This window comes from Magallana gigas, chromosome 6, assembly GCF_963853765.1.
Source record: "Magallana gigas chromosome 6, xbMagGiga1.1, whole genome shotgun sequence".
NCBI lineage: Eukaryota > Metazoa > Mollusca > Bivalvia > Ostreida > Ostreidae > Magallana > Magallana gigas.
In genome coordinates, this window is record NC_088858.1 from 5,475,747 (window position 1) to 5,597,642 (window position 121,896).

General features: G+C 35.0%; 13 protein-coding genes across 15 annotated transcripts; 8 read left to right on the plus strand and 5 right to left on the minus strand.

The window, feature by feature from the left end:
* Positions 1-6,228: 6,228 nt before the first annotated feature.
* On the plus strand, positions 6,229-7,362 carry LOC105328475 (cdc42 homolog). The gene is made up of 2 exons (XM_011429370.4): positions 6,229-6,486; positions 6,600-7,362. The coding sequence occupies exons 1-2, from the start codon at positions 6,289-6,291 to the stop codon at positions 6,957-6,959; spliced, it is 558 nt and encodes a 185-aa protein (XP_011427672.3). The 5' UTR covers positions 6,229-6,288; the 3' UTR covers positions 6,960-7,362.
* Positions 7,363-11,181: 3,819 nt separating this feature from the next.
* Positions 11,182-12,318, plus strand: LOC105328476 (uncharacterized). Its single transcript, XM_011429371.4, has 2 exons — positions 11,182-11,449; positions 11,565-12,318. Exons 1-2 carry the CDS (start codon positions 11,252-11,254, stop codon positions 11,922-11,924), a joined length of 558 nt encoding a protein of 185 aa, XP_011427673.3. The 5' UTR covers positions 11,182-11,251; the 3' UTR covers positions 11,925-12,318.
* Positions 12,319-16,375: 4,057 nt separating this feature from the next.
* Positions 16,376-17,851, minus strand: LOC105328477 (cdc42 homolog). Its single transcript, XM_011429372.4, has 2 exons — positions 17,507-17,851; positions 16,376-17,296 (listed from the first exon to the last, which is right to left on the minus strand). Exons 1-2 carry the CDS (start codon positions 17,702-17,704, stop codon positions 16,937-16,939), a joined length of 558 nt encoding a protein of 185 aa, XP_011427674.3. The 5' UTR covers positions 17,705-17,851; the 3' UTR covers positions 16,376-16,936.
* A 7,889-nt stretch (positions 17,852-25,740) lies between these two features.
* Positions 25,741-26,861, minus strand: LOC105328478 (cdc42 homolog). Its single transcript, XM_011429373.4, has 2 exons — positions 26,573-26,861; positions 25,741-26,453 (listed from the first exon to the last, which is right to left on the minus strand). The coding sequence occupies exons 1-2, from the start codon at positions 26,768-26,770 to the stop codon at positions 26,094-26,096; spliced, it is 558 nt and encodes a 185-aa protein (XP_011427675.2). The 5' UTR covers positions 26,771-26,861; the 3' UTR covers positions 25,741-26,093.
* Positions 26,862-40,409: 13,548 nt separating this feature from the next.
* On the plus strand, positions 40,410-41,602 carry LOC105328479 (uncharacterized). Its single transcript, XM_011429374.4, has 2 exons — positions 40,410-40,729; positions 40,855-41,602. The coding sequence occupies exons 1-2, from the start codon at positions 40,517-40,519 to the stop codon at positions 41,227-41,229; spliced, it is 588 nt and encodes a 195-aa protein (XP_011427676.3). The 5' UTR covers positions 40,410-40,516; the 3' UTR covers positions 41,230-41,602.
* Positions 41,603-47,107: 5,505 nt separating this feature from the next.
* On the plus strand, positions 47,108-48,153 carry LOC136276289 (cdc42 homolog). The gene is made up of 2 exons (XM_066087931.1): positions 47,108-47,302; positions 47,525-48,153. Exons 1-2 carry the CDS (start codon positions 47,108-47,110, stop codon positions 47,888-47,890), a joined length of 561 nt encoding a protein of 186 aa, XP_065944003.1. The 3' UTR covers positions 47,891-48,153.
* Positions 48,154-52,015: 3,862 nt separating this feature from the next.
* LOC105328482 (rho-related GTP-binding protein RhoJ) lies at positions 52,016-53,104 on the plus strand. The gene is made up of 2 exons (XM_011429376.3): positions 52,016-52,307; positions 52,433-53,104. Exons 1-2 carry the CDS (start codon positions 52,104-52,106, stop codon positions 52,802-52,804), a joined length of 576 nt encoding a protein of 191 aa, XP_011427678.1. The 5' UTR covers positions 52,016-52,103; the 3' UTR covers positions 52,805-53,104.
* Positions 53,105-63,062: 9,958 nt separating this feature from the next.
* LOC105328483 (cdc42 homolog) lies at positions 63,063-64,237 on the plus strand. Its single transcript, XM_011429377.4, has 2 exons — positions 63,063-63,499; positions 63,649-64,237. Exons 1-2 carry the CDS (start codon positions 63,337-63,339, stop codon positions 64,098-64,100), a joined length of 615 nt encoding a protein of 204 aa, XP_011427679.1. The 5' UTR covers positions 63,063-63,336; the 3' UTR covers positions 64,101-64,237.
* Positions 64,238-66,917: 2,680 nt separating this feature from the next.
* On the minus strand, positions 66,918-75,474 carry LOC105328484 (protein-glucosylgalactosylhydroxylysine glucosidase). Its single transcript, XM_066087140.1, has 12 exons — positions 75,295-75,474; positions 74,997-75,196; positions 74,691-74,904; positions 69,810-70,076; positions 69,522-69,679; positions 69,153-69,392; positions 68,835-69,047; positions 68,640-68,742; positions 68,445-68,566; positions 68,256-68,353; positions 68,031-68,162; positions 66,918-67,918 (listed from the first exon to the last, which is right to left on the minus strand). Exons 1-12 carry the CDS (start codon positions 75,378-75,380, stop codon positions 67,445-67,447), a joined length of 2,307 nt encoding a protein of 768 aa, XP_065943212.1. The 5' UTR covers positions 75,381-75,474; the 3' UTR covers positions 66,918-67,444.
* Positions 75,475-77,308: 1,834 nt separating this feature from the next.
* Positions 77,309-78,511, minus strand: LOC105328485 (acylphosphatase-1). The gene is made up of 4 exons (XM_011429380.4): positions 78,373-78,511; positions 78,147-78,163; positions 77,905-78,014; positions 77,309-77,671 (listed from the first exon to the last, which is right to left on the minus strand). The coding sequence occupies exons 1-4, from the start codon at positions 78,425-78,427 to the stop codon at positions 77,548-77,550; spliced, it is 306 nt and encodes a 101-aa protein (XP_011427682.1). The 5' UTR covers positions 78,428-78,511; the 3' UTR covers positions 77,309-77,547.
* Positions 78,512-78,563: 52 nt separating this feature from the next.
* Positions 78,564-94,572, plus strand: LOC105328486 (proteasome activator complex subunit 4B). The gene is made up of 44 exons (XM_066088348.1): positions 78,564-78,845; positions 79,632-79,772; positions 80,103-80,219; positions 80,966-81,010; positions 81,087-81,236; positions 81,466-81,529; positions 81,748-81,822; positions 81,954-82,073; positions 82,228-82,323; positions 82,438-82,496; positions 82,631-82,837; positions 83,054-83,330; positions 83,445-83,509; positions 83,595-83,739; positions 83,829-83,927; positions 84,208-84,280; positions 84,391-84,458; positions 84,597-84,812; positions 85,015-85,169; positions 85,356-85,448; positions 85,551-85,621; positions 85,713-85,775; positions 85,890-85,945; positions 86,051-86,149; positions 86,250-86,312; positions 86,421-86,513; positions 86,675-86,800; positions 86,909-87,100; positions 87,281-87,417; positions 87,507-87,560; positions 87,730-87,859; positions 87,998-88,233; positions 88,536-88,731; positions 89,057-89,221; positions 89,645-89,841; positions 89,994-90,125; positions 90,293-90,450; positions 90,691-90,792; positions 90,886-90,962; positions 91,059-91,187; positions 91,735-91,887; positions 92,001-92,075; positions 93,058-93,261; positions 93,618-94,572. Exons 1-44 carry the CDS (start codon positions 78,652-78,654, stop codon positions 93,750-93,752), a joined length of 5,502 nt encoding a protein of 1,833 aa, XP_065944420.1. The 5' UTR covers positions 78,564-78,651; the 3' UTR covers positions 93,753-94,572.
* A 688-nt stretch (positions 94,573-95,260) lies between these two features.
* LOC105328488 (neutral alpha-glucosidase AB) lies at positions 95,261-113,130 on the minus strand. Of its 3 annotated transcripts, none has more exons than XM_066086538.1 (22): positions 112,992-113,130; positions 110,704-110,799; positions 110,340-110,582; positions 109,821-109,988; positions 108,564-108,675; positions 108,078-108,183; positions 107,624-107,720; positions 107,387-107,488; positions 107,221-107,299; positions 103,808-103,981; positions 103,567-103,628; positions 102,811-102,888; positions 102,483-102,685; positions 101,687-101,910; positions 101,457-101,553; positions 101,112-101,272; positions 100,440-100,689; positions 100,260-100,336; positions 99,791-99,979; positions 99,488-99,597; positions 99,241-99,338; positions 95,261-97,625 (listed from the first exon to the last, which is right to left on the minus strand). In XM_066086538.1, exons 1-22 carry the CDS (start codon positions 113,009-113,011, stop codon positions 97,513-97,515), a joined length of 2,859 nt encoding a protein of 952 aa, XP_065942610.1. In that variant the 5' UTR covers positions 113,012-113,130; the 3' UTR covers positions 95,261-97,512. The 3 variants fall into 3 exon arrangements, with proteins under 3 accessions (XP_065942610.1, XP_011427688.3, XP_065942611.1); XM_011429386.4 differs by having other exon boundaries at positions 108,564-108,621; positions 112,992-113,129; XM_066086539.1 differs by lacking the exon at positions 112,992-113,130 and adding an exon at positions 112,691-112,711.
* Positions 113,131-113,399: 269 nt separating this feature from the next.
* Positions 113,400-118,892, plus strand: LOC105328487 (CCA tRNA nucleotidyltransferase 1, mitochondrial). Its single transcript, XM_011429383.4, has 8 exons — positions 113,400-113,586; positions 113,791-114,144; positions 114,278-114,407; positions 114,647-114,773; positions 115,040-115,125; positions 115,532-115,639; positions 117,130-117,242; positions 118,421-118,892. Exons 1-8 carry the CDS (start codon positions 113,536-113,538, stop codon positions 118,865-118,867), a joined length of 1,416 nt encoding a protein of 471 aa, XP_011427685.3. The 5' UTR covers positions 113,400-113,535; the 3' UTR covers positions 118,868-118,892.
* Positions 118,893-121,896: the final 3,004 nt, after the last annotated feature.

The following is a 121,896-nucleotide window of genomic DNA, read 5'->3' on the forward strand; positions in this document are numbered from 1 at the left end:
ACTTCATACCCGATCATAATACAACGATTGAAATTCAAAAAAATATCTTACTGTAAAAAGGCTTGCATCATAGTATATCTTTTAAGGACAAATAAGCTACGTCCCTTACAAATCATTTTAAAACTATAATCAACGTTAATATTCCTAATCTTGACCAATACTAATAGAGCGAGAGTTTGTCGCTAACCTTATTTGTACTCTCCAGTAACTAAAGATAAAAAAGAACTCTCTTCTTACCACTCTCAAGTTAATCATTAATAAATGTTATTTATTCTTGCTACTGGTATAAATCTTTTGTTTTGTTATTTGGTTTTGGCATGTGTGAAATATCTGTCAATGAAATTCTAGACACACATTAAAAATATGACAAAAATATTATATACAGGTATTACAGAAATATGTATGAATGTAAGTGATTATGGAACTTTATTTACAAAATATATATATTTTTTTTACAATATCTTATTTCCTGCCTCATTGTATCAGTATTAAAAAGTCAAAGAGTAATATATAAGTAAAGGTGTAATTAGTGTTTGATATACATTTATTTACGTCTCTCAAATGTGGTCAGCAAAACAAAGAAACAATCATCAACAGATATAGGAGCAATACACACCTTGAATAATAATTATAATCATCATCATAATATTAATTGCGGTTCTGGTGTTTTTAAACTTTTCTGTCGATAGGGACAAATTTTATTCAAAGACTGAGTCATACCGAAGCTGGCCCCCACCCAGATTTTGATGTCACAATAGGATTCATTCATGAACCGAACATTAAACGTGGTGAAATTTTCTGTAGTACTGAAAGTTGAAATATATACTATACCGTTTATTTTATACTTTATTTAAACAAGTCAAAATGCCGAAAACCGCACCATTAAGATTAATGAATTATTTCAAGTTTTCAAAAGATCCTAAACTTTTTGTAAAGCGGTGCTAAGTGAATAAGGACACTATACACTGTCCCGAGTTTTTGCTTCGATTGATATTTCGATAATAATAAATACCTTTGTGTTCAAACTACGTTCATCCACTTATATGAAAAATGCCCAGATTACTAGTATCTGTTTTGAAACGCCCCTTCTACCGCTTCAGGTTTTTAATTACACACCCCAAAATAGAAAGTCTACGGGGATTTGGCATTGCATCAGCTATTAATAAGCCCGGATGATAACGTTTAAAAATTGCCTGTGGTGTCCCGAGTACTTCCGAATGGAGAAAAGATGTAAACATTTCCCATTATAAATCTCCGTAAGAAATTTGTTTCTGTTCCTGTAAACTTTTATGAGTGAAAAGGGATAATGTGTCAATAAAGATATCTTGGATATTTTCCATTTCATCGATTTCAACTGTACTTCTTTCACAGGTATGTGTATTTTTATTAAAAATCATTAAAAAGTGATGGAACAATAACTTTGGACAGACTATAGACATATTCTTCCGCTTTGGAGTTTGGATATTGACTTTGTGTACTATGATTTTGAGTACTCAAATATACAATGATGTTTTCGTTGATATCTTCTCAAGTTAACATATACATTGTATAAATTGATCATGATTTATAACAAATGCAAAGGTAAATATAGTTCCACAATTAAACAGGGTCAATTCAAACTCCATTACTGGCAATTCATTTTACAAAAATTACGACAGATGGATATAAAAATCAAATTCTTAAATTTAAATGAAGTGCATGTTTTGTGTAATTATTAATCATCCGGATGGACCTTGAAAATGAAATTAGAACAAAAAACACTATTAATTGCTTTTATTACAAAATATCTAAACTGATTGTTCACATAAATTATTTCTCATAAAACAACAAAATAACCATTATTGTTGTAAAAATAGAGTTTCTAAATAATATACAGAGGTCGCACATGTACGTAATTCTTAAACATACGTTAGTAGATCTTTATTGTTTTCGTCCTAGCACGAGAAGTATTGAAATACTAATTAATAAGTCTAATTAATTAGACGAATTTTAATTCTGACTAGATGTAAGCCACAAATGTCGACCTTGTTTATCCATAGTATGCCGCCAGGAGATCCATTAACTTCACCAAGGATTCAATATCTCCTACGTATTCGCCCGGTGCTCGATCTCGCTATGATTATGAATATTATGACATTGCTTCTAAAAATAAGCAACAGTAAAAACTAAAATTTACGACAAAAAGAAGATTATGTAAATATTTATTTATGCACATAATCAGTGATTTGGTTATGACATGTGAAATATAAGCATGGACGTGTTGATGACAAACATTGATGAAAACTTGTAGTTAAGATTCAGTTTAAAACGATGACATATTGACATAGATATTCTATTTATTTCATAACTACGTTTTGAAAAAAAAGTTTGCCAAATTAAAGATTTGTTGTTTTTTATTTTTATAAATTTATATGTATGTCTACTAGTAGTTCTTTGAAATAAACCTTATTATACTTGGTACGGAAAGCTGCGTTGCTTAAAGCGGTTTGCGGCAATTATTGTAATGAATCCACGAAGCCTCAATTAACCCTTTAGGTAAATATCATCTTTAATGTCTAAAGGTTAGAACTGCTTTTTTGGGAACCTGTAAGTTTAATGGGAATTCCCAAACTCCTAATTACTCCGATCCTATGAAGTAGGTCGATGCTTTATAAGGTTCATGCTTTATTGTTTTGATGAAATGAAAATTTTGTCTCAAAGACTTCAAGGTGGTCCAAATCCATCCATCGTGTTTGAAGTTTGTCCGAACAAGCATCTAAAACATTGTTTGTTTATTGCTTTTTAATGCAATTAAACTTCAAAATTTGGGTACAACCATGTTTTTAAGTGAATATGATATGAGCTTATTTTAGTTTTCCTTAACATCATGTTCTATGCAATTTTAATTAATTTATTATTATTATGACATCTCGCATTGTTTCCTTTTTAAAACTGATATACCTGGTGCAGAGAGGAAATAAAGAAATTTGTTGATGCACTGTCTAGGATGAAAGGTCCGCCCTCGACACCTGGTGAAAGGTGTTCTTTTTTTGTATAGCTGCAGGAAATGTAACGAACAAAAAGTGAGGGGTGAAATCTTGTCCTGACACTAATATCTGTAACATTTGCACGTACAAAATACTCTTCTTTTTCTATTTAGGGACTGAGTTTAGAGATCCGGAGGCGTTTGACATAAGAAAAACATAAAGTTTTGGGCAACTGTTTCCTGTGTCTAATGGTCATAAATAATCTTATGCCAAAAATAATGATGCATTTGGTTCTGAAGGTGTTTGGAACAAGCTATGACGAAAACGTTGACGCAATGCAATGATTGAACGAACAGATATAGAACATTTCAACTGAAAATTATTAAAAACTCATTTTAAATAGATCTGTAGAGAAATACTACAGTAATGGATCCATATTAATAATTAATCCCTATGTTTAACCGTGTACATATTTTTGCTTACGGTTATGCAACCATACTTAGCATTAAGTAAATTGTTTATCCTTAAATGCTTTTTGACTTCTTTTGGTGTGTTCTTTGTAATTCATTCAGTCAAACGAACCAGGTAAAAGTGCAAAGATAAAAGGCTTTAGGCCGACAATTCTCCTGCATCGCTTGTCCTGCTTTAAACCCAGGTGGAACCAGAAGGTCTGGCAGAGGCGGTCAAAACCTTTCCAAGCGTATCTAATTGGCCAAAATACCTCGCAGATTTCATCGGTTTATTTTAAAAATAGAATAAGTTACAGAAATACGGCTATATTAAACCCTATAAGAAGTTGTTTACCAAATTGTTGAAATTCAAGATAATATGTTTAATAAGCATTCTTCTTTGAAAAATATGGTACTTGAAAAGTGTTTCATTTTGAGGAATTATACTCAGATGCCCTTGCTTTTAATCCTGTAGTTTTCACTTTTGCAGATACTGGTTAGAAAGTGTCCAACATGAGGTGCAAGTATTGCATTTTGTGTAATGATGACTTAAATTTTTCATATAAAGATTTAAAAAGTATTAAATTGAATGCAATATAGTAACTTATTATAATTTTATACTAAAAGATATTATATGCATGTTTAGATATTAACAAATTACATTGCACTAAAGAATTGTAGAAAATAAATTAAATAAAACATTATTCAACAGAGAAACGCCGTGTAATTTTTGAAAAATAATATTTAAAAAATAGGTCTAATATATTCTCTGCATAATGCCAATAACGAAAATATATGTAAATCGGAAGATATTTCTCACAACAATACGCGACGCGCCCATTAGCTAAATTAACGAAATAAGTCAATCTACTACGTATATTTTTGTAAAAATCATAAACTTGTACAGTACGTACCAGACCCAACCTAACAGAAAACGGACCCCAACGAAACCCCGGGTCTGCTTTGTATGACATGCAAAGAAAACACACAGCAATAACTTTTAAGCAAGTAATCATACCTTTGTGATTTATTGGGACACGATGACTGACCTTATTATGAAAATACAGCGAGCCTGTAAAGATAAAGGAATAATTCCATGTTTGTATGCGTAGCATGAAAACTTCCAAGAACTCTACAGCAGGCTTTTACTTTACACGTGAGTCGGACCGCGACACCAAGGCTATTTTAGTGCAGGGCATTTCATTTCAATCCAATCTGCTTATCTATATTTGATAATTTTATTTCCCTGTAACTTTTTGATGTTTTCATATTCTGCATCGCACAGGGAAGGTAAGATGTATAAACATATACATGGGTTGATTTATGAAAGGAAACAAATATAAATAGAATCAAAGAAAAACGGCATAAATTATTTTATTAAGTTGCTAAATTGGAAATTGATGCATTTCAATAGGAGTGAATTAATGATTTAAGTGAATCAATCGAAGAAGAAACATTTTTTTATCTTGTAGGCGAACATGACCATAGATAATTAGAAGCCCGATAAATTTAATTCAATTCATTTCAATCACACCATCATTATGAATGTACATGAAATACATCTTTAAGTTTACAAGTAATTAATAAAATGTCAGAGGAAATTTTAGAAAAAGGTATGACATTGTATCATATCGAAGCACTAAATACGTGACCTATTAAATGAAATCATTCTGGAATTAAACAAACAATCGATCAGTAACATTCATTTTCCGTGCACGTTTGTGGAAGCAGTACCAGTGTTAATGGTGACAAATAGGTTCCTGGGTTTGTTTTGTGATTATACACGATCTATGATGAATGTACGGTACCTTAAAGAGACAAATCTGAAGCGACGCCTGGTGTCTTGTGTATTGCCGTGTAATAGAAGCACTATTAACTCTCAGAAACAAGAAAATCTTTATAAAAAACTTTTTCTTCCAGCTTTTGTAGCAGTTGAATTAATCTTTTATAATTAATGTGTGTATCTCGGTTTGTGCTGTTTTAATGCGTAACGTTCACAATTAACCCTTTCATCATTTCCCGTCATTTAAAAACCTTGGAGTTGAATTCATAACTAGAGTATTTTTTCTAAAAATTGAGAACCACGATTTTAATTGTACATGTACCGTTTTTTGAGATCATGGGTCTGTCTTTTTATCCGGAAAGATAAATCGTTTATTCTGTTTACTTATCATAATCAAGTGCACAGCTAACATGTTTTCTTTGACTTTGCAGGAGCTTATGTTTCATAATTGAATCTATTGAAGAAAAGAAATTAACGTTTGTAAAATATATTTCACTTAAAGCAAATCCATGGGTCCAGCTCCATTGGACTAATCCCCGCTAAGTGCTCTTCTCTACCCCCCGATTTCTTCTCAGTCTTTTGTATTCTAATACTTATGCCCCCATCAAACTAAGAAGTTACAACCTGGGGTATCAAAGTCTCTCTGAGATTCCAACCTTTGATTCTGTAATTGAGACGATTTTTCCAGAGTGGTCCCTATCAGGTGTTTGTCCCCTACTTTGAAACTGCATTTTCCTTATCATTCTGATTGACAACCGAAGGACATAAAATCACTCTTAAGTAACATTGACCTAGTCTAGGAGAGAAATGGCGGTGCAGTGATATAAGGCGATTATCATAATTAATGAATTGTAAGAACAAGCACTGAATTGATCTAAATTTTTTAATAGCATTGACATGGTGACAGCATTTTGTTTTATTTCATTAATTCACCTGACATGTTCATCAAACTAAATTTCACGGTCCGGGCCACAAGGAAATAAAGTCCTGACGTCACGCGCCCGACTGCTATATAAAGGCTTACGTGACAAATGCATGCACACACTGTCATTTCTCTCGGTCAGATAACAGCGCAACGTAGTTATACAAGATGGTTGTTTCTGTGAACAAGTCTCTGCAGTGTTCGGTTGTTGGGGACGGATTTGTGGGGAAGTCGTGTCTTGTTGAGCGATTTCTTGGTGGAGAATTTAACAGCGAATATGTGGCCACTCTTCAAGATGACTACATTGCAAAGTGCAACGTTAATGGTGACAGCTTAGAGATGAATATTACGGACTTCGCTGGAGAGGTAGGTTCAACTTCGTTGTAACTACTTAGCTTTGAAAATTAGAAATTCAAATTCAAACTTTTGAACTATCTGAAGCTTAACAAATTCTTATGGCGATTTCTTTTCCATTGCAGCATGACGACCTTGTCTCCATCGAAGTGCCCGATGTCTTTGTTGTCTGCTTTAGCCTTGTGGACAAGGACTCGCTCGAAAGCGTGCTCAACTTCTGGGTTCCAAGAATAAGATCCGAAGAGAAGCAAACGCCAATCGTCTTAGTCGGAACCCAGCTAGACAAGAGAAGAACACAAAGAAAGGGCCATATTTCTACCGAAGAAGGGCTCAGTCTCGCTCAGTCTATCAGCGCTTCAGCCTACGTGGAATGTTCGGCGAAAGACAACACAGGGGTGGATGTTGCGCTTTACAGCATCCTTCTGGCTAGCAACAAGTACAACAGAAGGAAAGCCAGTCTCTTTAAACGCGTTCTTGGCAGATGAATTGATAAACATTTAACTCGGGGCTTATGGTCCTTGTGCCATACTTTCTAACAGTCTGTAAGTAGATTGTTACCCACTGACGGGCGCCCACGGTAGTTCTTTCCTTTGGACGTTGCTGGATCCTGCTGGAAAACTGCAAAGAAAACGCTATTGCCAATATTAACAGTTTTGTGTCAAAACATTACAAATCAGGACGCAAGAGGACAAACGTGTTCCTACATCTGCAACAAAAACAAACTTTGTCAATCTTTCAATAACTCAGAACTCCTTTTTCCGACGAAGCAATCAATTTTTTGTTGTTGTAGACATAAGACTTGTTTGATATATAAAGTGTAATGCATAAGACTTGTTTGGTATATGAAGTGTAAAATCATGCAATTAAAAAAATGAATGAAAACTTGAACCATATTTTTCTTTTTTATTAATAATTATGTCGTTGTACATGTATTGCTACATGTGAATATTTGAAGCAACAGTAAAGAAAATATTTTGAGCTCTTTAACATACAGTGTATTTTTAAAATTAATGAAGTTCAATATATGAAAAACTTTTGAAACGTGGGTGTTCAATCGTAGCTCTATCATGTAATTATCTCCATACTAGTTTCTGAACTCTTCCAGATTGGCACAGCATAACGAGGACACAAAGTGCCTACCTAGCGATATATGTACATGTTTTGTAACACAAGCTCAAGGTTATCTGCGACAAAAATAGACTAGTAAATAATCCACTAAAAACTTTCTGCCAGAGTCATAAATTATAAAGTTATTATGTAAGCCCAGCCTTCATTTCTCTCTCTCTCTCTCTCTCTCTCTCTCTCTCTCTCTCTCTCTCTCTCTCTCTCTCTCTGTAGAAAGAGATCAAAACAATATTATAAACGAATGCAAAGTCATTTCGGGTGTCAAAACAAGTCTTTCGATGACGAATCACTGACCCGGATAGCTGAGGATCTGGGTCTGTTTACATGTGTATCTACCACATTAAATTAATGTTAAATGGGGCATAATGCTTACTACAAAACGATTCCAGCTTTGTTATGTTAATTGAATTATCTTTCCTTTGAAAGTTCTGTTTACTTTGAACTTCCGTAAATCATTATTTGCACTGAAAAACATTGATTACAATGATTCACCCTTTTTCATGATTCACTTACAAAATTTAGTTGGAGAAAACATTTTGACGTTATGCTGATAAAAAATAAATTGGATTATATAATTCTTGATCTATTTTTTCTGAATTTAAACAAAGTGTTTGTTTGCAGATAAAACAACATAAAAACAACTTAAACTTTGCAAACGTTATGTATGAAAGGTAAATGATATCAGGCAATGGAATGCCATGTCATGTTATTAAAATCAATATAATACGTTTTTTAATAATCAATTCCTTGTGCCAATCACAATCACATTAAAATCAAACGTTTGTGAACGTCACTTACAAGCACGCAGAATTTTTTACGGAAGGAACTAAACAGTATAATACACTTGGATCTTGCAGAGAACAATGGGAACAATTTGTTTACAAGATATTTGGGGCATCGATTGATTACTCTCAATCATCTGCCCCCTCATCCCAATCATCTGCCATCAAACAGCTCGTTAAAGGTGTTCATTGTATCATGCCGCTACTGACGTCCTCCGTACCAAATTCAAGTTCATTTATTTCTCTCAAAACATATAACGTTACATGAATTACAGAATTTATGTAAATACAAAAAGATTAGGGAAAAGCAGGATAGGTCCAGGCCCATATATATATATATATATATATATATATATATATATATATATATATATATATATATATATATATATATATATATATATAAAGGAGCCGACCAAATTAAGTTTATTCAGTTTCCCACATTCAAAGGTAGTTTTGGGGGTTTTGCAGTATTTTTAGATGACAGAATTCATAATTACACAAAATTTAATTTATTTCTCTTTTTTGCAGTCAGAGCAATCTAACATCGTTTTGTAGAGGGTGGTGGCTACCAAGACTTCAAATTCTAAATTATAATAAAATAAATCGCTGATCAGGAAAATTATAGTACTATTCTAATAATAAACATGGGGTGAGTAATCCCCCACACCCACGGTCGCTCTCCCCGGGCCCGCTGAAAAGTCCCTTGTCTCAGGTAGTCAAAAATCCTATTTCTTGTCAAACCGGAACAATGACTTCTTACAATCTTAAGTCCTGTTTTGACTCACTGACGTTTTCGATGTAAACAACACCGACTGTATTGTCTCCGAGTGGCAGAAGGTCATCCCGGAATACGTAATTTCAATTAGACTTTATTGTTTTGACATGATTATATTAAAAATTAAAACTGCTAACTGAATGATTAGTAAACATCTATGTTTTCCTCCATTGTTTCGTCATTAGGTATATTGTAACCTTCCCAGTCAGGTGCGAGTTTTTTCTTGAGAGGTGTGAACCATTTATTTCATAGAATTAAAACAAAAGAAAGCGGTCATTTTTACAGATCTTAATGAAATTTTGTCCAACATTACAATGAAAAAACATTTCTTTCCGTACAATGATATTATTTAATATAAGTTAAACTTCGCAAAGTTTCTATATCACACTGGAACTTCTGTAACTTTTTTGCAAAAAGAGCTTTTTGTGAAAATAACAAAATTAGAAGATTCCTATTTTGTTTTCTCTTCCAATGTCCTGCAACTGGGGGTATTTTCGTATCATGCAATATCTGACACTGTCGTCTGCACAAGATGGCTGCAGTCGTCTGCATGTCACAGCTATACGGCTCTACAGAGCGCTCTATGGAGGCCAGACAGTTTGGCGGCTTGTTTGACATCTTTCTGCATGTATCATAAGCATATGCAAATTCGACCATTCGCAATTCTAATGTTGTAGGTAAAAAAAATAATTTAACCGTCTGTTAATTGGCCTTATTAATATACGAAACACATATATAGCACTATTTGACGCTCACACGATTTTCCAGTCCATAAACATCACTGAAAAATACTTTTAAATTCACAATTGTGTAAAATTAGTTTATTTTTCTTATTTCATTTTTTTTTTTTTTTTGGTTAAAATAGGGCAATAAAGGTAAAAAGCACAAACGGATGTCTGGAGAAACGATGAAAGCACTATTATAAAACTTTTTTTTCGTTTGAAACCCAAATCAACAAGTTTGTTTAAAATGATCAATGTAAAATGTCATATATGTTTGAGATAAACAACAATCAAAATAAAAACTTAACACATTCATTGTTGAAAAAGAGATCATGATTCTGCCATGACGGCGAGAACAGTGTTGACCCCTGTACAGTTACGTAACAGACACTTCGTCACAGAGGATGGGGGTGTTGATGTTTATCGGGCGTACCCACCTGTTATCGTCTTAGAATCACTGAAAACAATTTAATAGGTCTGTTTTACTACTTATACATTTACTTGTAATTGTTTTCTAAAAGTTTCGTGATGAACTTTTCGCGAGGTAAACATCGATATTATTTATTTGTTTATCAGTAGAATACATCTTCTCAGAAGGCAAGAGGCACTCGGAAAATATAAAAACTAGTTTCCAAACAATCTTAATTTGTGTACAATATTCTAAGCGTATTTATCGATTATCTTTTATGATCGAGTAGGTACTCTAATGTAAACTGTCAGACCGATTGCTGCACACAGAGCTATTGATCTCCGACTCTTGTTTTTAAACATTTTAAAATTAATGATATCTAGATCAAGTGTTACTTGTACCACTTTCATAACAGATATTTGTCATTGTCAAAACCGAGACCCCCAAACACTTCAAACGCGACGGCCTTGAAATGGTAAACACTTCACAAAATAGATGCATTTACAGGAATTATTCTATGAGTCCACTTTAAATGTATAAATATTGTTTTAAATGTGTGTAAATTTAAAGACCAACATAAGAGATGTGTTAATTGAAACATCATTTCTCCATTTATTGCACACATAAAGATAAACCCCTTTTCCTGGGGGTCTGAGCTCTCCCGTGGGGCTAATCCAAGGGGTCAATGTCAACAATAAACCGCGCACTATTTAAATAAAATCTGCAGAGGATGTTAAATCTGAAAGCTCTTTTTAAATCCTGATATGTTTTCTTGAAGATGACTCAACGTAAAAACCGGTGTCGATCAAACCGTTTGGTCACGGTCCAACGGACGAGGAAATAAAGCGCTTTACGTCACAATCGTGAAGGCTATATAAGACCGCTGGGGCGAGGTGCTTTACCAGTTTGTTGCTCGCTCCTATCGAAACAAAAAGAAAAATATCAACTTGAAAATTATAAAATGGTCGTAGCAATGCAGAAATCTATTCAGTGCGCTGTGGTTGGTGATGGTTTTGTTGGGAAATCAAGTTTGGTACAGAAATTTGTCAATGGTAAATTCGACAAGACTTATATAGCCACATTAAAGGATGATTACAGTGCGAAAGTATCCACAAACGGGGACGTATTCAGACTGAATGTGTCTGATATCGCCGGAGAGGTAAGCAGATCTTATTTTTATATCTTCAGAAAACCGTGTATTTCAGCTTATCATTTTCTTAGAGATGTACTATGTATCATTCCATTATTTTTATTGTTCATTTTTTGTATTGCAGCATGAAGACCTGTCCTCCATTGCAACCTCTGATATCTTCATTGTGTGCTTCAGTCTAGTAGACGATGATTCCATGGATAGCGTACTAAACTTCTGGATTCCTAAGATCCGGGCAATCGCTAAACATTCACCCATCATCCTAGCGGGGACACAGTCCGACCTGAGACAAGGGGGTCAATCCGGCCACATCGCCACTGCTGAGGGTCGGGCCCTGGCCAAGTCTATAGGGGCAGACACCTACGTAGAGTGTTCCGCCAAATCTGGATCGGGTGTCCAGGAAACCTTCCAGAGCGCCGCCATGGCAAGCATTCGATACAGCAAACGGAAGGTCAACATCTTGAAACGAGTTCTTGGACGTTGATGTGTTGGCCCGAGGAACTGTTAACTAAGCGGTCCCTGCACCGCTGTTATAAACCTCTAACGAATTGTCAGAGAGACTCCGAATTGGCTAGTTTGACTGTGTTGGCTATTGTAGTGGACATTTATCGCTACGACAACGGAATCTCGGCATCGTTCTCACTCTATTCTTCCGGGCTACAGCTGCTCCTATGCAGACCGCCCCAAGAAGCTCACAGACTCCTGATACGTGAAGCAAAGGAATAGAGGGAAAATATTGACAGAGTGTAATTGTTATTGAAACTCTAACAAATTGTACTGCCTGTCTATTTTCGACCAGATGGGTTACCATACAACCATTTGAATGAGTGTTTTAGTACTAATAATTGTATTTATATTTCAATAAAACTGTAATTGTACGTAAGAGTTGACTATCTTTGAAATTGAGAACGCTTTGTTTTTCTAATGAATGTGGTTAGAGCCAGTATTAGAGGTAAAATGGTTTCCATTGCGTAGATAGTACCATCAGTTGAGATTTCACGTACATGTATAAGAATTGGATTTTGAATTCTTAATAAGCATGCAATTAATGGAGAATAACAATTGAACAATGCCTTTTTTGAAACAATGACATCATTAGTATTAATAATTGGGCATTCAAATAATCCTTGCATCATAAACCGCGTATAATTAGCCATTATGACCGTGAATCATTAGAATCAAAATAGAACTAGGAGCAGAGTATCTATATTTAGATATTACGGACAATTTTAAATCAGGTTGCTCACTGAATTAAAAACTTGTTATTGCGTAACGAAGCAAGATTGATTTTCAAATGCTACTAAAAAGAATCAAAAGGGAAACAGATACAGGGAAGCTTATTTTCTAAAGTAGTATCTGAACAAAAAATTAATAAATATAGTAAGTGTGACACAAAGATGTGTTTTAAACGTTATATTTGAGATAGAACTTTTTCTTCATCGCGTGTGCTATAAATTTGTCATGCTAGACTTGCAACAGCTTTTATACACTCCACACGTGCATGCTCTGCAAGAAGACAATGAAGTCATAAATGTTATACCATTACATAATAACATGAAATAATTTTTAAAAATTAATTTCAGCAATGAGTCTTCTTTGTAAATCGCCTACAATTTTCATCATAACAAATATTACACTTATAGAAAAATCAAACGCAGATGACTTTTGTCTGTTCATTATTAAATTAAATTTGCGATAACATTTAATTTAAAATGCTAGTATAAATTGCCACTTTTTTATTTCTCCAAATAGAATGTGATACCGTATTCAAATGTCGTGTTTTTAGCATAGCATTAATTTATCATACCGGTTTATCAATATAATTGTTAAACATTATTGTAAATCTGTCATACTGTTAAATGTCAGAAAAAAAATCCATATACATGTACTGTGAAATCATCATTGTTCGTGGGCGATCAATGTTCGTGGCTTTCCTGGGTAACCCTTGTCCACGAATATACATCCCCAGGAACTTATATACAATCATTTGTTAAATATTTATTAGACCTAGATCCCGATTACACTACCAACGAAATTACGTCCCCACGGACAAGGAAAACTTTGGCTACCCACGAACATTGACCCCCACGAATAAAAAAATGATTCCACATTCGTATTATAAAAAAAATCACAAGATGACAATAAAAATGACCCCTGTCCCCTTTCTCTTGCCCCGCGCCCCATCCCTACATTGTATGTACGATATAGCTGACTGTATATACATGTAGAGTATTTTCAGACATAACGTAATATATAGACCATAAACCAACTGATGTACACGTCTGGCTCCCTGAGGTACACCCCAGTCTTTATCTATTCTTTAAAAAGCATGTCAGGTCGTGATTTTATGTCAACACGAAAGAAAATTTAGATACAAAGTACGTGTATCAAATAGAAATACGGGTTATTTCGGCGAGATCAAAGAGCTAGATGCTGCATGAACAGTTGAAGGAAGCGATCGGTGCCGATCAGTTCACCGACACTATGTCTGGATTCCTTGCGATTGTATTACATTCTTCACGCTATCGATTTGTTTGTGTAATTATAAATGCAAATTCAATTTGTTCTGTTGTCAACCTTACAATCTTGCCACGAAGGGTCATCGCACATCTGTCAGATTTTGGAATTCATTAGAGCTGACATCGCCTTATTTCCTTCGCTGTGTTAGCGGGGAAAATATTAACAAAAACATGCATGTAGCGTTAATTATCAGGTTTTAGCCTAGTTTTTAAAGGAAATAAAATGTAACACTATTGGCATTTCAAGAGTTATCCAGTATATTAAACGAACCAGAAATTTTGCTGAATCCTAGACTTATCAAGCTAAATCTAAACCTGCTGTAGTTGCAAAGATACAAATATGTCTATTACAGAATGTTATAGGGCAAGATTGTTCAATTTCAATTTTTTTTTTAAAATGAAAGTTTGTCTTAATAGTATAACACTTGACCAGGGATTTCAACCCTTCCCCCTCATTTTATAACCAAGGGAGTCTAAATATTGTATACATGTAAATTATAGTAAATTATATAATGATGGGCTGTACTGCCCAAAGTTGAACTGTCTGAATAAACATTTCATTATATTACCTAACGTTTGGAGACGGATTTTGAGGGCAACCTTTATATGACCAGTTGAACGGGTCGGGTATTACCAGTAGGCAATCGTGAGGTAGGGTTATGAGGGTTTTCCCATTAAATACTTTTTACTGCCAACACTGGTCAGTTTTGTAACACTCTTATCCCGGATTGACCCCTAATCGCCCTCATTCCATGTACCCGTGTAAACAACACTTTGTAGATAAGGATAATTTAAACCGTTCAAAAGTGTGGGACCCCGGAGTTGGCTGGTCATCTGAGGTTAACAGTGCCAATAAAACGTTACATAAGGGTCTCAATTGCTGAACACGTGGACAGCCCTATTGCCTATCGCTATGACGCCATGTCCTCTCTGTACATACGTAACTGTGTATATAACACTAAATATTTAAATGTACATAAAATTATCTTAATGTATTTATTATCATTCTCTGGATACGGATTTCTTCAATATGGTTTAAGTCATTAAATAAAATTTGTTTAAAAGCAACACACCATGTTTTGAAGGTAGTTTCTTTGACATACGTGAAAATCTCAAGTATGCGAAGTTATCACGTGACTGTACTTTGAATTGGAATTTTATCATTGTAAATCACCCCGTTATTTTGAAAAGTACACAAGATTGTTCAAAGGAAATTAATCTGGTGTTTCAAATTCCTTGATTTTATTTTAACAACGCAATGGTTTCATGGAATTCCACATTCAGATGCTATCTTGTCCTTAACTTTTTTACTTTTCTCGTAACCGCCATAAGTGCAATCATTTTGTCTTTATAAATATTTGCTTTTTCATATGTCATAAATCAGCCCTCAACAAGTTTATTTTTATCTAGATAAAAATACCGTCGCCCCCTACTTAACAAATTGCACCGTAAGCAGGTAACCTTTTCTTTAGATGCAACACCTGGAACTGGAAAGTTCACGTCGAGGTTCGGCTGAATGCTTTTGAATACCTATATAATATCACTGACATTAAGAGGCATTGTCGGGTACTCAGAGAATTGGACAACAATAGATGAAACTGACCACCAACTTATATTTATATCCGCTTTAGTTATCGAATAATAGAGGATATTAAGATTGTGTTTTCAGCGCTAAACTTTTATATGCGTATATGTAGATTTTAGTGTATTGAATTTTGAAATTTTGAATTTTGTACAGGGTTGTTATTATGAAAGCAATATACAAATCGGGTACATATGTATGGCAAAAATCTCTTTAATCTATATTAACAAAACGCAAACTTGTTTTTGTATTATTTCAAAAGGCTAAAATAACTTGTTTTTCGCTAAGTGTCAAACCTGACATTTTAATTTGGATTAAATAGATAATCGGTAAGACATTCCGATTAAAGTCTATATATTCCTTGATATCATAACAGAGAGAAGTTGCCAACAACCTTGTGATAACATTGACTCTAAGGATTTTTTAATTACTGAAGAATTTAATATCACCAAACCAATCAACATATTTCCCTGTAGATCTGTGTATCAGACCAGACCTTTACACTATAGTTAACAGTTTGTTAACAAGCCCTGAACATTGGAGACTGTCGAGACTGCGAATTTCACAGCTGAAAGAACTTTAATTATGGATTGTATCAATAGCAATTCATAGTAGAATTCCAAAAAATCTGTTATCAAATGTAAGAATTTCAATATGACGAATCTTGATTAAAGCATTTAAATACAAATGCTATAAGAGGCGTTTTCAAATTTTCTTTACACATTAACGGCAGATCTATTTTATGGAAATTCCATAATCAGAAACCCTTCTATTACATTTTGTAATAAAGTGTTTATTTCAATTCAGAGATATCAAATGAAACTGAAGCCAGGATAATACTATATACAAATTTTATTTCAAATCCAAATATTTGCAATACATGTATATAAAAAGATAAGTCCAAGATGATCTTTAAAAACGACTTACAGTTTGATTGCATATTAAGCGCGTTGATTACAAATAAAATTTTCAAAATCTTACATTTTGAGACATAAGCAAAGATATTATACAAATCTATTTACAGTTTTGATTGCATATCAAGCACAACTGTGCTTTCGTTATAAGTCGCTTGTGCTTTAGCGGTATCCCACGGTATGCAACGAATAGGGATTCCCATTTCCAACATTGACTTGCTGGATTCCGGGAAAATTTTGTTCTGCATTGGATAGTCCGCTGGCGTTTTTTGGGCTTTAGATTCCAGTTCCTCCGGTCGCTGGGCGGAAGCTTGTCGTTTTCAGATGACAGCTCATTTGGAGAAAGTATCAGGAACGGCGTCGGTGTCGGAAGGTCCATCCGTCCTTCCGGGGACGTTGCGGAGAGCAGGCATGTCTGCTATTTATATTTTATTCTGTAGTGACTCAAGGGCCACTGTGTCGAAGATACTTATGTCTTGTGTCAGCGTCCGAACACTCTCCTGATAATGTTCGACTTTCTTTTGCTGTGGCGAATTTTTGCATAAACAGCCTTTTCGAATACATCCTGAATTTTGAAATCCATTTTCGCTGAACATTCAATGTAATGATTAGTTTTCAACTGCTTGGCAATCAATTTCCCTTGTTCGTATGATACATGTCCCTGTTCATTCGTTTTGCGCATGTCCAGTTGAGTTCCAACAAGGATCACTGGAATGTCTTTTCCCAAGCTCCGGATTCTCGGCATCCAGAACTGTTCCACGTTATCGAGCGAATCCTTGTCCACTAGACTAAAGCAGACGATGAAGACATCGGGGTTTGGTAAGGAAGAGAGATCCTCGTGCTGTTAAAAATAAAATATTATATGTAAAATTTGGAATTTTAAAATCAAAATTTCTTTGTTAGTATGTAAAGGCTGTTATAGAGTGACATTCCAGGTGAATGTTAATGAAAAAATGCGTCGTTTTTTTTTTTTCAAATATTTCTTATTGACAACCACTTTCTTAATTTATCACCAAAGAAAGAAATAAATGTTTAAAGAAATGATTTTTACCTCTCCAGCTAGATCCGTAACATGTAGGTCATACACATCCCCACTGGCGCGGAGTTTGGTGGTGTATTCATCCTTCAGGGTGGCGACATATTCCGGGATAAAATCTCCCCGAATAAACTTCTGAATTAGTCCTGTTTTACCAACCAAACCATCACCAACCACGGTGCAACGAACGCTTTTATCTACAGCAACAACCATATTGGATATCAAGATATCACAGGACACGGAATGTACAGATATCAGAATATTGCTTCGGTGTGTTCAACACTGAGAGGTTACCAGTAAAGTGGTAGCGGGTTGAATCGTCCGGTGCCTTTTATACCCAGCTGTGGGGAACGGTCGCTGGGATTAAAGTTCTAAAGGACCCGCGTTTAGTCATTGGATACTCGAACGAAAGGACATTGCCGGATTATTAGAACACCGCGTTCATTTACTTAACCTACTAATGCTTTATATGTAGTAAAACATAATGACTGTTTGGATAGCTTTTGAAAATATTTTAACGACGAGAGAGAAATTATCACTCGTCATTGTCGCCGAGAGCAAATTTTATTTATTAGATTTTTAAGTGAGTCCTGTCGGTGAATAATTGTTGGGACATTGGCTCTATGGCAATCGTTTGACCAATATCTTTGTTCGTATATAAATAGTTATTGGTCAGAAAATTTCCGAACCAACTCGATTTAAATAAAGCAAATGAATATGTATACATTTGTTAAATAAGAATTCAATCATTTATCAATTTAATTTTAAACTTAAAATTTACAAAAAAAGTTTTAAAATGCACTGTGGTGATAAAAGTTAACGAGCATACAACTGGCGTTTTAGAGCTAATATTCTAATTCAAGGACTATAAGAAATTAATAGGAATGGAATCCTGTTTGTAGCACTTCGTCTTAAATCAATACGATATATATTTTTAGTTTTTTTAAAACTTTTTTTTGATTGAGAACATATTTTATTATAGGCAATCTTGAATCATTAGATTTTTTAAAAAATCCAATATTTGTAACTGTCCTTTTAATTTATTAAAAATGGCAGGGTTAAGAACATTGACCTCGATACATCTTATTTGACCAGATATGGTGAACTTTATTAACAGTATACATATGAATTGCTGTGGCCATATTAAGCAATCTAAATTTTTCAGAAAGGAAAATGTTATAAAGAAAATAAAAAATACGTATGTTCAAAAAGATGATGTTTTTCTTGTATTTTTCTTATATTTAATTGTTGATATAATATTTTGAATTGCCAGGTGAATATAATTATCAAATCTTTTAAATGTGAGCTCCTCATATTGTGTACTTTGGTGATGTGACAAAAGGGCACCTGCCCTAGTGTTGGTTTACGTGCACATCCTCAAAAACTTTAATACCGTGTCTTACTGGAGACGAAGTAAAGTGACACTTCCATACCATTAAGACATCTTACGTGATATCCAGCTTCATTTGAACAAGACAATGGCGTTTCTTTTTAAATACACTGATAAGATGATATCTAGCTGTATTCATGTGTCACCTCCGTACAGACACTGTGTTAAGTTGTACCGTGGAGTCCGACTATAACCTTTACGAGGTTTACTCGAGTAACAACATCAATTAATAAACAACGGAATAGCGGGGGTAGTCTGTACTTTATATATTCAGTGGTTGGGGTTTATATGAAGTAATTGTGTGGTCATGTATGTTAAGGTTTCTTAGTCAATTTGATTAAGTACCAGTATTTACATCCTCATTTTAGTCTCACGATTCTGTGGAAATGGATCCTAGAGTATCCATTAGTTTAATTTACATAATTACATTTACTTTATTTATAAAACCTATGCAGTATATAAAAAGTATTATCATATACAATGTACTTTACTGGGTTTTTAAAAAAGAACAACTTGCGTTTCTAAAACTGAAGTTTTTATTCGTTTTCGTTACGTATTTTGTTTTCATTCCAAAAGAAATAACATTTAAAGAAAATATATTCCAAGAATAAATTTGAAAGTTCAAGATCTTTAGGGCGAATTTTCTTCATTTTGTTCTATCTCATACAAATCCAACTCCTGGCATTTTCACAAAATGACATGTATTTATTTTGCGTTTCGAGCATCGACATTCGGCAGTTACCTAAATGGATGGGTGTGTGGGACAGACCTAACCGCATCATTTAAATGACAAAGATAACCCGGGAAAACCCCTAAGTTTGTATTATGGCTGTAACCTTGCTGTGTGTCTGTGCTGAATCCATAGTGTCATCATGATGCAGGCAATAACATGTACTGGAGATCTTGACAAATTACGGATGTTAAATGGAACATTAACATTACAATATATTACTTTTCCCGTGCTTACACATATATTTAAAGGTAAATTGACAGTTTGACGCAAGCAGCCAAGGATATTTTAATATCACTCAAAAAGACATTTGTTATCACATTTAAAAAATGGGTTTGCCGTTGATTTGTGTCATATTCCATACAGAAAATTTTACAATAGTAATATCAAAAAGTACAAAACATCGCCTTATAGCATCTACATGTAAATACTGGGAATCGTATATATGTATTTTGATTTCACTTAATCTCTTACGTCAATATTGTTCGCAGTGTTTGATGAAATGTGCTAAAATATGGATTGTAAGAGAAATTCAAAGGAAGGTCTAGCAAAAAAAGAAAGTCAGAAGTGTAAACTGTGTAGAGCTTACTGCACAATCTATGGATAAAGGAAACTGCTAATACGACACGGATTAATAAAACCGTCGTTTACGTCATAGTTACAAAGCATTGCTTGCTAAAAATCTACCATAACCTTAAAAGTAAAATACTTATTTTTTGCCATACTATTTCTAGGGCTAATTTTATAAATTAAAGTACGAATTGTGTTGCATGACTTGTGACGAGTTTGCTATATTAAGAGAGAAGAGATGCTAAGATATCTCGTTCGTAATAGAGATTTGAAACCGAAAAGTATATCATGGACATATGTCTTAAATCTAGACCTTTGCAACCACGAAAAAAAAAGTCATAATTGAAAAGAACATCACCCAGACCATCCATATACCATTTCCTCAGTATTACATGTCGATGGTCAGTTGTATTTTATTCTTTCATTCACAGAGTTCACGGGCCTTGTGTTCGCATTAATTACCACTCTGCTCAGCGGTTAAGAATTCGTTCACAGTTTTTGTGTGTACTCTGGTGTAGGGGGATTCTCTGGTACAAAAACAATCAGGGGTCACGTGATCCGATTGACAGGTAATTATTCGAACAGTTCGATAACATTGGACGATCTCAATCGTAATGCACCTGTACACCTAGCATTATTTCATTAATTTTTACCTATCAATGTACAGTGTTTGATTGTCACGTACCTCTTTGCAACAATTTGACACTATCTGGTGTTACTTTGGTGCAAAAAGCCGAGAAACTCGAATTTGGTATTTACAACATTCCTTCTTTAATCTAAAAGTAACATGTTCACAGACATTTTGGAGATTCCTTGATTAGTTTACATGAAACAGAACATGGTATTTTCATTAAATTTAATGCATATAGTGGTTAAATATTGTTGTTTTTCAGTTACCTATTCATTTTTTTAACCAAAAATGGGCTCTACGTAAGTGTTAGCACATTAAAAAAAATAAGCAACGTCCATTGTAACTGAAGTTTAGTTTAGTACTGACTCTCGTATAGAACTGTGTTGTTTAAATCTAAGGACAGATCTGTATGCTTCTGGACAAGATATCAAGGATGTTGGTAAATAGTTTGCTTTAGAACAATGGCACATGTAGCACAGAACAGCACGATGGTCCACATCAAACAGTCTGTGTCAGGAAGAGCTGTACCTTTTGCCCACAACCTCTTTTTCTTGAATGGTCTATTGTAATGAGTTCATTATCCTGTTATATTTGATGCTAAAAGTTAAGAATCTTTTAAACAGCGCAGCATTTAGAGCTGGGATACCTATGGTGTCTGTTAAAAGTACACGCATTCTTGTTTTCGCGTACAATGGGGGACTGAACAATGGCCGGATGTATCGTATACAACAATATACTGTCAGACACCGCCATCAAGGCTACGGAGAGACAGAAGACACCAGAAATTTGACTTCATAGACAAAAGAGGTATTTTACTTTACCGGCCGTATGGAGTCTGAGGGGTTGCAGACACCCTATGCTGAATTTTGCAATAACAGCATTCATCCTGCTTCTAACAAATTATCGCTGTATGGGTACATATGTACAAGATATTTTCAAATGTAATTTAAAGATGTTTAATTTATTCGCATATTTATATTTTTGAGCTACCAAATTCGAAAACTAAAAACTAAATTGTAGGAAAAATATGAATTAAATATACAGATAAAGGGAGCTCTTCCGATAACTATTAACTTCCCATTTGCATTAAAAAGTTATGGTAATATTTTCGTTCCTGTTTTAAAATCCAATGAAAAAATAAATACGTCGAATAGCACTCAATAATAAAGAAATGTATGTACATGTATGTGTACTATTCGAACCCACTGACATCGTAATCAGTCCCGGTTAGGGGTAACTTTTAATAATACTTTATCTTGCAGTATAATGGATCGTAATAGAGTTTAATCCGTTTACCACAGCTTTGGCCATGATTGGACACTTTCTCTATCTGTACATGTATCTGTTTAAACGAACGATTTAAGACTTACAACCGTTAGGCGAATACTTTAACAGAAAATATTGAACTCGATGAACCACCATTTTCTTTTTTTAGCTTGTGTACTGTTTAATTGAATGGAAGTAACAAACACATGTAAAAGTTGCAGTGTTTGATATCCAGAGGGATCGTACAAAAAAAGAAGCATAAATAGCTGGAATAAAACTGTGCAATTGTGCTAACTAAAAATATAATATAGGAGATGGGAAATTCAGTTTAAAATAATGATTTGTGAATAGTATCTATAACCACATCGCCATCTTTCCAGTATTGGTTTGAACATATTGTACAAGTTCTGCCCACTGTCAATTTCTTTTCCTTAAAATGCATATACATTATATAAAAATTTTTGGAATCCATTGTACTTACAAAAGCTAAAGAATAATTTGATGCACGTGAATTTTTATTGTATTGCAATTGTCGTCGGGGCAAAAAGCAAAAAATTAAATTAATAGGTAAACTCATCAACCTTTTGTTCTATCACTCTAAAGGGGGTGTGTACATTTCGATTATTTCGTTTGAAGGATTCCAATTTAATTGAATATGAGAGGGCTTTCAGGGTATCTCCTGTTACCTGCTGTATGACGTAGATCTACTAATCGTGTGTGATTCCGTCACCTGCCCACTCTTCCTCTACCCTGGGTTTCCTATTTCCAGTCTCATGATGACGTCAGAAAGGATATCAAAGAATTCAAACTGGAACATAATCGTCACCTTCCTCCATTGATATCGGGTTTTACAAAGATTTATTTTCTATGTTGTCAGCTCTAAGAAGATTACTACCACTCTGTCGGTCATTTTCCGCGTTTATGTAATACATGATAGTGGGAGCTTTCTCTTGGGGGAATGGGGTACAGTCGTCTTACTGGAAGACAACGCATTGGGTGAACCGTTATTAGGTTCCCATGTCAGAAGCGAAATAAGTCTGCAAAATAACCAAAGTTGGATATGCGTGTACTAATGTTGCAATGCATTTTTTAAATAAAGTTTGCTCTTGCGTCTTTCACAGCTTTGCCCTTATCAACAAGAACTACATGTGCATGTATAAGATAGTAATTATAATAAGATATTACTCTCTTAAGAAAACTTTCTACACACGTACGAGCTTGTACAATTTTTTGAACCGAAAAATTCCAAGGTTATATTGCTTTCAATAAATCGGTTTAACCGCTTTTTGGAATACAGTGTACTCTAGATTATTGTTTAGATGTTTTAAAGGAAAATAAAAATGATCGTCCTGTTTCATAAATCTGTGTCAATCTCTGAGTACCTGCGAATTGTCTGCATGACTTGTGTATCATATCCTTGACTGCATATCAACATCTGTATTGCTAATTGCTATTTCAGAAAAAGTTCACTAAAATACCCTTAAAAAACCTTTTGCCTAAGATTTATTTGTGACATAATTAAAGTCGCAATTTTTTTCTTTATTGTTACATACATAAATGTTTTCTTTGTATTTCCCAATCTAAAACAAACGTAATACATTTTTACATGTTTTTTTTTCAAAGGATGATTGAAATACCATTCATGAAATGTTGCTTTTGATAAAGTAGTAATATTTGATAAGATATACCACTTAGAATTTGAGAATGCAATTGCATTAAACGCTTCTTTTTTTAATTTGAAAGTATGTGTATACAAATGTTTTCCCTTTTTCTCAAACGTAGGGTGGCTCCGGACATGTCAAACTTTAACTATGGTACGTGACTTAAGGCATATTGTTGCAATAACATTTATATAAATTCGATATTGGAATTGACAAAATCCCAAGAATTTTTCAACATATCTCTTCCGTTTCTGATAAGCAAATTCTTGACTTTGATTGTTATGTAGGGTCAACCTTGAAAACTTGGCATATGACTCAAAAGTGCAATATAGCATCTCAATAAACCTATAGAATTGTTACATTTCTGTCAATGGAATCTACGACCAAACTATACTAGAATTAATCTTTAAATCATTGAATGTTGACATATTGATACGCTAAGAGAATAAAAAGCCCAGCCGTTAAGGTTATGGTCCAAAGTGCGACAGACTGTACTATTGCATTGTGCAGACTGAACGGCTTGCATGGTTAAGAAAACAAAGCGACCTGTGTTGTCTTGTTTATTCCTTGGAAAATGTAAAGAATCCCTGATTTGTAACATAATGCAAAAAACAGAGGTTTCCAGATTAACTGGTGATTGTTATCTGTTGATTTAAAGTACACAGCGTACCTTAAACAGAAAGAATACAGCGCAACAGGTACCCGTCACGGAGAACAACAGCGGGTATCCATCACACGGCAGGCTCCCGCTAGTGTAACAGGTGCCCCTCATAGAACCACGCCCTAATCTGCTACAATTACGGACAAAGCAAATTTACGCAGAGGTACATACAACCTCCCTTCCGATTTCTTAACTTTATTTTACATCGAAGTGTTTGTAATTCAGAGAGATCAAAACTATTTGTATAATTATAATCTTGCAATGCACAACCTGAATGGTCAAATCATGCAAGTCCGACATTGTGCCGGACAGAATTCACTTTCTGTCCTGCTTTCCAATGATCAGTAATTTTTGATTTGTTGTTAAGGACTTCTGATTTGTTTCATCAGATTCCCTGTGAAAACAAGTCGCTTATTAGCCACAGAGTTGATACCATATTTCCATGAACGGTATAATATAACAAGCCAACGCTCTTTTTTGTGAAATGTGCATGCAACCATCAACGCCGTTTTATGAGATTGCGTTTTTTGTTAACTTTCACTGCAAAGTCATCAAAAAATTGTAACCAAGACTTCTGACAAAGTTCTGTTATAAACACGTTGCAATAGATTTCTGCTGTTGCTAAACCTCCTCAACTTGTTGCTGTTTCCAAGAAATGTCATCATAAATGTAAAATATTGTACACTTCATGGCAACTAATCAGCAATGACCTTAAATTCAGAATTTGTCTGGAATTTTTCTGTTATTTTTAGAATGCTATTAATCTGCATATCATTACTAGAAAAGCCAAGGTAAGAGTTAGTCGACCTTTTGTACATGTAGTAGTGAATGCCCTTCGTAAACCAACTCGACTATTCATCAATCCCGAGATTAATGCTCGGCGGTAATTGGAATAGAGTAATTATACTAAAATACTTTAAATTACATTTACGTAAATGAAAGATTGAATTTATTGTGACATGAAGAAAACTAGACACTGAAATTGAATTCATAAAATAAAATATGTAGTTTTAATTATCAAAAAGACTCGTTTTGTTTTATAACAGGAACTAGTTCCTTAAATCACATTTAGACGTTCGTCGTTTCTGGAAACATTTTATTTCAAATGTATGATAATCTCAGATGGAGTTATTGAAATTAAAGTCTTTACACCTCGTTTAACCTTTTTGCTCGCAAATTAATTAGACAACCATTGTAGAAAGGTCTACTATGTACATTGTATTACTAGCATATTCCGAGGACTTGTGTAAGTTAAGAAAAGCTTCCAACAGCCCATTTTTTCTATTTCAATATAATAGATAATATATTCAATCGTCACGATATGACAAATAAGACATGCAAAATTGTTAAATTCATCTTTTATCATGAATTGCATATAATTTTTCATTTCAAATAAAACAAATCTGTTTCAGCAATCGTCTGTATTTGTTGCTGTCAAAGGTTCCGGATTTGAAAGTTATTGACTTCCTGTTGCACACTTTGAAACTAAAGTCACTGACGTTTGCAATCCATGGAATGTCCACTTGGTATGGCTGTAGCCTATATTCCCATACATTCTTGTATGTAGGAATGTAACACATTGGGTAGTCCGTGTATGTGTATACTGGGTACCAGCTCTAATGAATGAGCTTAAGATTCTTCTTTGGTCTGACACAGGGGTCATACTTTTGTAATATCAGAGAGAATACCTAGTTCATCTGTTTAACATTCGTTTGATCATTTCCAACTTTTTCTTTTCGTTTCGAATCTTTGCCATGACCGCCTTCTGGAAGGTTTCCCTGATCCCGGAGTTTTCCTTTGCGGAACATTCCACATAATAGTCTGCACCCAGTCTCTTGGCAGCCTTTTGCCCTTGTTCGGAGGTTATATGTCTGGAGTCGAAAGGTTTCCGCATATCCAGTTGTGTACCCACAAGGACAATTGGCACGGATTGGTCAAGCGACTGGATATCAGGGATCCAGAATTCTTCCACGCTATCCAGAGAATCCTTGTCCACCAGGCTGAAGCAGACGATGTAAATATCGGGAACCTCCAGAGAGAACAAGTCTTCGTGCTGCAAAAGAAACCGTGTCATCAGTACATGTTAGCCCAAACAAATGAGAAGATTTTGCAAAAGAAAGTAAAATTCATGAACAAGTAAATACTGTTCTAAGAGAAGACTCTTCTGCTTACCTCTCCTGCAATATCCGTGATGTTCATTTCAAAACTGTCCCCGTTCAAAGACAATTTGGTGGAATAGTTATCCTTCAAGGTAGCTACATACTCCTGGTGGAATTTTCCGCCGGCTATTTTCTGGACGAGGCAAGACTTTCCGACGAATCCGTCACCCACTACTGTACAATTCACAGCACTCTGCATGGAGAAAACCATGGTAGGATGAAGAAATAGGTAAGTTGAGCAAAATAGTCACATTGTTTTGGACGGGCGTCCTGTATAACGTAGAACTGATAATGACAGTTGGTCCTCGAGGTAGTCCTATTTATAACGAATTCTGGCGTGACGTAACAATGAAGCATTTCCTTGTCTATGGAGCATGAAGTACATTTAACTGACATGTGAATCGTTTACACATTAAGTTCGCTCGCTTCATACCTGCATTAGGGACTGACATTAGTCATTGTATACCTGTATGAAAAGCAAGTTTTAAATTTTTTAGAGCATGGAAGTATTTTTTGCAAACCGCACATGAAATTGTGGATATGATAACACATTATTTACTAATATCAAATTTCGATATTGTTGAATCAGCGGAAAAACGCAAATATTTGCAAGTGGTATTTGTCATTAGATGTATAATAAATGTATAATACTCATATTTAAAATTCTGCACTAATTATCAACTACAATGAGAACCCAATCGTATACATTATTTTATAAATGAATACTTCTAACAGAATGATGGTATAATCTTCATTTCAAATATATCCTATGCAAATGAACATGTAAATATTAACAAAAACCAACAGTGTGTCTTTGTTTTTGCGCTGACATGTAGTAAATTATGAATTTTTGGGTGGCTTATCTAAAACATTTTTTTCGCAAATTGAAATCGGTTAAGGTAAGAAATGTTGAATTCTATGTTAACTTATTCAGGCGGAGTCCTGCATATTCCTCCGTAAATCCAACAGAATTTACACCAATAAACTTCACGTGAAACCCTCAGAAACGTGTGCGGACTGTCGAAATAGTCGTGTTAATTAGGTTCGGCTTCTTTAGTATTTTTCCGCACATAATTTAATCTAGTCGTATATTGTATAAAATATTATCTGAATATAAGAGAGATATAAAAATGTCGACGATTTAAATGCATTCCTTCTCAGCCGTTTTCTTGGAGTATTCATTGTTGGATTTTATCTTCAAGTTTCCTAACTTTTCAGAATTCTTGTCATTTTCTGTATTGTTTAATATTACTGCACAGTAATACTTTTACCTGTATGCACAGGTACGTGTACCAGTTTCCATTGCCCTCACTGTTGCACGAGTGTGACCCTGAGGTGAGGGTTGGATTCCCCGTGACCCCCAGCGGGATATCGCTTTCTTCCTGATGATATTTGTATCCTTCCGCCGAAGGTCCCCGCGGTCGCTCTTGACATGTTTTTATTTGCATCGGGTACACTCTTAAGGTCGCTCTTTTGTTCTCCGGTGTACTTTTTAAACATTCATGAAGTCTATCGGTCGATCGATCCTGTTACAGATACGTCTTAGTTAAATGGAGTATTTTTAGAAGAAGAAAAACCTTTTTATTTCATTTCGAACAAAATATTGACGGAGACGCGTTGCTCCGATATTTGACAATGTAACAATGCGTGCTTTATAACAGAAAGACACGACACAGATACGTTAAGGGTAAATATTTTGATGAAATTTATTCAGAACTAATTAAATTCTTTTGTCCATGTCCACTTTATATTTAGCATATTATTCAAAATTAACAAAAATATGTTTTTTGCGTTTTATTATTTATAAATGTGCTCTGTTGACAAAGTTTGATCTTATTTGTATACAAAATCACGTTTCTCTCAAAACAGGGTAAGCTTTTTATTTAGAACACTTCACCTAATTTATCTAATTTCAAGTTTTAATAAAAAATAAAACAATGGATACAAATGATTCATATTTCCTCTTTTTTAAAACTTTAATTTCCATTTTATAGATTAAATATTCATGAGTCCTCTGATTTTCATGACAGCTCCATTAATAACACAGATACACACCATGTAAACAATAGGCCCACTATTTTGGAAACCAAGAAAACTGAGCCAGGTCTCCTATAGTTGCATACTCGGGGGACTGCACTCAATTCTCACATCAAAGGGAAGTTGTCCGTCTCTATTTCCCTGTATCGTTTACAGTGGGAACCCCGGGGTGGTCCGGTAAGGAATGTGCATGCTGTCCTGAACCCGACTATTCCGGTTCTGAGTGCAAGGTGCTCTGCTGTACTATGTGCTTCTGTTGAATTATTAAACAAAACAGATATCTTTATCCTAGCCAGATCAGATAAGTGACAAAATGACAACACGAATTCGGTTCTCGGTTTCTATGTCGTTTGTTTTAAACAAAACACACAAATCTTGCTAAGAAACACAGAAAGCGTTCATTATAAAAACTTTTTGTTCTAAAAACGAACATTTTAACATAAATAGTAAACTCTTCACAATTAGGCAGGTAGACATGTGTCTCATACTGGATAAGGATGATTTATGGCAAACGGAATGCGCCTTTTCAAATAATTTTCACGAGACTGCCTTTCAAATGAGAGTATGCAAACTTTTATTTATTTATGAAAGAAAAATTGCTGATATGGCATATTACATAAATGCATTTGTTAAACAGAATAACAATGTTAAACACATTAACAATGGTTCAAAGAAAAGTATTTATAGTCCATTCTTCTAAAATATTTTTTACTTATGTATTATTTCTTTAAAAAAAATACATTCTCTAAGAATTAGTTTAATCGCCAAAGTGAAGTTTACAAATTTAACGCAGGCACATAGGATCGGGGGGGGGGGGGGGGGCTATAAAAAATAGAATTATCATGGAGTTGCCTCCCCCCCCCCCCCCCCCACACACACACTTTTTTGGGAGTATGTAAAAAATTAATTTGAAAATAAGGAAATTGGGAGTAAAACTGAAGTTATCGTCGATATATTACGAGTCTATGTTATTATGAGTCTGCCCCCCCCCCCCCTTTCAAAAACGATGCTACGTGCCTGTATCGATAATAAAGTTTACAAAATATCAAGAAATATGAATTCCCAAACTCCATAGCTGATTATACAACGTCGGTGTGTAGTTGTTTGCAACAAGGCATACAATCGAGTTGTCTCTCTTTAACCAATTCATACCAAATACTAACAGATCGAATTGCATTGAGAATATAATCGTAAAATTTTGGTTATGATGTTTTCTTTGTTTTAAAGATGTAAGCTTGAAAGTACCCGAATAAGAAATATATACTTTATAAACGCCGGATGTTGTTAACTACAGTTATTAAGGAATTGTGTGATGTTTTGACCTGGGTATACATATGCTGTTTCAATCCAATCTACATAAATCTGCAATTTACGGACATAAATATTTTTCGCATTAAAAATGAAAATTATTGTTTTCTCATAAACTGACAAGATACATAATTATCATAGTTAATCAACTTTATATATAGAATACACGTAAAAAGAAGGGAGACATATATCAACAGTTTTTCAGAGTCATTTTTTCCCTCTAAATTATAAAAAGCCAGAAATACATTTTTTTTCTTTTAGAGAAATTTCATTTGCCAAAAATAACACAACATATTTTATAATTACAAAATTATACAATAAATGTCCGAAGCATATAAACAATACTAAATCAGTTAACACCAGCGATGGTACATGTACGTCCTTCTTCACCTGGTGGCAAGGAACGCGTTCACTGCCTTTATTCCGTTTCCGGTCGGTAAATAACACCGTCTTATTCATTTAAGTTAATCGCAATAAAAATTAAAAATCTTAAAATTTACACAAATAACTAATGAACTACGGACGAAGTCGGCGTCTGAGTGTCCTTATAACGAGCTAGCTGTTCGACCACCTGTGTTTTAATTAATTGAGTAATTTATGAGGTATCTAACCTTAATCTAATCAACTGGTCAAAGCTCCCTCATTCGGTTTGACGGATGAGATAGTAATTGTCTGTTCTCTCTAGGTGTTATTGGAGCACTCTCCGATAAAGTCTGCATAATTCGAGGGGACATGATTTGCATTTGGGCATTCATCCTACATCAAAAGAGATTCAAGGTCAAACATTAGTCACGCCTTTCATTCAACTTCTCTCGTCAATATTTTTAGTTTTATGACATCTCCAAAAAATATTGTAATAATATTTTCACGCTTTATCATGAGTAAAATTGAGATTTCTGTTAGAGACCACTTAGAGGAATTGTAAAGACTTCTAGATGCTAGCATTTGAAAGATCCTTCGCTGTTATAAAACTGAAGAAAGTGAAAAGAGCTTTAGAGAAGAGTGTAACTTAATCAGATGCTAAACAACAACTTACACAACTTATGAGCTTATCAATTAACTATAGGTAATGGATCTGAGAGACTATAGGTTGTGTCAAGTTGTGTTAGCACAACGGCGTGTTAAGCGACAACCGGATGGGGAGTTGTATAAAATTACGCTAACGCGACGGCGCGTTGTATAGAGTTTTGCGTTAGCACGACAGCGTTTTGCGCGACAGCGAGATTTTTTTTTCACAACTTGGAACATTTGCAATGATCCTATCTGAACACCTTATTACGGCGCTTCAGATCTCAATATTTCATTAAAGTTTTGTAATGTTATTTTGTGCATAATGTTTAAGAAGACTGTTTTCTCTGATTAAAGATAATACATATGTCGCTTAATTTCATATAAAGGTATCGAGGTGCAACAATCTCTAACCGAGACGGTAAAAAATGTGAACAACCTGGCATTCAAAGCCAGGACTAACTTATCAGGTGCTAAAACACTTGACAAGTATTAATGGTGGATTGCAGACACACTGGTTCACAGAGACTGACCGAGAATAAAGATTTTTAATGATTAACCCGGTTACTTGAATTTCGAGGAAGTGTACGATATATACAGCTTTTATAATAATTGAAATTGATTCAGATCCATGTCTGCGGGATACATCAAAGTCATGATGTCATCTAATGCAGAGACAACACTCTCAGTGCATTGATCAATTTCATTCATTTCACTTTTGAAACCCAAAACATTAAACTATTTGGAACCGAGTGAACAAACATTTCCTGGAATTGATTCGTCACGGAATCATCTGCGTCTCTAGAGCAACACGCTGCAAACGCGGAACAATATTCTTGAAATTCTTGTCAAATCACAATATTTTCAGCTTTTTAATTTACTGGATCGCTTGTTTATTGGTTGATTCTAGTTTAATAGGCGTCGGAACTTTATTGTTGTTGACGCCACAGTTTCTATGGCGGGTGCTGAAAGGAACTCCCAACTCGCTGCTACGAGACCGTCCAAGAACCCACTTGTAATCATCATACTGTATCTTTTGAATGAAATTTAAAATTATTTTTTTTGCCCTTGAACTTTATTTGTGTACATATTTCAACCATTATCAGTAAATATATCAGAATAGAAAAAGATCAAGATAATAAAATTCTTTTTAGTGTGTTAACAATTCCTACAAGGGAAATCTTGCATTATTTTAAACTTTTAAATTAAAGTGTGTTTGAGCAATAAAATACGCGGTCATTGATCGCTGGATATTTTTTTAAAATCCAGAAAACAAAAACATAATTATAATAAATAATATTTACGATGACGGTGCCCTTGACTTTTGAAATTGGTGACAACATGAGCAGTTTTCTTTTTAATCAGTATTTTCTTTCATCTCTCGTCTCACAGAATGGAAACCAATTTATGATGAAACAACCATCACCCTTGTTGTGAGTCATTATTGAACGTCCGCCATCAGTATCATCATCGTCATCTTCATCAACACATCATCATTTCCATGCGTTTTAATGACTATCATCAAACCCAACTTTTCTGCGTGTTTTCACATGAAGTGTAAAACAATAACCGCTGTAAAAATTGCTAAAACCTAAAATAAATTAGTGAAAAACGACGAAGATAATTAATGTATTGAATGTCGATATCATTAATAAATTGCGTATCATCGTAACGAGAGACACAGCGTCCTGATCGAAATACATGTATGCCCCTGTGGCAGATCTTGCGTATGTCAAGGACACACCAATCACTTATTGGGTGTAACAACCTTTTAATGGAACAGCCTGATTTAGAAGGTTTCTTACCTATAATTAAAACCAACATCAAAACTTCGGAGAACACCGTTTCTCATTAGTTTTAGGTCACTTTCCTTAAAAAAAAAAATAAAAAAAATAATTTATTTTAGAATGACGTAAGAGCAATCTGCTTTAAAAAGATATGCCTGGACTAGACTAGAAGTATCTCACGGTACTAAATTCAGAGAACAGATGCTTGTACTTACAGTCTTGTTAAATTTTTTTTTTTTTTTTTGGTCTTTATATTTACCTCAAATTACTTCTACTGTCGGATTATTTTTGTTTAAATAGAACTTTAACTTTCTTTTTACTTAATATTTTAAGATTTAAAGGTGTAAATTTAAGTTCAAATCTTTTGAAATGCTTGTACATGTAGAGAATTGTTTTGCACTGAATTTAGTTAAAGTTGTTTACATCGTTTTACAAAAATCAAAGACGCAAATATTGTTTGTTTTATCCATGACCTTTGTTGACAATTTTTAATTGCTGTGTTTAGATGATGAGTTACCTATGATCGTACAAAAATAATTTTATACTATTTCCAAAATAAGACGTTCTATGTTTGAAATTCGTTTGTTTGTCTAAGAGAGAATTGTGTAAAAGCTTGTCTTTTAAATAGTTAATGTTTATTTTGTCGATTTTATTGTCTAAATGTTTTGTTTTTTCAAAACAAAGTAATGTTTAGTTTATCTATATCTTACAACAGAACTCCCCACTGAATAGGGTATTCAACCCGCCAACCACCCGCAAACCAAATTTCTCTTGCAGTGTTGTTGCCTTTTTGACTGAACATATTTGCATTTCCGGTACAAGTGTTAACTTATGGGAATCAACGTTCATTATGAAAACTAATTCAGCTTAAACAAATTTCATTCACCTCAATTATACCATAGCGGACAGTTCTTACAATTATACTATAGCGGTTAGTGCTTACAATATGTCTTTGCATGCATGCTGTTTAGAGGGTGCCTTCCCCTCTACCAGGTCAAAGCTCATTGAAGCAGTATGGCAGGATTTAGTTTGTGTGCCACTAGATCATTGCCCGCCGAATCCATCATGATGCATCGAGGTTCTTAACCTGGAACAGCATGTTTAGGGTGTCATAATTTTTATTTCAAAGTTATTACAAAAAGGGCAGGTGACACCTCATATAACGTTAAATGCGATGTTCAACACCCCTAGCTTAGTCGAGCACTGACCCTGGCGAAATCAAGAAACCATTGCAATCCCCTGTCAATTTGGTCATCGTCATATAAAATTTATTTCCCTATATATCTGTAGATGGGTGTTCAAAAACATGTTTACACACCTTCAAAATAAATCGCTGCTATTATCTTTTATTACTAAGGCTCAAAACTCTTTGATTCGTCATAAGATCATACTAATTTCTTTCAAATTTGAATAAAACATTTTGAATACAATTTTGCATACACTAATTCATTATTAATCAATTATGATACGATTTAAGGTTTTATAGACTACCAAGCAACGGTTACAGCTTCTTCGGTGAATGCTTCCTGCCATCATTCCCCGGTGTATGGAATTTAAAAGAACCAAAAAATACTAAGTTGGATTGTCATTAAACTGAATGGTGTCCCTCGTGTCGTGTTGCTTCCGACGTGTGTGTTATGATAGAACACGGTTAAAATCATATGAAATCCAAGGCGTTAGATTATATTCATGATTTTATCGAATCTAGAACCATTAACACATGTTTACTAAACCAAAACACGGGCGCTGGTTCTCTCGGAGACTTGGTCTGCAGTACACCATTCTTGAGTTCAGGAAATATTTGTCACCCAAGGTGTGACAATTCTATCGTTTCTGTAAAGTTAGTTATCAGGTGTATTAATGGTGTTCCCAGCCTGATGAATGCGTACCTGTTGTACTAGGGACACTAGAAAGAGATGAACTTTTTTTATTTCTTTGGTATGGCTAAAATCTCGTTTTTCAGCGTAAAGTTGTTTTACATCGTTCTTTGGACTGATTGGGTAATTAACTAACTAACTATCTGTCTTGCATTAAGTTCAGGTGTACAGGGACGGTATATCGTTCAACCATATTTTAAAAGTCGGACAATGTCCTTTTTTGGACCAATTTCATTCGAAACAGATAGTTTGCCCCACACTAGGTGTGAATGGCTGCACGGCCTGTCGCCGGGAGACCGACATTGCTTCATCGCTCCTCTCGGGGCTGCTTTAATCATCTCCCCAGTCAATTTATGACAGGCTTAGCCTAAATATTATTTCGTTTTTTCAATTCAATTTTACAGGAGAGTAAATAATAATCATTCAATTGAAATTATGACAGGTTATTGCAACACGTGCAGTGGACCGCGAAGAAGGTATTACTCACACCACAGGAAGCATTTGTCATGTGTGTAAAATATAGCAGAGGAAAGGGAGATCTCGCTTTGTTCTTGTATACCTTGTTGGACTAAAGAAGAAGAAAATGAGAGCTGACGACCTAAATATCCAAGATGAAAGCTTATTCTAAGTATAAATATATCCCAGTTTGTGCTATACAGAGTCATGCGCTGACCCCTGAAGAATAATGAAAAAAAACTGGCTTTTATATTAAGATATAATTGAAAACTCATAAATATAAAACCTTTTACGGAAGTTAATTATAGAATTTATGAAGAAATTTATACAGTATTCATAAAATTGATATTAGAACAAACGCAGAGAAATATGTCTTGAACAAATTTCCAATATAGGTAAGATTTTATCAGCATTAATGCAAAACATTTTGAACTTTTCCTGAAATTGTTTTCCCCCATTAACATCGAAGAAATCAATTGCTCGAGAACACTGTGCATTAAATTTTATTTCATAAAACATGTCGTTTCTTTTTCTTTCAGAAAGAATCCCCGTCCGATTTCGAAATATTTTTGTACAACATAAAGTGATTCACAATTGAAAAAGTGCGTTCTAATATGAAGGAAATATATTGTAGGTTCAAAAGGGCGGCTGTTTATTAATTGTACTTCAAATAATGCATAATCATTGTACATACATCACTTGTCACTTTACTGTCTGGATTAATTCATTTTAGAATACATATACAATATTTGTCTTTAAAAAATACTTAGTTTTAAATTTTGCAAGCTTTTTTTCACCCTATCAGATATCTTGGTCTTTAATGCATTAGCAGCTTTCATCAGCATTACTTTAATCAGTTACAAGCATTTTTGTTAAATATATATAAAAGTAATTGAAATAACACGTATTTGATTTTAAACAGCATTTCCTTTTATCAAAAGTAATCTAAATGGTTAAGTCACGTGAGAAGCTTCTGCCGTACGTTTATTGGACAGAGGGAAATTCAAGTTAAAAATAGCATAAAACGGCTTCATGATTGATATTTCTCATTTAACTTGTTAGACGAAAACGATAATTGCAGTAGTTTCGACACAAATAGAAAGTTAAAAATGATCCGATCTATTAATTAAAAGGACAGATTTTCAACATTATGTCCGGGACTTGAGGAAACAAATCGTCTAACTGGTAAAATACTTGGACATCAAAAGTAACAGCAGATGGATATTTGAACAGATCTTACTACTGAAAAAATTACTTTTAACTGAAATAAAACCAAAGACTTTTTAGGGGTATTTGCAATAAAATAAATAGAGAGATAAAGAGATCAGTCTTCTTTTTGTGTTTTGGGGTCTTAAAGTCACGGATTGCGGGACAAGATGGTCTGTTGCTGGGTGTATCAACCTTTAACAAGGACAGGGGCATCAAGGTACCTCGTCAACGGTGAAATAGATATCTCGACCCTAACCCAATACTGCTCTAACGCCTGTGGATTATGATTTAAAGTTTCTCTAATTTCGTTAAAACAACACCCCGTTAAAGCATCTCTTTAACATGATCGCTGACTTTTCTAGGTGTTATAATGGACGTTGTAATCCAATTTGAACCAGCAAAACGGCAATTTTACCCTAGAAAAACAATTTTGTAAGATAGTGTTAATGCTTGGTTTTAGTGATTGGGTCTCGGGGCAGTGACCCCCTATACCACTCCTCTTTATACACATTTATACGACACTTTCTCTCAATTAGTTTCTTTAAGACTCCAAATCCTGTCGAGTCACTAGTATTTGATTATATATTGATGACTTCAAGTAACTCTAAATTTGTTTCATTATTTTAAATTTATGATTTTTTATCACGGTAAGAATGTACGCAAAAGTCGTTGTCATTTTCCTTCTGCGAAGATTATTTTTCTAAGTCGAAGAAAAAGAAACACGACAGCAGATTGCTGCACAATACATAAAATCTGTAAACACGTGTAAAACTACAATTAAATCTATTGCGTTGATTTGAGCATTAAAAGAGGTTCGCAATTCCGTGTGTTATAGCATGTGCTCGCGATTACATCAACGTGACCTCCCTGTACCAATGCTGGTCCGGTCGGAGCAACGTTTTGCCTGGAACCAATTCTAAATACAGCACTATTTATAGCCAGAAGTGGTGAAGTTTAGAATTATTGAAGCCATAAACTCTTTGTAGTTTCTATCAGGATCTTGTTTTATAGCTTTTATCAGATTTAAACTAGCATAATAATTAAACTGCAAAATGTCCGATAAGGTTGATAAAAATATCTACCAAAGTGTTTTGAAACTGTTAGCAAATGATATTTGATATAACTTATGATTTATAATACTAGTATCTGCAATATCACAACATTTTTGCATTTATATCATATACATCTTGCACAGTTATATAATTCTTCGTTTTGTAATTAATGCAACAAGGACATTGCTCTATTGGTATTACAGGAAACACATGTACATAAAGCTTATCCCTTAGGTCCAAAAACAAAATCTGAGAAACTTTGCACACTTTTATACAGGTCCCTTGTTCTCTGCAATGCTCTTATGATGTTTAAAACAGTGACCAGTAATTCCAATGAGAGCGGCAGTGTTAAAGTATGTGCCGCGGTATGCTCCTGGTCTGCTGTCAGAAATTTTGGTCTGGTACAGACCAGGAAATGTCACAGTTCACCATGCAAAGACCCATCTCGGGCATTCTTAATTAATAACAAAGAAATTACCTGACATAACGTAGGCGCCATATTTTAAAAACATTTATTTGAAAGTCAAATAAACGTCTATCTCCATGGAAGTAATGTGTTTAAAGCTAATGGTGACAAAATTCACGAGCTTGCAGACGGAACGCGCGCGGGGGTGGAGCATTACCGAGGAAAGCAAGGAAAAGTACAAGATCTGGTAAGGAAGGGTCTGTCTGAACCCCAGTGCTACGTGTATTGTTCAAATTGTTGGCGATGACTGATATGCAAAAATTAAGACATAACAAAAACATTAAAGAACATTGCAATCATGCACCAAATGACAGCTATGTTACCGGATTCCAAATCCAGATGTTGAAATTAATCTGTGGATATTCGGAAAATTAATATATGATTTATACAGGATAGACCGCAGACAGAAAAAGGCTTTCATGTACAAGGTCTAAGCTGTGTCAATATTGTCCTATGCATAGGGACGTTCGTTGGACATCTATTTAATAGTGAAATAGACTTTGCGTTGTGGAATAAAGAATAATCCATGTCAGCTGTTTTAGGGTGATTTCCAATTCGCCGATTCGACGAGTTTTAGTACGGAAGAATTTAATCGTGATTTTAAAATTTTAATTTAAAATTCAATTTTTTTCAATACTTTAAAATCCATTAAAGAACAACTACGTCTACTTCACACTTTAGGAAAAGCCTGATCTATGTTATCAAGTGTCATAAGAACTAAACTGACCACTTCAGGTGAACGGCTAGGGTCTCTGAGTGCGGGACTCTAAATCTTTAGTCTAAATATTTCAAAAGCTTCTTAACAGGTGAGATACTGTTTTCCTTTCAGCACTTGTCCGATCTTAAACAGGATTGCACCAAGGGTTCTGGCCAATTTCAGACGTTCTCCTCTCCTTGAAACAGTGCAGCGTTTCCCTTCATGATTCGGCATATCCTGACAGCATTGCTGCAATTCCGCACATTCCTCTCCATTTCCAACTATTTGTTTTGATTTTACTTTATCATTGTATCAATAAAACAGTAGGTAAACTCTCCAAGCGTCTGAGTGACCTCAGGTTGCATTCCTCTGGTCATCATTGCGGTTGGAGTGAGTGCGGTCACTCAATATTTAAGTGGTCACACCAAGACATATCATGGCTGGGTAGATAATTGTTAGGACACCTTTCCTATCGCGTGCTAATCTGTTTGTTTTTGGTCAGTTTTATGAACTGAAACATTTAGAAATTTAAGACACTTTGAAATTGCATAATGGTATAATTGGGGAAGTCCCCTATTCCATATTTCGTCTCTTATCATGAAATAGCCCTCTAACTTCCTGAACAAGCCCGAATATTTCACGATGGAATGGCAAACATAACGCTTCCCCTGATACATCTACTTCTGCCCCATTTTCGCCTTTACTAAAGGCCCTCTTCGGACAATTAATCCTTCTCTAATACTTCTCAAATAAGGAATTATCTTCAAACGAACAGATATCAAACATCCTATTTTTATATTTAAAAAAAAATCCGTCATTAATAAGGATACACCAAAAATCAAAATCAAAGGAAATCGAGCATCTTTGGTGCAAATTCCTTAGTTAACCTTAAGCAAACCCTCGATCTACCTAGCTCTCTTGTAATATTACAAAACGTGTTTGTATCTTAACTCTTTAGATTAAAGAATTCTTAGAATAAAATTGTTGGGAAGGGGGGGGGGTGGGCTATCCAATATTTTGATTATAGATATTTAATGTTAATTTTGCTTATTTCACTACACATTTTATATGCTCCTCCATAAAGTTTGGGGGGGGGGGATAAGTGATTAAAAATATATATTTTTTAAAATCAATCCATATGAGCTCAAGACATTTTCTTTATTTTTACCAGCACATTATTTAAATATTTAACCAAAATCATACTTAAGTTTGGACCAGAACACATTACCAGAGTTCACTCGTAGAACTGGGTGCGTTGTCAAAATGCACCGGGAAAAGAGGTGAAACTAATGAGTAGTATATAAATCAACAGCGATAAAAAAGATAAAAAATTTACATAACATCCTACAGTTCAAGTGTCCAGTATGGAAAAGCTTGCGGACAAAGCCATCAAATCTATCTTCGTACTTTGGTAACAATAACGGGGGCTCGGTGCTGTGTTCTATGCCTATAGATTAGCTTTGTTTTGAGCGCTCAACTTTCCTCTGTATCTATTATTTGGGGGTGACGGCGGTACTTTTGACTATAGAACTGTATCTTTGCACTTACGTCTGATGTTGATCCTAACAAAACGATCAAAAAGTTAAATCTTGCTGCGTTACATATGTCAGTACGCGAATAGATTAAAACACCATAAATCTCCCCAAAAAGAAGTGGGATGTATTTATCTGTAGGACTGACACAGTTTAGTCCTACAAAACAGCGGATTATATTTCTCCAGCCGACTGATGATAATCGGAGGAACACCTCTCGATCTTTTTTTCTTTTATTTAGTTATCATCTGCGGCATAAAATAGTTTTGAATATACTAAAGATAAACCGGGCTTTGTCATTTTAATGTCTTACGTACACACGGCGGAGTAAACAACCTACCCGAGCAAGGTCACGGGTGCCTAATCACCGAACCCGACAGAAATCGTCATGCGTCTTTTCTAAGCACGATTCCTATTGGTCACAAATTCGTGCCTCTTCACTATATAAATTTACTTATGTGAAAGTTACGAAATTATAACGTGTTCTTGAGATTTGTGTCGGCAGCTTTCTTTTTTTGCTCTCTTGAGATGAAAACAATGGTGAACTCTGGCAAGGGACAGATGCTCCGCTGTGTGATGTTGGGGGACGGGATGGTTGGGAAGACCTCCCTCGTTCACTCGTTCCTTGGGTATACCTTGTCCCCTACCTACACCGCTACCGTGTTTATGGATAATTACAGTACTCACCTGAGTTTGGCAGGTGTCAAACATCGCCTTCAAATTACGGATCTCTCCATTGAGGTAAGCATACTCAGAAAATATATCAAACATTTTATGTTCTCAGCACATTTTGATAATAAACTATTGTTATGAAGTACATCAAAAATATTAGACGTTATAATATTGTTAATTTATTAATTTTGCAGGAGGACCTTCACGTGAGACCAAATTGTCAGTCTAGTAACTTAGTAACAGTCGTCTGCTACAGTGTGGTCGACAAGGATTCGTTCCACAACGTCAGATCGTTCTGGTTACCTATGGTTCGAAACATCAACCCTCAACTCCCAATCGTGCTGGTGGCCACACACTCAGACCTGAGGTGTGAGAACAACCTTAACCATGTCAGCGAAGAGGAGGGCCGCAATCTGTGTAACGAACTCAATGCCTCGGCCTTTGTGGAATGTTCAGCTGTTCAGAAGACAGGAATCACCAAAATGTTCGAGATTGTTGCCGGACTTTCTCTGCGACTCAGTGTGAGGGACAAGAAATCTAAAACCAGTCAAAGGAAACACGTCCGGTGAAGCCCAATCTTCTGACAGTATAGCTTCTTTCTGTCCAAAGCTGCCAAAGCTTTTATCACTGCAGGACCAATGTCTCCTCACGTTGGACTAACTGTAACGGTGTAGACCTCATTGTATTCTCATTGTGTACACGCAGCCATCGTTCTGTGTTCGCCTGACGTTGTACCCGTCATGAGAGGGAGTTCTGTGAGCCTGGAGAATACTCACAGAAATGACAGTATCCGTCGTTTTTACTGATGTGCAATATTATTGTCATTGATGAAGCTTGATTTATAATCCACATCCTTGATTATGTTAATCATGATTACGGTTATGTTTAGTTGGTGCATTCAAATTGTTATATTTTGATATATAAAATCATTTTTATCTTTAACTTTTCTTGACTTACTAGTAATTCTTTTACAAAAGATCGGTTGAAAGGACTTTTTAGATGTGATATGGTTGAAGTAAATGTTACAAAACGGTTCATAAATATATAATTTATTATAGCAAAATGCCTTGTCGTGTTACGCCTGCCATAAATTTCCCTTTTTGATTGTTCCAGTTCATGTATATGACTAGAGGACCTAATACAGCTAGTACAGTACTAGTGCCGTATGGTGAACCAAACCGTTATGGTTTGATTATTGAGGCAAAAACAACTCAAATGCTGAATTGTTATTCAGCATCATTTATTAAATCTTTCTACATGGATGTATATAAGGGTATTACAGGACACATTGCCTTTATATACATATATTTCTTTGCCTGTGATAACACTACGTATCGATTTTGTACTATATAACCCATAATACAAATGACGCCAAATGGAGGTGCCAGTGGGGTTTGCTTATTTATATTTTAATATTTAATCGTACGATGGCTTAAAATTATATAAATATAAGTAATAAGGAATCATTCTTTGAATATTATGAGGTGGTAATTTCGGTCGGGGCGTGATCAAATCTATCATAAAGCCCTTCGGGCTTTATTGGATTTGATCACGCCCCGACCGAAATTATCACCTCATAATACTCAAAGAATGATTCCTTATTCCTTATGTACTTGCAGACAGAATTTGTTCAACATAATATCTCAAGAACACATAAAATATAAAATGCATTCAATATTTTATCTAAAGATGAAATGACAAATGTACATGTTTTTTTTATCATTATTAATTTTAAACTTTAACATTTTAGTATTGACCAATTACACGAAACCTCAATTAAAACTAGGATTTCATTCATACAAGTATAGGTTGTAGTAGAAACTGACCATTAACGGTCAAAATTAACAAAATAATAAGTACGACCCTCGCCAGACTCTGTCCACGTGAGGCAATCACGTGAGTACAGGGAAGCCAATGTACAAAGTCTAAGGATAGAACCATTCCATCTCTCAGCAACCGTTCTATTAACTTTGGGCTTTACTTCCAAGGCCGTTGGCATTACTGCTACTTGTTTGTGCCAGTGAACAGTGGCCAAACCAGGAGAAAAACACAGCAGGTGTTGGAATGTCATCGGTTCACCAGGGTTGACTCTAGATTCCTGCTGGCCCCTGAGTTGCAGCGCAGTAGGTTTACAGGGGTAATACGACATTTGACTTCTGTCACGTACATCTACTGTTTGTTAAGGCGACGATGAGAGCTGAAATCGATTTGATCTTCATTATTGTGACTAAGTAGTTCAAACGCAGAAAAATAAAGCATCGTAAAAATCAAGCACTTGCAACAGTTAATTTAATGGCCGAGTCAGCAGACGGAGAAAACATGTTTGGTTGTTGAATTGAAACTAATGATGGAGCAAATGTATGCTCTGACCTTGATTGAATTAATAAATGATGAATTAAATATATCGTTACTGCGTTAGTCGTACATCTTACTGCATTTACTGTATGGCATGCAACATATGTTTCTAATGACATCAATGTAATTAAAACATTTAGAGTGTCTAGAAAGGAACATAATTTGTAACTAATATCATTTAATTCATAAAAGTACTCGTCATGCCAGCTCTTGATAAAGATATGTATTAATTAAAGACAAACTTGAATTAATTTAGTATACCAATCGAAGTTCGCCTTAAACCAGGCAAGATGTAAATGTCATCCTTTGTTACGCTCCAGTCTGTTGTAATTCAATTTCTTCCAATGATCACGGAGTCACTGTGTCAATTCGCCCGATAATTAAATTCTAGGACGAATGTAAGTTTATTTTAATGGTGAATGGAAGAGTGCATATCAATTAAACTCATATTTTTTTTACTAAGGCGGGTGCGCAAATTTATCATCAATGAGTTTATGTTATTAGATTCAAGCTCGTCATATTTTTAATTGAATGATTAGAGATCCATCTTATTTAGATAGAACGGGATGTCTAATGATATCATTCAATTTATCCGTCAATGACATGCCCTTATTAATTCTGTCAAGGGAAATAGAAATAGGGCATTCTCAATTCATAAAAGTACTTGCTGGAAAAATAGCTTTAATGATATTTTAAGGAGAGTATAGGAAATCAAATCTATTAGATTTACAGATCAATTCCTAGCATTCGGTAAAAGGATTTTTTGATTTTTTTTTCGCAGAAATTTGCTACCAGATTTTGGTATTGGTTAAATTGGAAATTCCATGCCTCTCCTCAGTTTCTACGTCTGGTAAAGTCTGAGTCAAAAGATGTGACGGAAAACTCCTACAATTTGACCAAAACAAGTCTGGGAATTCGTTCGACTTTACTACATATCTACTTCTGTGCAAATACGTTCCCTTTTTGATTTATTAATTTATGAATGAAGGATTGGGAAAGCATGAATGAAATTTGCGATCGTAGTAATCCAAATGTTTGATGATCACTTATATTATCAATAGTAGCACAGTCTTCCAGTGAAGGGCCCCGTCGGTAACAGATTGTTCCGAGTGTTGACTTTGTATTTATCGTGTATTCCCTTTTGCTTCTTGTGGCGCCCCACATTGTGGACTTATCTTGGTCTACAATGGGGCCGTCTTTTTTAACATGTATATCTTTCTGATTTAGGGTCTGCCACAAGATGTACATTAAACCTCTCCATTGTGTAACCTAACCATTCTGAGAACCCGGTGAAAGGCACACTGTATTTGGTTTGTATTTTAGCCGTCTCTATTCTATTTGCCTTGGATCTTTGGATGCCACTTTTTTAAATAGAAAATAGGTAACGGATGGAGATCATTTCAACAAGAAAGCAAGGTGTGGTAGCCCTAAAAAAGGTTCAAAGATATATACTATGTTACAATCAATCGATTTGATATCTATCACTCAGATAAGAGACTTGGATTTCCGGAACAGAGTTAGTCATCGGGTAGTTTTCTTTTTATTAAAATCACGGTGGCCCACACAATGACATTTTATTTTTTTCATTTTTATTTTATTACTATATGAATGGGTGCCTGAAATCATTTTGAAACATCCGGCATTAAAAGTCTGAAAAATGTCTTGGCAGCTAATTCCATTTAGATTGAAATAAGTATATATAGTGTTCCATTTAAATTGAAAAAGTATCATATTTTTTACTATAACATCTTAAAAAATAGAAATTCATCAGCTTTTATTGTTTTTTATTATATTCTACTACTAATTAAGGTACTCTGCAGTTGTTCGTCCGTGACAGAGACTGATACACTTCCCGATCCACTGATTACTGTGATATACACAGTTGTCTCGCCTGCTTGGAGCGAGCGGACCTTTCTCTTTGATAGTGACAGACGCGTACGATATAATCTTCATTGCATTCTGCCTGTTCTCTTCAAAGGCACTCTTCATAGTCTGTTATATACAATACACACTTTGATGCATTCAAAACTGGGTATTTAACCGATACTTGAGATGCATGTGTTGAATACACATTTTAACCCCACACAAACAAACTCATTTAAAGAGTTATGAAAGTGGAACCTGTCAATAACAAATGCCAGTTAGTGGTTTGCCGCGAGAGACAGCAAGCGGAGTCCCAAAACCGCAAGTCGTTTCTGTCTTCTACCACGAGATAGAAACTGTAGAAGTTAGAACTCATCGCACTAGGGTCGGCTCTTGAGAACTCGTGTTTTTAGTACAAAAGATGAAGGCGCTGAATGTGTTTTAAATGAACGGAATGATTGTCTGCACTTTTTTATCTATTGCTCTGCATTGACTGTCTTAAAAAGACGCTAATCTAGTACGCTATGAACTTATGATGAAGCAATTTAAAGTCATTCTATTTCATATAAAGATCTGTTTTGTGGTGTACGAATTAAATATTTTGCTCTTGTCAGAACTATTTTTCATTTTCTAAATGGATCATGATGTTCATTAGGATCAGAAAAGTACACGTATGTGGCATTTCACATGTACATGGGATGTGTTTATCACGTCTATATATAGCAGTAAATCACTACGACTACTTGGCACAGATTATGGTTATACAATATCGATTTTAAATGATATTAAGTAATATAAAAACTTATAATAGCACATTCATGGCCACAATGAGCTATATAGGTAATTGACTTGTCACTCGATTAAAGCCAAATGTGTGCAGATATGTGACGCAACAACTAAGAGAAAAGTACTTGTACTTTTATGTAATAATAGAATATGTAGAAAGTAAAATATAGAAAATAATGTACTCATGTAAGAAACCCTCTGAAGCAATAAAAAAAAGTATGATTTACTCTGAAATACTTACTTAACTCAGCTATCGGTAGCAATAAGCTATGAAAATTTCCAGTAATTGTCAAATTAAATTAAATAAAAAAAGGTTTAGATAAAAAAAAAAATGGGAAATTTGCATTTGTTCAAAACCTGAAAAATTACTAACAACACGGACACATGCAGGTGTCAATACATGATGCGTCTGGGTGGGGGGGGGGGGGGAGGGGGGGGGGTAGCAATGGAAACGCTGGATGACATGCAGTTCTCCCGCTCGTCACCGCGGCTGATCAGACAGAGACAGGTAGATATTGATCAGTGAAGGTTAAGTTTGATGTTACGTCCTCCTTGTGGCACGCCAGAGATTCCTTTATCAAAATCATATTTCCGTATATAGACAACAAATCGAAATACAAACAGGGAAACCCTACCGTCGAAGCAATTTATCTGTAGTGTAAGTAGGCAGTGCATTTTTTGACACTCACATTTCTTCCTTTTCTCTAATTGTTTAATATTAAACAACGAAAATTAGAGGGAAACTTTTTGTCTACACAATAGATGATTTATTATGTTAAACAGATAAGGCAATTTGGCTGAACGCTAGCGGAAAGGTGACGGATATGGTCCAGGGTCATCATGTTCTCTTGTCAAAATTTTTAATGGTTTTTACGTGTCATTTAACGGGAAGGAATCCTCTGTCTGTCACTCAACATGGCTCTCGGGGATTCAATTGACCATTCAATTATAACCATGGATTAAGAATATATGTGTTCAGAAATTATAAACAGATTGTAATGTATTCTCTTGGCCAGGTTAATCAGTTCTAACCGGCCCAGGTATTCTACACGGCTTACCTGGTTCATGCAACAGGTGTTGTACTTCTTTCTTATATATGCATAAAGACAATAATCATAATACATGTATATACATTATATACGTTAAACGGAGGGCCAAAATATTCGGAATGGGGGTGCAAACTATGCAGTTTGCAATGACGTTATGCTTCGAATTTGCAATTGCAGTTCTAGGGGGTAACTATCATTTTAAAAGTGAACTTATAAACAATCAAAAGGCAAGCAGGGGATAGAAATTTGATACACCCCCGGTGAAGTTAAAAGAAAAGAGTTAAAACAATAGTCGACACACCAGGAGGTATTCAATGTCTATATATTCCCAGTTCTCGGCTGTTCGGTAATCATTTAACTTCCATCATTCACCAGCCCCCGGTCCAGAATCGCCATGGTTGTATCTGATTTGTCCATCTGCTGCTCGGTCGTGGGGGATGGGATGGTCGGCAAGTCCAGCCTGATTCAGTCCTTTGTCCATCAGGAGCCCCCTTCTGGATATTTGGCCACGGTCGTGGAGAACTACGATGCTTTGATGTCAGTCTACGGTGACAATTATCTGGTCAGCATCACAGACTTTGGGGGTGAGGTAGGGTATTGAGTCTTCTGCTGTAACATTAAAAAAACAATATTTGTATTTGTAACTCAAACAGATGTACAATTATATGAATTTATATATATATATGTTTTTATGGTACTTAATTTACTTTGCAAAATTTAATAATTATGAATTTTACATTGATATTTGCACTGATATGAGTGGTATAATCATAATAATTGAAATTATAAACACAATCGTTTTATTTTACAGCATACCAATGCCTTTCTGAAGTCACCAAACAACAAAGCGGTATTTGTGGTCTGTTACAGCGTGGTGGATCGTGAATCGTTCAGAAATGTCAGAGAATTCTGGATACCTTCCATCAAGAATCTCAAAAAGAAACATGACATTGTCCTCGTGGCTACCCATGTAGATATCAGAGAATCCAAAGATGTGGATCACGTGACCTTTGATGAAGGATTCGATTTATGCAGAGAAGTTAATGGACATACTTTCATTGAATGCTCAGCTGCCGATAGGATTCGAACCAAACAGGTTTTCGAGAGTGTAGTATCCTCAGCCCTGGCGAAAAAGAAAACAAGATTCAGTGTTCTTCGGAAATTCATTGGACGATGACATTGCGAGAAATTAAGTAAGTTTCGGCCCTGAAACTGTTGTTGCAATCGTTGGTGCAAGCGTTCGTGTGACGCAGAGCTGATAACATTATCATCATGTAGCATGGACTGGCCCACGTGGTACAGCAAGATCAAACATATGACGCTTACATGCAGAAATAGACAAATTATCTGATGTATCAAAGTCATGTGGTATATAGAGTTTAATTAACAATCTATGTACAATATATTTTACAAAAATAAAAACTCTATAGCGAAACAATGTTTCAAGGGTTTGTTTTAAAGTGTCTGATTAATTACTACTAGTATATGTCAAGTGACAGTTTCATCTTTTTCTGTAAATGTTTATCTATTACGTTACATTCTAATCAATGTGTAAATAAAAATGAAGTAGAGGTCTGCATTTCCGGAAAACAGATAGTTTAGTGTGTTAAGTTTATCAAGTTGAGACGCAATAATTTATATCTGTATCATCTAACTTTTTAATATGATTTCACATGACCAGTTGTTCAACAATTTCACAAGCCGTGGCGAAAAGCCCTTATCTTGCGGTATTTGTTAGATAAGTAATAGTGAATATAATATGGTTTCAAAGTCTCAGCAATCGTTTGTAATTGACGGTCACAGCTTCATTATACAGTATGAATATTAATTTTGATTGAATGCTTGATAGCCCGATTCTGCATCGTAAAAAATGTCCTCAAACTCTTTTGCATTCTACCCATTCAAAACGACACGTTTGATGTTGTTATCCAATAGAAATCCTTGAAAGTTGATCCAGAGATGCGTGTCCTCCTCTGTTTAATAATACCTATAATGCCTGTTAATGAAACTACGTTCATAGCGCTAGCTTAATCCAAAAATAATTGCATGGATCTATATCAACCTAAAATATAATATAGTATTGATGCCAAAAATAGGGTAGAAATGGAATTGATGAATAATTAACACTCACGTGAACAATGCACACGTGAATTCCTTTTTCTGTAATATCATATCAGTTCGTAGTATGCGCTAAATTTGTCAAAGGATCGAGAAAAAATAAGGTATTTTAATTAAAAATGAGGATACTTAATTTATATGTTTGCTTTGACATGAAATTGAGACATAACATCGATACATAGAGATACATGGAGAGAAATTGAAAGTTTGCCAGTCAACCAACGGTCTTCTTAAATTACAAAGACACAACAGGATTTGTGAGGGAGAGGTGCCCCCATTTTGCACCCTGTGAAGGTCTCCCACCGCGGAATTGCTTTGTTAACTAGGAGAACTGAAATTTGAATACAAGGAAGTTCATTTTGAATTTTGCCCTCGATTGACTAAAGTAACTCTTGAATTAAAAAGGACGCTTGTCCTTTCTGTGTCATGCATTTGCTAATTAATACTAAAGTTAGTTAAAACTAAGAGTGGGACAAGCCTTTGATGGTTTTTGACGACGTTAAAATAATTTTTTTTTTCAAAAATTCTGATTCTATTGTTGTATTACATGTATATATATATTCTGAATTACCATGGTGGGCTTGAATGCAAAATCTAAAATATTGCAGTTTCCTTATTGTTAATTTTACATATTGCCCGGTAAATTCAGAATTACGTTAATTTCTTCGATCTCATTTAATGTTAAATATTGTTCTACCAGAAAATATCCATAGATCAGGTTCCAATCAATTATTTAAGACACACTTTCGCTTCGAAAATCCCCTTGAAATTTTCAAATGAGGAACGCAACCTATTTTTAAATTTTAATGATAAAAATAGTTCTTCGTTATAATCTATCTCAGGTGTTGGCTGTATATGAATGTATTAAGGTTCCTTGTGTTTCCTGCTGGCGAAATAGTTTTTCTTCATCATCAAAGACTGTCACGTTTAAAGAGTTAACGGTCATTTAGAAAAAGAGCAAGTTTCCGCTAATTCTGTCATATCAGCAGCGTTAAGTAGCATTAAGAAAGGTCCCACTCTCTAATTGTCTAGCCAGGAGATTAAGACTAAAGGTTAAATTTATCATTTTATAAAACAATTGTCAAATATAAAACCAACATTAAGAAGAACCTTTTGACTGATCTATTTTTGGTTATATACAAGATTGTGTTAATCGTTAGAATTGGCAGGCTTTTTTGTCAGTGTTCTTTCATCATTAAATTCATATTACGAAAGATTAGTCTGCAAATGCAGGAAATAAGCGTTCTTTTACAAGAGTATACCTTTGTTCCTAATACCAGCTACCTGAAATAAACACCAGATTCCACTGCGAATTTCTTAACACTAATGGTTTCTGCACTTGAAAAGTAAATGTTGGACGGTTTAGAAAGATAATGTATAATTGCATTACTTAACACTTTCTTTAGATGTAAAATAAGATTGTTTTGAACTCAAATGAAATCGTGTGGGAGAGTGTAGATAGAGTCTGCAGCATGTCTGCGAGTCCCAGCGCCTGTTTCTGCACCAGGCGACTGTAGATAATAACAAAGGGGATTTGTGTGAAGAAAGAGAAACAGATAGTGGAAAAGAAAAGAGAAAAAAATGGGTCCAGTTGTTTCATTCATAAATCCATCGTATGATTTCGGGAATTCCGTTGCTGATAACTGAGAAATAAACATGACGAAGAGGTTCGATAGGGTTATCTCGATGGCCCCCTTACGTACAAGATTTCTTGATACTGAGAAAATGTGTACATGAATATTCTGATATTTCACAGAAATGGGGTGTAATATTGACAATTTAATGTGCAAACAAGCTTTAAGTTTTATCAAGGTCTTTTGATAATCAATAGTTTGTTTCAACGATTATTTTTAAAAATATGTCGATGATTCGGATGTTAAATCCGTGACTTGCTATCAATATAACCAGTAAATTCGCCCGCCAAATGATATTGACTTTGTGCATAACCCGGGAACCTGACTCTCAGCTTTATTGTCCTACTTGTAGAAATCCTATTTTATGGTCTATTTTGGAATCAAACTGAAAAACATCATTCATCGGACAAAACTGTTAGTCATACGTCATTAGGTGGACAGTGAAATTGTCTGTAGACACCACGCCTCAAAATTGTTTTTTTCTGTAACGTATACTTGAATATACATGACTTTATTTTAAAAACAAAACAAAGGGTACTCTATGTAACTAAATATTAACAATTTTTGAAGATTAACCAACAAAAATATTATTAATAATTTAATCTTTGTGTCATTGTACTGCTCTAAATTTTACGATTGGAGTAAATTAACATTTAAAAGTTGTTTTTTTCTTCGAATCGATGCCTGACAATAAATATGCAAGGGTACATTTTATGTGCACATTTTTCAAAAACAGAAACACCTGTACAGGTAAACGGTGCACTGAGTTTGTTTACCTGAGTGATAAATTAGGTAACACAGACTGTGGATTCCCCGAAAACAGATCTTGACCCGTTTTCTTAATTTTCTAGATAATCGGTCGATAAAGAAGTTTGACAACAGTAAACGAAAATAAATTCATATCTGCTATGCATGCACGTACAATATCATTTCAGATTTTGGGGGTACTGTGCATGAATATAAAACTATAAAGAAAATTATATGATGCCCGTGTAGAAACATCTATAAAAACTTAATAATAATCGTGTATTTTTCTATATATTTAAACCTGCATAAATCCCCAAGGTTTGAATCATATCATATATATTTTTCATTACGAGACTTACAAATCTTTCAATAAAGTCAAATACAATACTATATGTTTTTTTTCTATAATTTTTGAGTTATGATTTTACATGAACATTTTTAAAAGATATACAAAAATTCTTTATTAGTGTCTGTAAAAAAAATTTGGGGATAATTTTTACAATATTCCGCTAATGTTGAAACGGTGAAAGTAGCATATTGATTGTTTGTTCATCACATACTTCGCATTCTAAATCCGGGATCGAATCAGTATCAGAAAAAATCTTCAGTAGTTTCATCATTAAGCCGAACGTAAACGGAAGTTTTAGAAATGGGACTATCGATAAAATGATAGTAAATACAAACAGTCACACCTCGTTACAAAGGTAAAATTCATACAGGTAAAATCAGACATCCGCGTGAGCTCGCACATGATTGGCTACCAACAAATCCCATGACATAGCAAGCGTTTAAAAACAGCGAGAGCTCATCTATTTATATCACTATTCGATTGACTCCAAGTCAGAATCATACAGATTTTCTGTACAATATATTTTGCTGTGAAGGAATACAATGGTTCACCTAAGCGACATGAAGAAGCCCATTAGTTGTACTGTGATAGGGGACGGGATGGTGGGAAAGACCTGCCTGTCCGAGGTGTTCTCCGGGCAGACCATGCCCCAGGAATACGTATCCACCGTGTTTAACAATTACGCCGGGAAGTCCACGGTGGGAGGGGATAAATATGTTGTCAGCATATTTGATTCAGCGGGAGAGGTAAGCATCAACTGTATAGCCTATTCTTTGAACTAGTTTAATATTCTTACCTTTAACAATTAGAAATTTTAAAAAAATGTGTAAGTAGCAATGTTATTTATTTTGTTCATTTTTTGTCTTTCCAGCACGAGTACACAGAACTGCGATCCTTCAGTTACAAGGACAGCGAAGTCCTGCTCCTGTGTTTCTCGGTGTCCGATAGAGACTCATTCGAGAGCGTGAAGGATTTCTGGGCCCCTGAAGTCAAAGACTTTCTGGGGAAACGTGTCCCCATTATCGTTGTGGCTACCCAGACGGACACCCGCTCAGACCTTGGGGGAGACGTCAGCACCGAGGAGGGTCAGAGAATGGCCAAAGAGATCGGGGCCGAGCGCTACTTGGAGTGTTCGTGCTCAGACCAGCAGAGTGTACACAGTGTGTTTGAGAACGTTGTGCTCACGGCGCTCAAACAAAGGAAGAGAATGGGAAACATCTTCCGCCGGGTCCTGGGACGATGAACTTTCTGATATGTGACAGTTTTTGGTTCACTTTTTGGACGTACATCCCATGCGTCCGTTTCATAACGCTAACTGCGGGAATATATTACCGGCACCGGTCAAGGACGACAGTGAAGTACCCAGGTAGAAAATACTGATAAGACTTCAGGAATCTTAGGACAATTGGCAACCTTTGGACCGGTTCGGACCAAACCCAGACCAGTGACCTCAAATGACCACGTGTGCTTTGTCGGACTTTCGCTTTGCGCACTCAGTCAAGGCGTGGTTTTTCCAAAGCAGTATACCAGTTCCTGGTAGAGCGGAGAGAGATATTTCATTTCTTTGTAATGTCATGAAGACATTTAAATCAATTATCATAGTCAGGCTGTAGTTTTATGTTCTGGTTTTCAAATAAATGATGCATTTAACGAATCAAATATCTTGTTTTCTACTTTTGATATAAAGTTCTTGTTCGGGGGTGGACTGGATGATAAATAGAGATATTAAAGCATTGAATGCGCCTAGATGACATTGGATACACACGAGATGGCAAACCCTGATATATGAATATTGTTTTTAATACGTTAACGTCGTGAAAGGTGATGACATTTCCACAAAATTTCGATAATTTATGCTTATATAAAGCACAGAAAATTTCTTTTAAAAAGTGTTTTTTGTTTCAATTTTTTAAGACAAAAATAATATTCAATAGCAATTCTTTAATAAAAACTACAAATTTCCACGATGTTTTGAAAATGCTAATCTCCTTAACAGATTGGCCATGTGAAACCATTTAGACTGTCTTATTACGGAATTAACAATCCCAATGCAATGTATAAATTTAGATAAATCGCTAATCCAATCACCCGTATCAAAGGGAATTGTATCTAAGTCATTGCTATCACAATATTTATTCTCAAACTTCATATCAAAGTCATAATGCCGACAAACAACAAACAGAGTGATATTGTCACACGCTTTAAAATTTATAGATATCACTTAGAAGACATGATCTTGTGCAGTAAATATGCCGATTTACATGGTTTAGAACCGAATCTCGACACAAAATCCAAGACTTTACGCCGTATTCCTGGTATCAAATGAGTCAAATGAATTTATATGTGTTTATACAACGATTATACTGTGTTCTGGTTATACAACGTGCAGTTTTTAGGCAACTTGAGCTGTATTTTATAGAATTGATTTTTCTGTTTAAAAAAAAGCGCAAATGTGATAATTCTGTTTGTAACTTTGTTCGGTACGATATAACACTTAAAATGAGTGCTATTGGTGAAATTAATCAGGTGCTATGAATAATTTATCCCAATAACAGAAATTTGCAAACCATATTTTGTCAGGCATTTTAACAGTTACAAATTTGCAAGAGATATCTTTTCTACAAGTAAATTGCAAAGCTTTCATATCGTTTTTATTGAAGAATGAAACTACACCTGTTGAGGTCAATGTCACTGTTTTACAGTACGAACTAGTGTGTACCCTACCTACACAGAGTGCCGGGTTTTTATGAATGATAATGAAATACACACGCTGATCGTGAAAACCAATGTCAGATTTTTGGGGGTTATGGAATGAGGGATGCTGAAAGTTGTAAAAGGATTGTAAGCAGATGGCAAAGAAGACAAGCGATGGCACGTTCGTTGTAGGCGGGTGACGAGAGATGTAAGAGTGCCTCTACGGAAGTTAGTAAACACCGCCATCCGTTATCCACTGCCAAGGAATCTTCTAATTACCCAACGTTTACTTTTAGAACTTAATAACACGTTATACCTATAAAACAGATAAAGAAATGCACACAAGTTCCGTAATGTTTTAATGAAATAGTCAGGATTGCTGCGGAAATTCTTTAGGCCTATCGCGTTTAGAATGTTTTTGTGTATTTTTGGCTCTGGGTTCATTCAAGATGTTTGCACAGGTTTTTCTGATTTAATCCGGAAAACACAAAAATCTGCAAAGGTACAATCATTCTGCATTTTCATTGCCAAATAAACTTGTTTCCTTGTGCATTAGCCAATAACAAGTGGAAGCAGACGATAATGGACTATTGAATCACAATTATGTTGTGTATGATCTTTTATTGAGGGCGTTTGAATTGGCGGTTGATTTCTCCCGAGTTTTGCCGCCGTTGTTAAGCGTCCGTCTGCCCTGCTGTAGGAGCACATTAGGGCTTTGTTGTGGGGTCTAGTTGTAGGAGGACCCTGATGGATGGCCCATGTCGGCCTGACATTCAACAATCGATCACAAACATAATTTTATCTGCGGGATTTATAACGAAGCCAATCATTAATCCTTGTATATTTTTTATTTGCTCTAATTTACGAATTACAGAGGGAATAGGATTTGGCGTCACTAAGTGAATCGTGTATTGTCGGGAATCTAGATGGGTGTGGGCGTACAGTTTACGATTTTATTGTGACATATTTATATCTGTCGTTTATGATATTTTTTAACTTTTAAAATACGCGAATGAGTCATCTACATTGTATATACATGCACCTATTATTTATAATACACGTAAAGTGTACATGTACAGAATTTGTAGAGAATACCAGGTATAGCAATCAACCAAGCAGAGAATTTTGTGTGTACATGTGTGCGAATTTGTAGCAATTCTACAAAATAGAGGCATGCAATGTTTAAGCGAAAATAGTGTGTTTTAATTAACAGTAATTTACCTAGAAATTACTGATTGTTTAGCGGAAAGTGATTGTATTAGAAAGTTTATTTCCGAGGTCAATTTTATGATAAAAATTCCGTTTCAATGAGAACTTACACGAACATTTAAATGGAGAGAGAGAGAGTTTTTTTAACCTACAGTTATTTTAATTTGTTTTGTTTTTTGACAAGAACATTGAACTTAAGATAGCAAGGACACCTCATGTTTTGAGTAATTTACATAACGATTTGATAAATCGTACTTCACACATTGTTGACTACATTTATAACCCCTCTCCCATGGTGACTTCTGTTTGACTTCAACGTTGGAGAGAATTTATAATAAACACTGAAATTTATATTTATAGAACACGTTTTTAAATATTTTGTTATTTCATCCATCACTCAAACTCACCTTGTACTTGTTTATAAAAAAAATAACAAACTGTGTGGCCAGAGATGAAAAAAGAGAGTTTTGCATAATCATAAAAAATGATAAAAAAAATAATAAAAGGGAATAATTTAGGATTTATAGACACAGATTTTATGGCGTTTGATTCACAATCAGAGAAATGCTATTTGAAGTCGTATTCTCTCGGGGTAACTGCTAGTTTATTCAGATTCTTCAATCGTGTAAAGTACAGGTGCTTCACACTCGAGTCTCTGAAGAGTTCACCAGAGAAGTTATAAATGGATCATTAGCGGCCCTAGTGATTTTCAAAAGTAGTAAACCACAGAGACGACTTTGGACCCAAGGTCTCGCGAACCATAAACAATCTGGCCTCGAATGACATTGATAACAGTTACTGCAAGACGAGAACTAACCGGTTACATGGGGAATACGGCCACTTACCGGGACCTTGAGGGTAGCGAGAGTGCTCAATCAACACTGATAAGTGACAAGGACATCGCACTGACCACCGCAGTGGTCACCCCTGGTGGTCACCCCACAGTTCCGTGCACGTGGTGTTGACTGTTCTGTTGTTTGTTGTTTGCGTATTGCATCAGAGTTCATCACGGTTACACCCCGAATAAGCAGCGTGAAAGGGGAGACCTTGAGTATATTGATGAACCAGGCAATGGTCAGAAGTGGTTGTCAGGGATTTGAATGATATTTATCTTAATACTTGCGAAGATATCAAAAGGGTCCACAAACAAGGCGATTCTTGCCTCCTGTTTCGATTTTCAAGGTTAAAACATTTGATTGATGATATTTTTCAGGTACAAAATAACGAAGATATTTCCTTGGTCATCAAGACCACGATGTCAAACAGTCCTATATAATGCATCTCTCTCAAGGTTAAGATTGGAGCTGGGGAGATCAACAGCTCGAAACTAAACCATGATACAAAACAGACCTCTTGGAATTCAGAGAATTTTTTGAACTGTTCAACTCAAAGCAGGGTTCTGATCGAAGCTAGAATATATACAAAGAGCGATTGCGTTGTTTGATACAACAATTGCGCCTTTTCAAAAACATTAATGTTGATTCATCGCCCGACTGTAAGTCTCTCAAATCCCTATATTACATGTAATCTTGTGGTTTTGTTTTAGAGAATTTTATTACTTTTTCTTAGGAATAAATGTCTAGAATTCTTTTCATTTCACCAGTACGAAGTTCCGCGAAGTCATGGTCGTTTATCTTTTGGCGATGTGTGAAGCTTTTGACAACTGATACTGGATCCGTAGACCTTCCTGACACAGTGAGCGGCGGACTGGGAACGGAGTGTCCCCATCACCTACAGCGGAGGAAGGAGACAATGGCCGCGTTATAGGGCCCCTGTAAGGAGATAGGGGACGAGTCCGACCTTAATGGGGGCAGGATTAAGGTAGTCTTTGTCAAGAAGTAGAGTAAACACCAGAAGAGAATCGATCACTTTGTTCTTAGTGTTTGTTTATTGGGAGTCAACAACCTTCAGTTTTCGTATGATCATTGCAGGTGCTGGGGCGCGTTTAGTGTTCACACTCGGTCGTAAATTTAAATCTTAAAGGTGTCAGCCCGCTTACACTTCCTCTTATTCTACCTTATATAAGTGTTGGTGTGCAAGATAACAAGAGAGCTTCGAACTGTACTTTTGATTTTAGTTGGGTCGAAATACTTCGAAGTACAAACAAGCATACTCTACATAGAACTCTGCAAAGATATGTTAAGAAAACCCAAACGAGAAATTTATCTGAAAATTTTTTTTGACCAAGCATAAAAAATCTTAATAATATATTGCCTGCCCCCGCAATTTTTGTGTTTTTTTTTAAACACAATCGTGGTCTTTTTGTGGACAAGTAAAAATGATTTAACCAAATAACCACACATCAGTTATTGGTGGATTGAACAATGATGTACATGACAATGTGGTACAATGTATATGGAATTTCGTTGATTTTTTTTAAGTTTACCTCTTTGGTTACGTGGTTAGTGAACTCCGCCCATTCCAATTAGTTGTATCAAGGAGCTAGATACATACCTACACGCTTAAAGAATTCATGTTTTCGCAAAAAGGGATGTCTGGCCACTGTCAAAATCTTGCTCATCGTCATGATGACGGACAAGCCACAGACACGTGGTGTCCGGGAACTAATGCGTCAGATAACTCAGCGATGTGAATACTTGCAGATACACTCACAAAAGCGGAAAGAATTTCAATGCATGATGATTAGGTTCAAGACCGAGAATATTTCTAATTTCAATTACTGTAATAATGAAGTACACGTATTACATGATTTTAACAACATTTTAACGATATGATTTTAATTATAGTTCAGCATGAAAAAATTCTTAGATAATTATATAAATTGGTAATTGTTTATTTCTTATATGTCACAATGATTTTTTGTTAATAGTTAAATAATCTAATAAAAGAGCACCATTTAATCAGACCACTGCAAATGATTCGTTAATAAGGTTTGAAGACCATATGTTTTGATTGCAAAAAAAAATAAAATCAGAGTAATTCATCTCTGTCGAGCAAAATATAATTATATAGAATTGGTATTTGAAATTGTTTCTTTTCTTCAGAACTATTCCCACAAGTGATGTGTGACTTAAAGAAACATTTGTTGCTAACACTGACGTTTTTGGGATGAACCTGTACGATGCCATGTTCTAAAGCCGTGTGTAAAAAGAGATACCGAAGGTGGGTCCCTCCAAAATATAAGTAAAATTCTCTTGGCACAATAAAGATACGAAAAGAAAGTGATAAGCATTTCAGACACGTGGGCATTGGGTTTATTCTGTATTAACCTCTCTTCCTTTTTACTTTCTACTTGCATCATATACAAAGACGCCCAAAGCACAAACGAACGCCGGAATTCTTGCTAAATACTTCTGTCATTAGTGAATATGACATTAGTGAACTCTATACACAAAGGACGTCAAAAAATCGATGTAATTTGTTCATGTCATCGTGAAAAGATATTTCTTTTATACATATTTTTTCTTTTTGTTTATTTAATTGTTTGCAGACCCTAATTTGAAAGAAAATGTTTAGGAAAACAATGTCAGAAATGTGAAACCTCGCTTCCTTTACATATTTCGCGGTAAAACCTTCCCATTTACATCTTTAGCAAAATGTGAAAATCATCATGAAATGATAACCCAGTACGGGTATTGTTTGTTGTATAAACATTGAGGAGGAGACAGTTTGTTATGGTGAAACTCTACACGTCTATTGGACGGACGACGTGTCCCTCACGGGACGATGTGCCGAGTAAGATGTAGACAGGGGGATGGCCATGCATAGAAGCTCGTGTTTGTTTACTTACAGGCGAGCCTCGGTATGTTTTAATACAGATAACAGTTTACTCGTTGTTGCCAACAGTTTGCGGATTATTCCATGTAGATGAATTGCTCTTGAAAAAATAAGCAAGAATGAGTTTGCTCAATTTTTGTTGACGATATAATGAATTTGCCATGCAATATATGAAATCAAGCTTTCCACTATTATACTCCGTTACTGCACGTGTATTAGCCTGATTTATAAATGTTTACTATATAGCTTATATATATGGGCATCCTTTTGCATTAGTTTTTACATATGACCGAATTCAGTAACAAAGTCAAGTTTATTTGCAAAACATCCTTACATAAATTGCATTAACATTACGAAATTCGTTATCAGTGTTGAGAATCGCAAAAAGGGAAGGAAATGTACTCCCAGAAAAAGCAACGTGAATGAATATTGCATCCATTCCAAGACCTTTCTTTGAAGGATTGCTACAAGTCGAACTATGGCTTTGGTGAAGTCTCGGGGGAGAGGAATTGTTCTTTGATGAATTCGTTTATCTTTGGTCGGTGGAAGTCTACATTTGTACTGATGTTCGTAACTCCTGTTATTTACAGAAATGTGCATCTTTCACGTAAGTCCCGTACTATAGTCTGCCACTGCCGTGCCCTGCACGTGAGGACTTTTGTTACCGAGTTTGATAGACCCTTCTTTCTTTTGAGCTGAATATTGGATGTTTTCTCTGCCGTACACTCACACAAAAAGATACATTAGTTAACTATTTTGGAACTGATGATAAAATTCTATGGTCTTCACAAGTCAAAGTATACGTCTATTTTTATGCACGTACTTTTTATCATTGCTTCTTAGAATTTGGATTTGAAGGTGTTTTTTTTTTTTTTACCTCTCTTCGTTAGAGTACATGCATTTACAAAAGTCTGACATAACATCTTGTTTTCTTTCTTCAATTTTCCTCCATGTCTGATAGTTGTTCAACGACTGAACAATTTTTTAAAGACCACCACCTTACTGAATCTGGCAACGTTTACAATTGGGAAGACACTACTTTTGTACTTGAATACTTTTTGCAGTGCCGAATCAACAAACAGCTAGTTTATTGATACATACAATGTAATTATCAGTAGAAGTGTTGTGTCGGGGGAGGATAGTTGTTATAATGAGACGGTGTAGGAAAGTGAGGAAAAAAAGCCCGCCAAAACCCAATTATCTTCCACTGTGGTGGGAGTTCATGCCTGTTTTTTTCCCTCTAATTATTGCCAATTATCAGGTAGTTATGTACACTTCTTGCACTGTTTTGCTGATTCGTGATGATTGGGTACTTTTTTTATTATCTCTCTCGATTCTCAGAAATATTGATGAATGGTATGTGTTTTCCGATGGTAAAAGTTGTAACAATAAAAGATATTTCAAGATTTTTATGATCTGTTTTTAAACAAAAAGATAAAATATTTATTATTTTTTAAGACTATGAGTTCAGCTTTTGCTAAAAAGATATAATATCAAAATATAAAAACATGACCATTCAAAGTTCTGTCTTCATGAATTGCAAAAAATGTTTTCCCCCAAAGTATATCACACAAAAAATCTTTTTTCTATTAAGATAAATGCATGCCATTATAAATTTAGAAACGCTATCAGTATTATAGTTCTATAGCAGCAGGCAAATATACATTAAACTGATTTTCATAGGCATCACCGCGGCCAAAAACGAAACCTAGATAACATTTATTTGCTATGCCTCGATGAAGTGTTTGATATTCCATACCTCGACGAAAATACACATTTTAATTTTAGATATACTCTCGTAAAAATATATTGTATGTACATTGTACTGCTTTCGGTTTTACATATATTAAGGTCTAGTACAGCTGTTATAATTAAATACATAATGGTGTCCATTGTGCTTCGGATATTTCTACCCGCCCATCATAAAATCTGAAGACTCTGAAATAAACTTAAATGAAAATTCAAATTCTTATCTATAAAATAAGGAATATAAAAAAAAATTCTCGTTAAAACCATGTTAAAATTTTGTTTATAGCAATACATATCAATCAATGAACAGAAAAACAGGCAACGAGAGAGTAAAAAAACTGCATTGCAATAACAACTCGATAAAGCCACCCAAAACAGAACTAAACCTCAATTAAGGTCAAATAAAGGAGCACATGTGCTAGAGGACAGGGCAGACCCCCCCCCCCTTTTTATCAAGACACCCGGGGTACAATTGTACTTGACTCTCCTTTCGATAGAAATCCATTTAATGTCATGAATAACATGTCTCTTTCCAAATATATAAAAATTAACGGAAAATAATCGGATTTTAAAACATTTTGGGTGTTTTTGCATAATTCGATTGTTCTTAATTTTTAGATATTTGTGAAGCCTCAAGGGACATGTTGTGTACGAGATTATAAAGGAATTGATATCGAAAGGAGAGTCAACTACCCCGGGGCTATTAATCGGGGTGGGGTGGTAGTGGGGGTGGGGGTCCTGTCCTCAAGCAACTGTGTAACGGAGGGGACGGGGAGGGATTGGTAGGAAATAAGAACATGTACTAAAATTAGCGGGACCCCAAACCCGTTGCTACGCCTCTGACGTGTGTTTTTGTCAACATCGAGGCCAAATTATGCTGGAACGTTTTTATACACCTGACGGCCTTAGTTAACTATCTTTTGAGTTTTAAGCATCGTCTTACTAGTAAACCCATTTCAACCGAATTCTAAGACATCACTTTCGTAACAGCTGTTAATAATTCATACGAGTACTTCCGGTGCGGAGGTATGAAGTGAGTACTTTTGCATTTAAATCAGATTATCTCGGAGATGAGTTCCGTTGCGAAAAAAATCAATGAATACCTAACGACAAGACATACTTATTGGTAAACCTTTTATTCAACTGTTGTGATTAGTACAGTTCAGAGCTAGGTTCAAGAGGATGCTTAAGATTAGGTTTGCTTTTGTGTTACATCAGAAACAAATATTTTTTTTGAAAACGGTAACGGTTCAGTATTCCCGTTTTACCGGCGATTAACAAATTGAAATGATGTTTAGAATTTCTGTTTCTGGTGCAAAGTTAATCAAGTTCAAGTTTTCATCTTCGGGCTCTATATTTCCCTTTGAAGAATATGCATACAAGTTTATGTATGACAGTATAAATGCACCATGGGCCATTAACATGTAGTGCAACGCAAAATTTATTTCATATTTTCAAAAAATAAATGCTAAATTATTTTTTTAATATCGAAAAAAAAAAATGCTACACTCAACGACCCGGCTTGTTGGGTTCAGAATCAGAATCTTTTCTGTCCCAATTTCCAGTTGACATTATTTATCTGTTCTGTTTGACAACTACCCTTAAGCCGTCTTAAAGCGCCATCCAGTACACTCAAATTTGCTCGGCTCCGTGTTTGCGACAGCCCCTTACCCCTCGTCGTCTCACAAACATTTGTCTAATTGTGCTGGGAGACATCGTTTGTTTTCGTTTACGTACGACTATTAACTTCTAACCGGGTACTTTTCCCCGCCGGCATATAGCGTCCCGTTTACTGAACATACAAACATATTTGCTGTTTCTTGTTTCTTCAAAAAAGAAAATTCTAATACGCTATCAGGTGAGAGTGAAGATTATACCCTCCCTAAAACCCACACTATCTTACTACATGTGCAATTGAATGCTAAAAATCATACTGTTTGCTTACGTCTTTGTAATCCAAAAGTTTTTTTATTCCTAAAATACATCATCAAGCACCCCGTGAAAGCTACATGATATATCGTCATATCCTTAAAAATAAACATACGCGCCGTTAAAACTACAAACCGTGAATAATCTGCCCCCGAAAAAAACACTAGCGTAAAATAGGCAGGTTAAATAGGGGTAAGGAGCCGCTAAAGATAAACAAATCTCTTAAACGGTTACACGGTGAACAATATTCTACAATAGAAACAAAAACTCTCAATCTGCAGAGGAGTATGTCAAGGAAAGCGATCCTAGCATTGATCGCCACCCCGAAGGTTCACGGCGGCGGCCGAGTGCGATCGCTGATCACTGCCGGAGTTATTGACGAGTGCAGCAGGTGCCCGAGTATATAAGCTCTCCAGTCAGTGTGATAGAACAGTTGACTCTCAGAGACTGAGGAAGATGGTGCTTGCTCGCGAGATGAGCTGTATACAATGTACGATAGTTGGGGACAAACGGGTGGGCAAGTCCACCATTACCAGGGGCCTCGGAGAGACGGAATCAAATGTACAAACAGATCTACAGAACAACAATTATGAGTCTACTATATTTGACAATATTGCTGGTAAGTAATTCTAATAAATTTATTTTACAAGTAAATATTGGAGAAGTTTTTGAATGTTGAAATTTATAAATTGATTTTTATTTTTAACCGAATTTAGCCTCATACTGAAAATTTTTGCATCAAACTTAAAATTTTCTTTTTTCTCGCAGGTACAACTAAAGTGAATGGAGAAGAAGTTCTGATAAACTTATTTGACTGTTCCAGTGATGAGGAGCATTGTGCCATCAGAGAATTTGCCTACAGAGACAGCACCGTGTTTATTCTGTGTTACAGTGTTGTAGATAGGTCCTCACTAATCAATATCAAAGACAAATGGGTTCCAGAAATTAAAAAGTTTCTCGGCAAAAAAATCAAAGTGATTGTCGTTGGAACTCAAACAGACGTTCGAGACTCCGTGAGCTTAGACCAAGACCTTCCTGTCACTAAGACAGAGGGTTCAAACTTTGCGCGCCAAATCGGAGCAGACTATTTCATGGAGTGCAGTTTTACCTCTCCCTCCACATTCTGTGACATTTTCAAACAAGTGGCCATGATTGGCAAGAAGTCCAAACGAAGGCGCTCCCCTGTTAACATAGTGCGGAGGCTGCTCGGCACAAACTAAGAAGCTGTGATCTGATGATAAAACATTCTAGTCAAAAATCATTCCATCTGTGTTCATATCGTGTTTATTTTTGTTTATTGTTATATCACATTTCCAACAATGAAAATGAATGCCATTAAAATATATGTTTAATAAACTGATGTCTTGCTTTCTAATGTAAATGAGGTTTTGTACTGGGTCATTCCTTATACACAATAATTAGCAGCAATTGCGGAACTGGTCACCACAGAACACTAGTCGGAGGTTAACAGCCTGTTCTCTCTCTGATGACCTTCAACGTATGTAGATTTATTCGACCTATACATCCTGTACCAAACAATAACAGGGTTAGCTCTATGATAATTACTAGTATATGACACCAAATCTCATAAAAGGCGAGGTTATAGTTTATGCAATCAGTGCTTTCATAGGTGAAAAGTTTAATGCCTTCGAACACGATGTTTAGAATTTGGTAAACACCTTCAAAATGCTCCAGACAATACACCTATAGAATCTACGAGTTCTTCCTTGTGCCGTCCGGTTTGGGGCGGGTGTTAATAAATGTTACTAACCGTTGTTTCCTCTTTAAGTTGATTGGTTTTCATTCCTCAGAGCACCTGAATGCAAGCTCCAATAATGGTTGTTATCATAAGTTTTACAAATGGTGGCACCCTTCACATTGGCGAGATTCGATAGAACTCGTATTGGATCGTACGTCCGTTTATCCGCTGTTTCCTAAAAATTTCTTTCGTTAAATTTCATCAAGATCTAATAAAACTGAAAACGGTAATAGATTTAGAATTTCTTATCTTGATTTGTCGTAGAAAGTGTCAGGATTTTTTTCTTTTCTATTTCTTGCTAATGAAAATAGTCTTTTTAAATCGATTGCATAAAATAAAACAACTTATAATTAAAACCATAAACATTTACTTTTGAACTTATATGCATATGTAAAATGTTAACAGTAAATTTATTGCTTTCAAAACATATATTTTGTTCTATTAGGTGTTGTACCTAATACTTATACTATATACCTGCTACTTCGTGGTAATAAAACATAAATCTTCACTTCAAATATTTGACTTCAACATAGGATATAAAACATCTCTTGAGGATTAACCTAACTTTTAGTCCCCTTTTTGAATAAATAAGTCCTTTGAATTTTATTTGGCCATATTCTCTAACCATTTCCATTATCCTCTGCGTTTTGCTGGTAAAAAGAATAAGAAAGACATCAGCCGCCGTGAATATTTTTAATACGGGTTAACCATATTTATATATATATAAATTTTTACGTAACTTGTTTTCATGACATAAAATCGTTTTTTCTCACTTGTGTAAATGGTTATGTAAACCCGATATCTGCATGTCTCTCTATGCATTATACAACCTAGGGTTCTATTTATGTTTCATAACGTACTCAATATTATCACTTCGTATTTTACATTTACTGGTGATAAAACTTATCAACTTCAAAGACAGGTAAAATAATCCTTTTATTTTTCTGATAATAATACTCATGACTTTTAGAGATTATGCACATGTACAAATGTTTCTTTGCTTTTGCAAAATGATCCAAGTTCGGAAATGTACTTTCAAGCATACGTCGATTCACTATTTCACCACTTCTAATGTATTAACATTATACACAAAAGAGCACTGAGGAGCAGGTGATTTTCAAAGTAATATTTATATTTTTTCCACATTGACAGTAAGTATCTAGATTGTACAGAATATATGAGATTCATTAAGTGTTTGTTATTATAAATCAATTGCGGACAGTAAAACTGTACCACGTGCATAAAATAAGATTAAACATTTAGTGCAAACGTTAAAACCTCAAAAATATTAGCACTCTTAGTTCAAATATATGATACATGGTTTTCGCTTAAACTTGGAAGTAGGGTTAGCAAGGTACAAATTGTTCTCGGCGTTTGCTTGTGTCTTTATCTGGTGAGACACAATAACCTATTTTTCAAAACTGTAACTTTTCTATAATTAATATCACAGCCTATAAAGCCTTTTTGATAAGACATGGAATACGCTAGACGTTAGGGTATCAAAACTTTGAAAGCATGACGAAAAATAGAAAAAATATAGCGTGATTCCATTGCAGACCTTTAATTGATTTACAGTACATTTTGTAAAAACTCAAAATCCTGAAAATAGGATAGCACTTTTCGCGGTTTCTTTAAATGTTACAATACTCTTCGTCTATGACCCATTTATCCAGTACTTCTCCATGGTAATTATGCCAACTACAGGAGTTTCTTTTAGTTCGTTGCATTTCGTTCTCACTGACATGAATACTGAAGAAGAAGCACCCAATAACCAAAAACTACTACTTACAAAGCGGAAGCACCCGTGTTTGTAAATAGACGAGGCCCACGCAAAGTGTATGTTTTTACACTAGAGTAACTCTCTATGCCTGCGCGGCGGAGAGTTAAGTCGGGTAATCGGCTCAGTCCTGTAAATATCTGCTGTATCATGAAGACGTTATATCAACAATCCCCACGTTATTACGACCGTCACATACTGGGGGAATGTTAGACGCGGGTGCATTCAGATTAAAATAAGTTTTCATATTTCGAACCCCCTGCCACTGTTTTCGTTGTAAATTTGTCAGGCATACTTTGTTTTTCTTGGTAAATTAAATTGCAAAAAAAGTAAGAGGATGTATACATTTGAAAAAAATAACTTCCATCTGTCCGTGTGCCTCCAGGCCTGGGATTTGTAATAGTTCGTATAAACATTAATTTAGAAAGATTGCCCACGCCACAATGTTTGAATTAAAAAAAAATACTTATATGCTACATCATATGCATTGAACACATAAAATAAACATCGAGGACTTTATTTTCATAAAAAGTAAGATTCAATATGCTGGAGTATACGTCTCTCTAATTGTTGTCCACTGTTAAAGGTACATATCAGTGGTAAAACAGTTACTTATAAATCATTTTTGATGGTGAAAACATGCAACACATATCAACGGTTTATTTGCTAATTTCTAGGTTTAAGGATTTCTCTCAAATTTGTCATACACTGTTACATTCACAATTTAAAACCTCACCGATTACATGTGGTTGGCTTCCATAAAAGTTCATACCAAATGACTTATAAATGGCTGCGATTACCAAATGAATCTATAAAGAGATTTGCATATATACCGGTATTTGAAAACACATTTATTTATTTTTTAATATCACTTTCTTTACTAAGTATTTCGTCTAGGGAAAAAATTGATACTACATTTAGTCCACTGATGTGATGATAGACCTTTGAAAGGAGAGCGGAAGACTGAATTATTCAAAAGTGAATAACGGAATAAATGTACCAAGAGAGATAACTCTCAATACAAGACGTTACAAACTACTGCCGAACATTATCATCAATACTACGAGCAATATCCACTTTCTCAGAATGTCACCAGTAACGGACTGACCCCCGCTGTGAACTCTGACGTCACTCGTGTTCATTACCCTCAGCCGGAACGCCTTGTTCGGCGTCTCCCTCGCCCTCCCTATCTGCAGTGGGTAAGTATACCCATCCTGTAATACCATGGTCAGAGTTTTGTTTGCATCCTCAGATTCAGATACATTGACTGACACCACAGTGTCCGCCAGTCTCATATCAAACGTGAACCCTCGATACTTTAGGTCGTTCATGGCCCACGCTGAAGTTCCCGGAATCCCGGACATGGACACTTCCAGGTGGTCGTCTGTCAGACGAAGTCCCCCGTAACCAAACACCACAGCCTGGAGCAGACCCCCGGCCCCAGTGATAAAATTCACGCACCGGGGACCCTCCGTGGAATTCGCCGGCTTTTCGCTGAAAACCTGTAAATGTAAAATAATAATTTAAACATATTAAATAGTATAAACTGATAGCTCAATAAGCATTGGCGACAGGCAAAGCATGTATAACCTCTCTCCCAAAAGTAAAATATACCTTAAAGGGTCCATTGATGTTTCGGAACATCATCCTGAAATTTTGGTGAGCCCTCTGAGGTTCGCCTAGCTCTAACCACCCCACGGTGTGCATGCTCCAGGTCCCAGTATCTGGTCCATATCTATCGGTCACCTACAGATACACAGTGTGTTGTATTGTTGGGCATCTACACGTAGCTGTTCTCTCCATTGGATGTACATGCAATGTATAACAGTTTCTACTTACGTTTTCATAGATTTCCAGATCGTTCCTCCTAGTTGCTCTAGACATTGGCATTTGAAGAGGAAATCCGAGTAGTACCACATCAGACTGTTTGATTTTCTCTGCGTGAAATCAATGCATAGTTGCTGTCAAAATCTAGAATTTATTGTTAAAAAAAGTAAACAAAAAACTATAATTCATCATTCTTCCAACCTTTCAAAGAAAAGCCGTCGAACTGAGGGTGGAAGTCGTGTTGCTGGTCATACAAAATCCGTATCTTATTGCTGACCTCCAGAAACCCGTCCAGTTCAATTTTGTCGAGCGATGCCAAGTTTCTATAAAAAAGAAATTCCAATGAATATCCAAGAAAAAGTCTAATACACAGTCTAAATATTCTGGTGCACTTACTTTTTCATCAGAAGATCGGGTAATTCCATGCTGAGTTTAGCGTTGTAATTCGTGAAGACGGAGTTATTGATGTTAAAATGATACTCGTCTGGTCCCATTACACCTACAGCGGTAAATGTTTTAAATGTTTTGACTTTCATCAACGCTTTAAAGACGATAAAAAATTAAAATGAATGACAATGAAATATCAGAAACCTGTTATAACGTAATCTCCCTCTGTAGACTTCACTGCCCGGCTCTTCCAGAAACGCGCAATTTCTAGAACTAGGTCTGTCCCTCCATTGTCCAGTAGTTCCGCTGCGCGTGTCGTGGAAGAGGCGGCAAGATAATGACGTAGAGATAGTCCTACGTCAGCAGTCACGTGAATCTGGTAGTCTGATGCTGGCTTCCATGGACATGTTTCGTAACCTTTCGAATGCAAACATCAGACCAAATAAAAAGGAAGCCGAACACTATGATATATGGTCTATGGTAGAAGAAGAGTTAGCGCAGTGATATGCATATGTTGGTTACCTGTGAACGCCTGCTCCCAGGGGAACTGTGCACCTTCATAGCCGCTTGCCTTTGCCCTCACCTTGACGGCTGGGAGGACACGGAGTCTGGAACTAATCATGGTTCTCGCCATATCTGGGTAAAACATCATGATTGGCGGCATTATCCACGTGTCCATATCCCAAAACACGTGACCTGCGTAGTCATTGTGAGGACCACCAGAAACATTTGCTAGCAGTTTGCCTCCTCGAGAAAGTCCTCCTGTCATAAAAAAACAATAAGGGTTTGTCTTAACTTTTGGAGGAAAACATTTTATTTAGATCATGTCAAACGGATAAAGGTATTCTATAAAATCTTTATTTTTTATAGAAAGTGTTAAAAATTATAAACCTGGGCTAAGTCCATGAAAACTGTCTGTTCTTTTGGACGGAAGTGACGACAGAATGTGATAGAAGCAGGCGTTGATTGTCTGTTGAAGGTCGGTGTCCCCAACGGTCTCGATTTTCCCGTTCTTCCACAAACCTTGCCACATCCGTTGTTGCAAAAAGAGTGATTGTTAATTAGAGCCCAAAGCAAACAATCGTATAAATTAAATCCTTATTCCTACGTTGGATTCAATCACGTGAAAATGCTTTAGAAGAAAGTTTAAAAGTATTCGAAAAACCTCCAGTAAGCTACAAGAAGGAAGACCCGTCAATAAAGAGTTGACAAACACTTACCTTAGAATGCAACCAATACAGTTCATCGGCAGACATAGCGAGAGCCGTACTGTATCCGTTACTCGCCCTTGTCTTGTTGGTGTGGATGGAGGTAATGAACTTGAAGGTGTGGGACTTCTCTGAAGCCGTGAGAGACAGAGATTCCGGCGCATGCGTCCAGTAATGGTGGATAGTCGGCAGCGCGCTGCTGTTTGTTTCTGGTTGAACGATTGGTCCATACTGGTATCTGGAAAAGTAGCTTTTGTACTTTCATTTAGTGGTTTCTAATAGGTTACATTACATTTACTTTTAACAAAACTTATCCATAGCTGATAACTGACTGAGTCAAGTTAGATATAGCTGCAGAACTGTATGGAGGGTAATCGTGTTCAAAAATCCAGACATGTAAACTTGTAAATCCGAATATGCAATCGTGTTGATGTGTGAGCCTGAGCATGAATATGTGTAATTCTGATCGTGTAACCTATAAAACTCGGGCATAAACACGTGCAAGATTTGACTCAGTTCCTTTGCATGATGCACATTTTGCACATTTATTGTTTACATTAGTTAATTAAACCTTCAACTTTGCACACTTTCAATCCGTAGTTTCTGCTTTTGTAACTTCAGGCTCGACAATAGCTCATCTGACATGATACAAATTGACAAATGTAAAGTCTACAAGTTTGTCGAATTTTGACATTACCTTATATGGAAACAGTGACGTCACTGATAGAAAAAGGCTAGCTGCAGGTAAAGGCATGCCGTAATCGCCGGAATAGGGACGGAATAGCCTATAATCATATTATCTCTGGATAACAACATTTCATAGAGTATTATTTTTCGGAAAATTAAAGCTGCTTGGTCCGATTTTATATCAAATTTTATGCACGCTTTTAAACGATGGTTATGCTAAGTATATGTATAATAATAGAAATTGCAGTAGTTTTACCCGTCAATTATGCCAAATTTCAATGAAGAAAAATACGTACAAAATTTTCTAACAAAACAAACGACATTAAAAGGTGTCGCGTTATTTCGCCTCATGTTAAATTTCACCCCTGACGATGAGACGGGTATGGTTGTGTTACGAATTTGACATCGCTTTAAAAAAAGGTCGAAATGATCAGACAAATAACAAATAAACATGTGTACGTTTTGTTCGCTAATATTTCCAAAGTCTGCTTTCTTTACAATAGATGCATAGCATGCGGGTTGAATAACCCCAATCATTCGGGGGACGAAACCAAGCGGTTTCCTTTTCTAAACATTCCCATAATGCATTTTGGTTTGTTTTTTCGTTTGCCCAAAGAGAAATTATTTTTATTTACTTTGAATATTTCTAACTTTAAGAGGAGACCGATTCTGCTGGTGTAAATTGGAGAAAGTCCATAACTTTCTAACATAAATGATTTGTATGAAAAAAAAATTTGATACTGTATTTACAAAAAAATCGGACCAAGCAGCTTTAAATTATGAGATTGGTGTACATTTTATCAAGAGAATGTATAAAAGATGCGAGTAAAGAATTCGATCGGCTTCAGATATCCTCTTAGAACTGGAAAAAATTACATTTAATGACTTTGTTTGAATACACGTGTATAAAGATATATACGCATTTTTATTCATAGGCGTCTGAACCGGGAGGGGGGGGACTTAGCCCCCCCCCCCCCACTTTTTTGCCAAGTTAGACCTAACCATTAGGAACATAGCAACAGGGAGGATTCAACCCCCCCCCCCTACTTTTTCCTCACAATAAACAAAATTGTTCCTTAAAAGACCTTAAAGAGAATGAAATATTGATAGTGATATTGAAAATTAGAGTCATAGTAGGTATACTAGCACCCCCCCCCCCCTTAAATTTGATTTGAGTTATTGGTATACCCTCCCCCACGGATTAGAATTTTCATGATTACGGGAATTCTTGTCAATATTTTTCATGATTAGTTTAGCCCCCCCCCCCCTTTCAATTTGCTTCCGACGCCACTGTTATTAGAGTACATGCAACAAATTGTTAAAGTATAGGCCTCGGCTGAATTAAGAAGATATCTCCAAATGCATCCTTATCGCTACCACAAAGTTGTGATAAGACCCCCCCCCCCCCAGCAAAAAATTACACGGGGTCCGTCAGCTGAGTTGCAAAGTTATCGATAAGAAAAACAAACTATTTAAAGACATTGGTATTGAGATTGTGATTACCCGGTAATATGAGACTTAAGAAGCGACACCCTCTTTAAATTAAATGAATAAAAATTCCAAAGATAAGGTTAACTGTCGTGAAATTAAAATGTGTATAAATTATTTTAAGAAATGTTTCTTTGCATTGTCGGCAATATATGGGGAAAAAAGCCTATCATGCAGGTAAAAATTGACATTTTTAAAAAATTATTTTAAGCAATTATTACGGGATTGAGTATGACGTCCTGAATGTCGGTTAAATACAGACTCACTTTGTGAAGTTGGCTGATGAAAATTTTCTGGATAGCTAGTATAATACAGCTTTACAGCCACTTGTGAACTAGCTGCAGGTCTGTAGCTCCCTGTCTAAAAATACAGATCGACGATCTTTGAGCTACAGTGCCTCCCATAGTAAACTTATTATTATTGAAGATTGTGTTATTATTTATTTTTCACTTACACAACAACAAAAAGCATAAATACATGTAAAGTAACATAAATTTTTCCGCGAAAAATTACCAAATCCTTGCAGGTCGTTTATTCTAACTAATTCAGAAAAATAACAAGAGTAAAAATGGGGTACTCTATATGCAATGTTTTTGCCCAAAAGTGACTAAGTTCAACAGCTGATATTTTTATAAATTATCAGAAATCAAAATCCTAGCAATTTGCATACATCTGATATATATGTATAAATGATCTGCAAAAGAACAACTTCCTATCTTGAAAACTGTTCGAGGAGTTATCGGTACAATAAGGGTACCTTTTTGACAGCCACTCGCCCGTCTGCAATTTTTACTTTTTTTAATAATCGGAAACCCGGTTAAAAATTCACTCTCAAAATTCTTAGAATTCAGAAGCAATGGAGTTACATGGGACCTCACGGAGGTCTTCGAACCCCATGCCGCTCAAAATATATTTACCCTCTTAGGAAATTTCTTGATCCGTCTCATTTCTAGAAAAGAGTACGCATTTACTTATATTCCAGTTTAAATTACATGTCAATTTTTTTTTAGAGATATAAGATATTAGGCATTTCCTTTTATAATACCATGAGAATTATATTACGGAAATTAGCGCATTCGTCACATCGGCAACGATTTTTTTTTCTACATGAACCTCTTCCTGTTTGGTCCAGTTTCAATCATACCTCAATTTCTTTTCTAAAAATAATACCGGTGTTTTCGATAGAAAAGTTGTCGTTTATTAAAAGCTTATTGCAACAGTTTAGCTGAATATTATGTTTATTATTCGTTCATTCCGGTCCGGCGGTTACGGCATGCCTTTTCCCGCAGCAAGGCAGTTGCCATATAAGGTCATGTCAAAATTCGACAAACTTGTAGACTTTACATTTGTCAATTTCTATCATGTCAGATGTGCTATTGCCGAGCCTGAAGTTACAAACGCAGAAACTACGGATTGAAAGTGTGCAAAGTTGAAGGTTTAATTAACTAATGTAAACAATAAAGTTGCAAAATGTGCATCATGCGAAGGAACTGAGTCAAATTTTACACGTGTTTATGCCCGAGTTTTATAGGTTACACGATCAGAATTACACATATTCATGCTCATGCTCACACATCAACACGATTGCATATTCGGATTTACAAGTTTACATGTCTGGATTTTTGAACACGATTACCCTCCATAGAACTGTAGCTCTCCGGGAAAAAAATATTGACAGACCGGAGAGCTACAGGGCCACCCATTGAAAAAAATGTATATATTTATTGCGCAGAAAAACGTGCGCTAGTTTTCGCCTAATTTACCTTATTTATCCGCAAATTATGTGAAAACAATTAGTACCATTAAATTCTTCATGCAATTTACTACTGTTATCGTCTCTTCACTTGCCTCGGATAGTCTTTTAAACACCATCACCAGTCCCGTAAATTCATGTGGTGCACTTTGTTTTCAAGTAAAAATGGCGACTCTTGATTTCGATGTAAATTCAACATACTTGATTTTCCGAGTTCGGTAGCGTGTTTCGGAGAAAGTCTGAGGCAAATAAAGAGGCGATATCAGTAGTAAATTGCATGAAGAATTTAATGGTACTAATTGTTTTCACAGAATTTGCGGATAAATAAGATAAATTAGTCGAAAACTAGCGCACGTTTTTCTGCGCAATAAATATACATTTTTTTCAATGGGTGGCCCTGTAGCTCTCTGGTCTGTCAATATTATTTTCCCGGATCGAGAGCTACAGTTCTGCAGCTAAGTTAGATACAGTGTTAATTTTTTTGCAAGAATAAACACTTGATGTCATCCCTTGCACTGATGATTGTGAAATTTAATTCCTTTTGGAAATGTACACTCGGGATATCAAGAATATATGACTAATGACACTATATACAGTATTACGAATTAAATAATATTTAATATCATTTAGTTGTAAGCCCAATTTTTTTTAGAAATATGACTTTCAATTTTATATGGTTTAGTGTCAGCACAACACAATATTTGACCGTGCGCAGTGACCTCGCTTTTGCAGTTTTAAATTTTGAATTAAACTTGGATATAAAGGAATAAATTCAACTTTTTTTTAGCTCAGATAAATGGAAATTATTGCTAAATAATAACTACTAAGTTTTGTGATAATATGACGTTAAGTAAAAAAGATACGGCAAAAGTCTTCCTATTTTTTACTGACCCACGTAGACACCTCATTCCTCTAATGCTTTACCTTGTGTTGTTTATATTAACCATTTTCTGTTCTAGTCCAAAGTCTGGAGACGATTTTCCAGTGTTAAGATGAAGATGGACATTCAGACAGGTGTGAGATGAACTGGTCTTCATAAGTTTGATTAGGACAATCAGTAGATTTGGGAACAGTCTATGGGCAAAATATTGCGCTTCCACTTCACAATTGGACAAGTTCGCTTTATGAATAAACACACCTACAAATACCGAAGCACGCTTTGAAATAAAGATTTCGTCCAAAGCTCTTAAATGTTATGCAGAAAGATTTGGTTTTCTGGCAAATACATACCATTCCTCATATCTAGACGATAGACTTCGGAAATTACGTCACTGGTGACGCGAATGGACGCGGTGGATGGAATTCGTGCTCGATGACTATCCTCGCGGTAGCCATTGAAGACGCCATCAACGTAAATTGCGTCACTAAACACATTGGTGGCTAAATAACCGTTGCCGATAGGTGGTGCAAACCGATCGTCATCCGGAAACCTTGATAGATTAAAATAAAAAAACTAGAATGTAAAAATTGATCTTTTAATATTCATTTCTGTGCATCTAATTTGACATGAATGATGCAATATACTCACCTTTTGGAATCCAAAATAAAACTTGTAGTATCTCCTGAACACATACATGGCACAATGGCTATTAATGCAATCAGTACTAATGCCATGTTTAGAAATACAGGGTGAAGAAAGGGGTAATCTGTGGCAGCCACATAACCTGGTCTCCATGATCTCTGTGGTGAGGGAGATACGAGAGGGCAGGGACTCCGTCGATGGCGGGTGCTTAGCGATATCAACGAGGATATTGGAAGAATTAATCTATATAAAATATTCTATATTAGGAAATAGCTGTAACAACTACAAAAGAACACATAAGGGGACATCCTTTGCTAAACAAGATACAGGCAACCAAATGTGTCAGTTGAAAATCTTACAACCTTTAAAGGGGCATGGTCACGATTTTCGTAAAAAAATAATTTTCCGATTTTAATGTTTACAATGTTTCAGAAAGGCAATTTTAATAAGCAACCGAAATTTGGTTGTCATTTGTTGAGTTATAAGCGAGTTACAGAGCTTGAAATTCTTCTCTATGTAAACAAAGCGTTTGTTTACATTTTGAACGTTGAAGTAATAATTTCAGTTTTAAACCTTAAACGAATGTTTTAAACGTTAGGAACTGTTTATCTATGCTTAAAATAAATAAAAAGATAGACAAATAAGCTGGAAAAAGAATTTTTACTGGTATATTGAACCTTTGTAAACAGAAACAGGGCACGAGCCTTGTTTACATGAAAACATTGTGAGCCCTGTATCTTGCTTATAACTCTACGAGTGACTCTCAAATTTGATTTGATCATTAGAAATCCAATTCTAAAGCATTGTAAATAATCAAAACATAAAAATAGAATTTGACCAAAATCGTGACCATGACCCTTTAAATTGGGTTCAAAGATTTTGAATTATGGGGTATTTTGCGATGCCTTTCCAAATTCTTGCATTTACATTTAATGCCTTGATGCAATACTGGATTCCCAGCTCGAAAAGCACTCGTGATTGAGTGAAGAACGAAGCAGTGGTGTTTCAACCGTACAAGTAGGTATCCGACGATAAAAAGGAATTGCGCATGTTTATTTCAATAGGCCAAAACATATTTCTTTTTTGATGATACTGTCATCAGTAATGCAAGATTTTTAAACAACGAAATATCGTTTTATCTTGTATGCATACGAAAATCTATGAAAGTAGCAGGCATTGCAAAAGAAATTTGTTTTCCATGTCGGCTAGGGAATTATGTATTTTTTCTGCAAAGATTACTATCTTAATAGCCCGTTCGAACCATATATATATGAAAGCGTTTTACTTTAAAAATAATATTTCTTTGAATTTCTCTTAGAGAATCCATGAAAGTGAGAAAAAGTTCTTAAAATACCTCACTAATTATCTGAAAAATGATTATACAGAAGAGCAAATAAAAAATTATATATGATAAGAAAACATTTTTAAAACTTATTCCAACATAGTGATCCGGTCTATTATTCATATGCTGGAAATATTGCACTTGAAATTGTCATTGATCAAACTGGTTTTAACTATTAAAGCAGAATTTTAGTGGATGCTAGCAAGAATGTAATACAGAACTTGCATGTAATTTGGGTTTTCAGTTTATTCATACTCAGTAATCCAAAGGTTTTCCATGTTTTAACCTGCACTCGTTTTAAGTACATTATATTTCATCACAGTCATTTTTGTATTCAATAGGATTAATTATGAGTCAAAGCCTCTATTACAGGTGATTGTCCAATACTAAATAAGTTTATAGGTTTATATTGACAAGGCTACAAAATATTTTATTCATAAACATATATTATTAGTCAAAGCTGATTTACTGTTTTGGTTCAGAATGTTTAACTCTGCTCATCATTTTATTAGATACTGTAGCAGTACATACATGGAAATAGTATCTTATATTTGAAATTTCAATAAATGAAGTACAAAATATTTATACACTACATACCAACTCATTCTGATTTTATATCTACATAGAGCTTAACAATTTTTGGAGTTAATGATTTCAATTTTAAATAAAAGAAAACTCTTTTTATTGAAAAATTTATTGTCACAACCATAGATAGATACAAAACAGTACATAATAGAACATGTATAAGAATAGCCAAGTATAAAACAAATGAGCAATAAATTCAACAAAAATATTAATACTGATATATAGCATTCAAATAAAAAAGCTGTGACAAAACAAGTGAAAGACTCTATAATTCTGTGCAAATCTCAATCCAAACATCAACATATCGGGAAGTTTCCCTCTGTAGTCGCTGTCTACCAGTCTGTTGGATCAATGGTGAACTTAGAATATTCTCTGTGGACCACTTCATGTTCATTTGTAAAGGTTGCCTTGGAGACAGAAGAGTAGGGACTTCCTCTACATACCAGATAATTCTTCCTAAAAAGCAAATGTTTGAAAGAATTAGAATTATCTTGGCAATATAAATTCTATTCATATATTTCTTATACCAAAAAAAAAAATTAATATGTGTACTCTCATGTTTGAATTCAAATTTTTCTTGCTTAAATTTATAAATTTTATTTTATAAAGTTATAATGCAACTGGTGTTTGTACGGTATTGAGAGCAAGGGTGTAATAAGTGTGCAAACATTTAGTTTTTGCTCTCTTACATGTTCTCGATCTGAGGTCTGCTGCCCTGGATGGTCCCTCTAATGGTCCCCTTCTCTGTATTCATCATCTTCCCAACAATACCAAGCTTATTTGCCTCCACATAAGTGTACTGAAAAAGAAAATAACATGGTGAAATGAAGTGAGCTTTGCAATGCAGATCAAGTTAATCCACAATGGCGTATATATTTGACAGAAGTGTATCAGTAGGCTGTCAGCTAGTATTGTATGTAATTTTACTCACTGGTTTCATAGCAACACCTGGAACCAAAAAGATCCAAAAGATAAAACTTCGGAATATGAAAAAATCGTTTCAAATCCAATGTGTTCTATGGAGATTTATCCTTTGTGTTTATAAAGGTTATGGACGAGATTCAACGTTATCTTTCAATTCAAAGATGAAACTTCTCAACATTTATACTTGCAACTTTTTACAATTAAAAAAACACCCTATCAAACATAGCCAATACCTTGAACATTTCCACACAACTCAAAGTCGACAGAAATAAACCTTTGGTAAGCCATGATCTAGCAGAAAACAAACCGTTGTCAAAGTGAAAGTTGCTGCCAAACTGGTTCTCTGTCCCTGTAACTCCAATGAAACATGAAAACGAGCCAGCGATTGGAGCAATATCAACAGATAAACCAATCAAATTATCCGATACATTTTCTTAACGTGACATAGAAAATGGAGACTTTCGGAAAGGCAATGTCACGTTGAGTTTGCAAATTTATTATTATTGCATAAGATGGAGAACAGAGAGGAGGTTTTAGGATTCAAGCCACAGAAGGATAAGATATACAACAAGTTTCTACCGAATGCAGAGAAAGTAGACGATGAATCGATTGCAGCTTTTGCGGAAATCAAAGGCAATCTGGCCAAAGCCGTTCTTCTTCGAGACATAAAAGTTGGAGCATCTTTCTGGGTTGGACAGCTTACAAGGTAATATTGCTTTTCAAAATAACTAAACATACATATTGGCACTTGTACATTATAGCATAGTTATTTAACAACTTGTATTGAACTTGTAAATTACAGTTCTTTCCCCTGGCAAAAGTTAACCTGTCAGTGGGTAAGTGTTGATCACTCACTAACTGTAACGAATGTGAGAAATATAGATGAATCAGATCAAGATTCCAATTTGTTCAATAAATGCTGGACTTGGCATGACCATTGGTCACCTGTTGCCTTGTAAAAGTTCTCCTTTGTTGCAATTGTATGAAATAAAGAATTTTACAGGTATAACCAAAGTACACAGGGTGAGAATTAAAAATTCGAAGATATCTATCTATCTATCTCTCGATACTACTCACCCTCAATTCTGAGTACTCTGAGTATTCTGAGATTTCAAACAATATTTTTTCCTCTGTCTGGATTGGGGGGGGGGGGGGGGGTGTTATTTTAATGAGGCTGGAGGCAATTCCAAACAAACAATAATTTTATTTTGGCCTTATGAAGAAGTAAATGTATGTACTATATGAGGACTTCATGACTAGGATGAGTAAAGCCATTATAGATACTGGTACAATACCTTTCTAGTCTATTCCTTTCTCAGACTAATATGGGTTATTTTGATGATCTTTAGCTTTAAATTTTGCTGGTTTGACACATATGAATATTCCAAAAAAACTTTAAACAGCATTTTCTAATGTAATGTATGAAGTTAATGAAATAAGGAAATAGTCACTCTGTTTTTAATTCTCATTATGCATTGTTTGTTTTTTTTAGATACATTCGCCTCTATGGTTTGAAGTTTTCCAAAGAGGATCATGTTCTGCTAATTAAGCTTCTGTTTGAGCTCTCCACGATTCCTGACCTTGAACTTTCATTGGTTCCTAAGTTCTCAACACAGCTTGTTGCTCTGCTGAAGTAAGCTACACATTATAAACGGGATAATGAATTATAAACCAGATAATGAATTTCTTACACAGAATTTATCATTTTTTGTCATAGTAGTGTAGGATTGTTAGATTATGATTTAATGTCTGAACTAGAGGTGGTTTATGATGACAAATGTTTGCTTAGGAAATAATGTTAAACGCAGTGGTTTTCAAAGTAAAAGGCAGATCTTGAAAGTATTTCTCACACACAGTAACATAAACAAAAGGGTATACAGTAACTTTCAATGAGAAAATAAACATGTTGTGGACAATTGGTGCTCTGTATGGTAAACGAAATATCTGTAATTTGTTTCTTTAGGAAGCAAAAGCTCTTAACTCGAGAAGATTTGGAGTTGCCATGGAAACCTGTTTATCAGCTTGTTGAAAATGTAGCATATTCACCATATGAACATCATGGATTGCAATTATTCCCACAGTTAGTATATGTGTTTATTTATATTCAAATGGATCAATCATCACAAATATGTTTACAGATATTATAATTACATGTACCGTATATCAGGTTTTTTCCATGTGTATCCGATTTCCGCTTTGTTCGCGACGATTTTCGAATCGCGGAAAATATATCAGCGTAGATTTGATACAAAGTGTTGTTCTTATAATATAGTTCTCTCTTTCATTATGAAGTAAACAGGTATGTAAAAGTACAATGAACTGTGTTCAGTAAGTTTAGAGTAGAAATTGCGGGATAGGAACAAGCGCAAGATAATAGGTATGTAAGCCTCATAGTTTATTTAATAATCCATTGACAAGCTAATTTAAATGGTCGCTTTTCTTGCGTAAACCGATGTCTAATTATACCTGAGCTACTGGTATATGTAACAGTACATGATCTATTTATCTATGACTGTTTGCGTCTCTGAAAATAATTATCGGTAATTATTTAACATTAAGGAAATCGTGTAAATGGTTTGACCGAATTTTTAATTATAATGAGCGGCAATTTAGATACTTTTACCCTCTTACTTCACAGGGTTAAAAAATCTTGAATTATATTTTCACTATGACATTGAAATAGTGAAAATTCGATTCGCGTAAATTTTATATACCGTTCTAGGTTCTGAATCACGGAAAAAAACATAACGTGGAAAAAACCTGATATACGGTATTTGTAAATTTACTTTAATTGATTATATAATTTATTTATAATTTATTTTTCAGAAATATGGAACACGAATTAAAGAACCTTGTCAATTACTGCAGGACGTAAGTTTCAGTCTTCTCTCTCTGCTGTGTTTAAAATAACTCCGGAGATATTGAATAAGAATTTTTCATATTTAAGGTACTTCCCTGTCTCAGCAACTCAGGAAATGCTAGATGAATGGCGACCATTACTCTGTCCATTTGATGTCACCAATATTAAGGCAGTTCATTATTTTGAATATTTTTTGCCAACTGATCTACCTCCTGAACATCATGATAAAGGTTTCAAGTGAGTTCTGTCATTGTTTTCTATAAGTCTTTGCCTTTGTGTCAGTTACTTCAATGATATGTTGATTGTTGGCCAATTATATAATAAATTCTTGATTATACTACATTATTCTATAATGTATACATGTATGAATTTCAGAATTTTTGTTATTTTGATTTGTTCAATTCAGCTAATATCATTTAAGCATGTAAAGACTTGTTTGTTATAAACCTCTGGTTGTTTTGTGCAGGCTATGGCTGGATGAATTCCTGAACATGTGGCACTCCTACCAGAATGCTCCAACTTGGGAGGCGGTAAGTTATTGTTCCAATAAACTAAGTGTTAAATGTACCACTTTCCCAACTTGATTGATGTACTTACAATTTTAAGACAGTTTTATATTGCAATTGAATAAACATGTACATGTATTTGGAAAAAAAATATCTCAAGTTCTACCTTTCTTTTTAAACTGTCAAAGCAAAATCAGATGCTTTCCTTCATTATAATGATGTTATTTATCTGTTTTTTACAGGGCCTTGTGCGGTTATTTGCTCGACTTGCACATGATACCATCGGTTACATTGACTGGTCCCCACATGTTTCCATGGTAAGTCTTTACTGGTACATGTATATACATTTATATTTATATCTGTATTTCGATATATGCATTATTTTGTTAAGTTAAGCTCAAATCACTGTGATTTTCTTGTATATCATCGGATTTCCATTTACATTTAGGTATTTAATCGGTTCATAAGAAGTTTCAATCTCCCCGTGGGAATGCAGAAAGTACAAGTGGGACGCTCCAACAACACATACGACATTGGAGCCACCATCACTTGGATAGTTTCAATGATGGTAAGTGTTTACAACATTAAGAAAGAAGGAACATGTCAATTTAGTTTAAGCATATGTAGAATATAATTGTTAGGTATTTCAATTTGAATCTGAAGTGTAGTGTGTTAGTTGCTTTGTCAGTAAATTGTGATACATTATGTGTACTGAATTTCAGGGTGGACCTAATGGCGCAGTTGTACAAGATCACATAGACAGTTTCTTTAAGGCCCTTCAGTCGTTCTTCCATCCATCAAACCTTGGCAAGTGGAATGTAAGTCCATCAGGTCATCTCATCAAAGGTTGTGTAGTTTTTGTTTCACAAAGAATCATAAATAAGCAGCATGTTGATGATAGAAACGTCAACTTTTTTTATTGAAATTGACAGATTAAGCTGAGTGGATTGCTGATGAATTTTCCAAAACTGGTTGTGAAAAGAATACACAGGTAAGTAAATTTGTTCTTTGGTCTTGGTTTGACAGTTGAGTGAACATTCTATATGAATGTAATCCAGCTTCACAGAACTTTAATGTTGATGACTATAAGAACTTCAGTAATGGAATTATTTTCTTTATGTTTAGGGAGAGATATAAAAGGAAGGACTGGCTGTTAGAGATTCCCGCCGACTACAAACTGAAAGACGCCGAGATTACCCGATTTGTCAAGAGCATGCAGCCGGTGGTGTCGGTATCCATGTTTAGTAAATATGGCAGTCATGACTCAGCCATAGCCCTGAGACATCTCGCCAACATGAGACCTGAACTCATCATTCCAGATCTGTTAGAGAAGTACGAAGTCTTCTACAATACTTTTTTTAGCATAATGTACATGTAAAGTCAGTCTTGAACTAGCAACCTTCAATTTAATGTATAAGCTTGAACCAGCAACCTGCAATTGAATATATGGAACTAATGGACAAATTGCTTTACATCAAAATTAAATAAAAGAAATAACTAACAATAGGATTTTGGGGATTTCTTTAAATGTCAGCCTTGAATTTACAGGATGTACCCTGCCATGGAGAACCTGATAGAACCTCACCGTTTGACTGCCTGTATGAACTGTGTGGTGGCCGTATCACGCCCTATGTTGAGTGCAAGGAAGTGGTACCCAGAGGGCCGCTCCCATGTACTTCCTCTTCTCAACCTGGCCCTCCCGGGAATCGACCCCAATGACTTTAAGAAGTGCTTGGTGACCTTCCAGATGATTTCTACATTTGTGGCTCAGGTTCCTATTGTGGACTGTTCAGAAGCTGTGTTTGTCAGAGACGACTTAAATGAGGTATGTTATAGTTTTATTGTCAGAAAATAATGGGAACTACCGGGTATATTTGTACATATGTATGAGATGATTTTATGTTGAAATCTATGAATGTCATATTTTTGATCATTAAAGGAAGAAAAGGAGTTATGTTCAGCAACAGCACAGTTTGAGGACTTTGTTCTTCTGTTCCTTGACAGGTGTGTAATCGCATGGATTTGACATAATTTCTCAAAAACTTGTTTCTAACACAAATCCTGTATGAATCTGACTCTGTTATTTTAGAGTGTTTGCCCTGATTGAGAGCAGTACCCAGGAGCACACACATGGTGATCCGGCCCGCCTCAACCCAGAGCAGACCATGATGGAGGTGGCCTTGTCATCGACCTTCACCTCTGTTCTACTGCAGTGTTCCACTCCTATATATGAGGTACTGCCTTCTTCTTATGCCAGATTTTTAATACTACCAAAATCAATGAAAAAGAAAAGAACTTGACAGTCACATTTCTATAATTCCAGGCAGCCCTTTCTCGTCTGTATAATTTTATCACTACCAGTGTCTATGAAACAAATGTTGGAGGAAGATTTGCTGCAAATCTGTGCAGAGCAGCAGCTAAGGTAAAATTGTTACTTTGTATGTTGAATGCAATTGATTGAAAAATATTAAGATTTTTAAAATTGAAGAACTCTGTAAATAAACATAGTACGTTTTGATATAATTTTTGAGGATAATTGTTGTGTATCTTCTCTTTTTTTGTAAATTGCTTCTAAATAAAGAAGCATTGAGTGTCTTAACCCAGGCTATTCTCTTATTCTTATAACTTGTACAAAATTTAAGATCATTCCTTTCAAATTTTTTGAAATAGTAACTCATTTTAACAAAACTATTTTTTGAAAGGCAAATCCCAAAGCAGCAGTGGACAAATTTTTACCTCTCTTCTGTCAGAAGATCAAAGACCTCATGGCAGAACGTAAGTTTGTACAATGGAATTTGTCATGCATTTCTCTCTGGTAAACAATTTTATAAATAGCTCTGATATTGCTTGAATTTCTAGGTTATTTTAAAATTGTTTTGTTACAGATGAAGAATACAGGACAGAAGAGCATTTGGATGATGGCTTCTTGTGGAATCTTCTCATGCTATCTCAGGTGAGGCCTTGCTTCTATCTCTTTGTCTATCAATTATACATACACTCATGTACATGTCAAGTATGAATATTACGGTTTTATTTAAATAGTCCTTTGTACATGTATATCATGCAATTAGGACCTTTGATTCTGTGACAGATTGTGCGCTGTAATGGAGAGGTGTTGGTTCCGTACAAGGACCAGCTGTTGGAGGTTCTTCAGCTTACCCTCCACCTGAAGTGTGTGCAGGGATACGAATTGGCCGCCCAGCTGATGCGCTACATTCTAAGGGCACTAACTCTTCACTATCCATTGGACTACAGAAGTATAGCTGACTCGTTTGACAGACCAGTGACTGAATATCTCGCCATTAATGTAAGGGACATATTCATTGGACAATATGCATTTTTTTCTGATGACTGAATCACATTCATTGCTCATATCTGTACAATTCAATGTACATGGGTTTTGTATCAGAAAATAATTTATATGGCAGAGTATGTTAATTGAATGTAGCATAAGTAGTTGACTTTGTGGCCATGTTCACACAATGGTTGAACTGTCTCTATGGTTGTAGGACTGGGCCAAGCCTGGAGACATGGACAATTTAGGAATGAAGTGGCACATCCCTTCAGCCGAGGAGTTGGCATTCGGACAGTCTCTGATGGATCATTTACTACAGCCCGAGTTAGAGAAAATCATGTCATTATCATCAGCCAATCCAATGGAAAAGTAAGATTGATTAGTCCCTACTATATGTTTATATTATTTAGGACTTAGAAAATGATAGAGTGATGGTAAAATTTGTTATTGATTGTGTGTCATTAGACTTGGTATAGGAACATAAGAAATGTAATAGGATGAAGGTAAAACTAGTTCTTGGTGATCTATGATTTTATTATCGTTCTTGATTTCCAGGGAGGAGTTGGTCCGGCGACTTAACATCACACTGGAGTGTATCCTGGGGGCAGGGGCAGCACTGCCTGTCTGGAAGTCAACTGCTGTGGACCTGTAAGGCTTGACTATCATATATATGTGTGTGTGTCTGTTAATGAAATTGCATTGTGTACCATGATAATACATGCCCAGTAACTTGTTCGTTTATGTATGCAGGTCCAGTTTAAATGTGAAAACACAGGTTCCTATGGAGCGATTCCCAGTTTCATCAGTCACAGAACCATTAGGTAATTTCTGATTTACTTTTGCCATAAATCTGTGTATTGGTAGTTTGAGAAAGAGTTCCTCTCTTAATTTGTTTTTTGTTTCATTTGACAGACATCCATTACAAAGGTGCTAACTTACGACTGGAAGTTGTAAAAACCATGAAACATTTGCTGAGTAAGTACTCCTGTATTGGAATATGTGTGTGTGGAATATTACATGTACTGTGCTAGTGTCACTGGGCAATAAGTAGAGTGCAATGAGTAACTATGTTTGATTGTGTTTACACAGAGTACCTGACAGAATGTACAGAAGATGACACCAAGAGCCTGTCCAAATTAGTAAAGGTACGCTCTGCTCCTTGTTACAAGGATTATCATGTTCAACTTGAAATGTGTTCACTCAACCCAGGAATTTGTTTAAAGTTGCTCTATTCAATGTTTCTTTTACAGATTTATGAGACAGTGTTGTTTTTCTATGGTGCGAGTAAGCAGGACTTTGATGCACGCTGGAAAAGTTTACATTCTGTAAAGGAAGCCCTGGAGGACAAGGTCATTAATTTATAGACATTTATAAAGGGGAATTCTTACCTGTGATTCTTATTGACATATAGATGTACATGTATAACCATAACTATGGTCTGATTCACAGATGCGAGATAGAAGGAAACATATACGAGCCCTATTGGTGGATAGAGTAGTTTTACAGCATGAGGTAAAATTTTATTCTACTGATGAATTTTCAGTATAAAATAGCCATAGATACATTAGCTAATGATGTTTGTTTATGAAGAATGGTCTGTTTAGCCTGTGTTTGTTACAGATGAGGATGTTGTACGGTCTCCGTGACTACACAGACCATCACCAAGACATCCTGGTTGACCTGTATAATTTGTCTGTCAGCAGATATGGTGAGGTAGGTAACAATGATGCAGATTTGTGAAATCAAAAACCAATTTTAGCTAGAAGAATTAAATTTAATGTTGAGTTTTGGTTTTTCTACGTTATATTTTCACCATGAATTTTACATTGGTCTCTCTTTTCTTGAATGTGTTGTCATCTCTTTATACACTGTAGGTGAGGAAGAAGGCCCAGTCTGTGCTGATGCAGTGCTTCCTGAACTTCCCCTACTGCTACCGGTGCCTGCTGGACAAAATATCCAACAGTCTCATCCAGAAGGATACGCCCGAAAAACAGTTCAAGGTAAAAACAGAATACAGGGAAAAAACATTGATGTAATGTACATGTATAGTCCTGTTGCCAATTACATGTTCTCTATTACATGTTGTATTTCATTTATCCTCTTACCAGGGAGCACTTTATGTTGTGCTTGGCATCGGTAAAAGAACTTTGGCAAGCAAGAGAAGCTGGGAGGTGATTGGTCAGTTGTGGCCGGCGATAATTCAGGCCCAGCAGTCGGAGAAGCCATCCATACTGCGGGTCGTGGATGACATAATAGCTAAAGTCAGCAAGAACCTAGAGAGTCCAGGAATAGAAACCAGGGTAAGATAATACAAGCTTTTGTATTTTATGAGATTTTCAACAGTCATTAAAAAACGTTTTTGCATCTCTTACTTTCAATAAAAAATTAGATAATAACAGTTGTTGATTGCAAAGATTGCTTGTAGACTTGTAGGATGCACATTGAATCTTATGAGCAGACTGAATTCTTTGGTTTCTTAGGTAACCACTGGCTGTCTAGATGCTGCAAGAAGACTTATGGGATCTGGTGTTCCATTGGCTAATCCACGAGAGTTGTCTGACAGCGAAGTCCAGAAAGGGCAGGAGTTTGAGAACTCTATTAATGAGTCTAATAAACGGTACGGGTACTTTGTGTTAATCCATGTTTCCTTGTATAATTGTGTAACATCGTTTACATTTGATGATTCATTTGATAATTGTCTTACAGGCTCTACGTAAAAGTTGTAGAAGACCTTGTAGCATTAATCAACAGTGGAAACTTGTAAGTCGTACATAAACTTTGAAGATAATTGGTGTAATGTCTACTTTGTTTTTTCTTGGTTATAAAATCTGTACATGTAAAAGCAATTTATTTGTTTGCCAAAAATAATAATAGTTTATGGAGATGAGAAATATGCTGGATGTACTTGACACAAGTGTTGTATTTGCAGAATGTGGAAGTTCAGTCAGTACGGTGTAGAGTTACTGACCCTGCTTTTGAGACATGATGTAGCCACTCCCCCCGCAGCCGTACAACTCTTTGTGTCCAACCTCGTTCATGACTCCATCTACATAAGGAAGGTAAAGTTTTCTTCTAAATTAAAAAACTGAACAAGTTATCATAGAAATAAGAAAAGGTGTAGTAAGAACAATTTCATGCATTCCAGGCTACACAGGAATACTAGTTGTTATACATGTATTTCTTTTTCTGTGGAACAGCTTTCAACAGCCTCAGTGTCTGCCATTCTGAAGCAACAGAAAAGGAAACACAAGAAAGTGACGGTGGACCCCTATAAAAGTGCCCCGCCCCCTCCAGCAGGGAAATTCCTCCCCGGTAGTCGCCCAGACAATGAGTGGATTATGTACCACTCTGACCAGGTGCCTGACAGTCAGGAGAAGTGGGAGGCCATGGAGTTTGTAGATAAAACTCACTGGGGCTACTACTGCTGGCCAAAGTACGTGTTTGAATGATATCTACATTGTATATACTATAGATTCCTAATTCAATATGAAAAATTTCATGTAATATTTTCTTAAATTTGTGAGAAGCACCCCTTACGGATTTTAAAAGTTGCTATTGTTTTTCTGACAGTGGTGAACCGTATGAAATTGTAATGAAAGTCCAACGTTTGCGAAAATGGCAGAATCATGTTGTGTATCACTGTATCACTCAACGTGTTATCCTTGTTAATGAACAAAAAACTCTGTTGTCACTGTATAGCAGGTTGTTAATTGTTGAATGGATCTTCTATTTCAGAGAAATGAAAATATATGCCAAACAATCTGAACAGCCCAAGTTAGACAGAACAGAATCAGAAATGTTAGAGACAGAAAAACCAATATTTGTGAAAATGAATGACTCATCCTTTGTGAAAAAGTTTATAGATGTGTTAAGTTTAGAAGAACATAAAGGAAGAGATAAATTTAGGAACAAACATCTAACTATTTTCAAGGTAAGGGTCTGTTTCAGAATCCTGTTTATATTATGTGAACATACCGGTACATGTAAATTGTGCAATGGTAATAAAATCTCATATACCAGTAGCTACATGCAGATTATATGTATTTTACTGCAGAACCATTGAAACAATGTACATGTTTGTATATTTGTGTCTTGTATTACTAAATATTTTTGTTTGCTTGTAAAAATTTTTAGGTGTCTAAACACAAGTATTTTAAGATATTGAAATCTTGGTTATGAATGATCTTTATCGGGTTATTTATAAGATTGTTATGAAAGTCTTAAGCAGTGTTACAGAGATATTCTGTGTTTACCAGGGTCTGTTTAGGAACTATGGAAGCACTTTCCTGCCAATATTCAAGGCTCACATCGTTGAGCTCCTTGCCGACAGAAGCCATGAACACCATGACAGTAAGCAGAGATGTGGGATGGAGATCCTAGCGGGGGTCATACGGGGCTCCAAGCACTGGCCGTATCAAGAGGTGTGCTTTGTATACTTTTGTTTTATTATTTCATGCACCAAATTTTGTGTGGTTTTTTTTTGTTAAGCAGTTCAACAAATTTTAATACTGTACATTTCATTGAAATGGAAAAAATGACAGTAGTTTGTTATAGTAGAGCCATTCAACACCCTCCTTAAAACTTTGATTTACAAATTCCATGAAAGTTGATGCATATGAACATTAATGAAACCACAGTCAGTACCAATTAATGACTTTTACCATGACAAAGCTCTGCCAAATGCTAGTTCATCTAGTGATTCAGATGATTTTGCCATACCAAACCATCCATGTGATAATATTTATCCTAATTTATCAGTTACTTCTTACATTCTTATAATGCACACTGGACATGTATTATTTTACTATAAAACTAAAATGACTTCATGATATTTTCTACTGAAGGTAAATGCACTGTGGGACTGGGTAATTCCTATTTTGAGAACCTCCCTAGAGAACATCACCAGCGAGACGATGAAGGATTGGGGGACTTTCTTTACTGTCGTGTCAGAGAGTCGAGACCCACGCAGGCTGTACAGGTTCTTTGAGCTGCTCATGGAAAAACCTATCAGAGAGGGCTCCTCATCTTTTGAGGATTCCAGGTAAATTGATACAAGTAAAGATGGCACTGCTATGTGTATATTTATAATTTAAAAATTGTCAATTTTTGTCCTCTACTAATTTTGAAGCTGTTTTAGATTTGGTAGGTTGCAAGTGAACAAAGGACGAATTGTTTTTGGTTTGTGCTTTTCAGTCGACTGTTTGCAGTACAGAATGCTTTGGTGCAACAGGAATGGAGAGTTCCAGAACTTTTACATCGTCTGCTGGAGTTCCTCACGCCTCATCTAACTCACAGATATAAGAATGTGAGGGATCGGATAGGGAGGTAGGATCAACATTTCACTTTTGTCACGTATTGTACATGTACCTCTCACCTATACAGGTCACTGCTACCCAAGCTTATGCAAGTCTTTTATTGCACGTACCTGTACCAGTAGATTGAAGTTGACACTTTCTGACACTACAATAAGTATAGGTTTTCGTCTGTTGTAGCCTGTTGTCCAACATCTTCCTGTATGACTACAGCATCACCCCGGAGTGTACCACTAAGTCCCCCCACAGGATCGACTTCGTCCAGAAAGTGATGCCTCACCTGGAGCCATTGAAAGATTCGGTGCTAGCAGACAATGGCAATAATGGCAATTCTAAAGGTATTTGTATTTGTTAAATTTGTGGAAGTTTATGGTGCATTTGCCTTTGTACCTTCTTACATGTGTTTGTATACCTGCATAGTGGAATTTCTTATCTTTTCCACAAGTACACGTATCTCCGAAGCTAATGGAATCACAATTGGTGTTTTGAAAGCAATGGTGATATACATGTACAAACTGGACAAGAAGAATGTTCCTGTAGAAGTATTTAATAATAAGAATTTGTTGATTTTTTTTCAGATGTGGAAAACCATAAAGAGACACCAGCATCAGTGGAGAAGATGGAGGTGGATGATGAGGAAGATGAAGAGAGGAAAACCACAATAAGGATGTGTAAAACAGGTGCCCTTAAATTTACAAACTTATATTACAGTACATGTTCTACATTATTGTATGTTTGCTGACAGTTTAAGATATTTGGCAATCTTTCTGCAGTGTTGAAGTGGATATCAGACGGGCTGGGTAGAATGTTTACCTCAACAACACCAGAACTCTTCTTCATTCTGCCAGTGGTAAGCAACATGTTTATGTACATGTAAATCCAACTACATTATTTATTCAGTTACTGTTAAATGCTGGTGTTTTGATTGTTTTCTATTGGTTTGTAGATTTGCACTTTAGAGAGTGAGACAAAGGATGAGGAGCTGAAGATGGACTGCTCCATGTCCCTGGCCTGCTTCTCCCAGGCCTTGATCCAGGAGAGTAACGTCCAGGTGTGTCTGGACACCATTAGGGAGGTGAGTTCATTGTTACAGGTGTCAGTACTAAGGTATAAAGGTAATATCCAGGTGTGTCTGGACACCATTAGGGAGGTGAGTTCATTGTTACAGGTGTCAGTACTAAGGTATAAAGGTAATATCCAGGTGTGTCTGGACACCATTAGGGAGGTGAGTTCATTGTTACAGGTGTCAGTACTAAGGTATAAAGGTAATATCCAGGTGTGTCTGGACACCATTAGGGAGGTGAGTTTATTATTACAGGTGTCAGCACTAAGGTATAAAGGTAATATCCAGGTGTGTCTGGACATCGTAAGGGAGATAAGTCGGTCAATACAGACAGGTGACAGTGTCAAGGTTTAAGAAATTCTTACAGTAATTACAGTTCACACTTCATGCATTTACATGTCGTGATATGTATTTGAAAAATTTCTATCTTGTCATTTTAGTAAAACTGTAAACATGATACTTAGTTCATATTTGCTACGTTTTCTTGTGGCTTTAGTATCAATAACATTACTCTTAGTTTAATGTACGTCTACATTCCCAGAATTCCGCTGTGTTGTAGGTGATGGGGCTGAAGTCTTGGCATTCCCGCGTGGCGATCCTGGGCTACATACAGGTGATGGTGTTCTGTAATCTGTTCACCATGAACCAGACAAAATACAAGAGGGAAATCCAGAACTTTATACTACACCTTATATGTGACGATCAAGTGGAGGTAACGTATATCTACTCGTGTACTTCTGTCTTTATCTGTGTTATCTGTGAATTTATAATACATATTAATGCTTGTTATAAACAGATCTTGATTGTCCTGGTTTTAATGAACAGGTCAGAGAGATGGCGGCCATTACATTAAGTGGTTTACTACATTGTGGATTCTTAGACATGGATAAAGACATGCTGGTATGTCCTAAGCATGCTGTTTTCCAGTTCAATACTTACATAATTACTTGACAAGTTCTCATTGTCCCTCACCAACCTCTGTCTAGGATTTGTATGATTATTTGATATCGTCTCGGTTCATCAGTTTGTACGTGTATTTGAATATTGTTTGTATCTTATAAATACAGTATGTGATGTAAAGCCATAAAAAATTCATCTCTTGGTTCTCAGGCCAATATTTTTAAAATTGTGGTTGGGTGGTGATATATTTTTCTTTTTTTTCATAAAGGATGCAGTATCTTTTCTTTAATTTTAACAATGTGCAATTCTTATAAAAATCTAGAAAAAGCGATGTTTTAAAGCACATACATAATTCCTTGCAATGAATGTATCGGTCTTAGAATTATCAGCTCAAACTAAATGAAATAAACAAATCGTCATGTTCTTCAGGAAACACCACAGCTTTGAGGTTTGAAAAAGTCCTTTGTTTAAGCATTATAGGATATTTAGTATAGTGCAAGCTGCGGGAACTCTCCTCTTACATGCATTTGAAGTTAAACGATGTTCTTCATACCAAAACTGAAATCATTTCCGTTGCGAACATAACTTGAACACAGCCTCTCATAATTAGATTTGGCGGCCATTTGCATTTTGTTAAAATTTAGTTTGAATCATCACGATATTTACAATAAGGATCTTTATTAAAGTTAAGCATTTTTTTGACTTTAGTATATTAAATGCAATCCTATAGCTGAAATTCTTTTTCTGCAATTCGCAAGCAGATTGGAGAAATTTTATTTCTTTCATTAAATGATAAAAGTGGGCAATGCACAATGTTTAATAAGATGTTCCTGGGCCGAGAACCAAGGAATTAATTTTTGATTTCCTAAATACATACATGTATTTTAAAATTTGACAGATACTAGTTTGGAAAGGAAAATATATGTGGTACAATATGTTAATTGATAAACATTTTCAATAGATTGTAATCTCTTTAATACAGGATCACTTTGAAGTGCTGAGTAAGAATAAGGTTAAGAAGCGTAAGCTCTCGGATGCCATGCCTCTGGAAGCACTGATAAAGCGGCACGCTGGGGTTCTGGGCCTGAGTGCCTTTGTGGAGGCCTATCCCTATGACGTCCCCGAGTTCATGCCACAGATCCTGATGGACCTCAGTAATCATGTCAATGATCCCCAGCCAATACAGGTAAGCTTCAGGTATACAATGTCACAGTCGGTCAGCAAACAGAGACAGTGAAGTACGGTGATAAATTGTAGCAAAGGGCCAGGGAGGAGTGATTTTGATTTGTTACATGTAATGGTAATTTTTCATATCCTTTAAGTTTACAATTCAATTTTGAAGACTAGAGAAATGACACTGAGTTAATTGTTACAGTGAATTCTATCTAAGCCTGTTAGCTGTAACTACATGACTGTGTGTGTTACTGTACAGGAATTAGTTGGACGGTACGAACAAGCAGATTTCTGTTGATTCTGTCTGTCTGTAGTTACTTAACTCCCTAATAGACTTTGTCTTTTATCAAAACCTTGTTCATTTTGTAGATGACTGTGAAGAAGACGCTGTCCAACTTCCGTAGAACTCACCATGATAACTGGCACGATCACAAGCAGATGTTTACCGACGACCAGCTCGTTATTTTGACTGATCTTCTAGTGTCCCCTACTTACTATGCTTGACGACCGTTCAACGTCATAGGCGATGTTAACTTTATGTAACCAGTGCATCTACAGCAGGGGAGTTCATAGTTATCTTTCCTTAACTAGGATTTCTGAACCCGTCAACAGTTTCTCATTTTCCCAAGATTATAAGTCCTATATTAAATCCAATCTATTGTATATATAATAAGTGTACCTAATTTATTTAATTAAAGTACATTCATCAAAATGATTAGGGCATTGAAAGAAATACATATGTGTGTATAATATAATGTACATGTTATTAAAGACATAAAAATCAGCTTTATAACAAATTTGCTGGCAGTGTTTTGCTCGTTCGGTGAGGGAGGACTTAGTTTTGTAGGTGTTCTGTGCATAGGTGCCTTCACTGTGAACAGCTTATGTCCATATTCTCCATGTAATTGATTTTGCAATGAAGTGTTTTATTAACCTTCCTATCGTATTAATATTTACATATATGTCAAAGATTTCCTGGTCAACTTGAAGTGCAGTGCCAAACATTTAGTCAAAAATGCTAAGAAATAAGTCCAGCTTATTTGTCATCTTGATGATGTGCATGTACAGGTATGCAGGCGGCCACATTAACTATCAGATTCTTCCATGTTCATTTCCATGAAAGGATACATATTAAACAATCTACATTGTCTTATTGGGATGTCAAACTCACAGTGTGTGTTAATTAGCTTGATTTATCAATTATTTTGGGTGCCAGAAAAATGTTTTATTCCTTTATACAGCATTTATTATTATATTTTCAAAGCATACCTGCAATTGTATCGTTTTATTCATTTATAATGTGGTTTTAAATAAAATAAATGTTCAATAAAAGTATTTCATTTTGTACACTTTTCTAAAATGATTAAAATACCATTTTAAGGGGGATGTGCTGCCATCTTGTACATTTCAGGTTAAGAATGTAAACATTTTGAACTTTCTTGTTTCTGCCCGAAACTGGCAAAACATGTTGCCCAAAAGATATAGAAGCAATAAATATAAAGTCCTACATGTGAGCAAAATTCAAACTTTTTCTCAACAAATGGTTGTAGAGAGGACACCAATGAACCTCCTTCATATTTTTAAATCTTCAAAATAAGTCTGTAGCTGTGCTGTTCTGAGTGATTAAAAAGGCATTGTCCTGTTCTTGTATGCATATTTTTCAAACAAAATGGCATGTAGGACTTCATATTTATTGCTTTTATATCTTTTTGCAACATTTTTGGCCAGTTTCAGACAGAAAAAAGCCAGTTCAAATGTTTACATTCTTATCCTGAAATGTACAAGATGGCCGCACATCCCCCTTAACCCGCTGTATTCAATTTGTCTGCACGGCTTGGGGTGTCATAGGACCGACAACATCCAAAAATAAGCATTCAATGCGTAAGAAGTATATAATTTTGATATACTTATAGGATCATTACATCATTTCATGTACCGGTAATGTTGGCCCATCAATAAGACCATTTAACCCTAAAGACTAAGATGACCTAGAAAAAATACTTAACATAGCAAAGGTTTCCTTCTAAAATTTATTAATAATGATCAATCAGATTTGGACTTGCAAATTCTTTCTTCGGTTTCAAGGAAAGGGACAATGGCATATTCATATGTATAAATGATCAAAATGACAACTTGTAGCACATTCATCAGACCATATAGCCCCATATTCTCACAGCGAAAGACAAAACATTTGTGACATTCATTTACATGTATCAAACAATCACAATCTAATTTTTCGATGCGTAATTATGTGTAACGATCAACAATAAGCCGATGTCCAAAAACGTAGCCCACATGCTGTATGTAGCTTGTCTGCTTTTAAATAAACATAACCAGTTATTTTACTTCCAAAAACTTATTTTGAAAATCTCCAACATTTAAATGTGACATTATAAAGTACACTGTATATTGCAATTTCCCACAAGTACAAGTACATGTCGAACAAGTTCATGTAATTTAGACAAAGTAAATATACAACAGCAAGTAAAATGCACCAAACCATATTTTCGAAACAGCAAAAAACAATTACACATTCTCTTTTTTACTTTCAAACTTGTGAAAATATGTTTATGGAATTTACAAAAGCAGAATAATGGCATGAAATCATGACTGTTCCACTGAACTAATTGTTTAATGTACATGTATAATGCCGTCTTCACTTTCTCATATAAATATAATTACACATACAGGTATCTAGAATATTTCAAAGATCGAATTAACATCATTCTTAGAAATACAACAAGGATATCAAATCCAAATAGCACTTATTTCAATGGGAAACAGTAAAGCACTGAGTTTACAACAATATAAGATACCAAAGGGTTAGTACAAAATTATTAACACCCCTGCATAAACCCACAATTGGAATACACCTGCCTTCATTGAGAAGTACATATTTATTTTTTCAATGTTTCTTTTATACGTTTTGTTTAGATTTTGTTTTTAATTAGCCAACCATTTTTCTCCGACCTGAGATAACACGGAAGTTGGTGTGAGCTAACACGTACAGCACAAACAGTAAGCTATGTCTACCTCTCACACAGACTGTAAACAATATCACTAACACAGCAACACAGAAAGCATCCTACTGGTCATTTATAACAAATGCATCTTCTCGATCTTCCTATTTAGTAAAAAAATATTGGTGTTTACAACACTTACTTGCTTGGACAGTAGTTCCTTTCTATTTTATACACGAAAAATCAAACTTAACAAGAAATTTTAAACTGACCTTTTCATGTCTTGTGCACAACATTAAGGGCATGGCATGGGACTTACAAGTGATTAAATACAATGAACAACAAATCTTATCACAAAGATACATGTATTTACCAGAAAATGTGTGAGAATCACTAAACCTTGATTGTTCAGTGATTTTTGGACAGACAAATGAGACTATTTTTTGAAGGATCCTTAAGCTGTTGACAGATGTCCTTTTGATTATAAATCAGAAAGTATCACAGAAAAAAAGAGATAAAAAGAAGAAAGCACAGGTGAGGCGGAGACCAGGTGTAAGATGTACATGTTAGCAGACTACAATTGGGATTTTAACAGAGATATTGTACCCTTAATATTACAATAGATCATTATTTAGAATATCTTTTGCAAAATTGCACCTCAGCTTCTAACCATATGACTGAAATTTACAAATACTCTGATAATGTACCATAATACACTCGCATATTAGTAGGTATAAGCAAGATTTTAAATTTCAAATGAGAGGTTTCTTGCACATTTATGAGAAAAAATAATTCCTTTTAAATAATTGAGAATCTACAGTAAAATACATGGAATGTTCTACAAAAATAAATATACCATACATGTATATTCTTTATGTTCACTGTTCTAAAAACTGGCAAGCAGTTGAGTGAACTTCATTGTAAAATCAATATGTTCATTAGCCCTATAGATTTAATATCATTTTTATTAAGTAACTTCAAGTTTAATGAGCAGGGATGAGAGAGAGAAATATGTTCAAAAGAAATATGGTCAACGTATATGTACCATTAACATCATAACAACTCAATTTTTGAAAGTGATAATTCTCCTGATTTTTGTACATCTTCAAACAAAAGTCACACAGTGACCCTAGAAAAAAATCAAACTATCATACAAACTCAACACCCACCAAGCATAATAGTTTTTGCTTCTTCATTTGAAATGAAATACTGTAGAAAAATTAAACATCTAATTTAAAGAGCTTGAATGTAACACAATTCCTGATTAGCTCTAAGTTGGTGGCATGGACCAATAGGGAGTAAGATTACTGAATGGTGATGGTGAAGTCTTTGGCGATGTTGACCTCGGGCTTTCTGACGGTCAACACTCGGCTGTTACTATCATAGCTGTGATGTAGAGACTGTGAATTGCCATCAACTGAAAATAACAACAACATAGATTTTGACAACTAGCCACCAACTGTACATACTGTAAACATATCAAATTTGGCTCAGTGGTCTATTGAGCGTTTTTGGCAAAAAGCGGCTTCCTCTAAATCCAGTACATCGCTATGCATATATGTTTAAGAATAGTCACATTCAGGAATACGCTAATTCAAATCCACTCCAACTTGTTAAAAAACTATTATACGCCAATTATCGTACACACAAAATATGTTTACTGTATACCAACCATTACAAAACTCTGCTTTATATCCATTTCTTAATCTAACTAGAAAACTGACCAGTCAGGAAGGGCCCCGCTATGACAATTAATATAGAGAAGTGAAAAAAACTTTGAATTCCATCCTCTTTATATTAACAATGATGAAAAATAAATGCCCGGCAGAAGATGTAAAGAACTGGAATATATAGGATCTCGTGATTTGTAGTTGGATATGATTTTCATCCAACAATTAAAGTGTTTTTTTCTTGAGCCTTAGTGAGGGGATAAAACACACAAGTTGGATAAAAATCATATTATACTACAAATCATGAGATTCTATTTATCCCATATTTTATACACCGCAATCAATGTTTACACTGTTTATAAAACTCTACATTATTTTTACTTCATTATGCCTAGGCAAATCCCATTGGAAAGTCACAACTGTGGAATATCAAAAAAATATCCAATGAGTCATATCCACGGGATAAAGTGGGTTAACATGGGATGAAATAAAATTTGTTAAAAAAACAAAGAATTGATACCAATGCAATGATACCTAGGCTTTGCCTCTATTCAATAAAACTATCATAAATCATTGTGTACGGTATTTTAACCAAAAAAAATATGAATATTATATTTCAAATCCATATTTCAAAGAATGTACACAATACTACACATCATTCAAAATTGACCTTAACTTCAAAACAAAGTTCATTTGCAGACACAGGCAGTGCAGTTATTAATCTCAATGTGACAGATAAAGATAAAGCTTAGGATTTTCTTCCTGTGGAAGGTTAATTAATCCCAAAGGACAAATATTGCACAGCCTTCCATGTATACAATGGTAACATTCTCAGCAGTTATCTCTCTTTGCCCATTCATTCTCAGCAGTTATCTCTCTTTGCCCATTCTTCTTATGCATAGTTAGGAATCTACCCCACCACCCCAGCTCCAAACCAGAAGACATAGAGAACCAAACTTAGCATCAAAATATGTATTTCTGCCTACTGAACTACCATACCAAATTTGAACTTGATTGGGCAACCATAAAAAAAGTTATTAGAAAAAAAACAGGAAATTTGTGGACGGAAGAGTGACAGACGGACGGACGGACAGAAGGGCGGACGGACAGAGTGATTACTATAGGGCACCCGCAAATCCTTGCGGGGCCCTAATAAGTGTATTATCCATATTGTTTATACATGTACCTACCCATCTATCTTGTAAATACAAAATGTAAAGAGTATCTTGAACTATTTTACATGTAAAACGTAATGGTACTACATGTACCGGTATATGAGATTTAACCTGTAATATGTAAACAGTACTGTATCACCACATGATTTTATTTTGATATGTATACAGCACTGTATATGGGACTGACCTGTGATATGGACACTTGTGGCAGCTTTAGGATAACCAACTATGATTAGTTTTTCTACCCATTCCTTAGTAGACCCTTTTCCACTAGGATCTGCATTACTAAAAGAAAGTGTGGAACATTGTTTATAACACTTTTTAACATCACTCTTACATTATTAAAATGAAGAATTTAAATGTGTATATATAAAGGTTACAGTTAAACAATTAAATGGCACTGGAGCACTGAAAAAGTCTCAAACTTAGCTTACCTGCTTTGAAATATATTATTTTTGAAGCTAAATGTTCGGTGAATGTATTCTCCTCTTCTATAAGCGAATGATTTATAATCATCAGCATACAAGTCTCCGGAGGCTTCACCCTAAATGAATCATACAATGAACTCAATAAATCAACAGAGTGGTAAGTACTTTTCAAATTTTGGGTGTGAGAACTTAGTTTTTCACATTACATATCACAAGCCATTTTAAAGACAAACTTATGGCAGGTTCTGTACATGTAGGAAATTTTCCATGGAATTTTTAGCAACATATATTGTAGCTTGAGTTTTATACCTGTTTATCTAGACAGATGATCAAAGTGAAAGGATCGCTAGCCATAAGAGAAGAGGACCTCCGCACTCTCATCTTACGAGGTACAATGGATCCACCCCGCTGAAAGACTGGAATCTTATCTAGAGGGGCGTTAACGTAGGTGTTCTGTGAACCAGCGTAACTCTGGTAAGTGTCAATGTCGTACCATACCTGTAATCCAAGCAATTATTTAATATTAGACCAAAGCACTTAGATGTACGTACAATCATTCAACTTCTTCCTCCAATATCAATAACACATGTACTGAGATTAGATCTATTGTAGTACATGTAGTGATTAACAAACACATTATAGAGAGCCTTTTAATAAACAAGACTTAGTACATTTATGTTGATACATGTATCATATATGTAAAATAAAAGGGTATGAATTTCCTATCAACCAAATACACATGTTTTGAAAAACAGTCTGTATTGATTCTAAAACTTACTTCATCCTTGCCCGGGAAATAAACACTTGTTCCTACAGACCCTTGCTCTGTGATTGGTTTAACCAACAGAGATGATCCTAAACAAAAAAAAGTAGTAATTACAGTAACAAGGCAAATTGTAAATGATTTCATCTGAAGCCTTTGTAAATAAATCCTTCCACCTAAAAACTTTTGTCTTACCTAACAAATACTCATCGTCCATTTCAAACGTGCTCTTATCCTCGGGGTATGTCACCCACAATGGACTCATCACTGTCTCACCACTGCGGAATCCATGGTAGAAGAGAGTGTACCAGAAGGGGAGGTAAGTATAGCGCTTACGGATGGCTTCTCGTACAATCTTCATGTTCTCCTCCGGTAGGAGGAAGGGCTCACGCCTCTTTGTGTCAATGTGGGCGTGTGCTCTAAAGAAAGGTTGGAAAGATCCAGCCTGCAGGAGAGAGATGTTGATATGCGAATAAAAGAAACACTAATAAAAACTAGTACTAACTTAAAGACAAATAATTGTATTGAAAGCATGCACTTCAGCATAAAGTTTGTTGAGATACATACTGTGGACTTTTTTAATTATTTGTGGAATGTACAAATTTACAATTTTGTGGGAATATTTTATCATTGTACTAGATAATTCTTCTAGTTAGAAAAATAGTGTCTGTGCATACATTCTGTGCATACAAGTACAAATTCATGGGTTGTAAAATCATTGGCAAGTGGTACATTTCCCTATACAATCCCCAAGTACCTAGTAACTACAAAAAATGATGATTCCACAGTACCGGTAAGTAAATCATGATGATTCCAGAGTATGCAATTCCTATGCTACCCGTAAAGAAGATATCTGTGAGGTGTTACCTGATACCAGCGAGTCTGAAGCTCATGGTCTGGATTCCTGAAGAAGCCGCCGACATCGGCCCCCGAGAAAGTGATTCCTGCCAGATTGAGGGTCAGCAGCATAGGGTTGCTTACTTTGAGGTGAGACCATTCCCCCATGTTGTCACCGGTCCATACCGCCCCTGCAACAAAACCAAAGCTTGTCACAACCATCACAGTTCAGATATTTGTAAGTGACCCGTGCAATTATCACTGTATATACATGTATCAGTTATTGTATATACATGTAGCAATTCCTTTTATAATGGTTAATGTAATGTACAATTTTTGTTTTATTGAAGTAAACCAGTGTCCCAAAATGCATACCAAATCTTTGAGAACCAGCAAAGAAGGCCCTGGTCAAGACGAAAGGTCTCTGCTCGTTGTTGGATCTCATCAAAATACCCTCAGCTGTAGCTTTTTGCTGTAAAATAAATTCAAGTACAGTTTTAGTGTTTCTCCTAGGTTTCTTTCTGCTATTAATTCATATTGATTGTAAACTTTTTTGTTTTTTAGTTTAACTTCCAAGTTATATTTACATGTACATAAACCCATACCACATAAAATCCATACAAGTTGTGTACATCTCTGTTTTCAGTCCCTCCATAATGTTGTACGTCCTTGTGGAAGGTTATTTCCGGTCCGTTGAACACAGACGGCTCGTTCATATCGTTCCAGATGTACAGATCTGGCGTGCTACCACCGTACTCCGAGTACTGGAACTTGGAGGCCCACCAGTTTCTGACCTCAGGGTTGATAAAGTCTGGCCAACTTGAGGAACCTTACATGAAAACATAGAATGGTATAAGAAATGGTTGTACATGAACAAGGGTAATCATTGTTAACTTTTACTTTTCAACAATAGATCTGCTACCTCAACAATGTGTACTACACACCCAAAAACTCCCTTCTTGCTCTCTGCAGTAATGTTTACATTCTCTAGCTACCTACAGACCGCCCCAGTATCATGCAGGCCTCAGTATCATGTAAACCCCTTGTACTGTTCCAGCTGTCTCGTCAATGTCCCTCCATAAAATGGTTTATATCTCCAACTCCCCTGTATACTATAGATCCTATCCAAACTGTCTTTCGAAATACCAATACAGTAAAATGTTAAGATCCCCTAACCCTTCAGTACCAGTACATTTTAAAGGTATTCTAAATGTCCTTCTATTAAACTATTTAGATCACTTACTAACTTAAAACAGGTAAACATGTGCTCTAGACCCTTTCCAACTGTCTTTTAAAAGTCATTGTATCAAATGGTTTAGCTCCCCTACTCCCCAGTACACATATATATATTAGACCCTTTTAAACTATTTTCTAAATGTTTTTCTTTCCCAGATTCCTTACCTGGCCAGCACCAGCCCTCGTATTCTTCCCCACCTCCTCCTTTAACCATCATGTCTCTGTTCTTGGCGTCTGTGTACACGTTGTAATTGTCGTCTCTCTTTAAATGGGGGTCCACAATGGTGACCATTTTCCTGCCTTTCACAGCAACACCATTTATCATGTCTTTAGATGAAGGGAACTTGTGTGCATCCCAGGTAAAATATCTGTAACAAGTTGGGGTAAATAAAATGGATTAATTGTTAAATCTGAATGCCATTCATAGTCAAAGTAAGTTTTGGACAATTTTTATCCGAAATATAAAACTTTTTTCATTCAAACTTGCACCCACCTTTTGCCATTTGTGTGTTCAATATCTAACCATATGACATCATATGGGATGTCAAATGAATCCATGTTGGCATCCACACTGTAAGAAAGGAGTAAAGGGTCATTGTTTCTCAATTTAATCCCTAAAGGACTATATATGGTTTGAGCCTAAAATGGCCCCCTAAAATGAACATTGTCATTTTACTGTAATTCTTTGTTTTATTTGTACAAATATACATTTGAAGTTTTTTCATAATTTTCATTTTGATTTAAGTGCCCACAATTTAAAAATATGACATCATAAAGTTTACCTTTTCCCGCCATTTTCTCATTTTTAGCATAAAAAGGCTTGTTTTGAGGCAGTTTTTCTTTAAGGAAACATTGAGCGACTACTTGAACAAGCAAACTATTTTCACCAAAGATGTATCTTTCCAATACTTATAAGTGACAAAAAGTTTGTTCTTGTTCAAAGAGTCGCTCTATATTTCCCATTCGAAAAAAGATAAGAAAAATGTCAATTTTTGGTTGATTTTGATTGAGTTATAAAAATAGCGTCACTTCTGACGTCATATACTGCCAGCGAGTGCATATGAATCAAATAAATTGGTGAAAAACATTTTTCATGTCAAATCTTTTTGAAATAACACAACAAGTTAATGTACCTGAATCATTTTAAAAATAGCGAATTTTGGGGGCCAAATTTGAGTAATATCATATATAGTTCTTTAACATACAGCATCACCACAGATAAAACTTGCTGAGTACCAGTAATACTCACTTTCTGACATCATCTTGGTCATTGTAATTCCATCTACATTGATGATATGCGATTGCAAAAAGCTGAAAAACAGAGGAATTATACTTATTTGAATTTCAGATTTCAACTTTTGGTTTCAATTTTTCACTGAATGACAACTAATTATTTGGGTTTTATCATCTTTCAGACTCTTTTCAATATTTGACGTAATAAAATCTCTCTATATCTGGTTCCATAATTCAGTACAGAAGGTGCCACCTACTGGAGGGAGTTCAGTGGATCCTGTCAGAGCCGCGTACTGTTTGAACACGTCCTTGGGGCGGGGTCCCAGCATGACAAAGATGTCAATCACACCGCTCTCCGAGAACCAGTGCGTGTCCATCTGAGCCATCTCTGTGTTTCCCTTAACAAGGTCAGCAATCTTGGAAAAGAAGTTCTGCAAAATAACCAATAGAGGTTATAAATAAAAAGTAGCATTTAATTATGCAACACATGTATATACAGTCATGTACATTGTAGTACAAAGTTAACCAAATGAAGTCATTAATACAACTTAAACATAGGTAATCATAGATTACTAAGCTCACCGAGACGGAGCATCACCATTATGAGACATCACCTTCATAAGACCACCTTTATCATTTTATATGAAAATCATACTTTATGATCTTGGATATTCATGGATTCTGTTTTGACAAAATATCGTATATCATCTGATAAATTTTTTTATGATAATCATTGTTCATATGTTAATCAATACAATGATATAAAATTAAATATTGTATCATGTCATATTTATAATATATATCATATAAAACAATAAAATACCATAATAAACAATAATGATATATGATATTGTAATGTATGATATGATATTGTATTGTGTTATACCTTATTGTATTTGATCACATAATACAATATCATAAAATATAATACAATATAGTATTATATTACAATATCATATTACATAATACATCATAACATTGAAACATATTATATTGTATAATATAGTATGATATTGTATTGAATGACACTGAAACATACTTGATACATTATATGATATTATATCATATAATACAATATAATTTGATTCCAACATTGTATCTTATCAAATGATACAATATTATGAGATAAAGCAAAATATAATAAAACACATTATTATATTATACATATTGTATCATATGACACAATAATATATATTACAATATCATATAATACAATTTCATGTGATGTGATAATATATCATATAAACCAATATCATATCATACAATATCGTATGATACAATATTATATAATATTACAATATCATATAATACAATTTCATGTGATATAATTCTATATTACTGAAACCAATATCATATTATACAATATTGTATGATACAATATTATAGAATATACAATATTGTATCATAGGATACAATATAATATTTTGCAATATCTTATGTAATTGTATCATGTGATAAAATAATAAATTAAAAATACAATATAATATTATACAATATTGTATCATAATATACAATACTATACATAACAGTATCATGATACAATATCATATCATAAAATATCCAAAAAATTGATACAATATCATATCGTATTGTATAACTTTTTATAATATAACATATGATATCATATTGTATCATATCAAACAATATTGTTTCATATCATACAATACTATATCATATGAATCATGTTATATCATTTATCAACAAACACATCTATCTATCGAGCATGGTTTGAGTGAGGTAGGAGATTTCTTTAGCATCCTTGATAATGGAGATCAGGCTCTGCATATAAAGCAACCTCTGCATTTAATTTATAATAAAGTTAAATCAACTATGCAAGCTATCATCTATAAAACATGTGACCTGTTCCAAAAAACTAAACCTCATCCAGCATCCGAAACCTATGGCTCAGATTCAGCATTCAAGCCCATCAGGTGCATTGGTATCATAACACGCATCATCCATGCAAGTTTGGTGAAGTTTGGACCAGTAATAACTAAGATATCATCATCAGAGGGCACTAGCAATTAAAACCTTAACTTCCTCCAGCATCCGCAACCTATGGCTCAGATTCAGCATCCATGCCTGTCAGGTGCATCTGTATCATAAGACACACCATCCATTCAAGTTTGGTGAAGTTAGGACCTGTAATAACTAAGATTTATTTTTTAGCATCCTTGATAATGGAGATCAAGCTCTGCATCTGAAGCTACCTCTGCGATTCATTCATATTACAGTTAAATCAACTATGCAAGTTTGATATAGTACTATCATCTATTAAACATGTGACCTGTTCCTAAAAACTTAACTTTATCCAGCATCCGAAACCAGACTCAGCATTCAAGCCTGTCAGGTGCATCAGTATCATAAGACACACCATCCATGGAAGTCTGGTGAAGTAAGGACAAGTAGTTATATCATCATCAGAGGGCACCTGTTTCAAAAACTTTATTTAACCAGCTCTTAAAACCTTAACCTCCTCCAGCATCCGAAACCTATTGCTCAGATTCAGCATTCAAGCTTGTCAGGTGCATCAGTATCATAAGACGCACCATCCATACAAGTTTGGTGAAGTAAGGACCAGTAGTAACTAAGATATAATCATCAGAGGGCACCTGCAACAAAAACTTTAACCAGCTCTAAAAACCTTAACCTCTTCCAGCATCCGAAACCTATTGCTCAGATTCAGCATTCAAGCTTGTCAGGTGCATCAGTATCATAAGACGCATCATCCATACAAGTTTGGTGAAGTTAGGACCAGTAGTAACTTAGATATTGCTATCAATGGGCACCCGCAACAAAAACTTTAACCTGCTCCAAAAACCTTAACCTCCTCCAGCATCCGAAACCTATAGCTCAGATTCAGCACTCAAGCCTGTCTGGTGCATCAGTATCATAAGGCACACCATCCATGCAAGTTTGGTGATGTACGGACCAGCAGTAACTAAGATATTGCTATCAAAGGGCACCTGCAACAAAAACTTTAACCTGGTCCAACAACCTTAACCTCCTCCAGCATCTGAAATTTAGGACCCAGATTCAGCATCCAAGTCTTTCAAGTCCATAAGTAGGTCCAGATGCATCACCCATGCAAGTTTGGTGAAGATAGGACAAGTAATAGCTTAGATACAGGACCTGCAACAAAAACTTTAACCAGGTCCGGACGCCGACGCCGACGCCGACGCCGACGCCACCGCCGACGCCGAGGGTATAGCATAAGCTCTCCTTGACTTCGTCTCGGTGAGCTAAAAACAAACATCCTATTTTCAAAGACAATGGTTTGATAATATTTTAAGTTGGTGAAGGAGTAAGTCTTGTGACCTTTAACATTTTGACCTTAAAATCAGAAACCATATAATTGAGGCCTGCATGTGTATGCAGTCTGATGACTGTCAAGTATTTGACATTTTTAAAGATGTTGGTCAAGCAATACTTCACATAAATATCAGTAAATCAAGTGACATTTGCCCTGTAATTCAATGAACATCATCTGTGTGTCATGGTCAACCTTTGTATGTACCAATGACAAACTTTGGAGCAATGGATCTCAAGATACTGACTGGACATCCCACAGGTCTACCAACAAACCAACCACAAAGCAACATGCTTTCATCTTTAGAGAGAGCATGTGACTTTAACTGCACCTTTCTGAGTATGAGCTCTGCCTAATTACCTTGTCTGCTGTGGTTGACCTTATGTCTATCCAAGTCTCAGCAGCATTGTTCCAATAAATTCCAACAGTGCTTTTCTCACTAGTTAAAAGAAAAAACCACATTATTCAATTTTCTCTTTGTTACTTTTTCATATAGCTATTTATAATTCTAACAGTCTGTACTTACTTGTGAGCCCACATGACAGGTACCGAGCCGTAGAGAGCCATGGGATTGTAGAGCTCGTACTCAAACACATCCAGATTAAACAGACGGTAAGGGTCCGTGTCTCTGTAACAAACAAAATCAGCTTACACATAAACCAAAAAATGCTTTTGAAAGGAAAATCTAAATTTTCACAAAAAAGTCTGACACTTCTTTGGAACATTACTTAGGTATACATGAACAGCTGAACCAAGAACTTACTTGGTGGTTTTTAGTGCCATACTCTCAGCGTGCTCTGGAATGCCATACACGTTCTCAAACCCCGGAAATGAAACATCGATTCCTACAGAAGCTGGACCTAGGGTCAGAGAACAAAGGCTTAGAGCATATTTTAAAACCTACACTATACTTCTAATACTAGCTGTATGGAGGGATGGTTCTTTAAATAAAGGTATAAAAACCTTGTTAGATAACCAATTAACATAAAACTGTAAACCATTATTTAATTGTGACGACTTGATTTTGCATGTAACCATTAATAAAATTGTTCCAGGTGACAAAGAATTTTTACAACCAAAGCCCAAGGTGTTATCAATTACAAGAGACATTAAATGGCAGGTTTGACAATGAGAGCAATGACGCTCTCACGATTTGAATAAAAGTTAATTTACATTAACCAAAAGTCAATCTAGAGATATCCCAGATGTTTATATACCATTAGGCTTGGGATCATGAAATGATTTATAGGTTTCCTCCCACAACCCAGGCTCTTCCTCATTGTCTGGCTTCTTCTCTTCTTCCTTCTTCTCTCCTTCCTCCTCCTTAAACCACGCAAAAAATTAATAAAACAATAACAACACAGTAAAACCTACCGAGAGATGCAATTATCGGTATTCACTCAAGAAACATAGAATAAACAAATCTTAGATAAAGAAAGTCAACATTCTGAGAATGTTCTAATCTAAACTTTTCCTTCCCTTGTTAGTGCTTTTAACACTTCTATACTCCATCCTATCCCAAAAAGCAACCCTTGCAGATTTTTGAATCTCACTATTATTTTTTTGACAGTTGTTAACTATATAAATTCATAATAAAAGTTCAGCGTTCAAGTTTTTACATCCTAGTGAATTGATAAAGAATGGCTGAATTGTGGACTTATTTACTAATTAAATTAGGAATCTACAGTACACCATGTACCGACCTTTTTCTCCTCCCCCTCTATAGGATTTGCTGGTGCTTGTTCCTCGGGCTGAGCCTCTCTGAAAGGTTCGGAAAACCATGAGAATACAGAAGTCAGCTTGTCGACCCAGCCCCTAGACAAGAGAGAGTCTACTGACGACTGGCCACCAAAGCATGCGACTAGCCACACAGTCATCTAAACACTGGCACACAGGTGTTACACACACTCACTTTGAATCCCAACAATTCAATCATAAGCATGCATAGGGATCAGGATATTTTATGTGTTTTTTTAAAACTTGAAATGGGTTTATTTTTTGGAAGAAATAATTTTTTCTGAAACGTTTAAAAATGTGAATAATTTAATAATAAATTGAAAATACAGTTCTATACAGTTTCTATATAACCCTTTTGAGGACTATTTTACAAATTTCTATAACAACACATATTAAATATATGCCACTAAAATTGTAAATCTCTGTTAGTGATGACACTGTTTCAGAGGAAACATTTTTCAAACATCATATTGTAAATCATTTTTAAAAAAGTTCTACGCAGTTTTTAGATTCCTCTTTTAGACAGTAGCGTTAAAATATTCCATTACAGTGTACTATACAAAACATGACATTTAGCTTGTCTATTTCTTAGAAACAGTGTTTCTAATGTAATGTTTTGAATTTCATGTTGCAAAAAATTGGATACAATGAAAATTAAGTAACTAACTGGATTCTGCCCTGGTTAGTATGAATACATCGTACATATAAGTTTTAAACATGCACAGCAGTATGTTTTAAGTGCATACACTAATGTATGTTTTTAAAAAGTTAAATATAGCACTGTTTTTAAACAGAGAACAAATAAAAATAATTTGAATATGTCAATGTGAAATGTGTTAGTTGAAAGATTACGTAAAAATTTGATAATTATAAAGTTAACAGAAAAATTATCATCTCTCACATGCTCATTTCAACTAATCTCTAAAGATATCAAAACAGATTTAGATGGGATACCTCATTACATTTATTATACTGAAATAATAATCATTTCAATACCACAGGTACTTATAAAAAAAAATTTCAAATATCTTCATAGTTTTCAAAATGCACAAATTCACAAATACCTGTATTTATTTTTTTAACTTTCTGTATACATGTATTTATCCAACACAATCAAGTTGTGATACTGATATATCTATTACAGCAAATCTGTCTAACATCTAATTGTTTTGTTCAATTCATATAACTATATGAACTATTGAAATAAGGTATGGCAAACTTACGGCTTCTTCCTAAAGTGTTCAAACTTGAGCAGTCCCTGGGCATTGATGCTGACTACCGGCTCTTCTCCCGCGACGAAGTCGATACGGAACGGAGAGTAGCTAACAACGATCTTATTATCTTCTAACCCTAGTGTTATACTCCCAGCTCCTTTGTCTAGAACCTTCAGGCTGAAAAAATTAAAGACGACATTTAATTAAATTTGATAAAACTCAGTTAATGTATCAGTCTTGAAGAGGAATTATTTCAGCATTGACAATACACATGTAGTCCATTTTGACAAATTTGAAACTATATTTAATATTCTTTTTTATTTCAAACACACTCACACCCAAAAATCACAAAATCACTTGTAAAGAGATTAACACTGAAGAAATTAAGATAGAGATCCAGATTTTTTTAGACCTAAAAATGATAAGACACCTGAGTATATACAGATAAAGGAATGGGGCAAAAAAAGAGACATGCACCCTTAAAACTTCTATTTTGATAAAGTTTCTTGAATTCCTTGTAAAACTTACTCTTGTTGCTTGGGTTCACCAATAAGAACGTCCCCAACAGGTATTTCATAACGAGGCTTTAATGGCTCCAGCTCATTAATTTTCACTCTTGCTGTATTTCCTTGTAATCCATACAAGTCTAGAACTAGCCTAACATTAGTTTTGGTATTAAGCAACTGAACACTGATTTGAGATGAGGATATTTTAAGAGAGTCCATTAACACTATGTATGGGCTATTCCCTGGTTGCATGCTACGATGACGCCTGGAAAAATAATTGGAAAAATTGTTTTTTAATATCATGACAAAGTTATTGAATTCATTCGTTTAGTGTTAATCATTTATCTTAAAATACATGAATTACTTATTCTCATTTGATTTCTTACTTGCAAAATCCACTTTGGTCACATGTTTTAAAGTTGTCCCTGTTGACTGAGTGCACCTGCACTATCAGCAACAAACAGCAAAGGTAGTATGACAACCTGTAATTTTAACATACAAATTATCTCCAAATAATCATAAGTTTTGAACACCTGGGGCATTCAAGATAAAAACCTGATAAGACTATACTAAAAGTAAGGCAGTGTTTTCAACCAAGATTCCTCATCAAGTTGGGGGTTTCCTCAAGGCCTGGAAGTTCTAGACATTGGGAAGTCCAAAGACTGGAAGGGAGCAAATCCCTAGACCAAAGTTAAAATTTTGGAATCTTTTTTTTTTTAGTTTCAGCCAACAATAAGTACCATGTTTGAACCAAATGTCTTCAACTATCATTTTCCTGATTTAACCTGACAGTGACAGTTATACTTTGTTTAATAAATCTATTGACACATTGATTTCTTGTTTTAAAAAAAATTGAATTATCACTTAACCTACTGCTTAATTAGGTGTTCCACCAAAAAAATTGTTAATTTTGTTTATGAATTCTGGTAGCTTGTAAGAATTGATGAATAGATTTCTAAATTTTGTGCGTTTCGTGGTGTGAAATATCTTCTCCAGTCAGCGAGCAATCAGCAATGATTCAACATTGTTAACACAGGTAGGGAAAATAAAGGCATGCACGCCATATATGATTTAGTAGATATATTTTTGTCAACAACAAAAATTGTACATGTACTAAACACTTGTCCGCTGCTTGTACATTAAAAGCAAAAATTATGGTAATTCTTGACAGGGAGGCACACCTGGCACAGGTACTTCATGGAATTCAGAGATAGATACCATATACATGTACTATCATTATACCAAGCATAGGCGGCAAAGCCCATTAAGTCAAGCAAGGCTTAATGGTAACATGTATACACAAGAAAATCAGTGATATATGAAAGCTGAATGAGGGGCACTAGCAGACAAATTCTCTTAATACCTGGATGCTGCCATATTGGCTGCCATTTGTTTAAAAAAGTTAACTGGATCGTTAAATAACTGCTCTGCCCCTAAACTATATAAAAAAAACTTTCCAATGTGTCTAAAGAATTTAAATGTCTTATTACCAAGCGCAGTCAGTGTCAAAGGTTGCCTTGCAAAGCCAGGCTTAATGGTAACACATATTTATAAGAAACTGGTGAAAGATGAAAGTTGAATCAGACCTACTAAAGGCTAAAACAATTTCTTCCATCCCCTGGGTGCCACCTTATGGCACCCATTTTGTTTGACAAAGTTAACTTCATCATTAAATGATTCACGCTTGTTGATGTTTTTTGTCCCTAAACTTGATAAAATACTTTTTAAGGTTCAATCAAAAGTAATTTAAATAAAAAAAAACTGACTATATATTAATATGCAAACCAGATAAGATTAACAGTTCTTTAAATAAGATATATGACTAGTTTCATGGCTGTCAAATCAAATTATTTGATGGAAAAATAAAACATCGAGGAACCAATATTTTAGATACTGAATAAAGTCGCCAAAATTTCCATTCGTTAACATATGAAACTAATAAGCTTTGAATGAAGAAATAAAAACTTCTCGGAATCATGGACCGATCTTCAGCTATTTCCAAAGACAAAACCTTCTTGATGTTTGAAACATGATGTCATAATGAAGTCTGAGCATGCGATGTTAAGTTTATCTCTGGCTTAAGATTTGAGTAGGCAGGAGGATCCTACTGTGTGTGTTTCAAATGAATTTTATTCTCTCTTTTACAAAAATCAAACTTTACTGTCCCTGTTTAACCCCTAAAAATCTGTGTTCGACCCAACGGTTTCACCATTTACATATAGCTATAGGGTAAAGTTTATGGGAGAAACAAGTACCTGTGTCAATGTGTCAGTTATGTCTCAATTACAAACCAAATTCTACTGACTTGAGCAAATTGTTTAAACAATGCAAAAAAAACCCCACCTAACAATTATTCTCTATAAATAAAATTACATTTATACGTTACTACGCAGGTAGGTCTGTAGCAGACTTAGATCATACGGTTTCCCAATTGTAAAAGATGACAAAAGGAGCACAAAAAAACGAGAAAATTCGAACTGCCAATCAGCCAACCAGAGAATCACACGCAAGTGTCCCCAGAAATCGATTACCTCCCATCGGTAAGTCACACTTACTATAAATTCAAGTCAAACTTTCAAAATTCAAAATATTTCACAGCCATAAATATCAAATAAATGAAATCTTGTGCTTAGAAGGCTGAAAAGCACTGAATTAAGTAATCGGAAACACGTACCGGATAGTGGTGGCTGCCATTTTTCTGCACTAACAATGATAACTCGTTAGCACAGTTTCGCACTTTTAGTGACGGGAGCAGAAATGTAATATTTTTCTTGTGTTTCTTTAAATTTTACGTTTTCTATCGTCAGATATGAAAAATAAAAGCAAATTATTGCCATCTACTCGAATATTTCGAAAATATAGGGTATGAAACAGTCTGGTAGCGAAACTTTATTTAAATCCTATTTTCACTGAAACGCTGTCTCTAACAAATTGAGCTCTATTTTTAGTCATTTACTATTCTTTTTTTTTTAATTTATTTGAAGTTGAATTATTTTAACATTTGATATTGTAAAGTCAAAGTATTGCACCATGATCGAAATCACACAGGGGATGAAACGTCAGGTGCTGAATTGAAGACTCATCTGTGCGTTTAGTTCGTATGCATTTCGCTGTTAGTATTTCAAAACCTGACGTAACACTGAATCAGAGGATATTTCACGTTGTTGCATATTGAAATTGATGATATTCTTGATGCAACCTCTTTGAATCTGTTTTCGATGTTATTTATCACACAATTTTTCACTCGACAACTTGCTCGACAAAATCTGGTAAGTATACATTGCTGACACATATACCTGTTTGATTTTTTTTAATCTCAAATTTATCCAATTTTACATTCTTACATCCCACAGATTAGGGTCGCACTAACTACATGAGTGTGCACGCGTATGAAATATGTAACAACATGTTCAACAGACATAGACGAATTAACAGATTTCCGTATACTTACAGATTTTATTATTTTTTTATAGTGGAAACATCTTCCCTTCTGCATACAACTAAGAAAACATCAGGATTATCATCCTCTATCAAGAAAGTGGAGGGGAAACTTGAAAACAATGAGTCTACAAAGTCCAATTTTGGATAATCTTATGACCCCGGAAATGAAAAAATTGTGTGATTTATTTGAAAAATACAACTATGAGTTAAGAATTGCAGGTGGAGCTGTACGAGATGTCTTGATGAACAAAACACCTCATGATATAGACTTTGCTACAACTGCCACTCCTAGTCAAATGAAAGATATGTTTACAAAGGAAGGCATCCGAATGATAAATATGAATGGAGAAAAACATGGCACAATTACAGCAAGAATAGATGACAAAGTATGTATATTTCTTGTCTATAAATCTGAAATCTACATTATAGCAAAATGTATTTTAATTACACGAGCTTGAATCTATTGACTTGCAGTCTATTACCTGTAATTGATCTTATTTTGAATGTTTGTTATTAAAGGAGAATTTTGAGGTTACAACATTGAGAATTGATGTAGTGACAGATGGAAGAAGAGCTGAAGTGGCCTTCACTACAGACTGGAAGATCGATGCTAATAGAAGAGACCTCACAATCAATGCCATGTTTTTGGGTAAAATCTTTTAAAGTGAAATTCTGAATGGTTATACAATTGTCACAATCAGTAAGTCATTTTGATGGCAGTCATTGCTACTTGTTGAGGGGAAGATATAGTATGGTATGACCATATTATAACTAAACTTATACCATAAAGTTCAAATTGCATAAAATGTATTTTCATCTAATGGGAATCATGTTAGTGAAGATTAAATGGCCTTCTTTTAATTACTGGGGTAATTTTTATTATCATAGATTTTCAGTGGACGTTGTATGATTACTTTAATGGGAAAGAGGATTTGGAAAATAGAAGGATTCGCTTCGTTGGTAACCCAAATGAAAGAATACAGGAGGATTATTTGAGAATAATGAGATACTTTAGGTAAGCAGTGTACCGGTACATTCCACATTATCAATTAAAATTCAAAATCTAGAAAAGACAATGAAATTCTTTTTTAGATATCGGCTCAAAATGCAAAAATGTAATACTAGGTATTTTATTATGATTATCTTGACTTACGTTTTCCATTGGTTTCATGGAACAGTTATATTAGTCTTTAAACTTGATGTGCTGCTGTAGATGTGATGTGTTACACACTCATTCAGTGACAAAATGTTAAGTTTATTAGGACACTCTTTTTTTAAAAGGTTTTTCGGAAGAATAGCAGACTCCAACACTGTGCATGAAAAAGAGACTTTAGAAGCAATTAAACAGAATGCAAATGGGTTACAAAGTAGGTCACCAGTGTATATATTTTTCGATACTTTAATGTGGAATCATTAAAATTTGTGGTGGCCAATTTTTATGGATTGCTGAAATTTTATATGTTCGTGGGAACATATTAATTTTGTGTATTTTTTCATACCTACTAGAGTAAATATGACTTTATGACCCTGATTAATTAATTTGTGGAGGATGTTAATTCGTGGTTGAAAGGTACCCATGAATTCCAAAATAATTGATCGATCCACCATGAAAACTAATAATTCCACACTACATGTATTTGAATCAGATATGAATCATTTTCATACTACATTGTACATGTATTACATGTAATAGTTAATATATAAAGTGATCTGACCTCCCTTCATTAATAGCCTATATACTGTATTTGAGATGACTGGCTTCATTTATTTCAGTGGTCTCCGGGGAGCGGCTTTGGATGGAGTTGTCAAAGATCATAGTGGGAAATTTTGCCTCCAGTTTGATGGAGACAATGGTAGTCTGTGGAGTTCACACCTACCTAGGTACAAGTTACTCTTGCTCTTTGCTATAAACTCATCTTTGACTATTTAATGCTGCCCAACTTTTGACAGTAAAAGTTAAAGCTATACACGCTATAATTTACGTCAATTTTGAATGACAGTGAAAACGCATGTGTTTGTCTACTTATAAAAGTTATCCTTAATCTGTAAATTACAATGGTGAATTCCATCTCGTTACAAAGATATAGATTTTTACCGGTAATTGTTTATTTTCCTGCCAGGAAAATATACCTTTTCATGAATATTGATGAAGGAAAAGCGAAACCGACCTCATTGCGCATGTCCGCGGAGAACTAGGTGGTCATTATTGTTTGTCTAATTAAATATCCAACTTGATTTTTAATATGCTTAACAATTGTTAATTTGAAATACATATGTATAATGAGTAAAATACGTTTGTCATTCACGATACCCTTACTTCTGCATAAACACTTATAGGATCTATAAATAGCACATAGGGGAAAAACACAGGTCTACGTCATTTTTTTAAAGGAAGTATTCATATCTACTCACAGGCTTGTATTTTTTTCTTTTGTTTGTACTCGTATATCGGACAAATTTATGCTTTACTGAAAATATCCTTTCTTTTGTGAAACTATCACAATTATGAAGATGTTGACCCTTCACCAGTTTTGGTATGATAGACTAAATTTAGCTGTCGATAGATTGATATTCACGAGGAGGCATTACTTTCCTGGCAGGAAAATAAATATTTTTTATTGTTTGATATTTGATATATTTGTTACGTGTTCGAATTGAGCATTATAATTAACAGCATAAAGGTAACTTTTATTAGTAATCAAACACATACATTTTCCCCTTTATTCAAAATTGACGCAAATTATAGCGTGTATAGCTTTAACCAACAAAGGTCTTTTGTTTTATTAAAGACTCCATTAATTGCTCTTGTATGATAACAAACTTCCATTTTGTGGCAATGGAACACATTTTTCTATTATATTGATGCAAAACACCACAGGAATGTAGAATAAACATCAACTCTAATTACGGAATAAGGAATCATCATTTAATTATTATGAGGTGATCAAATATGGTCTGGGTGATCGAATCCAATAAAGCCCAGAGGGCTTTATGAAATTATGATACATGTAGATTTGATCACACCTGACTGTATTTGATTACCTCATAATATTCAAAAAATGATTCCTTATTTCTTATATTTATATAATTTTCAGCAATTGTACTTAAATATTGAAATAGTCATTGGAAAAGTGTATTGCATAATTGGTCATTTTAGTTACTAAAACATCACTCATAATCTGTCTTTATTATTTGATATCATCAAATGCTTCAAATAATGTTTGCATGTATAAATGATATCCAAGTAATTTGTGCATTAAACAGTGCACTTACTAGATAAACTGCAAGAATATTACCGGTAAAAGTTTTGTGTTTTTTGGTAACACGCTCCTGTATTTTTTTGTGTTGAAAGTTTAAGTGACTTTCTGTAGGTTTTCCCGATCAATGTAATTTGGAGGAGTTCAAAAGGGTATGTGAAGTGACTGAGGGAAAGCCATACCATGTCATGTCTAGAGTTGTTGCCCTGCTGTCCACCGATGATCAGGTAAGCCATCATGGATTCTTATAAGAGGTGTTGCCCTTCAAATTTGAATTATTGACGTCAGATATGACAACCATATTCATGTAATTCAAACTGTTTTTATCCTCGCTGTTGTCTTTACCTTTAATTTTTTTTACATTACAAAATGTTTAAAGAGACAGTACAGCTGAAAACACATGTGTTAATAACTTCAGATTTACCCATTGTACCGTTAGGAAATAAGAAATAACGTTGATTGTATGAGTTGAAATACACAAAAATCCTTATTAACGTAATTATGAGCTTCCGGAAATTCAATGGTCGTACAGACCGGAATAACCTTATATCGTTTATTTGTACCACGTGGACTTTGATTGACAGTAATTGACACGTGTTGAAAACTACAAGATCTTCGTCCGACTACAGTCATCATGGTATAGGAGGTTAAAGGGACTCTCTAAACGGAACACATCGTCACTTACTCGATAATTTATAAATGGTTTACCAATTTTGGTTTATTTTAAAATAAACGGACATAAATATGTCAAATGACCCCTCAAGGGGCCTCATTTACACAAATGAATTTAGGTTGTAGCAACTCCTATGATTAACACGAAAAATACATGCTTACAAAGTAATAATTGTGGTTTTTTAAAAATTTTGAACAATTATTACCTGAGAGAAGTAGAAAAAACATATTTTTATCAACAAACATGTCCAGGAGAATCTTCACGAGCCCTGCTTGTGTTTTGTTTACAGTACATATGCATGCGTAATAGTCTAGAAGGCTAAACCTCGCAACACGTTGCGATGTAAATATGTGATAGGTTACCGGTATACGTAATTATTTATTTTAATGAAACAATTAGATTTATTTCATGGAGAAAGTTTATACATTCATGAGTAGTATAAAAATACCGAACCCGATCTGAAAATTTGTTCAAGTCGGTTTTTTGATAAGATGCACCGTACTGTCTCTTTAAATTTTAGACAGTGTTAGATATCAATTAAGATAAAACATTACAAAGAGATTAGATATTTGAAGCCTACATTGCATGGTTATCATATCTGTAACAGTTATAAATTGAATTTTAATGATGTACTTGTAAAAGTCTAACACAAGAATTGTTAATAACGTATATACCACTTTATGATATGATGGCCTTATGAATTATGATACTTATGCTATTTTTTTGTTGTAGTTATATGAACTGGACAAGCGACTGAAGCTCTCCAATGATGAATTTGATATCGGAATATTTGTTATTCACAACAGAGACACACCAATGGGAGATGATAAACTCAAATTTTGTAAATATCTTTTTATTGATACCACTGGTAAGGATAAAAAGACATTTGAGAACATCTGTGAACTTTTAAGATACAGAAATGAACCAGATCTTCTGGAAGAATTCAGAAAATGGCCAATCCCCACACTACCAGTTACAGGCAGTGATTTGGTCAAGATGAACATTCCGAAAGGTCCTTTATTTAAACAAACATTTGATGAGGTCCGGCAGAGGTGGAAGTTCAGTGACTTTACTCTGACTAAGGAAGAACTGCTGGATATGGTTCCTCAGATTTCTGAAGATCTGAAATTAAATCCAAGGAAACAGAGTCCAAAACCAAAGCGCAAAAGGAGAAGTTAAAAAATAAACATATGAAAAAATGTCACTGTGTATTAAGAGTTGTCTTTCTTTTAATTAGTGAATATGTTGACTAACATTATAAAATATAAAAATATATTGAGGGAAGAAAAAGTATATTGTTTATGTAATAATGATAAATCAATATAAATAATAGTATATATTATTTACATTCCAACAATGGAGTTATATTTTGTATTTATTTTGAAATTGTTGGATTTCCCCCTTTAAGGTGGCTCTATACACCACTTTTTGATGACGCAGTACGCAAAAAAGTAAATCTGGAAGCAGGCAATTCCGGTACTGGCTGATTTAAACCGAGGCGAAATGTATGGGGACCGCTCTTTTGAAAAAGTTGTTAAATGAATAGATTTAATTTGATAATTGGAAAATTGATTACTTACAAGTAAAGTGGTATGTGACACCTTCATGTTGTGTGGTATTATTTATCGAAATAAACAATAAAATCAAGTATAATTTTTTAGATAGTTTCTTTCCCATTTCGTATATGGTACACGAGAGCGCAGTGGTTTCGTGGCTACCCTTCAACCTGTAGGTCATGATTTCGAATCCCGTTGAGAACAATAATTTTTTTAACTTTCCAAAATTTTCTAAAACGTATTTTTTATTTGAATACAGTGAAAGAAAATTCTAAACAGGTGAAAATATTGCAATTATAATATACTTTAATGCACATTAATATCGACACCTTAAGGGGATGGGAGGGTTGCTTTGAATTTCTCTCAGGTTGGGATACATAAATCCTATTAGCCTAGTCAATTTTCCCCTTTATTTATTTTACTTAGTTTTGCATTAAAGCGAATATATTCACTTATACAGGCCTATAATGAAGTATGTATGTACCGTAATCCGGTGAATATAATACGCACTTTTTTCCCAGCATTTTTTACCGTGAGAAAGGGGTGCGTATTATACATCCCTATAGGATTTGGACATATTTTTTCCCTAGCTGAAGCACGGGGTATCATACTGCCGTATTACCTATGCTGTTCACCGACAGGACCGATACCCCGCTATACATCGTAACATTCCTTCATTATCACATATATATTATTATTTAACCCTTAGGAAATCATTGTTATAGCATGTAATTAAAGAAAATGTACACTTTAGGTCTGTTAATAAATAAACTGTTTCAAAATGGCCTTTAAAAATTAATTTGAACTGCCTATTCTTTATCTCCGTGTACGCCGCCATTACAGCTGTTATTAATAGAATGTGCACTTGGATGGCCACGTGCTATTTGTAACCGATCTTTGAAAACAGCTTACACATCACTTGGCTCATTTTTAACCATTTTCATGTAATGCTAATTAATTTATTGCAAATAATTATGAATATAAAGAATTATATAACCTATTCCGTTAATTGAAGCCATTGAAACAGTTGTGCTTCCCCACCGCTTACGCTTGACACCTTGGGTATCTCAGACACCCCCCTTAGGCTATCTGTACTATACACAACACAACTATTTGTGCATATATTTTATTGTGTTCCAGGCCTATAATTGATCACTTTGATCGGAGTCATTTAAGAATTTAATTAGGTCCGTTATCTCCATACCTGTACATCGTCCGTTTTTCACTTCACAGGGATTGTAATGACTAAACAATTACGGTATATAACGCTTGTTAAAAGTAGTTGATTTTATTTACGGTAGAATATTTAATACTAGGTCTATTTAAAACATTGATTATGAATTAAAGATATTACCACGATGTATTAGTTACAATAAATCCGTATCTAAGAAAATATTGTGTTTTTCTTATTTACGGTAGCATATTCCCGCGATGAAGTTGAGCGTGCATACATAGTACAACTGCTTTTTTGATACTCAGGATTACCGTTTGGTCATTTTTTTTTATGCGTATTATACATCCCAACAAGCTTTTTTTCACCATTTTCAGGCCCAAAGTGGGGGGTGCGTATTGTACACTACTGCGTATTATATTCACCGGATTACGGTATTTATCATTCCATCGTGATATTTAGGAAATATTCTTCAACTTAGAAATGAAAAGTCCCCAAGGTGTTTGGGCCTTGGGACTTAGAAACGATAACCCTTACCTGAGGAACTTTCATACCAAATAAAATTTAAAATATTTTTTGTGTTTATTTGCAATGATTTTCATTCAATTTTTTATGTTACATTTATTAAAATACATTTTCTTATAACATTACGCAACTTTTTCAGATGATTTGTCAACAGAGTAAGAAAATATGAAAAATTATGTTTTGGGGAAATACTAAACAAAATTGCAATAATAACATTTTTGAATGTTAAGAAGAGTTAAAAAAAATTTATGTGTCCGAAGGAAATATCCATCATATGACAAAAAAAATTCTCTATTTGTTAATAGCTGTCTTTTTAAAAAATATTTTACAAAAACACGAAAAAACATTAAAATATTCTTTAAAAATACCTATAGTATCCCTATCATCATTTTAATATTTGATAAGTATATGTTTTGTGGTCTTCTATTGAAAATTGGAATAAACTGTGGGTGTATAGAGCCACCTTAAATCCAGTTGTCTCACATTTTATATTATTGCTGAAGTTGTCTTTCTTTGATCATTTGAATCTTATTAACAATATCTCTATCAATTTAATTCATTGATATACACAAAATACTTGTATTTACTATGATTTTACTAGATGATCCTATATTGTTAATACATGTATATTTTTAAATTAATTCATAAATGATTTTGTTTAAGCTGTCTCAAAAAAGTCTATCCTGGATGTTCAACAAATTAACCATAAGAATTAGATGTACCTTTAAATTTAAAATATGAATAATTTAGCCATAAAGTATTGCTCAGTAAGAAAGAATGCCTAATATCTGAGCTTCAAATTTGAATATTTTCAATATCTTTATACAAATTTCTCCTTCTTTAATAAGGAGATAAATATAGTTTTAAGAATGACCACATCCATGCAGCCCTCTTATTAAATTGTCTAAATTATTTGTTATCTTTGTATTGAGGTTTTTCCTATGATTTTTTGTAAC

What these genes read in the sequence shown, in the direction of transcription:
- LOC105328475 (XM_011429370.4), top strand. Translation starts at nt 6,289, where the DNA reads ATGGTTGTTTCTGTGAACAAGTCTCTGCAGTGTTCGGTTGTTGGGGAC. An exon ending in TTACGGACTTCGCTGGAGAG is followed by an intron (nt 6,487 to 6,599) that starts GTAGGTTCAACT and finishes TTTCCATTGCAG; the next exon opens with CATGACGACCTTGTCTCCAT.
- LOC105328488 (XM_066086538.1), bottom strand. Translation starts at nt 113,011, where the DNA reads ATGGCAGCCACCACTATCCG. An exon ending in GGTGAACCCAAGCAACAAGA is followed by an intron (nt 109,989 to 110,339) that starts GTAAGTTTTACA and finishes TAATTTTTTCAG; the next exon opens with CCTGAAGGTTCTAGACAAAG. An exon ending in CCTGTCATGTGGGCTCACAA is followed by an intron (nt 107,300 to 107,386) that starts GTAAGTACAGAC and finishes TCTTTTAACTAG; the next exon opens with TGAGAAAAGCACTGTTGGAA.
- LOC105328477 (XM_011429372.4), bottom strand. Translation starts at nt 17,704, where the DNA reads ATGGTTGTTGCTGTAGATAAAAGCGTTCGTTGCACCGTGGTTGGTGAT. An exon ending in TTACGGATCTAGCTGGAGAG is followed by an intron (nt 17,297 to 17,506) that starts GTAAAAATCATT and finishes TATTTTTAACAG; the next exon opens with CACGAGGATCTCTCTTCCTT.
- LOC105328479 (XM_011429374.4), top strand. Translation starts at nt 40,517, where the DNA reads ATGAAAACAATGGTGAACTCTGGCAAGGGACAGATGCTCCGCTGTGTG. An exon ending in TTACGGATCTCTCCATTGAG is followed by an intron (nt 40,730 to 40,854) that starts GTAAGCATACTC and finishes TTAATTTTGCAG; the next exon opens with GAGGACCTTCACGTGAGACC.
- LOC105328483 (XM_011429377.4), top strand. Translation starts at nt 63,337, where the DNA reads ATGGTGCTTGCTCGCGAGATGAGCTGTATACAATGTACGATAGTTGGG. An exon ending in TATATTTGACAATATTGCTG is followed by an intron (nt 63,500 to 63,648) that starts GTAAGTAATTCT and finishes TTTTTCTCGCAG; the next exon opens with GTACAACTAAAGTGAATGGA.
- LOC105328484 (XM_066087140.1), bottom strand. Translation starts at nt 75,380, where the DNA reads ATGGCATTAGTACTGATTGCATTAATAGCCATTGTGCCATGTATGTGT. An exon ending in CCCGATCTTCTGATGAAAAA is followed by an intron (nt 68,567 to 68,639) that starts GTAAGTGCACCA and finishes TCTTTTTTATAG; the next exon opens with AAACTTGGCATCGCTCGACA. An exon ending in CGACGGCTTTTCTTTGAAAG is followed by an intron (nt 68,354 to 68,444) that starts GTTGGAAGAATG and finishes GATTTCACGCAG; the next exon opens with AGAAAATCAAACAGTCTGAT.
- LOC105328485 (XM_011429380.4), bottom strand. Translation starts at nt 78,427, where the DNA reads ATGGCTTACCAAAGGTTTATTTCTGTCGACTTTGAGTTGTGTGGAAAT. An exon ending in AGACCTCAGATCGAGAACAT is followed by an intron (nt 77,672 to 77,904) that starts GTAAGAGAGCAA and finishes TTTGCTTTTTAG; the next exon opens with GAAGAATTATCTGGTATGTA.
- LOC105328478 (XM_011429373.4), bottom strand. Translation starts at nt 26,770, where the DNA reads ATGGTTTTCTCCATGCAGAGTGCTGTGAATTGTACAGTAGTGGGTGAC. An exon ending in TCACGGATATTGCAGGAGAG is followed by an intron (nt 26,454 to 26,572) that starts GTAAGCAGAAGA and finishes TTTCTTTTGCAG; the next exon opens with CACGAAGACTTGTTCTCTCT.
- LOC105328482 (XM_011429376.3), top strand. Translation starts at nt 52,104, where the DNA reads ATGGTTCACCTAAGCGACATGAAGAAGCCCATTAGTTGTACTGTGATA. An exon ending in TATTTGATTCAGCGGGAGAG is followed by an intron (nt 52,308 to 52,432) that starts GTAAGCATCAAC and finishes TTGTCTTTCCAG; the next exon opens with CACGAGTACACAGAACTGCG.
- LOC105328486 (XM_066088348.1), top strand. Translation starts at nt 78,652, where the DNA reads ATGGAGAACAGAGAGGAGGTTTTAGGATTCAAGCCACAGAAGGATAAG. An exon ending in TGTGCAGAGCAGCAGCTAAG is followed by an intron (nt 83,928 to 84,207) that starts GTAAAATTGTTA and finishes ATTTTTTGAAAG; the next exon opens with GCAAATCCCAAAGCAGCAGT. An exon ending in TCTTCTTCATTCTGCCAGTG is followed by an intron (nt 90,963 to 91,058) that starts GTAAGCAACATG and finishes ATTGGTTTGTAG; the next exon opens with ATTTGCACTTTAGAGAGTGA.
- LOC105328487 (XM_011429383.4), top strand. Translation starts at nt 113,536, where the DNA reads ATGTTATTTATCACACAATTTTTCACTCGACAACTTGCTCGACAAAAT. An exon ending in AACTTGCTCGACAAAATCTG is followed by an intron (nt 113,587 to 113,790) that starts GTAAGTATACAT and finishes ATTTTTTTATAG; the next exon opens with TGGAAACATCTTCCCTTCTG. An exon ending in AATCAATGCCATGTTTTTGG is followed by an intron (nt 114,408 to 114,646) that starts GTAAAATCTTTT and finishes TTATTATCATAG; the next exon opens with ATTTTCAGTGGACGTTGTAT.
- LOC105328476 (XM_011429371.4), top strand. Translation starts at nt 11,252, where the DNA reads ATGGTCGTAGCAATGCAGAAATCTATTCAGTGCGCTGTGGTTGGTGAT. An exon ending in TGTCTGATATCGCCGGAGAG is followed by an intron (nt 11,450 to 11,564) that starts GTAAGCAGATCT and finishes TTTGTATTGCAG; the next exon opens with CATGAAGACCTGTCCTCCAT.
- LOC136276289 (XM_066087931.1), top strand. Translation starts at nt 47,108, where the DNA reads ATGGTTGTATCTGATTTGTCCATCTGCTGCTCGGTCGTGGGGGATGGG. An exon ending in TCACAGACTTTGGGGGTGAG is followed by an intron (nt 47,303 to 47,524) that starts GTAGGGTATTGA and finishes TTTATTTTACAG; the next exon opens with CATACCAATGCCTTTCTGAA.